This window comes from Caretta caretta, chromosome 21, assembly GCF_965140235.1.
Source record: "Caretta caretta isolate rCarCar2 chromosome 21, rCarCar1.hap1, whole genome shotgun sequence".
Taxonomy (NCBI): domain Eukaryota; kingdom Metazoa; phylum Chordata; order Testudines; family Cheloniidae; genus Caretta; species Caretta caretta.
In genome coordinates, this window is record NC_134226.1 from 14,444,161 (window position 1) to 14,586,614 (window position 142,454).

General features: G+C 51.3%; 2 protein-coding genes across 7 annotated transcripts; one reads left to right on the forward strand and one right to left on the reverse strand.

Moving 5' to 3' along the window:
• Positions 1 to 464: 464 nt before the first annotated feature.
• ADORA1 (adenosine A1 receptor) lies at positions 465 to 76,103 on the forward strand. 3 transcript variants are annotated; one of them, XM_075122116.1, is made up of 4 exons: positions 465 to 601; positions 3,206 to 3,530; positions 10,725 to 11,105; positions 75,113 to 76,103. In XM_075122116.1, the coding sequence occupies exons 3-4, from the start codon at positions 10,765 to 10,767 to the stop codon at positions 75,864 to 75,866; spliced, it is 1,095 nt and encodes a 364-aa protein (XP_074978217.1). In that variant the 5' UTR covers positions 465 to 601; positions 3,206 to 3,530; positions 10,725 to 10,764; the 3' UTR covers positions 75,867 to 76,103. The 3 variants fall into 3 exon arrangements, with proteins under 3 accessions (XP_074978217.1, XP_048682697.1, XP_048682696.1); XM_048826740.2 differs by lacking the exons at positions 465 to 601; positions 3,206 to 3,530 and adding an exon at positions 9,341 to 9,584; XM_048826739.2 differs by lacking the exons at positions 465 to 601; positions 3,206 to 3,530 and adding an exon at positions 9,844 to 10,130.
• Positions 68,633 to 117,085, reverse strand: MYBPH (myosin binding protein H). 4 transcript variants are annotated; one of them, XM_048826738.2, is made up of 11 exons: positions 116,076 to 117,084; positions 114,101 to 114,235; positions 108,529 to 108,696; positions 104,149 to 104,237; positions 101,921 to 102,116; positions 100,935 to 101,074; positions 95,620 to 95,779; positions 94,585 to 94,721; positions 93,426 to 93,612; positions 90,337 to 90,378; positions 89,266 to 89,494 (listed from the first exon to the last, which is right to left on the reverse strand). In XM_048826738.2, the coding sequence occupies exons 1-10, from the start codon at positions 116,239 to 116,241 to the stop codon at positions 90,368 to 90,370; spliced, it is 1,389 nt and encodes a 462-aa protein (XP_048682695.2). In that variant the 5' UTR covers positions 116,242 to 117,084; the 3' UTR covers positions 89,266 to 89,494; positions 90,337 to 90,367. The 4 variants fall into 4 exon arrangements, with proteins under 4 accessions (XP_074978216.1, XP_048682693.2, XP_048682695.2 ...); XM_048826736.2 differs by lacking the exons at positions 89,266 to 89,494; positions 90,337 to 90,378 and adding an exon at positions 68,636 to 69,130 and having other exon boundaries at positions 116,076 to 117,085; XM_048826737.2 differs by lacking the exon at positions 90,337 to 90,378.
• Between the last annotated feature and the right edge of the window lie 25,369 nt (positions 117,086 to 142,454).

Here is a 142,454-nt window from a genome sequence, read left to right on the forward strand (position 1 = left end):
GGGGTGACCAGTTTTATGTTCTGTGTTTCTGCAGCTCTCTCCTGCTGGAAGAGACGGGCATAGTCGGGGGTGGGGGGGGAATGATCTACAAACACCAATGTGCTGTTTTTTTTTTCCCAATGGAAACATTTGGCCTGCTCCTGCAATGCCCTGAACATAACTTCATTATAAATGGTTATTAGGAATTGCCCTTGGATTAGTTCCCAGATTGATAGTATTAATACTAACTCTTTGCAGCGCTGGCTTGGGATTAAAATAGGCTCTGTCCATGGAAAAAGTGTTCATGAATGAAAAGAAAAGAAACTCTGTATCTGGATCCTAATGACAAAGTGCTGATGTTCGCCTGTTTCAGGAGACACGCCCCGCTCATCTGGAGCCTGCCAAGCTCAGGGGCGGGTCAGGAATTTGTTCCTTCAGGCAAATCAGATGTGCCCGGTACAGCTACTGAGCCTGCCAAAGCTGGCAGAGATGTCATTTCTGGAGCTTTGGAATGCTCCCCTCTTTTCCCTTCCATCAAGTGATGTTTCAGACGTCCTAGGGTGCATCGCGAACAGCTTCTCAGGGGGCACCTTGTAACCTCCTGTTTCTCCCCACTTGGCAGGTACGGTGGTTGAGGCTTGGATTTCTATAAACAAACAAAGCATAAATCCTTGCAAGTCCATGCTCGCTGTGGTATGTTTTGGTACTGTCACTTTAAAATTACAGAGACAAGGTGGGTGAGGGAATAGCAACAAGCATGCGGACAAAGGAGATCCAAGTGGATAGAGTGTACTTAGATTTTCAGAAAGCCTTTGACAAGGTGTCTCTCACCAAAGGCTCTTAAGCAAAATAAGCAGTCATGGGATAAGAGGGAAGGTTCTCTCATAGATTGTTAACTGGTTAAAAGACAGGAAACAAAGGGTAGGAATAAATGGTCAGTTTTCAGAATGGAGAGAGGTAAATAGTGGTGTCCCCCAGGGATCTGTACTGGGCCCAGTCCTATTTACCTTTTTTTCCAGATCGTTTATGAATATGTTAAACAGTGAGGTGGCAAAATTTGCAGATGATACAAAACTACTCAAGATAATTAAGTCCCAGGCAGGCTGCGAAGAGCTACAAAAGGATCTCACAAAACTGGGTGACTGGGCAACAAAATGGCAGATGAAATTTCATGTTGATAAATGCAAAGTAATGCACATTGGAAAACCATAATCCCAACTATACATATACAATGATGGGGTCTAAATTAGCTGTTACCACTCAAGGAAGAGATCTTGGAGTCATTGTGGCTAGTTCTCTGAAATCATCCACTCAATGCGCAGTGGCAGCCAAAAAAGTGAACAGAATATTGGGAATCGTCAAGAAAGGGGTAGATAATAAGACAGAAAATATCATATTGCCTCTATATAAATTCATGGTATGCCCACATCTTGAATACTGTGTGCAGATGTGGTCGCCCCATCTCAAAAAAGATATATTAGAATTGGAAAAGGTTCAGGAAAGGACAACAAAAATGATAGGGGTATAGAACGGTTTCTGTATGAGGAGAGAGTACTAAGACTGGGACTCTTCAGCTTGGAAAAGAGGCAACTAAGGGGGGGATATGCTAGAGGTCTATAAAATCATGAGTGGTATAGAGAAAATAAATGAGGAAGTGTTATTTATTCCTTCTCATAATACAAGAACAAGGGGCCACCAGAAGAAATTAATAGGTAGCAGGTTTAAAACAAACACAAGAAAGTATGTTTTCATGCAATGCACTGTTAACCTCTAACCCCTTGCCAGAGGGTGTTGTGAAGGCCAATACTATAATGGGGTTCAAAAGGGAGCTAGATAGATTCATGGAGGATAGATCCATCAATGGCTACTAGCCAGGATGGGCAGGAATGGTGTCCCTAGCCTCTGTTTGCCAGAAGCTGGCATTAGGTGGCAGGGCATGGATCACTTGATTACCTGTTCTATTCATTCCTTCTGGGGCACCTGCCATTGGCCACTGTTGGAAGACAGGATACTGGGCTTGATGGACCTTTGGTCTGACCCAGTATGGCCGTTCTTATGACCAACGTCCACTGTGGAAAGAGTCAAGCTCTTCAGAAGCTCTGGGTGGCTTGAAAGCTTGTCTCTCTCACCAGCAGAAGTTGGTCCAATAACAGATATTCCCTCACCCTCCTTGTGTCTCAAATATCCTGGGATTCTCATGGCTATAACGCTGCAACCGTCTTTAAAATTAGTCATGCATCATCACCAGAGGGCTGTGTAAGGGGGTCTCTCGCAGCCCTCCCCTATTATGAGTTAGTCCTCGGAACCAGGGAGCAACACAGTACTGAACAGACGAGAGACACAAGATTTGTGGCCTTCAGCCCCAGCCTGCCTGCTGCCATGCTTAGGGTCTGTCTACAGTGCCATCAGGGGGTGTGATTGCACCTTTAATCCAGCTAGTCAGTGACCGAGAGCATGATGGCTGTGTGGAAGCCCAGCTGGGACCCTGGGTAACTGCTCGGGTGGCCAGCCCATGCTGATGTCCATGTTGCTGCCGCTTTATTGCTCTTGGTACTTGCAAGATGTACTCCTGGATGCATCAGGCATGTGCCGCATCACAGACCCGATTGCAATGTAGACATACCCTAAGATTTAGACTAAGCTGTGCCCTAGCTGACTGCAGCCAGTTTCTTGGCAGCCCACACATTTGACCTAGTGGCACAGACTGGTCCTCTCTCGACCACTCAGACTCCTCTCCATACTGAACTTGGGTTCTTTCTCTCTGGAAGACTCTTGCACCAAGGAACCACAAATAGCATTCAGTAAGAAGGAGCTTGTCCTCCCAGATCCCTGTCATGCAGAGAGATCACTGTGCTTATAGGAGGCAGTGTGGCCCACTAGATAGAGCACTGGGCTGGAACCCAGGAGACCTGCATCCTAGTCTTGTCGTTCACACTGGCCTGCTGGGTGAGTTTGGGCAAGTCATTTTTCTCTGCGCCTCAGTTTCTCTATCTGTAAAATGGGGAAATGATACTGATTTCCTTTGTAAAGTGCTTTGGGATCTACGGATGAAAAGTGCTAGATAAGAACCAGGTATTATTGGCCCCATTGTATAAATAGGAAAGCCGAGTTCCCAATTCTTGTGATATTTGGTGTTCTTCTTACAGCCTTAGCTCCTGGAGTCATGTGATTATGTGAGAATCTCACTTTTTTTCTTTTCTCTTCTTTTCTTTTTCTTTTATGAAAGCTAAGTTTATAGCCCACATGGCAGAGGAGAAAAGCTTGGAAATGTGACCTGGTGGCTCAGAAAGCTGACAGCAACTGAAAAAAGCCTCAGCAGTGGACCAAAAAGAAAAAAAGGAAGTCCCACAGCCAGCCAATTAGAGCCAGCCTCTTTCCCAGCTCCCAGCGCAGAGGGCGTGGAGTCAGAGCACTGCTGTGCTGTGGTTATACTCGGCTGCCCACCATCCCGTAGGGGCCTCGGACAGCCTACACACAAAATGAAACACCCTGAGGGTTGCTCTAACTTACATCAGGAGCTGGCTGGGACCTGAGGACCAGGAGGCACAAAGGTATCCTCGCTTTATTTTGCCCCGTATCTCTCTGCCCCTCTGCTGAGGGTGTGTCCGGCCCCCCTTCTGTTGCCAGTCAGCGGCGGCTATAAGTCTGTCACACAGCTAACGAGGGAGTTTTTTAGCAGTTTGCGCTCTTAGCGCTGGAGATCCCTAGTTCAGGCCCTGGTGTGTCGGCCAACATGACCGCCATCATGAATGCAACCCGTTGCCAGTGGAGATTCAGGTCCTGAGGGAGGCCTGATTGCCCTGGGTTGGTTACTGCGATGAATGTATGCAGCTTCTGCGGTGTGAGCCGCTTCCCTGGGGGGCTGCTTCCTATCCCCACAGGGCAGCTGACTCTCGGCCCCTGCGCAGAGCTTCCTGGGCAGTTTCTAGACAGCAGAGATATGTGCTACACACCCAGCCCCCATATTTGAGGTGCAGAGTTTGCCATCTTGGAGTTCTGCTGCCCCCCCCCCCCCCCACCGTCTGTTTCATGTCACACGTTCTCAGTATTTTGGGTGGCTCAGAGCTGTTCCGAAGCCCCTCTTCATGTGTCACCCTGGCCCCTCTGTCATGGTCCTGCTTTGAGCAAGAGGTGGAACTGGATGACCTCCTGAGGTCTCTTCCAACCCTGATATTCTATGTGAGAGGGCATGGCTAATTCAGTGTCCATATGACATCCTCACCGGGCATCCCAGGGACCCCCATGTGTTCTTGGAGAGGCTGAGTTCCTCAAAGGTCACACAACCCCCACTCAGTAACCGTGGCATGCACTAGCCTGCCCTAGAGGACCGAAGAATGAAAGCCATGCTGTCAACTTTCATGATTTCATCGTGAGTCCGGTGGGTCTTCGAGGGTTCTCATGAATTTCTGATTTCATCTTCCAGTTTGGTGAAGGTCTGCCCTTATCCAAAATGGCTGCCCTCTCTCATTGCGTTCGAATGCCTGGCAGTGGCTAGGGTGACCAGATGTCCCAATTTTATAGGGACAGTCCCGATTATTTGGGGCTTTGTCTTATATAGGTGCCTATTGCCCCCCCCCACCCCATGTCCCAGTTTTTTCACAGTAGCTGTCTGGTCACCCTAGCAGCGGCAGTTCTGGCTTTGGACTTTCTTGAACCGCTCTTGCGACAGAACAGTCCAAAAAGGGTGAACTGACCTGAAAAAATGCAGTCATTTACCTGAGAAAATCCTGACCTTCAATCATACCCTGTGATTTCAGTGTAGACCTACCCAGGGGGATGCTACATCACTGCTTCCTGGTCCCATCACACACGGCTCCTGGTGTCACGCACAGGACATGGACATGTAGCAGATAGCTGCGAGAGCATGATCTGGGGTTCCACCTGGGGTCAGTTTGTCACCTATAAGGCTTGCACAAGGCCTGAGTTCAGGCAGTTTTATCTTTCTCTGGTGGAGGTTTCTTCATGTTCATTCCTAAACAGAGGTTCTCTAAAAGGACATTCCCACTCTAATGTGCAGGCGACCAGGCTGGTGCATTAGCAGATGGCTTCTCCCCAACCTCGTGGGCTGGATTTTCCAAGAGAGCTCAGCACCTAGCAACTCGCATTATTCTCAGTGGGGCTCTCAACAGGAGCTGGGCGCTTTGGAAATGCAGCAGGTGCACTCTGGCCCTCAGGGCAAGAAGACACCAACATCAGGGCCCAGTTACGCAGCCCTGGAGTCCCACTTTCAACCCCAGACCTTTAATGAGAGGCTTGCGGCCTGTAATCACTGTAAACTTCCTCCCACAGGACAACATGGGGATTTCCTTATTCACTTACTTTCCTCCCTCCATGCCCACAGCATCCCCATTGTCCTCTGCTGCCAGAGCAGAGTTTCCCTCTGCTTTAGCTGGGGCTAGGAATGTGATAGCAAATGGCTTTTCTGCCATGGCCATGTCAAAATCCAGTCGCTTCTTCCTTCAGGACAGCTGTGAGATCAGCCGGTCCTCTGTCCACATGGGTAAAACTCTCGTCCAGGCCCCTTGTCATCTTACATCTTCACTACTGCGCCCTCACCCCCTTCCCAGCCTGTCTAAATCGCTCCTTGCTGCTGCTTTGGGCTTGCTCCTTTGGCCATATCCACCCTCTCTGTGTGTCCCTCGCCCACCCCCTTCCCTGCCACATCAAATGCTAGCTACTCATCTTCGCTTTTGAGGCTCATCATGGCCTATCACCACCATACCTGTTATCTCATACACACTACAGAGATGCCCACGCCTGCCGCCGCTCCTCCAGCGCCCGTTGCTCAAATTGTCCAGCCAGCACTCCATGCTTCCTCCCCTGGCGCCCCGCGGGGGGAGCGCTCCATAAACCTCTGCTAGTCACCTGCCTCTTAACGCTCCCCTCTGCTGGGATGCAGACAAAGAACTCGACGACAGGGTGGCAGCTGGTGCGCGGAGAGTGCAGCTTGTCAGGCCGCGCAGAGTGGCCTCGTTATTACCTTGTGCCTGCCGCCCGTCTGTGTGTTGTAGTCGCTTGTCATGTACCTACGTACATTGTGAGCTCTTCAGAGAAGGGGCCGTCCTTGTTCTGTTTGTACAGCACCTGGCACAATGGTGCCCTGCTCCCTTACACTACCATAATACCAATAATAAATAATACGGCCACACTGGCCTCTCGCATTCCGGAGACGGGCTAGCAGTAGTTTTAATTAAGTCCTATTATTTATCTATCAAAACTATAGGCTCTGACTCCATGGGTGCTCCAGGGCTCAGCATCCCCCCTCCCTGCTTGTGCCTCCCATGAGGCAAGGGGGGAGAAGTGGGGACAGGGCACGCTCGGGGGGGAGGGGGTGGGACTGGGCGGGAAGGGAAGGGGGAGAGCAGAGGCAGGGCAGGGGTGGGGCCTTGGGGGAAGGGGTGGATCGAGGTGGGGCCTGGGGCAGAGCCGGGGGTCAAAGCGCCCCCCGGCACTTTGGAAATTCGGCATCTGTGATCAAAACCCCACATTTCATTGTCAAGAGATGGTCCCACTGCTCTGGGCTTCACCTGTCTGTCTCGTTGTCTGTATTTTCCTTGGGACATGATCCCGATGTTCTGGGGTAGATCCAGCCAGCAATAGTAAATGATCACGCTAAGATGGTGGTACCCAAATGTTCTAACGCTGTTCTGTATGGGCTTGTTGGTCCATTCTAACGTTAGTTATACTTTTCCTTCCTCATCCAAGTGTCTGCTCACAGCTCTATCATCCAGCGGCAAATGGATGAACAGAATCAGGGTGCTTTACTATCCTGAGGCATATTTGAAATTCCTCAGACGCAAACGGGGGATCATTATCTGACGTGATCTGGTCAGATGACCTAGAAATGGCAAACATTATGCAATGCGTCACAGGGCCTGGCCAAAGGAGTGTTCTTCGTATGGCCACCTCGTATTAAGCATTAATCACAACTTACTCTTTTCTGCAAAATGAACGTGCAGTCTTTGCCAGAACCCAGTGAAAGCTTTGGCAGACTGGCTAGAAATCCAGAGATATTTTCTCCTTTGATTTGTGCCCTTAGATGGAACTTGGATCTTTCTGCTACAAGGTTAGTTTTGGACATCTCCTGCTTTTTAAGAACCTCTTCCAAGACTTTCTACTGGAAGTCACCTAGTCCCAGTGGAAAACCTAAATGCCGCAAATGCTAGTTGGCCCCACAACATTAGAAAAATGATCTTTTTTTATCAATACCCTTCACAACATTTGCATAAAAATACACTTTGAACCCGCAGACATAAAATCCCCCTTGTTCTTCCTTTTAGTGAAACTGGAAGCAGTCCCATATTTCCATAGTTGGCCTTTTAGCTTTTCTGTTTGTTTTGGGTTTTTTTAACCGGGAGGCAGGTTTCTTGCTCTTTCGCAGTGTTGGAGCTCCTCTCTGGGAGGAAGGCTGGCCTGGGGTTAGTGCGCTAGCCTGGGCCTTTGGAGAGCTGGTTCAATTCCCTGCTCTGCCACAGCTGCCCTGCATGACCTCGGACAAGTCATGGAAGGTACGTGCACATGGCAGCTGAGAGGTCTGATTCCCAGAATGGGTAGCACGTGGGCTAGCATCTAAAAACCACAGTCTAGTGGCATGGGCTAACTGCCTGCTGAGTACATTCCCAGGGGTCAGGGCGGACTGAACTTGGGTGGCTAGCCCAAGGTCGCACCACAGCCACGTTGCTATACTTAGGTGCTAGCATATGTGTCTACCTGTGCTGGGAATTACATCTCCCAGCAGCTGTCTACCTTGAGTCCCGCTGAGCTTTAGTTCCTCGTCTGTCCAACTGGGCTAACAGCATTGTCTGCCTAACAGGCGTGTGTGAGGATAAATACATTTAAAACTTTGATGCTCTCAGCTATTCTGAGGGCCAGAGAAGTACCAAAAGATTGTTTCTGCCAACCCATCCTTCCTCCTTACAAAGCTTATTGTACTTGCTGTCCACAAAGAGCAAACAGGTCTTCTAAATCAGTGGTTTTCAACCTGGTTTCACCTGCAGACCCCCTAAAAACTTTCACATGGAGATGCAAGTTCCTTTAGAAATCTTAAACATAGTCTGTAGACCCCTAGGGGTGCCTGGACCACCGGTTGAAAACCACTGTTGTAAATCCAAATGACCTTTCATTTAGGTTTATGAGACCAGCTGAACAAGAAAGAATAAAAGCCAACTCCCCCGAGAGAGCACAGTGGGTATCCCTGCTGAATCCTGGGAACATAATGGTGGCTGAGCTGCGTGAGCTCCACTGTTTAAAGGTTCGGGACACAAAAGTGAAAGGCAGTGCAGTTTCATAGCTACACAGGTCACAGTGGGTGTTTACGCCCTGGTATTTTTGAGACTCTTGCTTGAACTACACCTAATTAATCGAAGACAAATCTAGTTGGGTAAACTTTCTGGTCTCTGCTAATTGTGCATGCTGATTTTAGGACTGTAGGGGCTGGAATTGGTCCAGGCAGGGGTTCATAGTTACTCCACAGCCTTGCAAACGCAGACAGTGCATTGCTATTGGGTAATACAAGGGGGGTGTGGGGGGTAGAGAAAGACCAGGAAATTCCACAGGTAGCAGGGTAGCACCACTAACCAGCTTCTTCTGTGGCATATGGCACAGGTGTGGCCTTGAATGTTGTTGGCATCTCTTCAAACCCAGCTCTGCCTCCAAACCTAGGCCCTGACCATACTCCCCTAACACGGAATAGTCTCTGAGTCTGTGCCTAGCCCTGCTGATGTCAGAGGAACTCTTAATGGTGCTCCCAAACATAGAACCATAGAAGATCAGGGTTGGAAGGGACCTCAGGAGGTCATCTAGTCCAACCCCCTGCTCAAAGCAGGACCAATCCCCAACTAAATCATCCCAGCCAGGGCTTAGAGGTGTTTAAGGATGGAGATTCCACCACCTCCCTAGGGAACCCATTCCAGTGTTTCACCACCCTCCTAGTGAAATAGTGTTTCCTAATATCCAACCTAAACCTCCCCCACTGCAACTTGAGACCATTGCTCCTTGTTCTGTCATCTGCCACCACTGAGACCAGCCGAGCTCCATCCTCTTTGGACCCCCCTTCAGGTAGTTGAAGGCTGCTACCAAATCCCCCCTCACTCTTCTCTACTGCAGACTAAACAATCCCAGTTCCTTCAGCCTCTCCTCCTAAGTCATGTGCCCCAGCCCCCTAATCATTTCCCCGTTGCCCTTGGGTGGACTCTCTCCAGCATGAATAAGGGGGTCCCAATCTGGCTCCGGTGAATTAAACACAAGTGTGCAGGTGAGGCCATAAGCGCCTCTCCTGCATCTCCTCTGTTCGCAGGCACTTCCAGCCAAGCTGCTTGGGGGCTTGATTTAGAAAGGGCCCAGGCGGTGCTGGGGGAAGTCATCCCCAGATCGCAGGCGGTGTTTACAGGCCGTCCTCCTGGGAGTTCTGCCCGGGCGGACGGTCCCACTCTCGGGCTGCGCCGGGTCCCTTGGCAAAGGGGAGCTGCAGGCACTTTCCACCGCGGCAAGGACAGAGGGTGATGCCGGCACAGCCCGTGCCTGGCGCTTCATCCGAGCCCGAGGGCAAGACTCCGCGGTTGGACGCGCTAATCTCTCCCCCGGCAAAGCCAACCCCGCAGCGAGGGGTGAGGCCCGGGTGGGGCTGGGGTGCGGCGGTGCTGGAGGGGGGGGGGGGCGAGCCTGCAGCTCGTGCTGGAACCTGGCGGGGGGGCTGAGGCTGGGGCACACCCCTGCCCTGCAGTCCCTGCTTCCTCTTCGCCCCTCCAGGCGCCGGGGCCGCCGCCCCCCCTGCCCGGCCGCCGCTAGCTCTTTAAAATGTTGCCGGGCGAGAGCGCGGCGCGGGTGGCCATGTGATTGCCGGGGCGGCTGCAGGCGGCGAGCGGAGCCCGGCTGGTGAGCGCCGCGGCTGCGCCCCAGCCCGGGCGGCCAAGGGCAAGGAGCCGGCTGCAGGCGCGGGGTGCCGGGATGGACGAGACCCCCGTAGCCCCGGCGGCCGCTCGGACGGGCTGAGTCCGCCGCTGCCCCGTCGGGGGCCGGCCGGCTGCACGGTCCGGAGCCGCGCGTCGCCTGCCGGCGAGGAGCGCACGGGCGTCCGGGGCGCAGCCACTTCGGAGCCGGGCCGGCGCGGCTGGGAGGCGCCCGCTGCTCCGGGGGGGCAGGGACCTGCCTAGGTGAGGGGGGTGGAAGGTGGACAGGTGAGGGAGGGGGTCCACAGGTGGGAGTTGGTGGCCGGCGTGGTGGGCAGTTGCGGGAGGGGTGGACAAGTGAGTGGAGGGGGGGGGTGTACAGGTGGGGGAGGAATGGCCAGAAAGGGGGTGGCCAGGTGACGGGGGGAGTGGGCTGCTGGGGGAGGGGTGGCCAGGTGGGGGAGGGGTGGACAAGTGGGAGGGGGGTGTACAGGTAGGGGAGGGGTGGCCAGGTGACGGGGGGGGGAGTGGGCTGCTGAGGAGGGGTGGATAAGTGGGAGAGGGGTGGCCAGGTGCGGGGGTGGACAGGTGGGGGAGGTGTGCCCAGGTGAGAGAAGGTAGGCTGGATGGGGGGGGTGGACAAGTAGGAGAGGGGGTGGCTGGCTGGAGGGTGGGTGGGTGTACAGGTTGGGGAGGGGTGGTCAGCAAGGAGGTGGCCAGTTGGGGGATGGGCCGGCGAGGGAGGTGGCCAGCAAGGGGGCGGACAGGTGGGGGTTGCTGTCCTCACAGCTGCTCTCCAGTTGGTGGATAGGCATAATGCCAGTGCTGGGGGTAACTGTCTTCCCCATGTGTTTGCAGGTGACCAACGAGCCCTGTCACCAGCGGGGACCAGGGCACTATGGCACAGTCTGTCTCTGCCTTCCAGGCTGCCTACATCACCATCGAAGTGCTGATTGCCTTGGTGTCTGTGCCAGGGAACGTCCTGGTGATCTGGGCTGTCAAGAAGAACCAGGCTCTGCAGGACGCCACCTTCAGCTTCATCGTCTCGCTGGCTGTGGCTGACGTGGCAGTGGGCACCCTGGTCATCCCACTTGCCATCGTTATCAACGTTGGGCCGCGGATGGAGTTCTACACCTGCCTGTCGGTGGCCTGCCCCGTCCTCATCCTCACCGAAAGCTCCATCCTGGCTCTGCTGGCCATCGCGGTGGATCGCTACCTGCGTGTGAAGATCCCCCTAAGGTAGGAAAGCCCCTGGGCACAGGAGAGCCTCTGCTGCCACCTTTCAGAGTCACCTTGGGACACAGCCAGGACGCTGCTGCTAACAGCATGAAGACAGGTCCATCTGTAATCCTGGCTGAGATCAGGCACACCCCAGCTCCCTCTGCAGTAGAAGGGCCACTCTCATGTCTCCAACCCCCTCGTGTCTCCATCCCGCTTAGCAGGCTGGATGGCCAAGGGGGTCTGTCCGTCCATCGTGCGGTACATGCCTGCCACGTTGACAGGCCAGCCCGTAGCGATCGTGACAGCAGTGAATGTGTCCAGCTCCACAAGGGGGGCTGGTAGTGCCCGGCTGCCCTAGAGAAGAGCCCCAGAAGCTGTACCTGACACAGAGCTGCTTGCCCTACTCTGGCTTGCCCACACACTTAACACTTTGCTTCAACACTTCCTCCTGGGAGGTGTTTCTTTAGAATGTGCCTGCGAAATGCGCTCCTTTGCCATGTGCCTTGCGCCATGTGGCTGTGTAACCCCCCCCCACACTCCCAGGCCAGCACAGAACAAGGAAGCGTGCCCTGGAGTTGAGCACCACTAGAGAGAGGATTAATGGCAGTGGCATGCTTCAGACAGCAGGAATGTGAAGACAGCCCTGGTGTGACTCCTGACTCAGAGCGGGGCATGGAAGCCAAGTGTCTGATTATAATGGCTCTGGGGCATTCAAAGCAGGCAGTGGTCTGGTGCCCGTACGATGCGGGGACTCCTGAGGGTCCAGTGCTGGTGCAGCCTTGGGGCAGAGAAAGAGCCAGTGTTCAAATCAGTGCTTGCCACCTGCCCCCCTCTCCGTCCTGGGGCAGAACTGCCTGCCCAGAGGAAGGGCTGCCTAGGGAGATGCTCCAGAAGTTAGGAAATTCTGGAATCCTTATCCTCCTTGCTATTATGTTTGTTGACAAAGCCAAGCCCATAGAATGTGAGTCTAATTGCCATCACATTGTGCCCGGGCAGAATGCGGGGTATAAATCAGGGAATGCCCTTTGTTTGAACTCTGCAGTGCTAATAGGAAATGTTTAACCCCTTCACTTCTCTGCTGCTGCCCTGGTGCTCCTGGGCTGCCAGGCTCAGTGGCCTTTTCACGGCAGAGACCCTGAAACCCATGGTGGGCCCTGGGTATGCCTGGCGGTGGGGCAGGGGCGGGGGGAAGGGAGCTGCAAGGTTGCTGGATGTGGCAGGGCTGGAGCTGCGTGGCTTCTAGATGCGTATGTACTGCAGGGAGCTCTCTGAGGTTCCTGCTTTGGTTGCTTCTGCTCCTACTGGCTGGAGTCCCTGGCTGGCTCCCCTCGGCTGTTTTTTCCCAGGGCTCCATGGCAGAAGGAGAGGGGCGGCACCCTCAGACCATGCTGCACGTAGTGATCGTGGGGGTCCCTGAGGAAGGAATAAAACAAACTAGAGAGCGTCTGTGATGAACTGCTCTGCACAGCTACCCTGGGTTCTCAACCCAGCTTCCAGGGCACATCTCTCAACTCCTAGATTCATCATACTGACCCTCCTGAGGGAGTGTCTCTACATTATAATCTTCCACAAACATCTCTCTGCATCTTCCCTCTTAAAGAGAAACCAGTTAGCTGTTTATTTATATATGTATGTATTTAAAAGCTAACAACCATCTTATAACATGGACGTTAAATACTCAACCCATGTCCAGCACGTTTCCAAACCCAATGTGTCAACTGTCTAGAGAGGAGAGGTTACCAGCCCATCTCTCTGGAGTGACTCTTTACCACTCACTTTCCCTTTCCCTTTCTCCAGTCATGGCCTCTATTTTCATTCAACCTCAAATCGGCATTTCTGTGAACGGTACGAAATAGTCATGGCTACATTACAAACAAAATTAATGTCTCCTTTCAAACCAGAGTATTTACAGGAGAACAGGAAATAGCCATTTCAGGGACAGCAGCTGCCTTTACTGGATGCTGGAGCTTTGCAGACAAAGCCCGTGGCACAATTATTGCATCCCGCTGGGCAACAAGGAGCAACAGCCCTTTTTGCAAGAGGTGCACCTGCAATTTTTGGAGCCAGGAGCCACCTGTAGCACAAGGACAGTCCTGGGGATCCATCGCTCGCTGGGTTGCTGGGGTAGCTGCTTAGTCACACGGAGGATCCGAGGGGAGGCGAGGTTTTTCTCCAGGCAGGTTAGCAAGTCCTCTGAGTCTTTCAGGACGTTTTTATCTCCCTCTCTGGATCTGCCTTTCAAGAGTTGTTCTCTTGTTCCTTGCCAGTTTCTCCTTTGACTGTTGATGATTAAGGATTAGTCAGTTTAGAAAGGCCAGAGTCCACATCAACTGTCAATGTGTTGGAACTTTCTGGGATTACTCCTAGATCCCTTTGATTAAAATGTGTCCCCCTTGTCTGTCTGGACTACATAAACCCTTGGAGGCAGCTGTTCTTTAATGGTACCCCTTTGGCCCCAAATATGAGATGTGTGATTCCTCAGGCACGCTCTGTCACCTGGGTTAAGAGATGGGGAGATCCCGGCCCTTTTGTCAAAATAATTCTGCTTCCAATTCTGATTTTCTTTCATCTTCTGCACAGTTTCATTGTCCTGAGATTTCAGCACGTTATCTGTGATTGGTACATTAGATCTGATCCTCCTCCCCTTTACCAACTGAGCTGGAGAAAAGCCATTCTCCAGGGGCGTACGCTGGTAAACCACTAACGCTTTATACAAATCACCCCCACTGTCAAAAATCTTTTTTCAAAGGGTCCGTTACTGTCTGTATTGGCCTTTCCACAAGCCCATTCGATTGGGGGTAATTTGGGCTTGATGTTTTGTGATGAAAATCCCAGTCTATGGCAAATTGCCTAAATCTGCACTGGCAAATTGTGACCCATTAACACTAAAGATTTCATCTGTCATTCCATGCATGGAGAAGATTCCCTTCATGCCGGCTATCACTGATTTGCTATTAGTACTGTGCAGTGTGCAAATTTCTGGATACAGGGAATAAGAAGCTGTGGCTATTAAAGAATCCTTTGATTGCCAGGTAAATAAGTCTGGGCCAATCTTCTCATAAGGCCTTTGTGGAAGCCGGTGAGGTCTCAGCAGCTCTGCCTGTTGGCATGGCTTGAATTTCAAGCATGAAAAGCAGTTTCCTACCACATTAGTAACGTCGTGGTTGATCCGCGGCCAATACAGCACCTCTCGTGCTCGTTGTTTGCACTTTTCAATTCCTAAATGACCCTCGTGGATCTTCTGTGGCATTTCTTTTCGGAGGCTCATTGGAGTGACAGCCTTACTGCCTGTGAAAATCGCCCCATCTATCACAGCCAGCTCATGCCTGCAGTTCCAATGGTCTCTTACACTTGGGCAGCAGCTGCTCCTTTCTACAGGCCACCTTTAATGATCACTTCTTTAAGGATCCCCAATGATTCATCTTTCTCTGTTTTTCCTCTTATTAGTTGCGGTTTCCTTCTCATTCGGCACTTGTGACAGCAAGTAATGGTCTTGGGGTTCGTTAACCAACAAAGCGGTGAATGAGGAAGGAATAAAACTTTTAATAAAACAAACCAGAGAGCGTCTGTGGTGAACCGCTCTGCTCAGCTCGGCTGGGTTCCCCCCCCCCCCCGCGCCCCCCCCAACACACACACACTCTTGCTGGGCACAGCTCTAAACTCCTAGATTCATCATACTGTCCCTTATAAGGGAGCGTCTCTAAATTATAAACTTCCGCAAACCTATCTCTACCCTGCATGGACCTGCTGTGGCCACAACCCAGCTGAACAGCCAGAGTTTGCTTTGTCGGACTGTCTAGACAGGGTGTCCTGGCAGGGCTACTGTCCTTCCTGCGAGCAATCCCCCACCCCCACCCCCCTTCTCTTGCGGTGAGCATGATGGCCTGATTAGCCCAGACTGGCCTTCTCCTTTAAGAATATTCTATTTATCTCACAGGGGGAAAAAAGTCCGTGCCAGTTTGGCCAGGAGTTAAGAATTTAAACACAGCAGCTGGGGAATGCACAGTTGAAATTCCAGCACCAGGCTTGTCCCTGCAGCCTGCCCATCTCCTATCTACCAACCTAAGGCAGTATGCATGCACCCCTCCCACCTGAGAGCTGTACCCCCCCCTCCACCAAACGGAGCTCTGACTGCTCTTTTGTATCCATGATGATATGACCATTGCTATTCTGTATTATTATTCATTTCTATTGTGGTAGCACTTAGGAACCCCAGTCATGAATCAAGAGTCCGTTGTGCAAGGCACCGCACAAATACGGAACTAAAAGACCATCTCTCCCAGCCCAGGAGTGCTGGAAGGATAGTTGTTCAGAGATCTCTAGGCCTTCTCAAGAGGGTGAATTGAGGGGCCGGAGCCTGCAGGAATCTCACAACTGCATGGGCACAGCTAGTAAGGCAATAAGGGGGTACAGTTAGCCGGGCTCCAGACTGAGAACTGCCTGGTGGTTCCCTTGTTTTACATACTAACCCTTACATTTTTAACAAGTGTGTTGCTTTGGGAATTTCTTTGCTTTTATGTGTATTTGCCACAGTAAACTAGTAGCAAAGCAGGTCGCATCGCTACGCAGCTTGCTAATGTAGCAGTTAAGGCTGCAGGGATACAATATGGTAGTTCAAGGCTGGGACAGACAATGTTTGTGAAGGATTTTTCTGAGCTATAACCAGTATAATTTTATACCTGGTTTATCACTGTGTAACCACCCCCCCACCCCCGGCCCCATGTGTTAAAATTACTCCAAAAATATTCTTACTGGGTCTGGAGCTTGCAGCTTTAAGCACCGCGTCACTGCACCGTTGATCAGGATGACGCTGAGGCCAGGTCGACCCGGCTACGGCGCTCAGGGTGGGGTGTGATAAATCCACACACCTGAGCAACCCAGTGCAGACAGGATGCGGTCGACAGAAGAATTCTGCTGCCCCTCGGGGCGGTGGAAGAACTCTGCTGACGGGAGAGCCCTTCCCGTCGCCGCAGTGAGCGGCTGCGGCTGCCCAGCTTGACAAAGGACTTGATCACCACACCTGGGTGCTCGGCATTGCTGCAGATCAGGCTGCTTGGGAGAAGTACGGTGATAAAGTGCCGGACCGTGTCCCTGCCCTGCGGAGCCTGGCTCAGACAGCATGCCAGGGATGAGCGGGCTATGACTGGCTGATGGGATAGGGCAGAGGAATAGGTGCCTTCTAAAGGGGTGGTGAGTCAGGAAGGGCCGTTTGGAGACATCCAGGGCGTAAGCCCCATGCCTGTGTGCCCCAGCTGGTGTTCTGGGAAACCCCAGGGTGGGCTGCTAGTCCAGGGTCCTGTATCTGGCAGTTCAGGCACCAAGACATGAGGGAGCAGAGAACCAGGCTGTGATAGGATTCTGGAATCTGTCAGCAACCACAACAGGGCTTTACACAGAGAGAGAGCGAGAGAGACACGCTGCCACCCTGTCACACTGCAGAAGGGGCTCAGCTCTGACCTCTGCACCAGCCGCTTCTTGCCTCTTTCACCTCCGTCCCATTGGGTTGGGGAGGACTCGGGACTGACCGCTCAGAGGCAGTGCAAGCAGGCGTGGTCTTCCAGGTGGTCTTCCATGGTCTTCCAGGTGGGGTTTATCAGCCCCCTGGTAAGGCTGTCTGCCAGCATGCGCATGGCACAGGGGGCTGATAAACCAGCCCCCACTGGATCATGCTGTTAGCCACAGTCATGCTGTTGGCTGTGCTGGAAGGATGGCCAAGTGGCATGGGAGCTGGTCTGGGAATGTGGGGACCTGGGTTCAATTCTTTGCTGTGCCACAGCCTTCCTGGGTAACCTTGGGAAAGTCACTTAGTTTCTCTCTCTGCCTCACTTCCCCATCTCTACAGTGGGGATAATAGCACCTAATATTGTTCCATGCATGTACATGGTACAGACTGGGTGGGGCTCAGATACTACAGTAGTAGGGGGCATATAAGCAGAGGTGGATTTACAGTAAAACCCATTCTGCCCTGGCACAGGGCCCCCCAATGACAGGGGGCCCCAATGACGGGGGGCCCCAAAGCCGGGCAGCTGCAGGGGCAGAAGCTTGGTCCTGGGGCTCCTGCTGCAGGCTCCGCACCCACCGGCAGCCAAGCTGCCCCTTCCCCACCTTGTCCCCCAAGTGTGCCGTGTTCCCGCCCCTCCCAGCAGTTCCCCCGCCACCAAATAGCTGTTTGCCGGTGCTCTGGGAGGGAGTGGAAGAAGCGGGGCCGCAGTGCACTTGCGGGAGGAGGTGGAGAAGAGGCAGGGGTGCGGCCTTGGGGAAGGGGGTGGAATCGGGGCAGGGTGGAGCAAAGGCAGGGCCCCTGCACTCCCCCTACTCAGACAGGGTGCTGGGGTGGGGCAGGGGGCTAGGAGCACCCCTGCAACCCCAGCCCACACCCCCATCCCCTGCCCTGACTCCTGCACCCCCCTCACACACCCCCTGCCCACCCTGACTCCTGCAACCCCCCCCACATCCTCACCTGCACCCCTCGCACCAAATGGGAGCTGCCCCAGGTAAGTGCTCCACACCCCAACCTCCTGCCCCAGCCCTGAGCCCCCTCCCACACCTTAACTCCTGGCCAGACCCTGCACTCCAATGTGTTTTTCATTTTTTTTTTTTTTTTTTTTTAACGAAACCCTCTTATCCAAAGCACTTTACAATCATTCGCTAACGGTACAAACAATATTTGGAAAGATCATTAAATGGTCTGCCGAGACCCTCCGATTTGCAAGTGGTCTGTGGACAAATAAGTTAAACTACAAAAACAATCAAGGTACCTCCCTTTATTTTAATTTACTTCCTACTACTTATAGGAGGAGGATGAAGAAAAAAATAATGAAAACAGGGGCTGGGGGAAGATAAAAGCGAATGTTCTTTTTCTTGGCTGGGCCCCACGGAGGGGTCCCATAAATGAAGCTGAGCACAGGGCCCCACTAACTCTAAATCAGCCGCTGAAGATAAGTTAAGCAGAGTAGCCCTGAGGAAGGGAAGTTCCCGACATGGACCACAGTCACTGACCGCCCAAGGCAGGATAGTCGCATGGTGGACACCGGTGACAAGATGGGGCTCTGACAAGTAGCTGCCACCTTGTCTGATGAAGGGCAATAAGGCCAGCCCTTTCGGCTGTTCTGTTTGCTCTTAAATTGTCCCAGAGCCCTGTCTCCGATCAGCAGCTCCCACAGCGAGCACTGACTCTGTGTTTGCTGGCAGGGCAGGTGCGCCAGTAGCAGATGGGGGAATGCTTGTCTGATGCTGCGGGCTCCCTGTGAGTGGAGCAGGAGCAATGCGTCCTTGGCCTGCACCTCAGCTCCATCTTTGTGCAAGCGGCCATGCGGGTCTTCAGCCCAAATCAGCATCTGCCTGAGTTCTGGGGCTTCTGTCTCAGGATCCTGCTTGTTTTTCAGACCCCAGAGTGGTGGGGTCACTTGGCTTCAGGAGGGCTCTTCACAGTCGGTCATTTACTGGCCACGGGGAAGTTCTGCTCCAGTAGGGACCACTGGCCAGATGAGAGGACAATGTGAGTGGGCTGAATTTGGCCCCACGTTTGAACCGTTTGACTTGACCTCCTCAGGCCTCTGTTATCCGCACCTGCAAAATGGGGCTCACGCCCGGCTAGCTCACAGGGTATGTCACAAAGGCTCCTCCGATGGAAGCCCCACGGCAGGTCAGCATATGATTGCTACCCACGATGACCAATATTGTGTGTTCCGCAGTCTAGTGCTCGCCCACCAGGGCAAGCAGGCTTCGCAGTTACCGCTAGGCAGGCTGGTGCCCTAGGAAACGCTTTGTTTTGCATCCTAGCAAGAGACTCCTGATTAAAGCTAAGGCTCCTGCTTCAACTCTGGGTCCCGTCCCCCCCATCCCCACCCCTTTCCCCACAGTGCACTTTCCCAGAAACCTGCATGATCAAATTAAGTCCAGTTGCAGAGCAGCAGACGTGAGGGAACCCAGAGTGCTGAGTGCTTTCCTTGCCTGGCTCCCGTTTCTTTGCTGTGTAAGAAGCCACATGTGAAGTGATCCAAAGCAGCTGAGGCATCTGGTTAACATTTGGAACGTTCTGAGCCTCGTGGCTGCAAGACAAACGGGGGATACTCACGGCACGGACGCGCTCTGGGCTGCTGCCAGAGGTGACCCAAGGAGCTGGGAGGCAGATAGCAGCAGCAGCTTGGCTGCCCGGCTTCTGCCTCTGCTTGGCTGGGTGCATGTCTCACTCTGAAGTTCGCATTCACAGATCCAAGGCCAAATCAGCGCGGAGAAGAACTCTTTGCTCGGGAATGGAATGCACGGTTCAGAACAAGGGACTAACCTTCCCTCGTGCTTTTTAAGCACTCACCCGACCGTGATTTTCAATACAGCTCAGGGCAAGTTTCCCGAGCATAGCCAGGGTCAGATGTTCCAAAGAACTCAGCACCCAGTGTACACCCAGCGTGCTGAGCTCTTGGCAAGCTCGTCCTGCTTGTAGAGGTGTCTGACTGAGAACAGGCCATCTTGGAAAGTGACTGCCAAGCCATGCTAGTGAGTGCCTGGTTTGGGGAGAGCATGGTGACCCTTTGGATGATGTGTTTAGGCTCTAATGCACAGGACACTGAGATGCCAGCAGGCCCAGGTGACGTTTTACTTTGTTTTTTTGTGGCAAATAGGAGATTTAGGCTTTTTAGTGACCTTCCTACATTCATCGAGGTTAAGGCCAGAAGGGACCATTATGATAATCCAGCCGCAGCTCCTGTCTAACACCAGCCCTAGGACTCCCCTGAATGAATGTACCTGGTTTTGTCTAAAGCTACATCACCAATTGTTCTGCATCTACCTTCCTAGTGAAAGAGCGGGTAAACTGCTTAAATACCTGACCCTGTCAGTTAATAAATAAATACATGTCAACAGGCAGAAGAAAAGAAAAAGAAAACGGACTGTAAGTGGCTTTCTTTGATGTCCATGCAGAGAGACGGTTGTAGGCTCTTTCGGGCAGTGGCTATCATCACAATACAATAAAGTAATAAGAATCTGAGCACAGCTGGACTGGGTTGCAGCACCCTGTATATCCCTGTTTCTGAGAACAGCGTATGGGGCATCACCACTGAAAACTGATAGGTACCAAGCCAGGCACCTTCCTCCACTGGGTCACCTCAGAAATAAGGGTGGGGCAGCTGCACTGGGCTCTCTCTCTCTCTCATGTGCGTGTGTACACACACACACACACACACCCTACCTCTGTTCTTGCTGCTCTTTCAGCAGCTTCCCACAACGATCTCGTCTCCGAATCCTTCATTCCTTTTTAAAAAACCTCTGCTTTCAGTCCTGACTCTCAGCGTCCCCGCTTGCAGGCCAGATTGAATTAAATCAAGGCCCTTTAAATCAGTGATTTAAATCATGACTTAAATCACCGAGTGGAAAGCCTCAATTTAAATTGTGTGTGTTAATCAACTTTCCCATTTGTACGTCAGTTACGTTCTAAGGAATGGTGCCTTTTTATTGCTTGACGTAACCATTTAAAATGTGTTGATTTACAGCTAAATAAAGCCTTCACACTAGATTTAGTTCATCTTTTTTGCTTCCGAGGAGGGAATGCGGTAACTATATTCATTTATTTAAGCAATTATATAACTTAATATTTTCATATTCTTATTAATTGTACATTTTTAGTATGGCAGAAAATGGCAAATGATACATTGCTTATTTGCTGCTGTTTTGCAATATTTCTAAAGCGTGATCTCAAAAGCTAGATGTTTTGCCTCTGATTCTTTATATAGAAAAGCAGCCTTTAATGCAGAGTTTTTGCTAGAGGCTCACGGATTCAGCATATTCAAAGGAAGTATTTTTTTTCACACAACGCACAGTGAACCTGTAGATCTCCTTGCCAGAGGATGTTGTGAAGGCCAAGACTATGGCAGGGTTCAAAAAAGAACTTGATAAATTCATGGAGGACAGGTCCATCAATGGCTATTAGCCAGGATGGGCAGGCATGGTGTCCCTAGCCTCTGTTTGCCAGAAGCTGGGAAAGGGTGACAGGGGATGGATCACTTGATGATGACCTGTTCTGTTCATTCCCTCTGAAGCACCTGGCATTGGCCATTATCAGAAGACAGGATACTGGACTAGATAGACCATTGGTCTGACCCAGTAGGGCCATTCTTATGTTCTCATATTTATTTTTTTATTTAAATATTGTAATAGATTATAATTAGTTTAGCCCTGTTGTATTCATTCAAATGGAATATATGGGCTAAAAGTGTTAACATAACCCATCCGCTGTCCAACAATAGACAGTGTTAAATAAGGCTTGGCATATGGCGACCTCCGCCTGCTCAGTACCATGGCAAACACACCATGAAAACTCCATTTAACCTTCTAATAAAGAGACAGAAAAGGAGGAAAAACAGTTAAAGCCTTTGCAATGTAAATGATTACATCAGGCTTTCTTTTTAAGAGCATCCCTTGTTTCCTTTTGGGGGAGAGAGTGTTTTGGAAAACGCTTCTCGTCTGACAGTCTTTTAGCTGGAATCCAAGATGATGGTAATTGTCCTTTTGGGGGAAAAAAGGAGACCTTGAGATAGGCTAGAGCAGCTGTTGCTGATGCTGTGGTTAAAACCCGGTTCTGACACCCTAGAAAAGAGCCTTCTATGCAGATGATCTAATATCAGTTTTATCTAACCCAAACATTTTCCTAAAATTAGTTTCTGAAGAAATGAGGACTTTGGGAAAGTGCCTGGATTTATCATAAATGATGCCAAATCTGACACGCTCGCTGTATATTTGCCAGACTCTGAAAAGTCACTCCTCCAGAAAACATTTGAGTACAAACGGGTAACAAATTCTATAAGGTACCTGCAAATTCAAATCTCAAACAACCTAGAAGAGCTCTAAGATGAAATGTCAAACCACTCCGTCAGCCAGTGAACCAAGCTCTGGCGGGCTGGGGGCAACATGCAATTTCCTGGTTGGGAAGAATAGCCACAGTCAAAATGAATATTCTGCTAAGGATCTCTGTCTTGTTTCCAAATCTTTCTGTGATTATCCCAGATAAAACCCTAGCAGAAATACAGAAGCGCTTGTTTAGAATTTATATGGAATTAAAAAAAGACCAAGAGTGAACGCAGATACTTTGTACAGACCCAGTAAACTGGGTGGACTAACTGCTTCAAATATTCTGTGGTGCTCGCAAGCCAACCCACTCAAAGCAGAAGTGGACTGGGGGCACGGTAACCCAGCCCAACAGTGGGTCCTGTTGAACAAGAAAATTGCTACAGTATAAAACATCACTAGGCTACCATGGATTAATAAAAAAATCACGCCTGCCAGAAATGTACACAAATCCTTTAGCAAAGGCTTCTCTAGGGGTTTGGGATAGAACTAGAGATAAGATCAGTTCTTTCCCCTCACCAGCGACACCCATTGCACATAATCCAGCTCTTAACCCAAATGGCAAACCAGAGAGCTTTAAAGACTGGGACAGCCATGGAATACACACGGTTGTCCAGCTATTCGGTAAAGAAACTTTTCTAACTTACTTAGAGATCACAACTAACTTTAGCTGGCCCGCTGGCACTGGTGTGATCACTGCTGGAGAACTGTGTCCAGTTCTGGTGCCCGTAATTCAAGAAGGATGTTGATAAATTGGAGAGGGGTCAGAGAAGATCCACAAGAATGATTGAAGGATTAGAGTGATAGCCTCAAAGAGCTCAATTTATTCATCTTAACAAAGAAAAGGTTAAAGGGAGTCTTGATCACAGTCTACAAGTGTTTACATGGGGAACAAATTTTATAATGGGCTCTTCAGTCTAGCAGAGGAAGGTCTAACATGATCCAATGGCTGGAAGTTGAAGCTAGACAAATTCAGAGTGGAAATAAGGCCTACATCTTTAACGGTGAGAGCAACCACTGGAACAGTTTATCAAAGTTTGTGGTGGATTCTCCATCACTGATCATTTTTAAATCTAAGATTGGATGTTTTTCTCAAAGCTCTGCTCTAGGAATCATATCGGGGAAGTTTTCTGGCCTGTGCTCAGACTAGATGATCACAATTGTCCCTCCTGATCTTAATATCTATGAACATATGGGCCGAAAGTGTTAGCATAACCAAGTCACTCTCCAACATTAAATAGTGTTAAACAAGGTTTGGGGTTTGGTATACAGAGACCTCTGCCTGCTCGGTACCATGGCAAACACACCATGAAACGGCCTTTTCACCTTTTATTAAAATCACAGAAAAGAAGGAAAAACAGTTAACGTCTTTGCAATGTAAAGTATTAAATAAGGCTTTCATTCGACCAATGTCCCTCGTTCCCTTTAGCTGGAGAGAGATTTTAGAGGGAAGACCCTCCCTTGTTTGACAGTCTCTTAGCTGGTATCCAAGATGATATAATTGGTGTTTGCGGGCAAAGAGAAGAAGTGAGTTGAGCTGGGCTGGAGCTGTTCTTAAAATCCGATTCCATCTCATCTCAGGTGGTGGTTGGGATCAAGCCGGAGCTGGTAGAGGGGCAGTGTCCTCTGAGACCCTCTATCTAGCCTGGTTTGTCAGGACATTTCTCAAGATCAGATTAACAAAGGCCTGGGTCTCGGGAAAGGGTGCGGGCAGCAGCGGTGATGGTGAAGTTTTTGTTCTAGTAGCCTCTGTCTGTTCCTCCCTCCCGTCCTTCTCTCTGTTCTTCAGTAAAATTCCTTTCTTTAAAGACCCACAAAGGGGAACGGTGGGTGAAATAGCCCATTCTCTTGTTATTTTGTCCACAATTAGGCCTACTGTCTGACACATCAATTTTGATTCATTAACTTCCGGATTCACCGCACCTGATATTTGTTCAGCCCTGGAATTATATCTGGAGGCCTTCTCTTGCTGATGTTCTTTTGCACCTGTTGATAACGTTCTTTATTGAAAATAACGTGACCTACTTTCCACGGTAAATTCCTAAGCAGGCAAAAATTACAGACCGCTTGTCACATCTTTTATACGAATGTCAGATTTCATCAGAACAGATTTACTCATTTAAATAACAATCCAAAATCTGATTTAAATAAAAAAAATCCAATTTAATTTCTTTTTTTTTTTTTTTTTTCCAAAAAAATCATTGATTTTTATCCCGCCCGCTTGCTTGCCGGTCCTAGCACTGCTGAGTGCAATGACTCAGCTCCTGCCTCCCACGTCCGCCCAACCTTCTCCTCACAGCAGTGGAATGAGGAGCTCAGCTGGTCTGCACCTGAAAATGGAGCTTCCCTCCCTTGTCTGTGCAAGCTGCACCCAGGAGACGCCAGGTCTGGAAATATCACAGGAAAAGCCTTTTGCAGGCTCCTTGTGCAGGCACCACAAAAGGATTTTAACGAAATGTCTTTGATCTCCGAGCAGGCTCAGCTTGCTGCTGGTTTTAGGGATTTGTGAGGCTTCTTATTTGCTCTGACTTGATACCCACCACCCCTCTCTCTCTCAGAGATTCCTCCCCTATGCACGCTGCCATCTCCACAGCAGGAACCTGCGCGAAACCACCCAATATTGTCTGAAAGTGTGAGGTGTAATTCTGTAAGGGGGAGGTAGGCAGAGCGGCCTGGAAGGTGGAGACCACGGCTGGAAGCCCCAGACTAGGATTCTGGCCCTGCTTTCGGGCAAGTCACTTCCCCTGTCTGAGTCTTCATTGCCTGTCAAATGGGGTGGTTGATGATGCTCAGTGTGTGTCACGTGTGAGAGGAGGGATGGTCCAGTGGTTGGGTGCCAGCCTAGTTTTTGGGAGAGCTGGGCTTAATTCCCTGCTCTGCCACAGGTGGCTTTATAACCTTGGGCAAGTCCTTTAGTTTCTCTGGGCCTCAGTTCCCCATCTGTACAATGGGGATAATAGCACTGTCCTGCCTTCTGGAGGGTGGGGTGTGAGGGTTAAAATGATAATGACTGAACTGCCCAGATCCTGTTATATGATAAAGGGGGCCAGAGAGATACCATGTGATGTGAGTTTGCTGGAGGAATCTTGCAGGAAAGTCATGATGTTCCTAAAGGTGGGAGATGGGGGGCGGGGGGTAATGTGTCTCCTTCCGCTCCCACACTGTGCCTCGCGCGCCCCAGCAGCATGGAAGCAAAGGTCACTTCAGGAGCCCCATCTGTACCAAGCAGAACAGAGCAGGGACTTTCCCCTGCCCCATCTGCAATGCATACGACTGCTGACACGCAGGCCTGGGCTTCCTGTCCTGCAGCCACGCTCTTGACTCATTGTGCTAACTACTGGGAAGACGGAACAAGTTCAAAGGGGCCGGAAATGAATGAAAGGGAGCATCTGGCAGGAACAGAACCCCGCCGAGGGCCACTTCCACCTATAGGGTCCCATATCCAGGATGCTGGTAGAGATATCAACAGAGAGAATCAGCGGGTGGGACTGGCTCCCTTCTCTGGGTCTTTATCAAGTCTTAACTTCCCTGCAAGATCCTTGGGGGGAAATCACACAGTGGAGGCAAGCTGTGAAGGCCTGTATGCAGAGAGCCTGCATCTTTGATCTGAGAAACTGCTTCAGGCCGGATGCTTTTATGGCACAACGCCCCAAAGGCAGAGCTCTGAGGCCAGCCAGCTGCCTTAAAGTTGCCCTCCAGGTGAGCACCCAAAGTTGCTGCTGGCCTCTGCCACCTGTTGCACAGTGAGCCTGGATCTGGAGGGGTCAATGCCCACCAGGGCTGTGACCCATCTGACCCAGCAGACTGCTGGGGGATGGACTTTCATAAACAACACCAGCAATGGCAATCAGCCTGGGAGGGAGGAGCGGATTAGTGTTATCTCACTTGTTGGAAGATGTTAGGGCTCAGTAGAGACCTGGGAAACCGCTGGAGTGCTGGGATGGTATTAGGGAGTAGAGTCACGGGCAGGCATTGTTTCTTCGCTTAATAGAGAAGTGTCATCCCTCCCCCTCCCCTTCAGCCTGTTGGGAATAAATAAGCCTTGCAGCTGCATAAGAAATGTTGTGGTCCGAAAAAATACCCTTTGTGTAAAAAAAAGTGTGATCTCCCCCTCCCGTCTTTCCCAGCTACACAAGCGAGCCCTGGGTCATGGCCCCTTCCTCCCGCCCCTGAGAACCGCTGATTCAGGGAATTTGTAGCGACAAATCACAGGAAAGAAATGTATTTTCAAGGTAAAAATGCCTAACATGCGTAATGCTGTGAACAACAGAAAGGGGTGGGTCTACTAATAGCATGGGTGTTTCTATTACTTAACGGGGGGGTTGCGGGTGTTGTAACGGATTTAGGCATTTACATACTAACTTAAATTTAAAAGGAGCGTGCTGTAATTAATCCAGTGCTTACTGGACAATTGGGTCGAGGGGAACAAGTATTGCAATAAAGAAGCCCGCGCTCAAATCCGCCTCCGGGTCAACCTGCTCCTTTGTCTTCTAACATCACCGTTGGGCTCCCCGACCCATCTGTATCGAGCTGTTATCTCTTGTCTGACACTCGGCGCTTAATTCATGCCTGGCTCGCTCGGGCTACGTCCCAGTACCCTGGCTCGGCAGGTCAGAGCCCCGGCCCCTCTGGGCCTGGCAGGTCAGAGCCCCGGCCCCTCTGGGCTTGCAGCATCGGTTATGAATGTAAAAAAATTGCTTGAGCCCCAGCACCTCTTTCATTACAAATTAAGCCCTGCTGATCCTGTATGTTCCTTGGAGTAAGGATCGTCTTTTGGTTCTGTGTTTGTACAGCCCCTAGCACCGTAGGCCCTGGTCCGTGGCTGGGGCTCCTCGGTGAAACTGCAATGCAAATAGTAAATCGTCATCACCAGCTCTAGATTGGCAAAAAGCTTTCTGGACACTGCTGGCGAGCGAATCCCACCCTTCGCTCAGCAGAGGCCAGTAGAGGTAGTTGAAATGTTTTGGGCGAATAGGAAATTCACCTGGAAATGCAGTTCTGGGGTGACCGAAATTATCTGCAAGCATGGCGGATCGGTTCAGCTCAGTAAAAACGAGGACTTTGAAACAGTTCATTCTGATATTTTTTTAAACAAATCGTTTGGCCTTTTTGGCTTTCAAAAGGTTGTTTCGAAACAAGGTTTGAAAACGCTCTCTTTGACCCGAACAGAAGCTTCTTGATGGTTTGGTTCTGGCACCAAGAAAACGGAAATTGGCGGGATTTTTCAGTATAACCACCGGACCAAAACCTCAGTGAGTCCCTCAACTCCTGTGTCCACAGCAGCCCCATAGGACCAGCGCGTGCCAGCCTTTATTCATGCTGAGTACTATCTTCCCCTGCAAGTGGTCCTATTGGTCTTGCTGGGGCTACTCATGGAGGAAGCTGCTCCCCGGCAGAACCTGGTGAATCCTGAGTGAACAGCAAACAAAGCCGCATAGCCAGCGCTGCAGGGTGAAGAACCATTACCCCTCCAGCTCTGGAAAGCCTGAAGGATTTTACTGTTGTCCTACAGGGCCGTCTGTGTATTGGCACTTACAAACCTTGTGCCCCTTTAAATTCTTTCATACCCACTTTACTTTGCTGCTAGCCCCTGTGAGAGACAAGGCCCTGGCCAAAGGGCTCAGGAAGCTGGTCTGATCGGGTCTTCCCACCTCCCCCTAAGACTTGCAGTCTGCAGGGATATGCTTGGTGGGGTGGCAGGGTCTGTGAACTACCAGGGACTGTTAACCCTGTTTACAGGGAGAATAAAGCTCCTGCTCTGTGATGAGTGCAAACCTGAGATCTAAATGGTCTGGGTGGGCTTCTGCCAGTAAGACCTGCCATGAGCCCTCTTCTGGATGGCTTCATAGAATCATAGAGTATCAGGGTTGGAAGGGACCTGACGAGGTCATCTAGTCCAACCCCCTGCTCAAAGCAGGACCAATCCCCAACTAAATCATCCCAGGCAGGGCTTTGTCAAGCCAGACCTTAGAAACCTCTAAGGAAGGAGATTCTACCACTTCCCTAGGGAACCCATTCCCTGTACTTCACCACCCTCCTAGTGAAAAAGTTTTTCCTAATATCCAACCTAAACCTCCCACACTGCAACTTGAGACCATTGCTCCTTGTTCTTTCAAAAGAGAGGAAAGCCAGAGGCAGGGCTTCGCATCCCTCCTTGCTAACATGCAGAATGTCTTTCTGAAAGTTCTGCTTCATCTTAGCCGTGAGCTCTGGGTTGGATGCAAGAATCCCTGTGGATGGTTCTCTGGCCTGTGCTGTGCAGGAGCTCAGACTGGGTGGTCATGTTGATCCCTTTTTGGTCTGAACATCTCTTGAAATGGACAGAAAATTCAAAATGGCTTTAAGGGAACACTTTTTCACATAGTGCATCGTTACCCAGTGGAACACTCTCCCCCAGGATGTCATGGAGGCTTCGCTTGGTTTAAAAAAGAAATAGACATGTATAGGGGAGGCAGAGTGGCCTAGTAGATAGTGTACTAGAGTGGGACTCAGAAGACCTGAGTTGGATTGCTGGGTCTGCCACTGGCCTGCTGGGTGACTTCAGGCAAGTCACTTATAACTGCCTTGTGCCTCAATTTCCCCCAGCTGTAAAATGGGGATAATGATACGGACGTCCTTTGTAAATCACTTTGAGATCTATGGGGGGGGTGGAATTAAAATACTCTATTATTATAATGAGAACATCTCCAATCACACTAGCTAAGGGGAACATAACATATGGGGCGTGAGCCCTTATAAATCAATCACTATGTAACAGAAATTGGAGGAACTTTCCCTTGAGGGCAGGTGATTCCATAATCACCCACTGGGGGCTTTCTTGCGCCTTCCTTTGCAATGTCTAGCACTGGCCATTGTTGGAGATGAGACACTGGACCAGATGGGACTCCCTGCTCCGATGTGACAGGTCAATCTTATAGCATGAGAAAGGGTAACTGGGAGCTCCTGGCTGACTTTTCCCACACCACTCTTTGCATATATTAGTACTTTTATTATTTGTATTCAAGTAGCACTTAGCAGCCCTAGTCCCGGATCAGGACCCCACTGTGCTTGACGCTGTACAAACACAGAACAAAACCAGCCCCTCCTTCTGAGAGGTTACAATCCAAGTATAAAACAAGAGACAACAGGTGGACACAGACGGACGGGGGAGCCCAAGGAAGAAAATGAGAGAATACTGGTCAGCATGACAGGCCGTGGTCTCAGCACACCAGCAGGCTTGCCCTTGCCAATATTTCATGCAGGCTTCATGACCAAGGGGAGTTTTTGGGCAGGAGTCCAAGCAGGATGAGGAGGTTGTTCTGTATATTGAAGCTGTGTGTGGTGAAGGCTAAGGCTATATTTACTCCTGAGCAGAGGCCGTGCAACATGCAGAGTCAGAGGGAGGCCCCCAGGGGATGCTGCATGTAGGGGAAGCCAAGACGCTACAGTGGGTTTTAACATGGGACAGAGCAGCCCGGGGCCGGTGGTTGAAAAGGCAAAGCGCTGCACATCATTGTTGCTCTGTGAGCGTCTCCCCTGGGTGCTTGTTCTCCTAACAGCCAGAGCACGCGGAAGAAGAAAAGACGCATTTGTAGGGAGTCAGACGGGTTCATTCTCCAGAGCCCTGACACACAAACCATTTCCTTCCGGCCTGAAAGTTTGCATCTCACAAGGAGTTTTAGGCTGTGGTTTGGGGCGGGGAGAGAGGGTGAGTGGCAAGGCTTTTGCCATCTAGCCTGTGGTGTAGTGGCGGGGGCGGGGGGACAGTTCACGATCGCCTCAAGCGAGGCTGAAAATTCGCTCGGAGGTGCGAACTGGACAGCCGCTCCGCGGGGAAGAGAAAGGTGTAAATGCCTGCCCGGCTCAGTGAAGGGAGTATGTGGGAGCTGGTGAGACAGGCGCTACGTGACGGATACAAGGGTGGCTACAGAGGAACAGCTCTATGTATGGTAACGCCAGCACCTTTCAGAGGCGTTAGGCTAAGCCTTCCAAGATAAAACAGCTGAGCTAAACCAGGGGCATAAATCTTCCTGATAAGCCCTGTCACGGGCTACAGGGAGGCTTCTGGCCTCCGAGAGCCAGAAGTAGGGAGAATTCCAGACATCCTTCTGACAAGACACCCATAATAGCTAAGGCGTGGGAATGATTCTAGCCAACCAGTCTGTGGCTTTGGGCCAGCAGACCCTATTTGCCTTCAAGGGCAATAAAATATGTGGAGTTGCTTCTGAGCAGTAGTTCCCATGGAGCTCAGGTGAATGAAGAGCGGCCCTGCGACCCCCAAAATCCGGGATAGGCAGGAGAGAGCTGCAGGAGCTGGGGTGGGGTTGATGAGGCTGGAGCTCCCCTTCCTCCCCACCCCTTTTGAGGTGTTATCTGAGACAACCAGGGGAGGTTCTGTAGCCTGCGACGTGCAGGTCAGACTAGATGATCATGATGGTTCCTTCCAGCCTTCAAGTCTATGAGCCTGTGGCAAACTGAGTAGGGCGTGATCAGAGGGCAACGTTGCCGGGAGATGGAAGCAGCACTGAAAACCTCACGTGTTCAAAAATCATGAGTTAGGATCCCCCCAGAATAATGAGATTTAAACAACGAATAATTCTCTGGTTTTCGTTGCTTCCCTTCTGGGTTTTGAAGCTTTAGGAGTCATGTTTTCCAGCTTTTCTCTGCAACTATGAAGGCCAGAAACTGTTGGGGTGTTGTTTTTTCTTTTTTCACATGATAGCTGAGATTCCCCACAATAACATGACTCCAGAAGGTGGGGCTCTAAGAAAAATACCAAATATTGTCAGAGTCGCGATACATTTGCACAAGTTAACAAGGCTGTATCTAGTTTAGCGTGAGAGAAGGGTCAGTCCAGATATGTGAAGAAAACCGTTTCTTCCATGTTTTCTCCCTCTTTTTTAAATAAATCATTTTTTTTAAAGATGACTACTGTAGTCTGAGGTAATTCTCGCCCCCACAACCATACTCAGAAAACGAGAACCCCTCAGCTCTCCAAACACGTAGAGAAGGTTAAAAACTTTCTGCAGCCTCAACCTTAACTGGGATTTTGGTCAAATGCCCTGTCCTGGGAGGTGTGTCACCCAGGACAATGGTCAGATGCACACAAGATGAGGCCTAAAGACCAAGGAGGAGATGTGTATTGGTGCAGGTGACAGCAGAACAGGCTGGGTGCATGGTTGGTGTGGCCACAATACTGCTGATGCCTGCCCCTTTGGGTTAAGGTGTAACCTCATAGTTGAGGCCAGAAGGGACCATTCTGATCTCCTGTATCACACAAGCCAGAGAAGCTTGCCCAGGGACTCCTGCATCCAGCCCATGGCTTGTGGTTGAGCTACAGCAGAGCACATGGAAAGAGACATCTAATTTAAGACAGCCCTGGGGGCACTTGGCGGGAGAAGTTTCACTGCAAGTCCACTGACGGCAAAGGTGGCTGGTTCTCCCGTAGCTGCTCCGGTACTGCACACTCTGTGAGCACTATGGGACAACCCCAGAACTGTATTTTCACTGAGATGGTAAAGAAGTGCTGAGCCTGGGATTTTGAGCCGAGGCAGGGAAGCCACTGCAGACCCACAGCACAGACTCTATTGGTGTGAACTTGTGTCTTCTCCTCTTGCTACTACGCCATTGTATGGGCACCCAGCCTGGGGAAATCCAGGACAAGAGTGCCTTTTTCTGATTTACCTTAATCCCCTTTGGTCTTAGTCTAGACATGAGAAAGCTGAGGGGCGACATGATAACAGTCTTCGAATATAGAAAGGTTCTTAGAAAGAGGACAGTGATCAGTGGTTCACCATGGCCACCAAGCCTAGACCTGAAGGAATCAGCTTAGTTTTTAGAAAGAGAGATTTGGCTGGATTTTTAGGAAAAACTTTCTAACTCTCAGGGTAGTTCAGGGCTGGATCAGGTGACTTAGGGAGGTTGTGGAATCCCCATCACTGGAGGTTTTAAAGAACTGATTGGACAAACACCTTTCAGGGCTGATCTAGGTTTACTTGGCCCTGGGGGATGGGCTAGATGACCTCTCAAGGGCCCTTCCAGCTCCCCATTTCTTTGATTCTATAAGTGTGTCCACACAGGGACCTATTCCGCAATAGCACTGTAAATCCACAGCCTGCCTTATTCTGGAGTAACTTTCCTGTAAGATAGTCACCATCACATGGTGATTTTCCAACACCCCTCTGCCAGTGATGAGCTTGAAGACCAGTGGCGCTCTCACCCCAATTAGCTGTATGTGCATCGACCAGTCTGAGGCTGTGCAAATGGTGGGCATTGGAATGGGCTGTAGCAGGAAAGAAACTGCCTTCTGCTTTGCTTGACAATCTGAGTGCTGCTTTATTTGTGTCCTGGCCCGCTAGTGCTTTGCACTATGAGTTCTACTGCAGATATTCCAAGTGGTTCACCAAAGCCTGAGATCCGGGCATCAGACCAGCTACGCCATGAACGGGAAGTGTTCTTACAAGCGGGGTAATGCCGTGCTGAGCCCCCGGGTGGATCATCAGCCATATGGATTGAACCTGGGACTTCTGGGTCTTCAAGCATGAGCTTCCACTGCTTGCGGTAAAAAGGCCCGGCTCTGTCAACCAAGAATGTAGCAGGATCATTGATATCTGTAAGTGGCCCAGCCAGCACTAGAGGGGGACAGAGCATCACACTGATGGGGGTGGGTTACACTGACACCCGATATGTATTGCTCCCTGTGATGACAATGCTAAGTGACATCACATCCTGTTGCCAGTGACCAAAAAGCACCATGAACAAGGTCAAAGCCAGCCTGACGGCAGGTGTCAGGACAGTCATTCTTTAGTAGCACTTCCCTTGTGTAACAGCAATTACTCCTGGTCTTTGTAGGGCTGCCCTAGGGGCATGTGCCATTCTAGCTCCTGTTCCGATATACAGCACAAGCTTCTCCTTAGGTAGAAAGAGGCTTATGAATCCGCCTTGAAAAACCATGGATTCAAATAATGGGGGGGAATTCCCCAGGTGGAACTAGTTCTAGGACTCCTGCAGACCCATAAAGTTCTTTGTGAAGTTTGGGAAAGCACAGACACCCAGAGGCCTGGCCATCCTTGCTAGAGAGGTTTGAGACCTGGGTTTGACATGAGGGACGATTCAACCTGGCAGATGCAAGCGATGGTAATGCACCAGAGGAGGAAGCTGTAATGTCCAAAGAGACTGAGGGCAGAGAGGCCGAAGCCAATTAGACGTGAGTTTGCAACGTGATATGGCAGCAAAAGAGACTTGTGGGTTTTTTGCAACACATGTGCAGAAGGATCACGTCATGGAGCGAGGGATTAGGGGGTGCTAGTGTCCCCATGGCCCTGAGGAGGCCAAGCCTACAATCCTACAGTCTGTTCGGAGCACCTCTGCACCAGGAAGAGAAAGATCAAGTGGAAGGAGTTCAGAAAGCAGTGACCAAAATCATTAGTGTCACAATTTCCAGGAGGGCTTGACTCCCAAAGGTAGTGGACAAATTTTCAAAGAGCTGGGCACATAGAATCATAGAAATGTAGGGCAGGAAGGGCCCTCAAGAGATCATCCAGTCCAGCGCCCTGTGCTGAGGCAGGACCAAGTAAACCTAGACCATCCCTGCCAGGTGTTTGTCCAGCCTGGTCTTAAAAACCTCCAGTGCCAGGGGTTCCACAACCTCCCTTGGAAACCTGTTCTACCTCTTAACTATCCTTAGAGTTAGTTTTCCCTAATATCTAACCTAAATCTCCCTGGCTGTAGATTAAGCCCATTACTTCTTATCCTACCTCCAGTGGATGTGTTGGGTGCTGAGTGTGTGGAAATCTGTCTGGGCGATCTTTGGCTCCAAGAGAACAAGTGGGTTGAGTTAGGAAGAGAATTAAAATTAGTAAGTGTGGGTGGCTTGGCTGAGGGGCCCCCTCCCATTTTCACGGCGCAGAGAGCGGGTGAGCTGGGCATGGATGCAAGGGGAATTGGAATAACTGTTGTGACAAAAAGAACAGGAGGACTTGTGGCACCTTAGAGACTAACAAATTTATTTGAGCATAAGCTTTTGTGAGCTACAGCTCACTTCATCGGATGCATGCAGTGGAAAATACAGTGGGGAGATTTTATATACACAGAGAGCATGAAACAATGGGTGTTACCATACACGCTGTAATGAGAGTGATCAGGTAAGGTGAGCTATAACCAGCAGGAGAGTGTGTGTGTGCAGGGGGATCCTGCGCTTATTGGCAGCTTTGCTCGCTCAGAGGTTCACGGCAGCCCTCAGTTTGGCCACTTTTGATAGTGGCTCAAACCTGCTGTTCACTCAGCTAACCTCATCATGCCAGCATGGGGAAAAGGAAGGAGAACAATCCCCGCAGACTCTGCTGGTCCACCTAGTGGGTTGGGGGAAAGGCCAGGGACCTTCCCCTCTGGTGGAACCCACAGTCCAGGTCAACTCCTCCTGTATCCAACAGGGAGTTGGGGAGACGGGGGGAACCCGGGCCCACCCTCTACTCCGGGTTCCAGCCCAGGGCCCTGTGGATCACAGCGGTCTATAGTGCTTCGTGTAACACCTGTGTGATAGCTACAACTCCCTGGGTTACTTCCCCATGGCCTCCTCCCAACACCTTCTGTATCCTCACCACAGGAGCTTCCTCCTGATGCCAGATAGTGTTTGTACTCCTCAGTCCTCCAGCAGCACACCCTTGCATGCCCCTCCCTGACTGAAGTGAGGTCCTTTTTAAACCAGGTGCCCTAATTAGCCTGCCTTAATTGATTCTAGTAGCTTCTTAAGTGTCTCCAGGTGTCCTAATTAGCCTGGCTGCCTTAACTGGTTCCAGCAAGTTCCTGATTGTTCTGGAACTGCCCCTGTTACCTTATCCAGGGAAAAGGGACCTGCTTAACCTGGGGCTAATATATCTGCCTTCTATCACGCTCCTGTACCCTGTTGTGCATTAGTTGTCCCCTGTAATTATTTGGTTTTTCCAGGTCCTGTGGACCCCCCTCTTAGGCTGGGGGGGATCTTTTAGCAGTGGGCGGGCTTTGCCCACCCACTTCCTGGATCCCAATAAGATCACTCTCCTGTAGCCATCTGGCCCGACCCTTTCACACTGTGTATATCTGAAGGGTGGAACCATCAAGAGAAGTTGGTTAGGGTGGCACAAGGGTTCAGCTAAGAATGAGGGGGCGACATTAAGAAAGGGAACTGTATGTCGAATATGAGGGAAGTCTTCCTTGCAGTGAGCTGTAGCTTGCTGGGAACTCCCCATGGGTACAGCTGGAAGCCTAGACACTGAGGGTATTGACATGTAGGCTGGACAGAGCCCCAGATACCGTGCAAATGCAATTGGGAGCAATTCTGCTCAGCCAATTGAATAAACTACTGAATGGTTCTTTCACTGCTTATTTTTAGTATATGGGTAAAATTGTCAAGAGTGCCCAATGGCCAGATTTGTAAAGGTTTGAAATCAGGGGGAGTTAGGCACCTAAAAACTTTTTTAAATCTGGCCTTAAGCACCTAAATCTCATTTCCAAAAGTGACTTGAGCCTTAATTTCCCTGGAAATCAATGGGACTTAAGATCCTATGTTAATTATGTGCTTTTGAAAAATGTTCCTGATACCATTATTAGACTCTCACACCATTCTTACTGGCATGTGAGCAAAGGCGGGGGAGACTGATTTCCCATGCTGTTTGAAAAGAGGAAAGTGATGAAAACTGGAGGAGTTAGATCCCTCCAGAAATCGCATAGAGCTGTATTTCTCCTGCGGTGCAGAGCAAAACCTGCAAAAAAAGAAAGAAAGCAAGCTGCTATGATGAATCCAATTATAAGCCAGGCTGGTATCTAGTTATAGTTCCTGGAGCTTTAGTTGCATGTGTCTGAAAAGGCTGGCTGTACTTCTAAGGAAGATCTCCTTTTTCCAGAGCTGGGGAGCTCTTGTAGAACCTGCTTGCTCTGTCAGTGGGCCTTCCCCCAGAGTAATTTCAGTCTCTTCTCTTGCTGCCCACTGGTGCAGAATTATATTTTTAGCAACCAAGGGTGCCCGGAGGTCACCTTTATTCCCAGGAAATAGGTAGAATCCATTGAAAACTCCATTGTCACCGAGGACAAAGAATAAAAGATCAGGAGATGGATCAAAGTCCAGTATCTGGTTAAGCTGCAGCCAGAAATTTTTGAGTCCCTCCAGGTCACATTTTTAAATGCTCCAACTCCAGAGTTTTCAGGTTTCAGCACGCTAGGTGCTTAATCCAGCCACAAGTGTCACAACTGGAGACAAGCGATTCTCAGACCCTGGCCCTCAGTGTTTCAAAGCCACGGATGGGCCATTCAGGCACCTACCTCCACAACCCTTTCCATCTTCTGGTGCCCGGGATTTTTAGTCTCCAAGGTGGATAGTGATTTGTGAGCCAGGTGCAGTTTGACGTCAGGGAGACCCGGATATTATTTGTATTGCAGTAATGTCCAGGAGCCAGAGTCCTGGACCGGGACACCGCTAGGCGGGATGCTGCTCAAACAGAACAAAAAGACAGCCCCTGTCCCAACGCACTGACAATTGACGTAAGTACAACCCCTGATGTTTGGGTCCATCCTCAAAGGCTCCAGGTACCAATGTAATTTCTGCAAATCCTGGGAACAAACAAGTTGTCTAGATACCTGGATTTTGAGAGCTCAGTGGGAACTGGGATAATCCACTGTCCCGCTAGCCACTGTTGTCAGTTTGCCTGCGTGTGTGTTCTCTCCGTGTGCTGTCTCAGCTCTGAGCAGGTAGCTGGCTCAGCAATCTCGAGGGAACTGCCCAGAAAGACCTGACTTGGTTTGGTGGCAAAGGCACCAGCCCCAGGTTCATCGCCCTCAGCACACAGTGCTAACATCCCATAGACTCTACAGGGCCATGAGTTCGAGTGTGCAGTGCCAAGGACAAGCATAGTTAGCAGCAGGACTTTCTGCTACCCCCTAGGCTGGACAAAGGTGCCCCTCCTAGGATTTCTCCTTTAGACATTGATACATACTGCACTCCTGACATGGGTAGTTACCAACCGCTTGTACCTGCTGGTTCAAACAAAACATCCCCGTTCATCCTGTCCTCCTGTCTTTGTCTTTGCTTGAGGTCGGTACCATTTCCTGGGATTGTGTTTATGCCATATCTCTGTACTGGTGCGTACCTGTACTAGCCTTCTGGAATGTGTTTACATGAATACCCTGTGCCTCATACTTCTTGGGAGGGCCTGTGTTTTAGCAACACCAGCTGTGCTTTTGCAAAATTCATGTACTGGACAGGGAATTTGCAAACAAGTGCCTGCTTTCTGACAGGGCCTGACTTCTGCTCAGAGCATGGCTTTTGCTAACTTTGATTCAGGCCTCAGGCTTGCACCTGGCCCAGTGCTCCAGACTCTCTCTTTCTCTCTATTACAGCCACGTCCTTGTCTCCTAGGGTACGTCAACACTGCAGTGTAAACCAAGGGTTCAAACTCAGGCTCAAGCCTAACCCCTCTTCTGTTTACACACAAATCACGCTAACCCAGGGCTCAGACCAGGGTTCCAAGACCTCACCACGCTGAGGGGTCCAAGCCTGAGTCAAGTCAGACCCAGGGTTCAAGCCCTGTTGCTTTAGAGTGTAGACACAATCCCACTGGACTTGTGCTCCAGGAATCAGACAAAAGTATCCCACAATCCCCCAGGCCCGCTTTCTTCGTCCTCTGAACTGTCATGTTTTCCCACACTGCACCACGAACGAAGGGCGAGAGCAGCCACATTTTGGGAGAGAGCTAGGAAATCTGGGGTACTGGGAAGTTTGACTCAGACCCACATAATGCAGTATAGATACTGGAGCCCCACGTCGGGACCCAGGGTTCAATGATTTTCAACCTGGGGTTACAAATGCGTGTAGACGCTCTGCTAACTCGAGTTCTACACCCCTGGGCTTACACTGCAGTGTAGACAGACCCTCTGAGCTTCCCCATGTTAGGCTCACTGTGAGCACACTGTGCTCAGTGGGTGGCACCAGGGAAAAGAAGCTGATTGTATCCCAATTCAGGAGGCAGGGACGGGACTTGAGGATGAGAGGAGACTCCGAAGCAGAGTTGAGTGAATAATGTAATTTTCAGTACAAGAACTGTTTTGATTCAAACTGAAACCTTGTTGTTGTTATTTTTCATCAAATCAAAGAGATTTTGTTTCAAATTGACCTGAACATTTTGGGTCGGTTAGCAACAAATATTTTTCAGGTTTTCAATTTGTTCAGAATTGATCAAAACATTTTGGTTGGCTCAAAACAATTTTATGGTCAAGATTTTGGTTAAGATTCAGTCATTTTCAGGTGTGTTTCACCCTCCTTTTGTATTTGGTTTTTGAAAACAAAATAGCTGAAACAAAACATTGAAAATAAAAAAAAAATCCAATTTTTTTTCAGCCAAAATGATATGCCAAATTCTATGTGACTTCACAAGTAATTTTGGAGCCCTGAAAAAATGCATTTTTCTGGAGAAAAATCTATTCACCCAAATAATGCATCCAACTCTGCTCCCGAGAGTTCAGAAGAAAACTTATTTAGACAGTGTCAGGGTTCCTTCCCCACTCTGAACTCTAGGGCACAGATGTGGAGACCCGCATGAAAGACCCCCTAAGCTTATTCTTACTAGCTTAGGCTAAAAACTTCCCCAAGGTACAAACTTTGCCTTGGCCTTGAACCCTATGCTGCCACCACCAAGCGTGTTAAATAAAGAACAGGGAAAGAGCCCACTTGGAGATGTCTTCCCCCAAAATATCTCCCCTACACCCCCTTTCCTGGGGAAGGCTTGATAAGAATCCTCACCAATTTGTACAGGTGAACACAGACCCAAACCCTTGGATCTTAAGAGCAATGTAAAATCAATCAGGTTCTTAAAAGAAGAATTTTAATTAAAGAAAAGGTGAAGGAATCACCTCAGTAAAATCAGGATGGAAAATACTTTACAGGGTATTCAGATTCAAAACACAGAGGATCCCCCTCTGGGCAAAACTTTAAAGTTACAGAAAACGGGAATAAACCTCCCTCTTAGCACAGGGGAAATTCACATAAAACAAAAGATAAACTAATCCACCTTGCCTGGCTTATCTCTACTGGTTGCAATTTTGGAGACTTGGATTAGGATGGGTTGGAGAAGATGGATTTCTGTCTGGCCTCTCTCAGTCCCAAGAGAGAACAAACACGTAAACAAAGAGCACAAACAAAAGCCCCCCCCCCCCCCCCCCCCGCAAGATTTGAAAGTATCTTGTTCCCTTATTGGTCCTTTGGGTCAGGTTCCAGCCAGGTTAGCTGAGCTTCTTAACGCTTTCCAGGTAACAGGATGTTGCCTCTGTCCAGGAGGGATTTTATAGCACTGTATACAGAAAGGTGGTTACCCTTCCCTTTATTTATGACAGACAGTGTTTGCTCTGAATCAGCATTCAAAGCCCTTTGACAGGATAGGTGTCTTGGGACCCCAGGTTTGTCTACATGGGTATGGTATTGCCAGTAAATTTCCCTATATAAACAAGCCCTAAGTGTGGCTAGCGCAATCCAGTCAGGCGTTCCCTAGCTCCGTGTTCATTAAGCCAGAGATCAAAGCTAGCTCTGGGCAGCAGGGGGCTTCCCTCGGCAGGGCAGGCGGAGATCTGGATTACACGGCACATTCTGCTCTCGGAGGGCGCACAGCTGCTGCTCCGCAGCCATGGGTCGTTGGTTGACAATCACATACACAATCAGGTCACTTCAATAAGCCACGGATCCACCAAGACAGTCAGAAAGAGATTAACCTGGGCTTTAATCAGCGTGTCTGCTGCAGTATCCCTATTGCAAGTGCCTGGATTTCCCATGGCATCAGCAACCCTCCCTGTGATGGAAGCAGGGCGATGGGAGGGGGGGTCCATAAGCCCCCCTCTTCCCCCAGTAGGGCAGGTAACAGGGCACTTCATCGCAGCAATAAGGAGGGGGAAGGGCCCTGAATCTTGCTCATTCGCCAGAGGGGTATAAAGGGGCTTCCTGGGCATTTGCGGGAGTGTCGATTCCTGGACTTTTAGGACTAAAATTCCAAGAGGAGGCACAGGAGCTGGGCGAGTGAATCGTGCAGCAGGGCACACTGATTGCACATTGGTACGCGACTGTCGTGGCTCTAGAGCCCCGTGCATGAGGTGCTCACAGTGGCCGCAGCCTGTGTGAAGCATCAACAAGGGTTGCAGGATGACAGCGTAACGCAGACGGTGTGCTCAGACGAGAGAGAGCAGATGGGGTTGTGGAAACGAGGCAATTTGCGTCACCAGGCGCAGCTTGCCCCCTTGACCTGAGCCACGTACCCACTGACAGAGCGGCTCAGAGCAGTGACTCACCTTACCCAGACTCCTCTTGCTGACAGTGGCTGATCCCACCAGCTGCAGAGGGCGGCGTCAGAAACTCTGCTGAAGCAATTATGGATAAAGTCCACCTAGGGTCATTCTCCTCCTGAGGCCCGCTAGCGGCGGGGGCAGGGGGGAGGCTTACGCCCTTCTGCACATTCAGGGGCATGTGAGTCATTAACAATCTCTCTTTGCACAGTGCTCTGCTCCCCATTCCCCTCAGGTTGGTCGGTGGGGGAAGATTTGATTGGAAAGATTTTCATTGTTTTTGTGGCAGGTGAAGATGCCATCTGATGTGCTGAGATACCACTGTGTCCACCTGCTCTGCCATTCCAGAAGGGGAGGAGGGGTGTCCAGTACCAGGTGACTTGGACCCGTGTCTTTGCAGGGCTGTGGCAGCCATTGCTTGTCGGCTTGTCTCGAGCATCCACAGGAAGACTAAGCTCTTTTACAGACCATTGTCTCTGCTAATGGCCCATTAGCACTGTCTGGCTTTCTCACTGAGTCAACAGTGTCCCTTGTTGCCAAGAAGGCTAACAGCATTTTGGGCTGTATAAGTAGGGGCATTGCCAGCAGATTGAGGGACGTGATCGTTCCCCTCTATTCGGCATTGGTGAGGCCTCATCTGGAGTACAGTGTCCAGTTTTGGGCCCACACTACAATAAGGATGTGGAAAAATTGGAAAGCGTCCAGCAGAGGGCAACAAAACTGATTAGGGGACTGGAACACATGAGTTATGAGGAGAGGCTGAGGGAACTGGGATTGTTTAGTCTGTGGAAGAGAAGAATGAGGGGGGATTTGATAGCTGCTTTCAACTCCCTGAAAGGGGGTTCCAAAGAGGATGGATCTAGACTGTTCTCCGTGGTAGCAGATGACAGAATAAGGAGCAATGGTCTCAAGTTGCCGTGGGGGAGGTTTAGGTTGGATATTAAGAAACACTGTTTCACTAGGAGGGTGGTGAAACACTGGAATGCGTTACCTAGGGAGGTGGTGGAATCTCCATCCTGAGAGGTTTTTAAGGTCAGGCTTGACACAGCCCTGGCGGGGATGATTTAATTGGGGATCGGTCCTGCTTTGAGCAGGGGGTGGGACTAGATGACCTCCTGAGGTCCCTTCCAACCTTGATATTCTATGATTCTAAGATTGTTGTAGCTGAAGGGCTGGTTAAGGATGACACCCAAAGTAACCCATTTGAAATACAGATATCTGGCCAATATTCCTCACTTCAGATACAGAAGTGATACAGGCATACAAACTGGATAATCGCATTCAGTAAATCAGAACCTGTCCAATGATATCTTACATGAGCCACCTTGCATAAAGTTCATCTCAGTTTTGTCATATCCATATCATAAGCATATTCCCATAAAGAATATGGAGTGTAACATCAGTTGTGTCTGAAATTTCTGCCGGTTTCTAAGGTTGAAAAGTCACCCGCAAACAACCACCCCTAAATCCAGGCGAACAGAGAGAGCCATTCCGAAAGAAAGCTGCTCTCAGCATTGCAGCTGGATGGGAATCTGACCTAAGCAGCCCTGTTATAAGAGAAGCATCTTGCTCTCAGCGAGCCACTCGCATGCACGTATTCAGCTGAAAATGAATGTATGTTGGGAGAGAGCCTGAAATGCCATCATCTCTCCTGGTCCACACTCCCAGCTCTGCGTGCGTACGTCACGAGGAGTGAGTGAGGCGAGAAGAGGCTTTTCCCTGCTCAGATGGACTCTAGGCCCAATTTCTGGGTGGCGTGAGTGCTCCCCACACGTAGGGGGAAGGGGGTGGGGTGATGAGATGGAAACTCCCCCCCACACACTGTGAAGGCCAGGAAGGAGTTAATAGACAGACCAGTTACCCACCAGCTGTGACTCAGGGGCAAATTAGCAGCAGCTGGCATAAAGCAGCTTAGACTGAGATGTGAGGCTGCCAGAGAGGCTGAGCGTGGCCTTGAGGAGACAGAAGTCCAGTGTGGGAGTAATGGAGGCTACAGCCCTGTGAGACGCCACAAACAGGAAGGGTAGGAGCAGCCCAGGGAAGGGGTGAGGGAGTATAAGGCGCAGTCCTTAGCTGCCCAACACAGAGTCCTTGGGCTGGGACCCAGGGGAGAGGGCAGACCTGGGTTCTCCGCATGATGGGAAACACAAGCCTCTCCCCTAAAAGAGGCAGAGACTGGCATGTCTGAGAGGGGGGTCCAATGGCGTGACATAAAGGCCATTAGACTTTGGGTTTTTCTGTTTCCCGGGAAGGGACGGAACTGAAAAGTGACCCGCTGGGACGGGAGAATGCGTCTGACAGCTGGGAGTGGTAGACCAGACGTACCCCTGCAATGCCACATCCTGGCATGTGGGCGCACTCTGGCCATGAGGACAAACCGAAACTCCCATCTGTGTGGGGTTAAGGTCCACTGAATTCAATGGGAGCTGGCTCAGGCCCTTAAAGAGGAGTTGGAGGGGGAGAGTGTTCCTGTTTTTAGTTCGAGCCCCACAGAGGCCTCGAAAAGGGAGTTTGCAAAGACAGGATGTCCCTGAGGTGTGTTTGGAAACAGCTGCCACGCTGAGCCCCGGTCCCGATTTCAAAGCTCGAGATGCCGACCCTGCTCGGTAGTGAGGAGGAGCTGAGAGCTAGAGGTGGAATGGAGATTTTCTCAGGAGCACAGGGTCCAGGGTCACCTGTCTGGCAGAGTTCAGAGATGAGAGGTGGATCGGGCATCACTGAATCATTATGCTCCTGATTATGCTGTTTGCAGCAAGAGTCACGTTCTCTGCTTTGACCTGTGAATCCAAATCAGTCCGTCCCAGGGAACAAGCCCTCGTTGTCAGCCTGGTGCGTGATCCGCGAGGACCGACGGATCATGAAAATTCATTTTTCTGTGCTCATGACAATGCACCGCAAGGTTCGGAGGAAGCTGTAAGACGCCTCAGACAGGAATAGTGTCAGCACCGGAATGGTCGCTCTGGGCCATGGTTTCCAAAGCGCTCAGCAAGTTTGGTGCAGAGCTCACGTGGCAAATCCAGCCCCACACTAAGCGACGGACAGTTGTGAAGCCCTGGTGCTCCTATAAAGAAATGAAGCCACCAAACCCGCAGCCACTGTGTGTGTGACGATTGTTGGGAGGGGAGGTAATGGGCTTTGCAGGGACAAAAGGACAGCGAGGGGGTCACTGTAATTTTGCAGGCGGGAGACACCGGCTCCTAAGAGTTTGTTGAGTAAAACCAGCTGGAAGCTCCTTGGAATTTGGGAAGAGATTGTCCAAGTTCCCACAAGTCTTGTTGTCGGAGTTACTGGGGCGGGGAAAAGGGAAAAGTGATGCAAGAAAACAGGAGGAGTCAGGGACAGCCAAAAGCACAAAGACCAAGCCCCTGTTCAAGGGCCTAGAGCCTGGGGCCAGCTTGCCCTGGTAGTTAATCAGATGCAGAAGGAAACAGGTGTTTCCTACAGAGAGCAGGGCCCTCCTTTGGAAGGGAGAACAGGAAGCAGGAGCAGTCGCATGGCCCCTGGGATAGGCTGCCAGGGGGGTGGCAGGGGGAACCTGCTGGGGAAAAGGGCCTTCAGAGCTACAGCCGTGGGCTTGGCTAAAAGAGCTGGGAACAGGAAGGGCTCGGCAGAGCCCAGGAGTTGGTGCAAAGGGCATGTAGTAGGGGTGCTCAGAAAGTGGGGTGACTTTCACGTTGTTGTCGTGTTTAAGAAGGGCTTGGCGTGCCCAGCGTTGAAGGCCGGCTTGCAAGGATCCTCGCTGGCAGTGGAAGAGTATCTATGATTTTGCAGCTGTTGAACAGTGTCTATCAGGGAGGGAGAGCAGAACCAGCTCAAACCCTTTACAAGGAGCTGGAGACTCCCAGGAAAGCAGTGTTGTGTTTGCGTCTCGCTGACTCATCTCTTACGTAACACTTGCCGTGGTGTTTGCCCCCAATAGAAGCCGCGGGCACCCCACGACTGTGCTTGTGTGACCTCCGTCCTGGGGCACAGACTGTCCAGCTGCAGAGCCCTTAAGTCTGTCCCATTGACTCCTGACAGAGGAGACTCAGGCACAGTGGGACCACTCATACAAGGAACTGCTCCCCGGCGTAAGTAAGAGTGGCCCAGTCAGACCCAGAAAGGGGACAAATCCCAGAGAAACCCAATGTGAGCCGTACTTTGACAATGAGACTGGGTTATAAATAGCTCATCGGGCATACTGTGAGATGATAATACCTTGCCACAGCGCTTCCCATCCATAGATCTCCCAAGTGCTCTACAAAGGCGGTCAGTATCATTATCCCCATTTTACAGATTGGGAAACTGAGGCACAGAGCTGGGACGTAACTTGCCCAAGGGCACCCTGCAGGTCAGTGGCAGAGCTGGGACATTTCTGAAAGCATTAGCCTGCTTTTGTTATGTTATTAATAATACACAATATTTTCTGCACCTAAGGAAATCTAGGCAGAAATGTAATTTAACATACTCTGCACTGAACTGGCATTTCTCATTAATTTTAATGTTGAAATCAGCCTGTTTTAATAGGTATTAAACAGCAGCCCCCAGAACACTAACCTGCAGAGAGATTGGGTCATTCATGCCGGCAGAGTCTGAAGCTTTCTCTGTCGAACCGTTCAGGGTTTTGAAGTCCGATGTAGTTTTAGTTAACATGCTACCCTGAAATCGTTGACTACATGAGTCATCGCCTGAACTCCCAGGCAAGGTCCACTTCCAGAGAGTTCATTCTGCACCAAAGCAGAGAGGAAATTTTTCATTGACTAGTAAATTAACTGGAAAATGCATTTTTCGGCACACAGAAACTATTTGTGAACTGGGGTTGAATCTGGCAAATAGTTTCAGCAAAACAAATACATATAAAGTCGAAATGTTTTGTTTCAGTTTTTCATTTAGAACCATTTCGTTTCTGCCACTTCAAACGTTTTGATTTTTTGCTTCAAAACAGCATTTCATTTCAAATTTTCATTTTATTTTATTTTATTTTTAAAGTGCATACACCCATACATAGAAAGGTGGAAAAACACCCGGAAAAATGGCCCAAAATAAATCAAAAAATGAAAAGGAGAAAAAAAAATGTTTTGGGTTACACAATATGTTTTAGAGTAACAGCCGTGTTAGTCTGTATTCGCAAAAAGAACAGGAGGACTTGTGGCACCTTAGAGACTAACCAATTTATTTGAGCATGAGCTTTCGTGAGCTACAGCTCACTTCATCGGATGCATACTGTGGAAAGTATAGAAGATCTTTTTATACACACAGAGAATATGAAACAATACCTCCTCCCACCCCACTGTCCTGCTGGTATTTTTTGTTTTAAGATAGCGACCTTCATGTCTGTGATTGCGTGACCAGAGAGATTGAAGTGTTCTCCGACTGGTTTATGAATGTTATAATTCTTGACATCTGATTTGTGTCCATTTATTCTTTTACGTAGAGACTTTGTTTGAGTTGAAATGAAATTTTTCTTCCCCCTCCCCCCTCCCCCGAATTTGGTTATAAAAAATAAACCAGCTTTGGTTTTATTTTCAGAGTTTGTGATTCGGCACTGGAACTGAGAAACCAACGATTCTCTCAGCTCTGTTCTGCACGACTGACGTCTGTTAACCCTAAGGGGCAGTAAACTTGTAAGCAGAAGTGATTCAAAGTAATCAGCCTGTATATACACATACAAAGCAGAGGGCTTGGATCCCTGCTCTGTTCTGGTCGACACAGGTTTTTGTGCCTCCCTCATCCCCGCAGCTTCTGAGCGTCTTGCTGAGTTTAGGTGCAAAGCACAACTCACCCATAACTGTGCAGCCCACAAGAGCTCTTTCCCAGTAACTTTATACTTTATTTTCTTACTTTGTTCTATGTGGCGTAATAATTTGGCCTGAGCATCCATGAAAGAAGTTTTCAGGGCTCTTTGTTTGAAGGAAGATTGGGAAAGGAGCTGCTGGCAGCTGTTCACGTTGGGCCGTATCCTGGTCCTGAATCCCATTCGGACTGGGTGTGGGCCTGTAGCACAATGGGGGAAAGCAAAGGCAACAGCAGGCCACTGAGGCCTTTGGGACAATCTGTGCTGTGGGGGCACCCCACGGGACAGCGCAATGTGGGTATAAAGTGCTCCACGTCCACAGTTCCCACTCACGGGGGGCAGCATGGGACACACACTCTGCACATGGCACACCAGCTGAAAGGAAGGTAGCCCAGGGGTTAGGGGGCTAGCCTGGTCTACGGAGACGTGGGTTCAAGTCCCTGCTCTGCCACAGGCTCTCTGTGTGACCTGGGGCAAGTCACTTAGCCTCTCTGGGCCTGGATCCCCAGGGACATTGTGTGGGTAAATACATCACATGGAGGTGCCCAGATCCTGTGGTGATAAGTCCCAAGTATAGTGAGCAGGAGAGAATCAGGCCTGTGGTGTTTTCCAAGAGCCCTCCCTTGCTGGGCCAAATTGACCCTTTGGAATCAGTTGGCAGAATGAAACACTCCTGGGTGTGGAGAAGAAACCAGCCACTGTCTCCTCTGAGCAACCCTTGGAGACTGGGGAAAGGCAGGTGATGCCAGAAACCATAGATCAATCTGTGACTTCAGTTCAAGTGAAGTGTTGTTAACCCGAGTGCCCGGAGAGCTTAAATGAGCCTGGACACATGTATAGAGCCCTTTCCATCAGCACAGTGCCACGCATCCATGAATCAGTCCTGCAGCCAAGGCAGCTGGCCAAGAGAGCAGGATCCCCTGGGGTTTTGCCAGCTCCTCCTCTGACGAATTATAGTTTTAAAAGTCTTAGTGCAGCTCACCTGTAAAATAAGGGTGAGGTGAAACCACCACCTGCCTGAGCATGTGAGGAACGAACCCATTGCAGTCACTTCTCTTTAGACATTAGTAATGGGAATTCGAGAAGCATCTTGTTTCTTTCAAAAGCGGTTTGACACCTTGTACGGGTCCCCTGCAGCATCGGGGCTCACCTAGGCTAATGTCAGACAGGGACGGAATCAGTTAAAAGATGAATGCAGCTGTTTAATTATTAAAGGTGTGAAATATGGTAGAACAAAGGCGGTTTCGTGTGGCTGTTAATTACCAGGAGGAACCGACAATGACCCAGGTCATAGAGAGCTGGGAGGGTTCACAACTAGGGCTGGCCGAAGAGCCAAAGTTTTGTTTTGCGACAAATTTTGAAATTTGTTTTGTCCCTTGTCAGAATGCAGAGAGAGACCCCTCCTGCTTGAATATCCATTAGCCCAGTGGGATGGGGGAGACCCGGGTTCCAGTCCCTATTCCACATAACAGAAGCAGGCAGTGTAGGGACTTGAACCTGTGTTCCCTATCCCAGGGTAGTGTTGTGTCCACTGGGATATACTGGACATCCCGACTTCCTTTTCCCAACAAAATTTCCATCAAAACCAACATGTTCCCGTGAAACAGTTTGGTTTTGATGAAACAGGATTTCCCAACAGGGTAGAAGTTTTGTTGGAAAATTTTAAACTAGCTCTGTTAGCAACTCCTGCAGAAGAGGAAGACTGAGGCAGAAGGAAACTCACTGAGATTAGGATGCTGGTGAGTGATGTTATGCTTATAAGAAGCACATGGGATCATTTTCAGGGGAAAAGGCAATACGCCGCATTTATTGGAGATACAGCAATTAGCATATGCATTCAATCACACACACTGTCCCGCCAGTTGATGTTACAGTTACCAGTCCAGAGTCCAGAGCAATCTATTGCCCAGCTAGGTTGATCACGGGTAGGGAGGAGCCGGGTTCAGTTGGTCATGACATGATGCTCTGGGGAAGTCTTGGCAGGACGAACCCAAAGTTTCATGGCAAGGCACCCTGTTTATATAGTGATCTTCCTCCTTTGGGACCAATGAGTTTTGCACCATCATGTTGTAAACAACTGCCGTTTGACGAGTGCTTGTTTTCTTAAATTGTTTTTCTCATCCTTTATTTTGTTCCTTCATCAGTCTCTCGGGGAGTTACCCCATGCTGGTTTTATTCACAGCTATCTTGTCCCAATTGATAGGTGCCTCCCTCATTTTTAGAGTCGCCAATCTACCCTCCTTTGACATCTCAGTGGGGCGTGTTGCAAAATCCTGGCGTCTTTAAGTCGTCTGTCCTTGGTTCCTCCCTAGAACATCTGGTCCGGTGTTGGCCTTCACACTTATCTTCTAACATACACATTCCTCATGCACACACAAAACAGGATTGATTTACATAGAACATTTAAACAAGAACATTAAATTGCAATGGAGAAGAAAACAATCCTGGCATTCTTTTACTTATTTCAAAATGCTAATTTTAAACCTACAAGAAAGCGGTGATCCTAAAGGTCTATTACTGCCTTGAAATCAGCTTCAGACACAAGATTCTGGCTGATGCATCTTTACCAATGGCACACGAGGCCATTCCTTTCTGCTTTCAGAAAGGGTGGCTGGCAGAATATGGTCAAATCACTCAATACATTTAATACATGCTACATCATTAGTCTTTAACCTTCATTCTAAAGTCTACAAAATATAGAAAACATAAAATCCTAGTACTACAGTGAGCACTAACAAATGCAAAGTGGCTGAAAGTTAGAAATATAACCGGCTGGCTCAACCACAGCACTGCAGGGATGGCCCTGGCATTATGCCCAGAGCAGCAGGAATGGAGTGTGGGTTATGAGAGCAAAAGCAAAAGGCAAAGGATATTGTCACACGCTCAATGGACTGACTCCGACAGGGGCCGCTAGAGGAGAAGTGCCCGCTGTGCCAGTCCAGCCACTAGGGGGTGCCCCAGCAGTGAGCACACTCTGTTGGTGCGGCTTATGGAATGGAACCGAAACTCTGCCCTGAGACGTGGAGACAGCCAGAGTGGCTGTATGAGGAAATATAAGGGACAAAGGGACAGATCTTGCTGTAAGGCAGCGGTTCTCAAACTTCATTGCACGGCCACCCCCTTCTGACAACAAAAATTACTACGGCTCCGGCGGGGGGAGGTGGGGGCGACAGAAGCCTGAGCCCACCTGAGCCCCACCACCCTGGGCAGGGGGGGCCAAAGCCGAAGCCCAAGGACTTCATCCCCGGCCGGGGGGCCTGTAACCTGGGCCCTTCCGCCCCCAGCCAGTTTAACCCCAGCCCTGGTGACCTCACCAGAATGGGGTCGCAACCGACTTTGGGGTTGCGACCCACAGTTTGAGAACTGCTGATCGAAGGTACACGAGTGTGAACCGAGACCGGTGGAGTTACTCCTGCTTCACACCAGTATAACTTAGGATCATAGGAATTGCCATAACAGATCAGAGCAACGTATACCGCCTCCAGCTGTGACCAGGGGAAGGTGCAAGATGAGAACCCCCTAGTGGGCAATTATGGAATAACCTGCCTACAGGGGAAGCGTCTGCCTAATGAAACTTTGCTGTCTGCCTAGAAGCTTGAAGGATTATAGCTTTTCCAGGCTTTATTTTTTTTTAATCTGTCTCTTCAATGCCCAAAGAGCAAATCATGTGTCTGTCACTCGAGGTGACCTTTAGTTCAAATTAAGGAAAACCACAGAGAAAGAAAGAACCAGTATAATGTCTTATGGTTGAGAGAGAGGGAGAGAGAGCACAGGGTGATTCACTCTGTGACAATCTGCATCTGAAATGAGCCACAGAATAGCAAAGGAATTTCTCTGCTTTTAAAGGCGCAGTTCACAGGAAGCAGGATGACAGCCACTCTTGTCTGTTGTGTAGATACGTCAGGTAAAAAGACAAATACTGTAACCTTTGAAATCTGATCAGTAAGAAGGAGGAATCCCAGTGGAGAAACATCAAGGCCACTAGACAGGCAGGGAGTGAAAGGCCTGAGCTTTCACCACAGAGGATGCTTGGGGAACCATCGCCCCCAGGGTGACTCATTAGAGGTAGCAAAGAGCAAGCTGTGTTGGAGTGAGAGAGACGATGGGCCAATCTGAGAGATTAAAGAGCACTAAATCCCCAGGAGTGAATGGCATCTCCAGCAGGAATGACAGCCAGCACAGCTGAGCTGCTACCAACAGTAGCAATTTATCCCTGAAAACAGCTGTTGTCTTTCCCCCGGGGTATCCTGTTGGGGTGACATTTCATCGGATAAATTGGAGGGGAGCAAGGTGGAGAGGATGTGGGTGGGGAGGGGTGCACAGTAGTTGAGGAAGGATGATCGGGAGACCCGCCCTGTACACCCAGGCTGGTTTCTAAGGTACATGGGCTTTTAACTGAATTGAAGTCTTCTTATCACCCGGCCCACTCCCCTCTCTGTGCTCAGAGATGAGCATCACTTGGACTGGAGTTCCAAAGAAGGAAGCTAGCTGGTCGGAAACAAGTGTGCTAATTGTGCAGAGCATCCTCGTTGGGTGCTGGCAGGGAGGGTGACTCCCCCGAGCTGTTCCTGGCCAGCCCCGGGCTCTCACACAAGACACCTGATCACAAGAAAGAACGATTGACAAAGTCCAGAGCAATCACAAAGAGCCACACAGCACTCGGGGTCCCTTCCTAAACAGCTGTGAGCCAAATGCACCACGCTAGCCAGCCAGCCCGTCCACCCCCCTCCTTAGCCTGCTTGGGGGCACGTAGCCGTGTTCAGATACGAGTGCCAGCTTTGAACTGACAGCATCCTGGTTAAAAACAAAATCATCGGCACTGAGCTGAAATGCACTCGTAGGAGGTGAAAATCTCCCTTGCGCAGAGACGGTCCACGCATCACTTATGTGTGTGGCTACAGTTTTGGCACAGGACAGGACACGGGCAATAATAAATCACAGATTTATTGGGGCCCGAGCCTGAGCCCTGCTGCCCAGGGCTGAGTTATTGGAATTCTCAAGAAGTCACAGAGTTCTTGTAAAATCACAGAATCCGTGACAGGTTCGTTGCCTTACTTATGTGCCATTTTAGTGGAGGGGACCATAGTGGTGGGCTTTGAGTGGCTTTGGGTGCTGGCCATCGGCATGGGAGTGGGTTTCTCCTTAGAGGTGTATGAAATTGCAACATGTAGGGTGAAATCCTGACTCCATTGAAATCAATGGGACTTTTGCCTTTGGGGTCAGGATCCTTAGTAGTGATGCGAGATGCAGACATCTTGCTGCATCTGTCCTGCCTCCCACCAGCTCTTCCTCTTCGCTTTTCTCTCCCTTAGTTTTTGTTTCCCAGGGAGGGCAGGGAGTGAGCTGTGGAACAAGAGCCACAATTCCCTCCGCTAACAGAACTGGGGCATGCTGCACCCAGCGCCGGTTTCTTTGTAGCTGGCTGGCACTTTTGATTATTTTAATGAAAATCTTTATGCAAATAGGAGCAGGAGAAGGAGGTGGAAAATTCCCACAGCCCGTGAATCCGTGCTCATTGACATGCCTTGCATTCACCGGTTTGAGAAGCCTCCCTGGCTGCTGCTGCTGTCTATTCTTAGTATAACCAAAGCCATCTTCCCCAACCGCATCTCCTGCTGTCAGGCGAAGTTGACTTCCTAGCTGTAAACTGCAAGGTCCAGACAGACGTGTGCTCAGCTACCAAGGGAAGGAGCCTGGTGTGAGACCCTGACTGGAACAGAAAGATACACAGGGCAAATATGTAGCTTGCCTGCACAGTAATGCCACTGTCAGTCTGGAGCAAATGGTTCACCTGACCCCGCTGCTGTCTAAGGTACTCAGCTGTCATTTTGTCCAAGCACCTCACAGTCTTCAATGGATTGACCCTCACCACACCGGCATGAGGCCAGGCAGTGCTATTATCCCTGACTGACACATGGCAGCTGAGCTTTAGGGAGGCTAAGTGACGTGCCCAGGGTCACACAGGAAGTCTGGCAGAGCAGGGACTTAAACACAGGTCTTCCAAATCTTAGGCTAGTGCTCTTGCCACTGGGCAATCTGGCCTGACTACTGGAGACCTCATCTTATCCGTGATCGAGCAGAAAGAGGAAAGTTCTGAGAAGGGCAGCAAAACTTACTAGTGAATGTGACAGGAGGAGAGATGAAAGAAAGAGAGCGTTTAGTGTGGGTGGAATTCTCTCCATGCAGAGGGCCAGCAAAAGCCCCCCGCAACGCCCTTCACTAATGCGCAGGCCTTGGCTCAGGGGTGAATTTCACCCGTGTGACTCCAAATCTTGTACAAAGAGAGCCTTTCTTTGGCATTACCAGAGCAGATACGGGCTGTTTTGGCAACGGATTGTGATGGTGGGTTGAGTGGGAGCTTTGAAGTCATCCTGGGTAAATGAGTGTAGCAGCTACAGAGGTGGTGAAGGAAAAGTGTCCTGCAGGGCTCCCAGCTGGATGCAGCTTCGGTGAGGATTCTCACTGTTGTTTGCATTCTTCTTTGGCGCCTGCGCTGGGGAGAGAATATTTGCCCGCGTCAACATCTGCTTTTCCTTCAAGGAGAAACTGTGACTATTTTGTGGGCTGAGCGTTTAAACCAGGAAGATGCTAGTGAGTCACGTAAGACGAATTCTTGTGGTTTGATTCATCTTGATCTGTTGGGTGATCTGGAGCAAAACCTTCCCTAGGCAGAATAGTCCATTGTACCTACCCCTATTGACCCAGCCCTTGCCCTGCCCTGGTGTGACTCACCACCCAAAGCACAGGGCAGAGGAGAAGCGCCTTGTGTCTAAGGCTGCCATGGACCAGAGTGAATGGGGCTTCGAGGGCACTCTTGCCATGCCAGCCCTGCTTCACCAGCCTGAGGAATGTCCTTGTCTGGCCCACATATGGGGGGCTATCACAGTTCTAGTGCTCAGAGACTGGGCATGATGGGCCAGTCCCCATATCCTTTCCCCATGCTGGTTACCTGTGCAGACCCAATCTGCCCCGATGACAGCTCTCTCTGAGCGGATGCCTCGCTGCCAGAGAGCAGTGCCATAGTGAGACGGAGGAGAGCTGTCCTGGCTCTGTGGAGACTCACCTGTGTCCCTGGAAGTCCCAGCCCTGCCCTGTGCGCTCTCCAGAGCGGACACTTCAGAACCATTTGGGCACTGGTTTTATTTCCGTGGTGTTCGTTTTCTGCTCCGATACCAGCCTGACCGGTGCTGGAGGATCTGCCCGAGGACTTGCTCGCTGCCTTCGGTTTGGATCAACATTGCCAGTGAATGAGTGGCAGCGTTCAGAGGCAGGTGCCTAGCTGTGCCAGGGGCCGTCGCCTGCTTTCCTCTCTCCTCGGCGTGGTGGCAGCCTTGGGAGTGCTTCCACAGCAGGAGGGGTTGAGAATCGGCAGCCCTATTGTCTCCCACGGCGCCTCTTCTCCGTCACTATCTGGACACCTCCGTGGCCCTCCCTCTCTTCCTGCTGCTTCTCCCCACATGTTCCCTTCCCACTGTCCAGAAGCAGCAGTGGGAGGAGCAGCCCTAGCAGGCTTAGGACTGGTCTACACGGGGAAATGCCCTGGCATTACTCTTGCAGGATAACTAGACAGCTATGGTTATACTTGTATTGCTCCCCCTGGGGTCACTCTTATTCTATAGCTGTATTATTATACCCATGTAGTAATGCTGTGCCATTTCTACCTGTAGACCAGCCCTGCTTCAGGTCTTCTTCTGCTTGCAGCCCTGGCAGCCCTGTGAGCATCACAGGGAAACGTGTGCGACAGCAGCTACATCTCGGAGGAAATCCTTCCCCTGTAGGTCTAGTCCATCCATTGTTCCTTTTGCAGGCCGCAGTGCGTTCATTCAATCGCCCATTGCTCTCACCTTGGGGCCTAAGATTCTGCTCTCCATTATCCAGAGCAATTCCCTTACAGTCAGTGGGTTTACACTGGGATAACTCAGAGCACCTGGTCTCACCCCTGGTGTCTAGTATTTCCTGGGCACAGAACTACATTTCCCTTTATTATACAACTGGTTGCTGAAAGTGAGTGGTTGGATTGGCTGATGAGATATGCCCGTGTCATTATCTACCAGCTAATCATTACGTGAGAGATAAGGAGCTCCTATATATTAAGCTATGTCATATTGGCATGACTATTATGATCTGGCTAGCAAAGCCATGTTATTGTGTAATGTGGGTGGCTGATTAGAATGTCCTCTATCAATGTAGGGATTTGACTTTATAGGGAAATAGCAACAGCAAGGCCACACAACCAGTTTAGATAAGGGCACCCCAGCACACACTTGAAAGATAGTGTATCAAGGAACCTGTATCTTATCTTCAACAAGCTGCATGCTGGGAGCTTGGAGATCAAAAGGGCACCCCAGGGCTAAAACTGTTATCAGGACTAGAAAGGGGTCAGGGTCAGCTGCTGGCTCGGGAGACAGGTGGACACAGAGGAAGACACTGCAGCAGGAGCGTGTGGGTCTGATCAGTAGTACGTTGCGCGAAGAAGGCTGTTTGGTCCCTGCTAGCCACTGGCACTGCTCCGGGAGAAGGGAACGCAACAGCCCAGGTCAGCCCCGGGGAGGTAATTCGTGTTAGGACCAGGGGACTGCCACCCCAGCCAGTCTGAGAGTGGAAGAATCGTGAGTTCACCCGGAGGCACCTCAGAATGAAGGTGCTCTTGGTGAGAGCAGGCGGGGTCGGCGGGGGAGGTCACCCAGGAACTGTGACAGGAATGTTCAGGTTGGAGTTTACCAGACTCCGCACCAGTGTTAAACCTAGAAAATGCAGCCGTACCATTCGCAAACATTCACAATCATGAGTCGCCCTCCCAAAAAATGGTAAAATTGACGTATAAGTCATGAGATTATAAAAATAATAAGGGTTGGGTTCTTGTTCTTCATTTTCTGGGCCCTGAATCATTAGGAGTCACATTTTCCAGCTCTTCTCCACAACCAGGGGGGCTGGGAACTTTCTTTCTTTCTTTCTTAAAGGAAAGCTGAGATTCTTCTCTAATCGCGTGAAGCCAGGAGATGAGGCTTCAAGAAAAGTGCAGTGTATCACGGGACTCGTGATAAATCCGTGAGAGCTGGCAACACTGGGATGTTTCTAGTCCCAGATCCTGGTGTCAGGTGGTGGTAATAGAATGTCAGTTTTCGGTTTAAAAATGATGTTTTTAGCCTTCATGGCTGTGACGAAAAGCTTGCCTTGAGTGAGATCATAGGAGAGCCACCTTCCCCAATTCATCCTTAGTACAGATTTTAAAGAAAACATCCCATCTCCGGATTTAATCTAGGAAGGGTGGCTGATCATCGCTATATTGGTCTGTAGTCTCAAAAGTGTAAGTAAAATGTGCTATTCTTTACCAAAACAGCAGATGTTCAGTTATGAGGATGGAAATGGCTTCTATAAACGTCTCGATATTTTCTTTTGTCTTGTAATGCACAAGGGCTTGGTTAGAAAAATCAGTGTAGCCAATTGCTAGTCTCATGATATTTGGTGTTTTACTTAAAGCTCCAGCTCCTGGGGTCATGTTATTATGTGAGAACCTCAGCTTTCATTTTAAAGAAATCACGTTTCTAACCCTTGTGGTTGCAGAGAATTGCTTGCAAATGTGACTGGGATGGGACCCAAAGTCTCAGAAAACAAACAAACAAAAACCCCAGCTTTTATTTTTCACTGTCTTAAGCTTTTAAGCCAATTGCATTGTTTCATGGCTCAGCTATTAGCTGTGAATGCTCCGGGTTGGCAATATCATGAAATTGTCCCTTGCCAAGATCTCGTGGTCTCGGGGCAGAAGAAGCCAGTGCAGCACCCTGAAACTCCAGGGAACAAATGCTGCAGCGTGGAGTGCTCTGACCCAGGCAGGCATTCACTAATGGGCAGGCTCAGCAGAGAGGCCAAGACTAAAAGGGGCCATTAAGACTGAGCTATCTCTGAGGAGTCCCCCAGATCAGGGTTGATGCCTGCTAGCAGGGCCATAGGTGTGGGTAGCTTCCACTACAGCTGCCCTGTAGATAAATGGATAATGTATAACACCAGGGATATCAATCCAAGACCTTTCACCTGCCTTAAATCCGTGACACAGTGTTGTAAGACTAAAGTTTATGGTCAGATGCAAACATGCAGTGTATGCATCTATGCAAATTAGATCACTAAAATATTTGCATAGAACAATCACATGGCAGTGACACTGTGTCCCTAGCTGTTTCCCCAGAGGTCTCTTTGGAAGCCATGCGGAGACATCTGCCCAAGTCTGGACAGAGCCTGACATGACAGATCAAACCCGTGGGTTTAGGGACCTCCCGCTGATGCCAAGCCAGCAGCTGGCTTTGGTAGAAGGGGCCCCTGCTGCCTCCTAGCATGGTTTTGCTTGAGTGGATGGGTTCAACAAAAGCTCTTGGAGCCAGGGACCGTCATTTTGGTGTGTGTTGTACAGCTCCTATCACCCCAGAGTCCCGGTCCATAACGGCGGCTCTTTGGAGCGGTTGGACTAAAACAAGATAATTAGTACTACTAATAATAATCGTGTTGATTGCCAACAGGCTGTTTGAAAAGCACACGGCACTTTCCTGACACCAGCCGTACGTTTCTGGCCTTCGGGGTTTCCCACCGTCCATGTGGTTAAATAAAAACATTATATCTCGGAGATAATGTCCCCATTCTGTTGGGAACAGCATCTCACAGCACCCGAGTGCTGCGGGTCGGCAACAGGAAGCCCAGCCCTCATGAGGTATCATTGCTTGTATCTTGAGAGTTTATTTTAAACCCATTGGGAACAGAGTGAATGCTACAAATCAAAGAGGGTCAGTCAGTGGGTAAAATATTCACAGAGGATGAGGATCAACTTTGTGTACATTAAATCACTGTTTTTACTGCTTGGCTGAAGGACACTTCATGAAATATGTGAGAATGTGAACACACCACACACTCATCACTGATGAGTTCCATTTCTTTGCCTTCTTTGGACAACATCCATTACATCCTGTGCAATGCCGTGTGGTATGAAGGACGCAGAAGGGGTATGAGGTCGCCATGCATGCCACACATCTTACATAGCGATCCCACCTACTCCTTACTTCCCGCAATCCAGCAGTTATTTCCTAAAGGCCTCGCTAATTTGCAGCACTTCTTCTTTATTCTCTGTTTTCGCTGGTTGGTTCCATTCAGTTGTCATAGGGAGTAGGAAGTTGCCTGTCGTGCTAATGTTACTTTGCTGTTTTATTGGATGAGGGCAGGGGATCTGTAGATTCCTGGAAGTCTGTGGCTTGCTTCCGGAGGGTGGAATGTGGACCTTTCTTCATAAATTCCTCGATTAAAGCCAAAAGAGTCCATCAGATCGTCTAGTTTGACTTCCTATATATAGGGACCTGCCAAATTCATGGTCCATTTTGGTCAATTTCACAGTCATAGTATTTTTAAAAGAGCAAATTTCATGATTTCAGCTATTTAAATCTGAAATTTCATGTTATTGTAATTGTAGGGGTCCTGACCCAAAAAGGACTTGGGGGGCGGGGGTTGCAAGGTTATTGTACGGGGGGTTGTGGGACTGCTTCCCTAATACTTCTGCACAGCTGCTGGTGGTGGGGCTGCCATCGGAGCTGGGCGGCCGGAGCGCGGCGGCTGCTGGCCGGGAGCCCAGCTCTGAAGGCAGAGCCGCCACTGCCAGCAGCTGTGCAGACGTAAGGACGGCCTGGTCTGGTATCGCCACCCTTACTTCTGCGCGGCCGCCTGCAGAGCTGTCAGCAGCCACCGTTCTCCAGCCGCCCAGCTCTGAAGATGGCAGTGCAGAAGTAAGAGTGGTAATACTGCGACTCCCCCGCCTCCTCAAATAACCTTGTGATCCCCCCCCCCCCGCAACTCCCTTTTGGGTCAGGACCCCCAATTTGAGAAACGCTGGCCTCCCCTGTGAAATCTAGATGGTAGAGGGTAAAAGCCCACAAAGGACCAGATTTCACGGTCCGGGATGCGTTTTTCAAGGCTGTGAATTTGATAGGGCCCTACATATATAACACCGGCCATAGAATTCCACCCAGTTACTTCCCTACATTGAGCCTTATATCAACTCTCAATTAACACGCCCCAATCAGGGTATCGCTGTGACAATTTCTAAGGTCCTGAGGAACAGCAATGTACAAAGGGAGGGCTCTTCAGTTTAGCAGACAAAAGGTATAACAAGTTCCAATGGCTGGACAGGTTTAGACAAGAAATAAGATGCAGTTTTTAAACTAAGGATAATTAACCATTGGAACAACTTGCCAAGGGCTGAGGTGGATTTGCCATCGCTGGAAAATTTTAAATCAAGACTGGGTGTTTTTCTAGAAGATCTGCTCTAGTTCCAACAGGAATTAACTCAGGGCAGGTCTCTGGCCTGTGCTATGCAGGAGGTCAGGCTAGATGATCACACTGGTCCCTTCTGGCATTGGAATCTATGAAGGTTCTGGGCTAAGTGTGTCTTCTACGTAATACGCGTTAGAGCTGGCCTGAGCCTACAGTCACAGTGCTTGTGAATGCCTGTTCAGCGTCCAAACAGGTGTGAAGTCTAACTATGCCAGTATTCCTTGTTAGTTCCTATTTGTTGACATCTGAGCTTTTGTTTGCATAGAGTGGTCCCCGATCTGTATTCGCTACTCATTCATTGTCCTAGCGGATCAAACAACTCCAGTTAACCAATCAGGGAGCAGTGTCAACTCTGTATGAGTCCGGTGACTCTGTACACAGGGAGGCCAGGCGTTGTAAAACACCCTCCAGATATCTAGTTGGGCACCTTTCTACCACACAAGTGTCTGCACCCCCAGTCACAGTGTGGAGAGGAAACCAGGCCAAGCCAGGCCATGGCTGTGGCTACTCTGGACTGGCCAGTTAAACCTGGGCCCTGTCACGCTGCAAGTGGAGTGTGCCCAACTGACAACATGACCTGGCCCCAGAATTTTTTCCCAGACAGTTCTGACCCATTTCTCCCCAGTCCCTGCATTGGGGCTGTGTTGGTGGAACTGGAGTCAGAGGGCTCGTGTTCCCTGGAGGGCCTGTTACTGGGGGAGTGGGGACACCAGATGCACAGGGAACCGGGTGAGTTCGACTGGAAGCAGCTCAGCTACACAGACAAAACAGTGCACAGGGTTTCATACAGTCCCACTGGTTCAGTTTCACCTGCGGGCAGCCTTGCTCTTTGCAAATGACACACTCTGTGCTGTGATAACACTGGGAGCCGCGTTCTCATCCCCTTCATCTTCAAGCCTTAGGCAAATTGATGGAGCGAGTGTAGAACAAAGTGAATTCATGCTGATGGTTCCCTGTTTGTTGTCGCTCTCATTTATCTGTCGGGGGAGATCTGTTGGCCTCGAATGATGGGATTCACCTCGATTTGCTTGACCTTGCTCTGCTTGGTCTGGCTTTGAATCAATGCCGTATATCTGTGCGGGCAGCAATGCAAAGACAGCCAAGAGAACTTTCTAAGGTCCGCAGCAAGATCTTCTTTGGCAACAGGCCTGTACCATGGGCCAGAGTCCCTGCGTTGGTCCCTGTCTCTCTCCGAGCCCAGAGCTGGGCAGGTGTGGGTGTGTAAGGAACAAGGAGAAGGCCTGGCAGGTTCCTCTCCATCCAGGCTATGAGGGCAGTGTGTATGTCCTAATTCCTAGGGCTTCCCACTCTGAGCCGTACAGGGGATGGGGAAATAGGCTTTCTGTATTAAGGACCCTAATACATGGTTCAGTGCTGACTTGAAAGCCTCTGCCTAGAGACTGAAGGTCCTAGAGCAGGTCCAGCTGAGCCTCCCTGGGCAGCTGAGCCTGGGACAACCCTGCCCTGAGCCATATGTCATTGACATCCGTGCAAACGGAATATGAAGTGCACCCAAATCAGAACAGAAAGGTTTGCACCAGTGTGGACATGTCTATACTAGGTAGCCTCACACACGTTCCCAGAACACTGGACATTACTTCCGGAAGCAGCGTGGGCCGGCCCTCGCCGGCGTGACCTCTCATGCACAGGGCGTGCGAGATCATGCCCCCAAAAGGGATGCCATTTTGAGGAGTGTACTGCCTCACACCTGCTGGCGTGACTCGCACACACAGTGCGTGTGACAACATGCTGCCGGAGCGGGGCACCATCTTTAAGAGCGCACTGCCCAGCCCCCAGCAGCATGACCTCACACACGATGCTTTCCAGGTCATGCCAGAGGAGAAAGAGTGGCACGCTGTTAAAAATGGTGTCTCCCGTCTAACCCTGGACAAAAGCACTTCTGGTTTTGTCCCAGTACCAGACGGGGGAGAAACTACGTCTCCAGCTCGAAGTGTAAACATACCCTGTAAATGACACACAAGGTGCAAAGCTGGTGAAAAATCAGACCCCTGAAGCCTGAAAGCTGGAGCAGTTTGGGCATGTATCTTAAATATTGTAGGAATGGCTTCTTGTATGGAATATGAGTTCGGAAGTATCCTGTTTTCCTGGATTTTGTGCAAATTTTGGTAGAACACTGGACTATTGGGTATAATGGGACATACAGAGCAATCAACACCAAAAAACTCCTGACCTGGTCCCCCTGTGCTGCCTTTGGTGCAGGACCCAACTCCAGTAGGCTTGCTCTGAGCATGACTGCTGGCTTGGGCCCCACAAGCGAGATAGGTGGGGAACACATAGTTTGAGAATCAGGCCAGGACTACACACAGACATTGTACCAGTGTGTGACTTTTTATCAATATAGTGGCACTGTTACAACCCCTAGTGTTGGCAAGTGTAAATGTGATCGTCCTGTACGGGAATCCTCTACACTGGTGTCAGTTCTTTTATACCCAGATAACTTCATCCGCCCCAGGGAAGCTGTCCAGCTTTTACTGTACAGGTGTAGTTAAAGGGATATAACTTCTATGTGTAGGCAAGATGCTTTTGAAAATGTTATCCATTATACCATCCAATTTACCCTCACTGGGCGCTTTCTGCAAAACTATCATTTTCTTGCTCATCTTATGTTGCCTGCTCTCACTACAGTAGGGACAGATTCACGTACCGATTTATTCTTCAGCTGACTTGGCCCATCTGCCTTCAATTGCTCTATAAATTCTCTCCCTCTCACCCCTGCCTTTTCCTCCTCCCCTGGGCATAGTCATTTTCATACAGGTGTCCTGTCATTCTCCTGCTTTAATTGTCAGGCCTAAGCATTTTGCATTTTGCTTTCTCCGGACCCAGCTTCTCCCTCTCACTTTGGCAAGGCTGGAAGCACAGAACCGTCACATTTCTGCTGATTTTTTATTTTTTGCCATCGTTTGTTGTTTATCCAACATTTAGTGCTTTTCCAACAATGATGCTAGTCAGATCGGACTCCACTCATCGATACACTAAGAAAACACACAATCTGCGAGATGACAAGCGGAAAGGGCACGGTGGACAGGAAAAGTAAGGACTGGTCAATTTCTGCAACCTAGATTGTTTTTTCCCCCCTTGTATTCCTCTTCATCACTGTCGCTAGGACATTTCCACCAAAACTGGCCATCAGTGACTTCTGGGGCTCCTGAGCACTGCTGCCCGCAAAGCTACCAGTAAAGATCAGAGTGTCTTTGTTAATATAACACGCTGTACTCCTGGCCCTGGACACGCACCAAACTTGGATTGGCTTTGCTAGAATCGGTTTTTAAACAATTTATTTAAACCAGAGTAAACCCAGCGTGGACACACAAAATCCTGGTTTCCAGTGGCCTTCAATTAGTTCAGCTTGTGTCTGTAAAGCCAGTGCGGCATCAGTGGGCAGTGCAGAACTAGGAAGCAGGATGGTGTCCAGGTTTACACTGCAGTTAAAGGTGTGATAGCAGCAATGTGCAGTTGGTGGCTTGTGTACAGAGGGCAGGCTGCTATCGATTTGCTGTGCTCGCGATTCATATTTAGTAGCAACCACAGGGCATTCTTCTCCACTGACCGCCCCTGCATGGGTAGATGTACTCGAGCTAGCTTTAATCTGGCTAGTTTGTAGGAGCAGGGAAGCTATGCCAGCCTGGACTAGCCACTTGAGCACATGCCCAGAGATCCTGAAAGACAGCAGCACTGCTCCCTTGTGCGTAGACAGGGCCCGAGAGCTTTTCTCTGTGGGGATCTCAAAGAGCCTTGCACACTCTGTGCAGCAGAGATGGAGTTAAGGTAAGAGAAACCGGGTGAGCCCTTTCCCCCTCGACTGCTCTGGCTTACATCAGGGAGCAAGATAGGCACTGGACAGCCCACAAATCAAGGAGCTGCAAAGGGACTGAAAGCCACCTTTGCTGCAGCCCCCCTGAGCTGCTGGGGTGCTGGCCAGGGTCAGGGCCTGTGATTTCAGGTTGCTTTTGTTAATGTTCAAACGCCTGAATAAAGCGCTGAAAGGATAGCTTTTGTGTTTAAGATTAAACAGCCAGGAGCCCCTCCATCGCCAACAGAGTGGGGATGGTCAGGCTGACCCTCCTGGCGCCGCTACGGCCTTGTCTATGCTAGTAAGTTGCACTGTGTTAACTCTCGTGGTATAGTTAAAGTAGTACCACCGCCCACCCCCACATCCTCTTGTGGGCTCACGTATAAAGAAGCTTTATACTGGTATAGCAGTTCTGCAGGGGAAGGGCACGTGTACTAGGATAAGGCCCTGGTGTAACTGCGTCCACAGTGGACTTGGTCCTGGCATGACAAGTCTGGTCAATAAAATCACACGCTAACTGACAGCGTTCTCCCCGCTGCCCTTTCGAGTGTAAGCCAGGCCTAAGGTACAAAAAAGGCAGGAGAAGAAACATTGTACGTGCGTGTGCAGGGTCCTTTCCTAGCCGCATCACCCACCGCGATGAAACAAACAAGGGCTCAGACCCAAGTGGCATTTGAGTGACTTGCCCACGGTCACGCAAGTCGTCTGAGGCTGACATAGAAGCCTGCTGGGCCAACTCCTGGCCAGGTGCTTTAACCACCAGTCGCCCTTTCCCAGCGCTCTCAGGCATGGCGGAGTTCCAGGCACGACAGTATCTGGAATGGCCCTCTTTGTTCATAGCCCTTCAGACCGGCTATTTGGAGCTGCTGGGAATGGGTCAAATTCAGAGGCAAATGTTTTGCTTTGGAGCAGAGAAGCAGTGGCAGCCAGGGGGCTCCTGCACACGGGTGCATTGGGTGGACCCTGGATAGCACCGAAGGTTCCTGGCAGGTGAAGGCTGACGGGAGACTTTCTGTGGAGAAGAGCAGGTTCCGTGACCGGCTAACCCCATCGCTTTTCTATCACAGGTTGCACCGGGAGGTCAGTGCACATTACTGGCCCAACACAAAGACTCCCGTTACCTTCAACGGGCTTTGGATCAGGCCTTGGAAAAAAAGGCACTGTGGCATTTACACAAAAGAAACGACACCTCTAATTGTATCTGTGGATGTTTCTGCTTTCCCCGTGCCGCTGACCTGACTGCCTGGGAGCTATCCACTTAGTTGTGTTGCTCCCACTGCCAGTCACACCACTGAGCCCTGCTCACCACCCTGGATCTTGTGAATCATAGAATATCAGGTTTGGAAGGGACCTCAGGAGATCATCTAGTCCAACCCCCTGCTCAAAAGCAGGACCCATCCCCAATTAAATCATCCCAGCCAGGGCTTTGTCAAGCCTGACCTTAAAAACTTCTAAGGAAGGAGATTCCACCACCTCCCTAGGCAACGCATTCCAGTGTTTCACCACCCTCCTAGTGAAAAAGTTTTTCCTAATATCCAACCTAAACCTCCCCCACTGCAACTTGAGACCATTACTCCTTGTCCTGTCCTCTTCCACCACTGAGAATAGTCTAGAACCATCCTCTCTGGAACTACCTCTCAGGTAGTTGAAAGCAGCTATCAAATCCCCCCTCATTCTTCTCTTCCGCAGACTAAACAATCCCAGTTCCCTCAGCCTCTCCTCATAAATCATGTGTTCCAGACCCCGAATCATTTTTGTTGCCCTTCGCTGGACTCTCTCAAATTTATCCACATCCTTCTTGTAGTGTGGGGCCCAAAACTGGACACAGTACTCCAGATGAGGCCTCACCAATGTCGAATAGAGGGGGACGATCACGTCCCTCGATCTGCTCGCTATGCCCCTACTTATACATCCCAAAATGCCATTGGCCTTCTTGGCAACAAGGGCACACTGCTGACTCATATCCAGCTTCTCGTCCACTGTCACCCCTAGGTCCTTTTCCGCAGAACTGCTGCCTAGCCATTCGGTCCCTAGTCTGTAGCTGTGCATTGGGTTCTTCCGTCCTAAGTGCAGGACCCTGCACTTATCCTTATTAAACCTCATCAGATTTCTTTTGGCCCAATCCTCCAATTTGTCTAGGTCCCTCTGTATCCTATCCCTGCCCTCCAGCGTATCTACCACTCCTCCCAGTTTAGTATCATCCGCAAATTTGCTGAGAGTGCAATCCACACCATCCTCCAGATCATTTATGAAGATATTGAACAAAACCGGCCCCAGGACCGACCCCTGGGGCACTCCACTTGACACCAGCTGCCAACTAGACATGGAGCCATTGATCACTACCCATTGAGCCCGACAATCTAGCCAACTTTCTACCCACCTTATAGTGCATTCATCCAGCCCATACTTCTTTAACTTGCTGACAAGAATACTGTGGGAGACCGTGTCAAAAACTTTGCTAAAGTCAAGATACAATACATCCACTGCTTTCCCTTCATCCACAGAACCAGTAATCTCATCATAGAAGGCGATTAGATTAGTCAGGCATGACCTTCCCTTGGTGAATCCATGCTGACTGTTCCTGATCACTTTCCTCTCATGTAAGTGCTTCAGTGTGGACGAGTGTGGATGGACATCCCATGCCTACGGCCAGGAGGAGGCCACCCGCCAGAGCAACAGGTGCTGTCTCAATACCATCCCCTGACCTGAAGCCTGGCAGAGATCCAGGATATTGGCAGTTAGCACTGCAGACTGTTTGCTGGATTTTCAACAAGCTTTCTTAGAAGAGGGAGCCTAGACCCGGGTAGTTTGCAAAGTCTAAGGTGAGGTTTCTGCATGCTGTAGCATAGGTGGTAGATTCCACTCATGGGAGATGTTGACGGTTCTTTAGAGGCAGGGTCCCAGCTGTTCTTTGTTCTCCATACCACGCAGACACGCCTGGGGTCAGCATCACAGCTTGTGGCCTGGGTTGGCATCAGTACATCCAGGACTCATTGCGTGAGCGGCATGAATGCTTCGGAGGAGGGTGCTGTGCATCTGGTCTTGCTCTCGGTGGCCCATGCAGTCCCCGATGTAACAGATCTTCTCTACAAAGTGAGAAGACAGCGGGAGGTGCTGGACTCTGTGGCTGAGTTTATGCAGAGTTCTGTGGGTTGTGTTTTTGCAGCCTGTCTGATGGAGAAGTTGGAACTCTTCCCACCCGTCTTGGCAATGGTGTTGGTTCAGAGAAGACTCTCTGTACCGGACTGTCTTGTCCATCAGTCAAGTTTGAGTTCTTTTCTTTCCTATGTTGTCTGCCATAGGTCTGTAAGGGTGACTCCCTGGTTATAGAGCTCCTTCTGTGTCCGATCTGCAGGGGCTGGGAGTCTGTTACAGTCCCACCTGGTGAGGTAGCCTCTGGAGCTCAAGTTGTAGCAGCTCGTGCTTTTAGCTCTGGCAGTCCCCGGCTGCTAGCCGTGATGAGCGTTCTCATGTAGGGGTTTCAGCCGGGATCTGAATGGTTACTGCTCTCAGACATTTGAAATGAACGACCTGGACCCAGAGGAAGTATTGAACTCTCTGGTGGTGTGTGCTGTGTACTCCTCTGCGCCTGACCCAGAGGGTGCGAGTCTGTTACAGCTCTAAGCTAGAGAGCTGGCTCATCAGCTGTGAAGATCCCTGAGTCGATCCCTGGGTCTGGCCAAGATGGCAGCCATCACACGAGCTCTCTAGAGCAGGGGCTGTGGTTTCTGGAGTTACAGAGTTTAAGGCCAGAAGGAACCAGCAGATCATCCAGCATGCCCTCCCGTGCATCACAGGACACCAACCCCACCCAGCACCCACACACTAAACCACACAACTGAAATGAGACCGAAGTCTTACAGCCCACAGGAGACTAGACTATTGTGGGCCACAGGCAGAGGACAGGAGGGTCTGAGGTGCACCAGTGCCCGAAGCCCCCGCAATGGTAGAGAGTAGGGTTGCCAACTTTCTAATCACACAAAACCGAACACCTTTGCCCTGCTCCCTCCCTGCCCCTTCTCCGAGGCCCCGCCTCCACTCACTCCATCCCGCTTCCCTCCGTTGCTTGCTCTCCCCCACCTTCACTCACTTTCACTGGGCTGGGGCAGGGGGTGAGAGAGACCCATATAATCCTGGCAAGATAGGGTTGCCAGGCATCCGGTTTTTGACTAGAAGTCCAGTCGGCGGCGCAGTGGGGCTAAGGCAGGCTCCCTGCCCGGTTCCACACGGCTCCCGGAAGTGGCCGGCATGTCCCTGCGGCCTCTTGGCACAGGGGCAATCAGGGAAGCTCTATGCACTGCCCCTGCCCTGAGTGCTGGCTCCGCAGCTCCCATTGGCCAGGAACCATGGCCAATGGGAGCTGCGGGGACGCCGCCTGCGGGTATGGGCAGTGCGCACTTAACAGAGCCACCTGCCTGTCCCTGCACCGCCGACCGGGAGCCACCTGAGGTAAGTGCCGCCCAGCCAGAGCCTGCACCCCCTCCCACACTCCAAGCCCACCTGAGCTCCCACCCCCACCCAAACTTCCTCCCAGAGCCCGTACCCCAACCTCCTGCCCCAGCCCTGAGCCCCCTCCCAGAGCCCGCACCCCAACCTCCTGCCCCAGCCCTAAGCCCCCTCGCAGAGCCCGTACCCCAACCTCCTGCCCCAGCCCTGAGCCCACTCCCAGAGCCCGCACCCCAACCTCCTGCCCCAGCCCTAAGCCCCCTCACAGAGCCCGTACCCCAACCTCCTGTCCCAGCCCTGAGCCCCCTCCCAGAGCCCGCACCCCAACCTCCTGCCCCAGCCCTGAGCCCCCTCCCAGAGCCCGCACCCCAACCCCCTGCCTCAGCCCTGAGCCCCCTCGCAGAGCCCGCACCCCAACCTCCTGCCCCAGCCCTGAGCCCCCTCACAGAGCCCGCACCCCAACCTCCTGCCCCAGCCCTGAGCCCCCTCACAGAGCCCGCACCCCAACCTCCTGCCCCAGCCCTAAGCCCCCTCCCAGAGCCCGCACCCCAACCCCCTGCCTCAGCCCTGAGCCCCCTCGCAGAGCCACACCCCCTCCTACACCCCAACCACCTGCCTCACCCCTGACCCCCCTCCTGCACCCCAAACCCCTCATCCCCGGCCCCACTCCAGAGCTTGAACCCCCAGCCGGAGCCCTCACCCCATCCCACATCCCAACCCCCTGCTCCAGCCTGGAGCCCCCTCCTGCATGCTGACCCCCTCGTTTCTGGCCCCACCCCAGAGCCTGCATCCCCAGCTGGAGCCCTCACTCCCTCCTGCACCCCAACCCCCTGCCCCAGCCCAGTGAAAGTGAGTGAAGGTGGGGGAGAGCGAGCAACAGAGGGAAGCGGGATGGAGTGAGTGGAGGCGGGGCCTCGGAGAAGGGGCAGGGAGGGAGCAGGGCAAAGGTGTTCGGTTTTGTGTGATTAGAAATTTGGCAACCCTAGCTGTGGAGGAAGGCAAAATACCCCAGGGTCCTGGCCAATCTGACCGGGGGGCGGGGAGGGGTGGGGATTTCTTGCCAACGCCACATACGGCGGTTAGTTAGACCCGGAGCATGTGAGCAAAAAACAGCCAGCCAAGCACCTCAGAGAGCGACCGCTCAGTGCCACCACAGAGCCCTGGCACGCCTGGTCCTACGTCCCATCTCCAGCTGGGGCCATCCCGGATGCTTCAGAGGAAAGAGATTGAAAAAACCGAAACCAGAACACATTGTGGGGGGGGGGCGGGGGGGGACATCGCTTTCTGACCCCGGCAAGTGGCTGGTTGAAACCTTGAAGCATGAGCTTGTAGGAACATGAGACACAGCCCTGGGCACGGGGCTCACTTCCAGCGTATGTGGCCTGCACTCAGTAACCTTTTTGGGGGGCTGCCACCATAGAAATAAAGAACAGTGATAAATTAACAACTTTCCATTATGACTCCCTCTGGTGATAAGTGATTATTTTCAGTCAGTGAGCAAGCAGCTGGGAATAAGTACCCAGCTTCAGCCTCAGTTTATCTTTTTTACAACGTGTCCTTTAAACACTTCCTGGAGAAACAGCTGTTCTTTACAATTCTTCATAGCACTCATTGTCCATGTCTCTGTACAGCGGCCTTCAGGAGTCTGCAAGATCTGAAGCAAAGATAGACAAGGGAAAAAGGAACAGAAACCTAAACTACCAGAGATCAAAGCTTTTTTGTCAGGGGGATTTCCATGAGATCAGCAGCCATTCTGGCTTTTATTTCTGTGTAATCATAACTCAGATAAGCTGCATTTCAGTTGTACTTTCTCTTCCCCATGCACTTTGTCCAGCTTCATGTGATTAGCTGATCCCTGTCTTCATTAGAGAACTTTTCACTGATTTATTTTCCTGGGGATCTTACTGGAATAAGATGTACCATTGTAAGAATTACTTTATTTGAGTCCAGCGCACCTGCTTGGGCTACTTGGAAAATTATAGCTATTTTCTACACACAAAAAATCCAAAGAAACCAAGAACATTTGTTTCGTGTGAAAATTTTCTCCAAAATTTTTAATTTTTTGTCAAAACAAAAGGGAAACATTTCATTTTGATTTGAATCTGAATGAATAATTGGGAGGGGCAGTTTTGAGGGTATTTCCCCCCCATCTCTCCCTCCCCCTCCTTTTTCCACTGGAAAAGGAGGGGGAGGGGCCCAAAATCTGAAAATATTTTGTTTCAAATTAAACCCAAATGAAATTGAAAAATTTCAGATGACCCGGCCGTTTTCTGTAAAAACGTTTGTTTTTGCTGCTCGAAAAACATTTTTTGTAAAAAGAAAAAACCCTTTTGGATGAAAATTACATGTCTTCCGGTGCCATTTGTGGTTTGCCCTGCAGAATGGAATCATTATAGATAATACATGAGTACAAATTTCTCTAATGTGAACAGGGCCACACTCAGCCACCAACTCCGACTTACAATAATAAGAGGCTGCTGCTGGAAATGGAATCAGGCTAAGCTTTAAAGCAGACGTTTTGAAAAAATACTGTAATTGTAACCTGAGTGTTGTACTGTTCAGTGTGAATCTTCGCTGTCATGGTGATAGGTGGAGCTGAAAACCAAGAGAGAAGAAAAATCCATTAGCACAATGATGAGATACTGAAGGGGGATGTAATAAAAGTGTAAATTCATAGAGTTGGAGGCCAGAAGGGACCATTACATCAGCTAGTCTTGCTTCCTGCATAACACAGGCCATTAAATTTCACCCAGTTATCTCTGCATTGAGTCCAATAACGTGTGTCTAGCTAAAGTCTCTCTTCTAGAAAGGCTCCAGTCTGGATCTGAAGACATCAAGAGATGGAGAATCTGCCACTTCCCTGGGGAGTTTGTTCCAAGGGTCAATCATCCTCACAATTAAACATTTGGCCCTGATTTCTAATTTGAATCAGTCTGGTTTTATCTCCCAGCCATCTCTCCTTGTTCTGCCTTTCTCCACTTCTAACCATGAGGCATAACAATAATGAATGTATTTGCTATTAATGTGATTTTTTTGAGCACCTGAACAAGTGCTGGGTACCACATAAACCCACAGTCCTGCCCTGAGGAAGACTAATTTCAGCATGACATAAATGAAGGTAAAAACAGTCCTGGAGATGGATGGAGGACAGAGGAGGATGAGGGTCCATTCACACCCCGATGGTCCCTCACTTCTCATGGGCTCCGTGGCTGGAGTTGAGTGTTGGGTGGGATTTCAGTGAGGTGAGGGAGTGGCGTGGAGATGGAAGAAGCATGAGGAAGAAGACGAAAGGGGTACCCAGGGGGCATTGGCAGAGCAGAGAGGGCTTGAGGGGATGACATAAAAGGGGATGACATCTATGTAGCGGTCAGAGTTTTATGCTGCTGCCCATCACCATAGGATCTGGGCACCTTTCCATGTAAAATAGCCAAGTCCCTAGTGGACTTTCTGGAATCTCTGAAGCTTCTCTGTTTTCAGGGTCAATCCTTGGGGTAGGATGTTTGGTTTTGATTTGGTTAGGTGTTATTAATTCCACTATTTAACTTTGTTTATTTATCCGGATAAGTCAGGGGTTCAGTAGAAGGGGGTACCTGGGTGGGGTGTGTTGTTCTTATGGTGCAAAAAACCTGTACTGCCCCCAATCTCACATATTAGTGTCTCCCAAGTGACCGCACACTAGTGCTGTTCTAAGCCCTTCTCGCAGTGTCGCTGACTCCTCCTGCCTCTTCTTGCATGCTCTTCGGGAGGCATGCTCACCATTATCCGTGCTGTAACGTGTCATTCTCGGGCACAAAGCAATAATGGTAACAAAGGGCAGGGAAGTGTGTACAAACACCTACGCACAGGCATGTGCATGCCTACGCACGTGTGCACACAGACACAGAAACATGTACATTCTGATCCCACCTCTGACATAGACCACGGCTGACAGTTTTGTATTCCCACCCAATAAGCACTGGACATGGCTGTGGAGAGGAGCTGTCTGAGGGTCCCTGAGCCAGGGGTCTGTTCTCCCCCAGTGCAATTTAGGAAGGGGGGGTGCTATATGGCTTGTGAAACCATAGAGTACTGGGAACTGAATTGTGTGCGAGTACAGAGACAGAGGAGCAGGCAGGATGGCGGGTGACATGCAGATGCGTGGCCGTTACAAATGCCCGAGACGGATTGGACGGGTTATGTGGAGAGCTGATGGGGGCTTTAGGGCAGGATGTATGTGGGGTGGGGGGGGGTTGAAGGTAGGATTCTGGGAGGGTTGGATGGGGGTAATGATGGGACAATGGGTACACTCTGTGTGTGTGGTCAGGGGAGATGGTGTGCAAGGACTATAAGAGCCCTGTGTGAGTGTGGGGGGTGCAGGCAGGAGAAGGTGTATGGTCGGGCGTCTCCCTGGGGCATAGGTGGTATATGTGGTGAGGTCTTTGTGTTGGTGGGGGTGGAGAGGCCGTGTGTGATCTATGTGTGTCACCAGGTAGGGAGGGCGCTGAGGGTGTCGCCCATGGGATGTGGGATGTGGAGGGGGTTGGTGTAGCAAGCTGGGCATGATGTGGCTGGGCCGTGTGGGGAAGAGGGGCAGGGCGGGCACTGGGAGGGTGTAGTGGAGTACAGGGGGGACCATGGGGCTGTGGTGGGTGTTATTTGCATTACCATAGCCCATAGGAACGCCCTGTCATGGCCCCATCCCCGTTGTGCCAGGCGCTGTTTAAACACACAACAAAACAAAAGCCCCCGTCACAAGGAGCTTCCAGTCTAAGTAGAAGACAAGACACCAGGTGGATACAAACATACTGGGGAGCACAAGGAATGGGGTTTGGTGGCGTTGGGGTGAGAAGGGGTGGGTGTCTGTGCGTGCAGCCAGGGTGCGTGCTGTGCACACCATTACACGGGGGAGTCTAAGGGGGTGGAGGCCCATCACTTCTGGGCAGCGCTGGCTTGCACACACCCTGGAGCTTGGCAGGGTGATTATCATTTCCAGCAAGCTGAAGTGCCCTGGTGCAGGGTGGGGAAGGCAGGTTTCCTGTGGCCCCCCCAACACCCTCCCTCTTCTGGGACACCATGCCTGCCAGATGGCCACTGGTTAGTGGAAAGAGGGTGTGACACAGCCAGAGCTCCCTTCTGCAGACATGCTCTCTGCTGGGATTCAAATGCACAAGCTGTAAATATCTAGGATCTCAACAGGAGAGGGCAGAGATGCTGTCTGAGCAGCTCGAGCCCAGAAAGGGCTCTTCACCAGGGGCCTCTGGGCACTGGAGACAGATTCCTCAGACCGAGACAGCACCAATCCCTGCTGTAAAATGCAGTACGCGGAGGCGATCGATGCATTGCGCCCTCTGCCCACCCCACCCCCTGGCTCTCCGCACTGGCCCGGCTCCCCAACTACCTCCAGCCCCCCAACGCCCACAGCAGATTCAAGCAGCCCCATTCTCTGAGCTATGAGATACAGCCCCTCCCCACCATTCCCTCCCCGCAAAGTGACGCTGCTCTGAGGGGCCTGCACCAGGGACTGGTACGGAGCCTGCTCTGCTCCCACTCAACTCACCGGGAGCCTGCGCACCCCACGTCCAGCAAATCCACTAACACTCAGAAATGGGAGCTGCAGCCCGTTGGACCGGGGGTTCCCGGTGGCTCGCTCCTAGCTCTGCGGGGGCCGGAGAAAATAGGCTGCCGATGGGCATGGCTTTAGGTAAGTCTTTGTGAGTGGGGTTGAAACCGCTCAGTTATCATTCCCCTTTCCCCTGAGCTTGGCACCACTGGACTCAGGGTGGCGAAGGCACTGGCCTTCACAGGCGGAGGGGTACAAGAAATATTGTACTGCCCAATGGTGGTATTTAAACATCAGTAAAATATGTGGCATATACAGGGCATGTCCCACCCCGCTCCCCCTGAGGGGCTCTCCCTCCCAGCCCCCTCTCTATCCCAGCTTTGCTGCCCCTCCAGTCCACTGCCTTTCCAGGGGCTCCCCATCCTCCAGAGTTCTCTCTAGCCCTGGAGGTTCCTGCCTCCCATCGCTCCGCGTGAGGCATATCCCCCTTTTCCCTGCTCTGTCCAAATTCACAGGACCACCCCGAGTAGAGAGCGATGCCGCCTAAGCTCCCCTGTGCTTGCCACCAGCCAGCCCTTCCTTGCCTCCTCTACTCCCGGTGCCCCTGCCTCGCCGTTCATGCCACATGGCGCCTTTCTCCTGAGTCACCCGCTGCTGCCCAGAGTCTGCTCCCTTTCTGGAGTATAAATCACCGACTCAGAACACGGGCTCTGCTTGCAAAGGGAAGAGCGAGCAATTCTCAGGCCAGCCGTCCTTCCCGTGGGAGCCAGCCTGCCCCTCCGGTTGATGGGAATCATTTCCCAGACGAGAGGTGGTTAGCAGGGGAAATAAAGGGGGACTGACTGCAGCAAACCCTTCTCCGATGGTAGATACACCAGAACACGCTTATGGTTACTGAATAATTTATGCTCAGTGCTCTAATGAGCTTAGCAGCCTTTCCTTCCGCACCTCCCCTCCTTACGCTGCTCTGGGGGGCCATGACACACTCCAGTGGGCTCACTCCACCCTCTGACATCCTGCGTATTAGGACAGCAAAAGCCCAGACAGCTGTCATTCAAGGTGACCTGCAATGGGTTTGAGCCCTTACTTTGCTTACTCATGTATAAAACCCCATGAAGTGATTCATAGATTCATAGATATTTAGGTCAGAAGGGACCATTATGATCATCTAGTCTGATCTCCTGCACAACACAGGCCACAGAATTTCACGCACCACTCCTACAGAAAAACCTCACACCTATATCTGTGCTATTGAAGTCCTCAAATCGTAGTTTAAAGACTTCAAGGAGCAGAGAATCCTCCAGCAAGTGACCCGTGCCCCATGCTACAGAGGAAGGCGAAAAACCTCCAGGGCCTTTTCCAATCTGCCCTGGAGGAAAATTCCTTCCCGACCCCAAATATGGCGATCAGCTAAACCCTGAGCATATGGGGGTGGTACCGTTTCTTTCTGTTTGGTTTTTGCATCAGAGCTACTGAGCTTGTCTCCCCATTTTTTCTTGGGAGACTCGCTGGAGACCTGGCAGGGTTATAATACCACCAGCACCACAGAAGTGAACCCTGAGCAATAGGTGAGGGAGGGAGGTTTAGTCTGACTGCTACGTTCCAATTTGTTGGTGTTCACACCTATCTAATTGAAATGCCCAACAAACAGTTGGTAGAAAGGCGTTCCTGGTTAAAGTTTCAACACCTCCATCCCTTCAGTTAAGCGTTAATAAAACTTTTGCTCCTCACCTCTACACCCTCCCTAGAGATTTTTTGCAAAAGCAAGGAAGGCAAGACCTGCTGTTCTGATGGTAAAACTTTTGTTGGGGGGTGTGAAATAAAACCTTCCAGGCTTTACTGATTGGTCTTGACGATATTTTTCAAAGGGGAACAACCCCAGAATGTTTGCCTGTGGCAGGTGGGTGCGTTGGAAGGTTGAGCAGTACAGAGCACCACCTAAGACTAGACAATGCTCTGTCTCTCCTGCCCCTCAGCCCAGGGCTCAGAGAAGGTAGGCCTGGTCCTCAGGAACTGACACATTAGGAAATGAAAAAGTTCTTGTCCAGAAGCTTCTCTTACTGGCAGCGGTGGAGCAGGGAATCGATTTCTCCTCCAGCCACCAGCTGGTACGGGAGGAACCTTTTTGCTGATTGCTGCCTCTGTGTCAGGACTCTTTTCTGTGGGGCTTCCCAGGCCACTCCACTCCAGCTGAATACAGCCGTACGGAGCTGGAGAGCGCCCTTGGGCAGAGCCCCAGAAAGCCAGAAAGTCATTCTGCTGGGACACCCTGACTTTGCCATGTCAGCGTCCCCCGCTATTTATGCCACACGGCGATGCAAAATAACATCAGGCCGTCGTGCTGTGGTGACAGTCCTGGCCCTTTAAAATCCCTCCTGACCGACAGGAAGGGGATAACTTTGTCACAGGATCTCAAGGCCCGGCCCTGCACCTTGTGTGTCATTTGCACGTGTGCAAAGTAAGTGTGAAATGCTCCCACTGGTGGGAGTGGAGTGTTCTGCTTCCAGCCACTGCTAACTTGGCTGGACTGTGAACAGGTAACCTAGAAGTGAATGGGCCATGGCAATTCTCTGACCCCCACCCTCTTTGGGCTTAAAACTGTCTCTGGCCTCTGAGGTCAACGTAAAACTGCTGTAAGACCAGATTCAGTCCCCATCCCTCTCTCTGCCCCCACAAAGTCTCACCCCCTTAGTGCAGGAGCTTTCTCCTCTCCAGCCTCTGACCAGCCTGCCTGTGCCTCTCTGCCTCTCCATTCATCTCAGCTTCTTGATCCGGGCACCCCTCCTGGTGCACCCCCACCACCCTCCTCAGGCATTCACTCTGTGGGTGATGCTGAGGCCAGATTTTCTAAAGAGCTCAGTATCCCACATGCGCCCATCATGGGCTCTTCTGCAGATTGGGCCACTTGTTTGGGTGACTCCGTGGGAGCTGATCTCTCAAAAATCCCCTTTTGCTGCAGGGCATGGAGCTAAGAAGTGACCCAAGCTGCGATTTCCCCTGTATCTAACGCCACGTGGTGTTTTCTGTCTCCTCCACAGGTACAAGAGTGTAGTGACACCCAAACGAGCAGCTGTGGCCATTGCTTGCTGCTGGATCGTTTCCCTGCTCGTGGGGCTGACCCCCATGTTTGGCTGGAACAACCTGAACAAGATAAGGAGGACTCAGGAGGCGAACGCCAGCCACACGGCGTTCGTCATCAGGTGCCAGTTTGAGAACGTCATCAGCATGGAGTACATGGTCTATTTCAATTTCTTTGTCTGGGTGCTGCCCCCCTTGCTGCTGATGCTCATCATCTACCTGGAGGTCTTCAACCTGATCCGCAAGCAGCTCGACAAGAAGGTCTCGTCCAACTCATCGGATCCTCAGAAATATTACGGGAAGGAGCTGAAGATCGCCAAGTCCTTGGCACTGGTCCTCTTCCTGTTTGCACTGAGCTGGATCCCGCTGCACACGCTCAACTGCATCACCTTGTTTTGCTCGTCCTGCCAGACTCCCAGCATCCTGACATACATCGCTATTTTCCTGACTCATGGCAATTCGGCCATGAACCCCATCGTCTACGCCTTCCGGATCAAAAAATTCAGGACCACGTTCCTGCAAATCTGGCATCAGTACATCTGCTGTGAAACCGACAAGAACGCTAACAACCTGGACAACAACGAGCTGGGCACCTGGCCGCTACAGAGAGCAGGGACCATCCCAGATATGCCGTTCATTGATTTAAAAAGTCCTTTTCATGTCCAAAGAGCAAACTTGGCTTCACCCCTTCCACACGCACACAATTGTAAATGACTGGTAGGGAAGGGGGAAGCAACGACCCAGGAGACCTGAGATGGTCAGACCAAGCCGACGTTTACCTGAGCTAGCATAGGGCATTATTTATTCACAGCCATTGTACTGTTCTGATATTGTAGCCTGCACTGTTCTTATCTTTTATTTTTAGGGTGAAGTGTATCTAGGTATTCAAAGGGGAATTGTCCAGTCAAGGATGTGATTTATCTTTAACTCAAATAAAAAAGAAAGACAGCAGCTCTGCAGCATTATGGATGGGTTCTCGCTCCCGGGGTCTCACTGCGGTGCTCACTCTTAGAACTGGGACAGCCAGAGGCTGCTCAAATCTAAAAGCGGTATGAGACAGGAGAGGGGCACAGAGTGGGACAATGGGGAAGTGGCTTGAGGTTGTAAATGTCCCCATGTCCTCTCTCCTACATCTCCCATAAGGATTCCTGTGATGCAGCCCCTCCCCTCACCAAGGGGGGAGAGTCGTGCATCATGGGAGATGTAGTCTGACCAGGGAGTCCAGCCTGTTATGGAGAATGGGAGCATAAGGCACCCAAACTATTACTCCCATGAGGCACCGTGGCAGCATGTTAAATAGAAACATTTCAAAATCTGACCAAATTATTTTGCTGAAAAGTTAATTTTCTGAGGGAAAAAACCCTTATTTTCCAACCAGATTTAGGTTGACGACATGAGGGCTAAGCTGCCCAAGTCTAGCAGGTCGGGCATCTGGATTTTAGCCAGACAGTCCTATTTTTGAAAGGTTTGTCCCTCTCCAGTACTGGTCATGGCTCTGCCCCCGGCAGAATGACCTCATATGCATGGTGCATGCAAGGTCACAATGGCTCATGTCAGGTCATGGCGGTAGGGTATGCCCAGCATTCTGGGGATGTGTCAGAGGCCACCCTGTCGTGCCCACACCATAGCTTCCACCGGTGGAGTTGGGACACCTGAAACTCCCAGTGCAGATGCTCAGCCGGGGACTATGGGGATGAGCCCTTGGGGACTACAAATAGGTGGTCTCTCTGTCTACACTGAACCCACAACTTGCTTCCAGACAGGCCTCTGATGTGGAGCCTAGCCCAGACCTTAACTGTGCTTCATAACCAGGCTAAGACAGGGCCTGACGGGACACAGGGCTACTTTTAGCTGCAGCTTCTCTCGCTCGTGCCTTGGCCTGCTTGCGGAGCTGGAGGCCTTCCCATGGTAAGCAAGGTTGGCTTCCTCAGGTTCATTAGCCTGAGTTGGTTGCTCTGGAAGCTCTGGAGCCAGATGGCGCCTGTATGTAGATGTCACAATGGTGAAAATACACAGACAGCCTTAACCAGCGCTGCCAGGTCAACGATATAGCAGGCCATGATCTGTGGACTGGCAGATATTCAGGCTACCCTTTAGAGACATTGGCCAGAGCAAAAGCCATCTGCCCCCAGACTCCATTGTGGTAGAAGCTTGTATCATGGGGGCTGCAGCCTCTTTGTTCACATGCTCTGAGTTGTGAGTCACTGATCTGCACTCTGAGCTCCCCTAGAAAGTCTTCCACCTGAGGGAGAGCGCGCGCCCCGGAGCTGCAACCTCCCCAGCCGCAGGAAGGCGGGCGGCATGGCCCCAGCTCCCTGGAGCCCAGCAGCCCCGAGGAAGCGGAGCTCTAGGGGGTGGAGTGTGGGCTGGGCCACACCTGGCTGTTTGGGAAGGCTGGGGGAAGTCACTTCCTCCCGGGTTCTGCATCCCTCTAGGGACGGCCCTGTTACCTTACGCTCTGTACTCACCCAAGTTGGGCCTCCCCATCACACTGCTGTTTTTACCAGTGTAGCGTCCTTATCAGCCTTGCCCCGCCACAGGAAACGATTCACCAGCTTAGCCCGTTCCCGCTGCCTCCCCTCTGCCAGAGCCTTTCACCGGCATGTAGCTACCCACCGCAGCACGGACACAGCTTGCTTGTCACTGGGACGTGCAGCCACATGCACGCTACAGCCGGTGGTGTGTAATGTAGACATGGCCATTGTTGCTTGCGCCCAGCTTACCAGAGGGTCCAGATTGTGCCGTTTGAGTGACATGTCCTTTATCACTTTATCTTGTGCAAATTTTATCACTCATTATATTAAGTTTTCTTCCAGGTCATTGGTAAAGATGTTAAATAGTGTAGGGTCAAGAACCGATCCCTGTGGGACCCCCGCTGGAAACAGACCCGCTCAGTGTCTCAGTTACATTTTGAGAGCTAGCTGTAAGTCAGCTTTTAATCCATTTGATATGTGCCATGTTGATTTTGTATCATTCTAGTTTCTTAATTGAAATTGCATTCAGTACCAAGTCAAATGCCTTACAGAAGTCTAACTATATTACATTAACACTATTACCTTTATCAGCAAACTTGTAATCTTACCAGAAAAAAAGATATGCAATTACTTTGACAGGCTCTGTTTTCCGTAAGCCCGTGGTGATGGGTACTAACTATATTCCCCTCCTTTGGTTCTTTATTAATTGACTCCTGTATCAGCCACCCCATTATCTTCCCCGGGATCAATGTCAGACTGACAGGCCTATAATTACGCAGGTTGTCCCATTTATACTTTTTCAACATTGGCACAGCGCTAGCTTTCTTCTACTCCTCCAGAACTTCCCCAGAGTTCTAAGACAAGTTGAAAAAAAATCAACATTAACACTACAGCAAAGTCTTCAAACAAGTCTTAAAAGTCTTGGCTGCAAGTTATCCAGACCTGCTGCTTTTTAAATGTCTAACTTTAGTAACCGCTGCTAACATCCTCCTGAGTTACTGCTGGGATGGAAAGTATTTCATTATCATTATATGGGATGACTATCGTATGGGGGGAGGGATAGCTCAGTGGTTTGAGCGTTGGCCTGTTAAACCCAGGGTTGTGAGTTCAATCCTTGAGGAGGCCATTTAGGGCTCTGGAACAAAAATTGGGGATTGGTCCTGCTTTGAGCAGGGGGCTGAACTAGATGGCCTCCTGAGGTTTCTTCCACCCCTGATATTCTATTCTACTTGAATCTGTCTTTTTCCCAAATGCTTATTGAACACTTAAACCTTTTCTGCATGATTATTAACAATTCTACCATTTTCATCTAGTAATGGACCAGTACCACGGTTAGGATTCCTTTTGTTCTTGATATACTTCAAAAACTCCTTATTGTCCTTAACTCCATTGGCCATAGATTTCTCCTTGTATCTTTTTGCTTCGCTTATCAGTTTTATACAGTTCCTTCCTTCTAATTTATATTCATTGCTATCAACTTCCCCTTTTTTCCATTTGTTTATATACATACTATATAATATTTTATAGCTGCTTTCACTTCCCCTCTAAGGAAGGTTCGTTTTTCAACCAGTGTAGCCTTCTTTCTCCATTGTGAGATTATGGCTTTTGGGGCATTTAGTAAAATGTTCTTAACCAGCTCTCAATTATCATTCACATTTTTCTGTTTAAATTTTTTCTCCCAGCTGTTTTGGCTATAGTTGTTTTCAGTTTTGTGACATCATCTTGGCTGACACACCAGGGACCTCCAGAGCTAAAAGCATGCTCTGCTCCACCTTGAGTTAAAGGGTCAAGCTTGTCTGACAAACTCACGTCCTCTGTGGATCCAGCACAGAGTGGTACCTCTAAAACACATGAACCAACGGGTTACATAAGATTTCCCTAGGCTTGTATTTGCTCCCCTACCCCATTTGAGCTGTAAGAGAACCCTCCAAGCAGTTACAGGCTTTGCCTGGCCTAATGGAAGCTGCATTCGCCACTGGCATAGATGCCAGGAGTGATCATTTCCACAAGCACAGTATTTGACAGAGACTTCAAATATGGTGCTATTTCCCGGTGCTCTCACTTGCTTTAAAATCTCCAGTGATCTGGAGAACATTCAATGTCCATGAAGCCTCTATAACCAAGCAAACAAATACACAGACCTAAAAAAAGTCTTTGTTAATTAACCTTAACTCTGCCCCCATAATCCTGCACACTGTCTGTCTAATTGGTGGGGGAGGGTTCACTGGCATAAATCACTGCAGCTTTAGAAATATTTGAAATGGCTGACTTTCAATGATAACCTTACACAAACTACAAACATGCTCTCCTTCAGGATAAGTGGGCAAAGTGAGAATTAGAGTTAAACTTGAGGTTGGTTTTACAATCGCTTCATTTTCACGTCTCTTTGTTTGTAAAACACCATGCTGATAATGTTGTTTCAACTCAAGCACTCTTTATTCACTTCTATAACTCTGTCTTCCAAGACTTTAATTTGGCAAAAATGTGGCACGAATGACCTGCCCTGGGTGACGTATTCCCATCAGGCAGCCTCTAGGATGTTTGTAGTTTATTGCTGATGTCATTGTAAATCATGGGGCCTCGTTCCCACGTTGAATCATATTCAGCCAAGCGGCCAGGTTCCTGGAATCGACAAGTTTAGCTGGGACTTGCAAAGGTGCCCAGAGGCCCTGGGGTGAGAGGCTCATAAATTAAAAGCCACTCTGATGATTGTTCTCAGCAGAGGTCTGCAAAAAAATTTCCACTCTGTGACCTGTGGAGAGAACTCTATATTTGAGGAGGCAGGTCAGTGCCCTTACCCATGGCTTCACATTGCAGCGAACTCATTTAGTACCAGTTACCCTTCAGAGTCATAGATTCCAAGGCCATAAAGCACCACTCTGATTGTCGTCTGACCTCCTCCATAACATAGGCCCGAGAACTTCCCCATAATCATACTTAGAGCAGATCTTTGAGAAAAACAGCTAGTCTTGATTTTAAAATAGTCAGTGATGGAGAATCCACCTCAACCCTTAGTAAATTGTTCCAATGGTTAATTACCCTCCCTGTTAACCATTTACACCTTGTTTCTCTTCTGAACTTGTCTGACTTCAACTTCCAGCCATTGGGTCGTGTTAGACCTTTCTCTGCGAGTCTAAAGAGCCCATTATTAAATATTTGTTCTCCATGTAGGTGCTTATAGACGGTGATCAAGATACCCCTTTACCGTCTCCTTTTTAAACTGAATAGATTGAGCTCCTGGAGTCTATCATGCTGAGGCATGATTTCTAATCCTTTAATCATTCTCCTGGCTTGTCTCTGAACCCTCTCCGATTGATCAACATCCATCTTGAATTGTGGACACCAGAACCGGACATAGGATTCCAGCAGCGGTGGCATGTATTTGAGAGTCTCCCATCATTACCATCAACTTCTCCTTTCTTCCATTTGTACATATTATTTTTTATAACTGTCTTCACTTCCCCTCTAAACCAGGTCATCTTTTTTAAGCCAGTACAACCTTCTTCCTTGATTGTGGGATTGGGGCTTTGGGGGCATCTAGTAAAGTGATCTTAAACAATTTCTAATTATCCTTCATATTTTTCTTATTACATTCCCTCCCCCCCAGATGATTTGGTTCATAAATATTTTCAACTTTCTGCAACTGTCCCTTTAAAATCACTAAATATATATAGATATATATTACTGGTTTGGCCTTTATTCTGTTTGCACATAAATATGAGCAAGTCTTGATCACTCGTACCTAAACTACCACTGATTTTTGGTTCTGTGATCAATTCCTCTTTACTTGTCAAGAGAAGGTCTAATATAAACCCCCCGTGGATTGGCTGCAACACTGTGTGAGTTAGAAATTTGTCATCTATAATTTTTAGAAATTCCGAGGCTGTTTGAATACTGATAGCATGTGACCTCCAGCAGATGTCCCTCAAATTGAGGTCCCCCATGAAGTCCCCTTTTTTCCCTACACGTTATAGATAGGTGCTTAAGGAGCCAGTTATCCTGATCCCTACTGTGATTTGATGGTCATATACTGACATCGACCTATATCCCATCTTGTGCTTTAGGACATTGATCCATAAGCGTTCAGGATAATCTTTTTCTGAGCTATCAGTGACTCGGAAACAGATAATGCCATTTTTGGCATCCCGTGCCACTTTTGCCTGCTCAATCCTTCCTAAATAGGTTACAATCATTGATTTTAAGATACCCGTCATAGGAATCATCCCATCAGGTTTCAATCCTAGCAACTAGATCAAATTTATGCTCGTAAAACGTGGTATTGGTCTTTAAAGCAGAATCAGGAAGCAGGGTGGTGCAGTGGATACAGCAGTGAAGTGGGACTCAGGAGTCCTTGATTCTACCCCTGGCTCTGCTGCTGGGTGACCCTGGGCGCATCACTGCCTTCCTCTGTGCCTCAGTTTTCCCATCTGTAAAATGGGGATAATGATACTGCCCTCTTTGGTAAAGTGCTTCGAGAGATACTGATGAAAGGTCCTGTATAAAAGCTAGGGATCATAATGTTCAAAAATCATGAATCAGCCCCTCCCTCCTCAAAAGCACCAGATTGGTTAAAAAAAAAATCATGGTATATTAAACACAGTAACAATCGGGGGTTCTTCTTTTGCCTTTCGGGATCACATTTGCCAGCTTTTCTGCCCCCCACTCCCCCTCCAGGCACAAGGGTTAGAAATGTTTTACAACTGAAATCTGAGCCTCCCATGTAATCCCTGACTCCAGGAATGGGGCTTTAATGTCAGGAGACTTGTGCTAAAATCAGTGTGAAAGCCAGCAACATTACCATGACGGGACACAAAATACGCTGTCACCCAGCTCCTGAACACCTGAGGATGGTGAGGGGGCTTTGGCGGTGGGTGTGATGACGACTAGGGTGACCAGATGTCCCCATTTTATAGGGACAGTCCCGATATTTGGAGCTTTTTTTATATGGGCTCCTATTACCCCCGGCCCGATTTTTCTCACTCGCTCTCTGGTGACCCTACACACACAGCCCCGTACACTCAGCACCATATGCCTCTTTTTTGTGTGAGTGGCAATCCGTGGACACAGCTGTGCCATGGGGAATACTGACCTGCAGCAAAAGTAGTGTATAGACCTTGGTATAATTACTGGGGTGATTTTACACTGTAAAAACATTGTGTTTAGAACTGGGGGGGGGGGGGGGGGGGGCTGGTTTTACTGTTGAATTTCCTGTGCTTGTCTGTGCTGAACAGAAGCCACCCCACTAACAACAAGAGGCCGCAGCTGGAGATGGGGAGCAGCCCGTGGGCAGTGGAGAAGAGAGACCTGGCCCAGGCGAGCTCTAAAAGGGCAGGACGTGAGTTAATCATCTTGCTTTTCCCCAAAAGGAGCTGCATTCCCGAAGGTGCAACACGGGCACCAGGAGTGGGGCTGGATACGCAGGGCCTTGCTAGTGAGTGGTAGAGCCTTTCCCCTGCAGGGCGCCAGTCTGAATCCAGCACCCCCGTTCCCCTCCGCCCCCCAGCTCTCAATTGCACCATCGGGAATTATCTCATCGAAGAGCTAGTTGGTGGCTCCTATACAAAGTGCTTTGCAGCATCAGGACCTAGCTAAAGATCGATGTGGGTGGCACTCGGTCTGCAAGGAGGCCATCCCCTGAGGATTGCCGGCAGGATGAGCAGGTGAGTTTGGTGGCTCCCAGTTCACATCGCAAACCCACCTCCAGGCTTAGTGCTAGATTTAGGTGATGTCTGCACTGCAGCAAACGTAGCTACCTGCAATCTAGCTAGCTGGGGTGCTGAGAGGCCATGGCAGTCCAGGCTAATCAGGTGTCTACAGCCTAGGCTGAAGCAGCTTCCCTGCTATCGGTACCCAAGCGTAGTGAGATTAAAGCTGGCTCGGGGATGTCCACACGGCCTGCCGTCACGCCCCTTGATTGCACTGTGGCATGACCCTGACTGAAGATGGGTCATTTCATGAGTGCTCCTGCAGTGGGGGGCCGAAATCACCTGGCTCGCTCTACCTGGTGAGAGATGGTGACACCGTGCTTGGCGGGTGCACACCGTGGGCGAGGATTCGGGCGACCAGAGGGCAAGTGTGAAAAATTGGGATGGGGGAGGGGTAGGGGGTAATAGGTGCCTATATAAGACAAAGCCCCCAAAATTGGGACTGTCCCTATAAAGTCGGGACATCTGCTCACCCTAGGGAGGGTGAAGGCGGATAAAACACAAACTAACCAGGAGTTCATTTAAAAACAAAACAGCTCGTGATTTTTTCTGCCAGTCCCAGGATATTTGGGGGCCTGATGTTTTGACCTTGCCGGGTTGGTGCCGCTGAACCCGATGGCCATGGCGTGTGGCCGACAAGTGCGGATGGCTACCAAGCCCCTCGCTGTCCTGCCCTGCCCTGCCCACCTTGGGGACATGGGCTGTGGGGCGCATCTCCCAGAACTGTGTGCCGATGGGCTGGGGAGATTCTCCCCGGCCTGGCTCCCCTGTTCAGCATGGGAGGCCGACCACAAAGGGCCAAGGGAGAGGAGCGCGCTCCATGCCCTTTGGCACTGGGTCCCCGAACATGCCGCCCTGGTGGCTGCAGCCCCCGGCTCCCCTGGCATGGCTCGCTGGCAGAGTCATCCCCGCTGTTTAATGCACCTGCCTGCAGAGATGGGGGCAGGGAAATTGGTGCAATGGCGCCCTCTGGTGGAAGTAGCGTGAGGGCGCTGCCCAGTGAAAGCTGCTCGGGCGTGCAGGGTGGGGCTGGTGAGGGTGATGGGTGCTCGGGCTGGAGGCTGCCTCTGCTAGTGCCCAGCTCCCAGGGTGCCTGTGGACATGGGGAATGGGGCAGCGGGGAGGGAGCAGGAGGCAGGGGCAGCAAAGGTGGGGTCCCCTATATCGGGGGTGGGCTGCAGGGACGATGGGATGGACCACAGGGGTGGGGAGGGGTGTCTTGAACTCTGCCTGGCTGGGGTCCCACGGCGAGCCCTTCCCAGGGCAACAGGGCTATAGGAGTGGAATAGGATTCCCCCTTAGCTGTAAGGTGTGACCCTGTCCTGGCGTGTATCCCAGGATGCAGCTGGGTCTGGGGAGGCTACGCTCCAGTGGCAGGCCGGGGCAGAGCAGCAGGGTCAGGGCTAGCTGTCCAGCCCAGCAGCCTGGCACCCGAGTGCACTTGCCCCTGGGGAAGGCCCTTGTTCAGACACGTCCTCCAGCTCTTCAAGCTGAGCCTTTCAGCCGTTCCCGCACACCCAGGATTAGAAAGAGCCTGCAGCCCAATTCCCCAGTGCTCCCGCCGATGCGAGAATTCATCACTGCCACACGGCCCCTTCATGGCAGCTATGCCAGCACCAAGAAGCCCCAAAACAGCTGTCCAGCTGTCCCCGCCCCGGGCGATTCCCCACATGCATGGACTCTCTGCCAGGGTCAGAGCTGATGCCACCTGTCCCTCACATCCCCTGCAGGAGGTGTGCTGGGGACCAGGCGGGGACATGCCTAAATCCCAGCTCCTCTGCAATGCTGCAGCCTGTAGGGACCACGGCAGCAAGCCTGTAAAGCTGACCTAGCCCGTACAGGGGCAATGTGCCTTGAACGGGTATAAAACTGACCGAGATGGGCGCCAGCCCGGGGGGGGGGGGGGTCAGGGGGAGGAGCTGCTTTGTGATTTGTCCCCAGCCTCAGACAGACAGTCTCTACACAGGTGATCTTTGATCTGTTGTCGGCACCATTGCACAAACCTGCTACCAAGACAATCTTTTAGCTGGCAGAAGGAAAACGAATACCCAGCTTGTCTGATGCATGGTGGGGCTTCGGTATGCCAGAACATGTGTAGTGTTCTATAAATGCTGAGCATGACTCCTCTGCTTTGCCACATTATTACCTAATACCCAAGGTTTGCCACAAATTCTGTGTGAACTATCTGAGCCCGTTTGGCCAGCTGACGCTGCTGATTTACACTGAGCAGCCCTGTTCAGGGACCAGGACCCAGGGAACTAGGGGCAATGCGAGCGGATTCCCTCCCTGAGCCTTTAGTTATCCTGAGAAGGCTGAAGGGCCATTGTTTCTGTCTGCTCGCATGCAGTGACTCTCCTGTAAGCAAGATTTCAGAGTAGCAGCCATGTCAGTCTGGAGCCACAAAAAGAACAGGAGGACTTGTGGTACCTTCGAGACCAACAAATTTATTAGAGCATAAGCTTTTGTGAGCTACAGCTCACTTCATTGGAATTCATACTTCGCTGTCTGGGGGATTTGTGTCTGGCACAAGCCATTGTTAACCAGGACTTGACATACAGCCTGCAGGGCTGTGACCACTGTCTTGGCTTGGTTGCTGAGTGACTGACTGGGAACAGAGGCTACTGCATAAAGCGATTAAAGCCCTTTCCCTGCCATCCGGTTACCAGCTGTTTCTTTTTAACCTGATGGATCAGTCTAGGGTTTATGATAATAAACAGCCTCTGACCTGAGTAGTCTCCGCTCTGTAAGTAACGAAGCTTCCTCACTGTTATTGAGTTATTGTTAGTTAAAGGGTTTTATTCCATCTCCCTGTAACGTATTGATGCATTGTCTCATGCCCACATCTTGCGACTGAGAATAGTATGGTAACACCCATTGTTACATGTTCTCTATGTATATAAATCCCCCCACTCTATTTTCCACTGAATGCATCCGATGAAGTGGGCTGTAGCTCATGAAAGCTCATGCTCAAATAAATTTGTTAGTCTCTAAGGTGTCACAAGTCCTCCTTTTCTTTTTGCAGATACAGACCGACACAGCTGCTCCTCTGAAGCCTGAGAGTAGATGGGGCTCGTTAACTCACCAAGGGGCTATGGGCCGCCAGCTGTTGTGTAGAAGGGATATTATTTTTCTTTTATATTGCATGACTCGCCCTTTTCATCACCGGCTTATTGGATGCTCAGCTGGGGATTTTGTGGTGTCCAAGGTACAGTACATTTGGGCCACTGCTGTGCGTTATTCTAGCCGGGTTCAGGGATTAGCCCAATGGTCTACCACGCAGGCTGCAAGAGCTAACAACTGAGGTGCTTGCAAATATACTTTTAATACTAAGGAATGCGCAGTGCTCAGATTTCTAGGAGGCAGGACACGTGGCAGGGAAATTCTCTGGGTTCAGGATGAACTTTGCAATGATTTGGGGTGAGTTCCTGGCCCCAGTGATGCTAAAGGCTGAACCCCAGTTAGCTTCTGCAGGGGCACCCTTTGTGGTTCATTCTGCTGGGAATTTTAAAACTAGAAGGAAGCAATTGCAGTTGGTCTGATGAATGTGTCAAGGAGCTAAGGTCTGCTTCGATTGCTTTGGAAAGTCAGCCTGGATCACGTTCAATAGCTTATGTTGCTGAGATCTTTATGAACTAACCCCCCACCTTGCAGCATATTGTGAACCCTGTGCTATTGGGCTACATGGTGCCCTCAAGATCCCGACGTGGAGGAGACCCCACCATCACCACCGATTGACCCCCCTGCATGGAAAGAGGGCTCAGGTAAAGTCTGTGGCCGCATTCTCCCTTCCAGGTTTCCTGATGTCCAGCCCTACGGTCGCTCCATAGGTGTCGCTGTCTGTGCTGGCTTTCCTTTGCCCTGGGGGGCCTGTCTGCTCTAGGGGCGCCATAAAGCAGCCGCCTAGAAATGCTGCTTATCGTATATGAAACTCTAGACCCCAGGGGACGACAGCTCTTCAAGGGAGCAATGCCTCTGCGATGCATGGGGTACTTGGGTATCCTTCCTCGAGACCCTGGGGGAGCAGCAGCACCTGCTGCCAGGTTCTGGGAGGGAGTGATCATCGTGACCCATCGCGAAGGGGGGGTCAGAGGCAGGAGGCCCTGCAGATCAGTGGAGGTATAGGGGGAAGCTGGCAGAAGGAAGGAGCCTGTGTGAGACCAAGCCCTGAGTTACCCAGCTGATATGTCTCGGCTTCCCACGCTTTGTGCCTTTCACGGGTGGGTTGCAGACGTTGGGTGAGTCTCCGAGTCCCCAGAGATGGGTTAGGGGTGTAGAGAGCAGTGTTCAGAATGCCACACTGAGGGCTGGGCTGGGTGCGAGACCCCAGCCAGCGACAGCAAGGCAATGCACCCCTCCAGGGTAAGAGGCAGCTGCTGGTTTAAATGCCCAGCAAGGCTATGCCGCAGTGCAGGGTAGGACGTGACGACTAACGCTGCAGGCAGTTGGGGTGGGGGGCAGAGCGGGTCGGGGCAGAGGGTGGAGAGGCAGCTGGGCTCTGCAGTGAGACTGCAGGGCTGAGGCAGGGAAAGGGAATTCTCTCTGCAGCAAGGGCGGAGGCAGAAGGGGCGGTTTGGAGGGGAAGGTGGCAATGTCACCAGCCAACAGCCCTGCTGCTGCCAAACAATCCATTTGCAGCAGGCCAAGGCCAGCTTTTCACCAGAGCTCAGTGCAAATTGTGCCGGCTGGGCGCTGAGTTCTTTGGAAAATCGGGCCCCGGAGGTGGGCCCTGAGTGCCTGAAAACGCGGCCTGAAAGGCTCAGGCCCTCGGCTTCCCAGCTCTGCAGAAGGAAAGCAGCAGCGTGGCCCCGCCCCGGCCCCAGCACGCTGCTGGGGTGTTAGCTTAGTTAAGGAAGAGAGACATCAGCTGAGCCAGCCAGGTTGCTTCCTGTGGCACAAGGGGGCCGGATTCCCTACTCTCTTGCAGCCAGGGCTAAGTGGGTGTAAAACGCTGCATTGTACGCTGAGATCTTTAGCAAATCTGCTCCCATGTGCCTATCATAGAAGATCAAGGTTGGAAGAGACCTCAGGAGGTCATCTAGTCCCACTCCCTGGTTAAAGCAGGACCAACCCCTAATTTTTGCCCCAGATCCCTAAATGGCCCCCTCAAGGATTGAACTCACAAACCACTGAGCTATCCCTCCCCCCAGCTATCCCTCCCCGCAGGGGTCAGCAATGTGTCCGTACAAGGACATGAGTGTCTGTGGTGAACATGTCGAGGTCCGCAGTAATGAATGACACAACTCTCCCGCTGTCCGTCACTACGTCCGGGAATTCTGTCAAGCGTCCGTCGCACAACATGGCGGTGCCGACCCCTGGTTCTCCCCACCGCTTTGACTGTCCCCTGTCCACGCCCCATCATCCTCACGGATCCCATTTCACCCTCTGCCCCGTGGCTTTGCTTACGCCGGCGCTCCCCACCCTGGCCGCCTGCTCGTGCCGCTCCTTGCACGGGGACACAGCCGCAGCTTCTCCCAGGGGAGCGTGACAGCCCTTCCGGGGGCCCACAGGCAGTCTGAGCCCTGCCTGGCCCCACGGGCAGGGGTGCCCAGTTCCAGTCGCTAAGGCAGAGCCCCTGCTGCTCAGAAGCGCTGCACCCCCCTCACACAGCTCCTGCCCCCAAACTGCCCCCTTGCAGCTCCAGATGCTCCAGCAGCCATGCATGGGGAAAAGACTCTCATCTCCCCCCTGCACACACACACACGCTGCCAGCTTGTGAGGCTGGTCCAGAATCCAAACCTGATCCTCAGGCTCAGCCCAGTGCTAACCCCTCCCTGACCAGTAGGGACCCCTCCTTCCTGAGTGCAGAGCTCCCTTGGGCTCCTGCCCTCTGAGCACCTAAAGGAGCAAGGCCCCAGAAAGCAGCCCAGCCCCTGCCCCAGAGCCTTGCTCTGGCTCAGCCCCCACCCTGCCTCGCCCGCAGAGACCACGCAGCAGTGCCTTGCACGCTCACTGGGAAGCTTTTTATTGTCACAGCTAAAGGCACGTTGGGGGACTGGAGCACCGGAGCAGAGCTGCCGCCACAGGACGCTGCTTCAGCGCGGGACAGAGCTGAAGACGAACACAGATCTGGGGACAGGGCCAAAGCCGGCAGGCTCCAGGGTCCGCTGCATTTCTGCTGCCCACGCTACCAAGTGGCAACTTCACTCCAAGCTGCAGCTTCCGTCTACGGAGCAAAGAGACCAGGCCTGAGCCAGCGGGACAGTGCCGTGCTGAGACCGGAGCCTCTGGGGCTGGGGGGCAAGGAGAGGCTGTGCAGCCCATCTGTCCAGCTTCAGAGGGGAAAGCCTGGCCCAGAGCTGCTTCCCGACGCCCACACAGCGTCCTCCCATGCTCTGGCCTAGCTCTCTTCCTACAGACGTGTCCTGCCCCTTGCCCCTCCCACTGTATGACCAGGCTCCAGCTCCACTCATCTGTCTCCCCACTGGCCCCGTACCACTCCCCCTGCATGGGCACCAAGGGCCCAGGCTTGGACCCCCATATACAGATGCTCCCAACCCAGAATCTGACCGATGCTTTGCTCTCCCTGTACATGCCCACCCCCTACCCTCCATGCGTCTGGCTACACTCGTTTCCCTGTTTGTGACCACTGATGTCTCCCAAAGACTCTGTGCTCCCCGACACACCAGAGCTCCCCTCACCCACATGCCCACTAATGACACAGGGCTCTCCACACACCTCCACCGTCACCACCCCTCCTCCCAGGCTCATGCCCAGCACGGCCCCAGGATTGGGAACGGCTTCTCTCGCAGGGCTTGGCTTGTCACCAGACTCACGCAGTGACAGCAAGGCCTGGGTCTCTGCTCCCCATCCCCACCACGCTGCGCTGGCCAGAATACGCCCTACCGTGCAAACAGCCCTCTCTCCACCAGCAGGCAGCCCACAGAGGGCAAGCGGGGATGGTACTGATCACACGACCTAAAATGTAGCAACCGTGTTTGGGTCCTTGGGGCCGGATGCCCCTGCCCCGACTGGCCTGATTATAGCCCCATGTAGACGCCAACCTACCTTGTCCTTCCTCAGACCCGCCACATGGCCCTCACTGGGGTACTGTGAAAAACAATCCCATAGCAGAGTCAGGAAACCACCCCTTGGGCCTTTGCCACTCGTGCTGCAGGACAACGCCGTCCCTCATTCCCACCACCGTCTTCTCTGCCCTGCCCCTCAAGCTCTGCCCTCATGGGGGGGGGGGGCCACAAACCCCGCTCTCAGGGAATCCAGTACCCAGACCCACTAGTCTGATGTAGGAATGTTTCCCTGTCCACTCCGCCTTGGCTTCAAGCCACCACCTGTTGTCCTGCCACATTCGGGTCCCTTGCCATCTTCCCAGGTTGGGCACGCTCCTCCCCTTCCTACTCTTCCCCTAAAGGTATTAGCGGCTGCACTCGTGGCCACTCCGCTTTGCTGGACTGCACGCACAGCTCCCATGGCTCCTAGCCATAAACCCAGGTGTCGTCTCCTTGCCTGTTTTTGTGGTGCTCTAGCTTTTCCAGCCTGGGTCAGGGCTCTGGAGGGTGCCATTGTCCCCACCTGAGGGCTTGGCGCCCCTAGGGTCCGTGTGACTCCCCCAGCCTGCAGCGTGCCTATGTCGGCCACTAGCCCTAGCTTCTACAGCCACATCACACTGCAGAAGCGGGTCCGCACCGGCTCAGCCCGCTGGGGTCCTGTCGCTGCGGCTGCATTTACGCCGACAGAATGCGTACCCTTAGCCCAGCCAGGATGCAGCCACAGTGATGCTGAGCCACTATTGTAGATGGGGACTGAGGGGGCGTGAACCGTCCCTCAGCTGTGAGGCCTGCCACAGGGCACCATTCAGGGCTGGGCCTGTTTGGTATCTCCGCTGAGTCCTCTCAGGGGGGAGCCAGTGAACTACTGGGCATTCGCATCCCTACGCCAGCTGGCAACTGATGGGGACGGGCTCTGTTGTCGTCTCATTGACTGTGGGTGCTGGTGCTGGGGGGGGGGGGGGGTGGCACATGTTTTGAGGTCACCCCAGAGCAGGCAGCAGGGCAAGCTCCAGGGGGCGCTGATGGGCCGTGCCAGCTCGTTCCAGGGAGGGGATATGCCCCCCATGGTGGTTCTCCAGCGGAGCCATTTGCAGGCGATAGCAAAGGTGCCTTCTACCATCTTCAACTGGGCCGGGCGCTGTGTCCCTTTTCCCCGCTGACCCCTGCACTGCTGGGTCCTAGGCCCAGCCCCTCCGTGCAGGAGGGTTATGTCGAGCACGTCACTTGGCGCTACCCTGCAGGGCTAGTCAAAAGCTGCAGCTTGTGCAACACGGCTGCCCGAGGTCGGCAGGGCAAGCCAATGTGAACGCCTAACACCTGTGCCCAAGCCCCGCCCAGGCTTCACTCTCGGGTGCGATTCAAGCTGTTAATACTAGAGCCCCTCAGACAGTCTCAGGACGACCTGTCCTCATCGCCTCTCCATTATGAGCAGCTGCAATGTTCTTGCTCACCTCCCGGGAGCACTGGTGAGGTAGCAGGTGCTCAGCCCCGGAACCGCTCCCTCTCGTGGCCCGGCAGAGGCCAAGTTTGGTGACTCCTAGGCTGCAAAGCCAGGCGTGTCTGTCCAGGCTAGCTGCTTAGGGGCCTACTTGTGCAGGGGGCAAGGGGTGTGGCCAGCAGCTGGGCTGCTAGTTTATACGGTGGGGAGAGGGGTGCCTAGAGCGGCGATCTGGCTAACTGGCTAGCAGCTTCCTACTTTCAGCCTTCCCAGTGGAGGTGCCCTTGCATGCCACTGTCATTGCCTGGTCACCAGACGGCGCTCCTGGTTCCCGGTACACTGTGGGCCGCTCAGCAGATGGGCTCTGGCTGGCTGCACCCCACACTGGCCCGAAACCCTAGCGCAGCTGTTACAAAGCCCACTATAGCCGGTGGCTCTTTGCCACCCCTGGAGCCTAATATCCCAGCCGCAGAGCTCGGCTTAAAGAGATCGCAGTAGGGCAATACGGTGACCCTGCGGCGCTCCAGAGGGAGAGAACACAGGTCACCACGGGACAGTTCCTCATTCCAGCCAGGAGCGTCTGGGGGAGCCAGGCACAAATCTGGCTCATCTAGCCGCAGCCATGGGGCTGTAGCATCTGGGCGCCGGGCCTTGTGCACAGAGGCCACGTGAGATGGAAAAGGGACGTTCTACTGGAAACCCTGAGGCCTTCCAGCCTGAGCGCACCCCTCTTACCCGCCCCGGGGAGTGAGCTGGGAAGGCTCGGAGAATGGCAATGAGGTCGTGGCCCAGAGAGCCACGACTGGAGAGCCACGACTAGCTGGCAGCTGCTCAGTGAGGGACCTAGGCCCCGCTTTGGTGGACAGCTTTCCGCATCACAACGGTTCTGGCCACATGTTCATGGGGGGTACTGAGCGCTTGGGAAAACCGGGGCACAGCTGAGGATGCTGAGCCCTTGGGAATGGGGCTCTCGCTGGCTCTCCTATTAGCAGTCTCCACCCAGCAGTCTCCACCCAATGGGCTATGGAGGATGCACGCCTCACCCAACCCATCAAGGTGCTTATATGGCCCTCCTCACTCCCAAGTACTAATGAAGGGCCAGCCTGGGGCCCCTTCCCTGTGGGCATGGGGTGCTCATCCACCCCCTGTGCTGCACCAAGGGTAGTATCTGTCTCTAGGGCTGTAGAAGCTGCTGGGAATGTCCTAACTAGAGCCTGCTGCCTATCACCCTAAATCTGGGGCAGATACAGCCCTTCCCCCATGACACATTCATGACACCCACTGAGGAGTGGGTGTTACAGGTCCCCCGCTGGGCCAGACTGTTAGAGGGGCAGGGAGGGAGGTTTGACTCTTTAGCTCAAACTGGCACCATTCATGCTTTTCGCTCTGGAGGGCCCCGGTTCAATCCCTGCTGTCCCCCAAAATGGCAGCCGTCAGAGCCTCCTACATACAGTGAGGCAGGAGGAGATTCCAATGCAGTGCCGTGGGCTTCAGTAAAACATGCAGGGTTGAGATTTAAAGAAGCCTAATGCCCCAGATCTCAGTAAGACCCAGGCACCGAAGGCTCCTGGACATCTCAGGCTGTGAATTTCAAAGACAAGCAATCCCAGCACTGGGACGAGGAACAGATCCACAAGAGCCGCCAGCCTTACCTTTCACATCAAGCCTACAGTCCACCGAGGCTTCCCCGAGGGGATTGACTGCTTTGCAGGTATAGATGCCTCCGTCAAATGGGCTGGGTTTCCGGATTTCTAGCGAGCAAACCCCCTCGTTGATCACTGCGATGTACTTGGGGTCTTCCCGAATCTCCATCTGGTTTTTCAGCCAGATGATTTTGGGCTGAAAGACAGCGGGTTTCGTTAGCCGTAGAAATGAGCTTGTTTCCTGAACAGCTGCTCGCAGCAGCTGGAGGCACCTCACTAGCCCAAAGCTTCTTCCTGTAGCCAGTGCTCTGCCTCTGGTCGTCTTCACGGCTTTTCTGCACTGGTCCTGGCAGTGAGACCTTTGAAGAGCCCCTTTGCCGTGGTGAATTAGAAGCCACCCAGCTGGTGTGATCTGTCAGTTTCTGGACAGGACTCTCAGGGCATGCAGCAGGGCCTTTGGGGGAACAGCCGTCCAGGGCCCCATGCCCATCGCTGACGGGGCAATGGGGTAGCTCCCCGTGTGTGCGTGTAATGGGGCTTTGGTGCAGCAGAGGAGTGGGTTAACCACTCAGGTGGCACTGTTCCCTCGGCGGTGGTAAAACACCCTGATGCCACGGAGAGGGGCACCTTAGATATTAACACACTTGCTCTCCGCAGCCCCGCGGGGAAACAGGCAAGTATAACTAGCCTCCTTTTAGAGATGGAAAAATTAAGGGTGAGGTGAGGTGACTTGCCTGAGGCTGTAAATAAGCAGCGCCAGCAGGATTAGAACCCAGGTCCCCCAGCTGCTGGCTCTGCATTCCAGCCACTGCCTCTTCCAGGCCATAGGAAAGTCCATGAGAGGAAGGCGGTGCATGTGGCTGGGGAGCCCGGGCAGAATTTCTGCACCCCCACCCCTCACCCCCCAGGGTTGGCGCACTCCCCTGACCTGCCAAAATGGGGCGCTGCATTCCCAGTGCTCTCAGATAACTCCTCCGGCCCCTTCAGACACCGACCCCACTCATGGAGCAGCCTCTGAGCCCGCTCCTTCCTGCCGTCGCCTGGTGCCACCCAAGCACCCAGCACAGTCACGCTGCAGGCTCTGGCAGCCGCTCAGGCACCCACCCCATGACAAGACGTGCAAGGGAGGGCGGAGGAAAGGCGGGGTGAGGAGAGGGCGGAGTCTCACCTTGGGGAAGGCCCGGACGCAGCAGAAGAGCTGGGTGTTGTAGCCTCTGGTGGTGGACCTGTCCGCCAAGGGCTGGGTGAATTTGGGAGCTTCGGAGAAGTCCCGGCCCAAGTATTTCTCGGGCTGGTAAACAATTTCTAGGAAACAAACAGCAGGTCACTGCAGCGGCCGCCTGTGCCCCGGTGCTCGTGCCAGGCGGCGGTGGGGCTCGGGGCACCCTCAGCAGAGAAGCACGGACTCCTCCAGAACACCCTCCTCCCAGGAACAGAATCAAACCCTGCCAAGAGTGGGTCACTGGAATGTGTCCTCGCCCCGTGCTCTGTACCAGCCCAGGAGAACCCCTATCCCCACGCCGCAACACACTGATGTCCCCTGAGATCCCACCGCAGCCACCCAGCTTGTCTCGGAGGGCCAACATCTCATGCTGGGAGAGCAGCTCTGAGGCTGTGCCACCCCATGCTACCTGGCAGGAGATCACAGGAGAGAAAGCAACGGGTTGGGGGGAAATTACCAGGGAGACCACCCCTCCTGGAAAAAAAGCTATTTTAGGAAGGTTTAAGAGAGTATTTATTGGGACTATTTTTCATATCCTTCCGCCTTTGGAGCTAGGGGCTGAATCCCATGTTAGGGATCCCAAAGAGGTCCACAGAGCCTCCCCAAAGTGCTCTAAGCTGGCTGTGTGCCTTTCACACCGTACCGTCCACTACCGCAGGCTCTTGGGTGGGGTCAGGAACAAGGGCTGCGCTCGGACTCCCCCTGTTCTAACGGGAGAGCGCTCCCGTTTCGAGCCGGGCAGGGCCCGAGCCGTTGGAGCTGAACGCTGCAACCTTTCGACGTCTAGAAAACCCTGGGCCTCCTCCTTTCACTCACATCAGCATTGCTGAGCTGCGGCCGGCTGCAGCTTCCCCAGCCAAGCTGTCTGGCCCCCCCGGGATCTGGCTGGAGATCTCCTGCTTCTGCCATTGGCCACCTCTTAGGGAGAGCACCTCCTCCCCGCCCGGCTGCTGCTCTTTGTTGGGCGCCCCCAGCACCCACCTGGTTTCGGGATGTGGGCCAGCTCCGTGGTGACGGCCGCCACGGCGCTGTGCCCACAGGCGTTCTCCGAGAACACCCGGAAGGAGTAGCTGTTGCCGATGATGAGGTCCGAGACGGTGCAGCTGAGCCGGGGGCAGCGCTCCACCACGGTGAACCATTGCTGGAAGCCAAGGGAAGCCGGGCTGTTAGTACGGGGACTGGCGGACGCCACCCAGTCCCCGGGGCTCTTCCCGCTGCAAGCCCCAGTGCTGGGAGAGTGGGGTCAACCCCCCCGCCATGGTTACAGCACAGGTTGGCAGGCAGCCCCTCAGCCCAGACCCTGGGGGGAGCCCGGGGCCCTGGCGCTCCAGCTATGGGCCCGGGCTCCACCCAGGCACCGAGTCGGTCTTTCCGTGCCTGCATCCCTGCTGCAGCCCCTCTGCCTTGAGCAGCCGAACCCAGCTTGGCCGAGGCCTCCACCCTCCCGTGAGGCGCCGGGCAGGAGCTGAGATTCCCTAGATGGACACGCCGCTCGAGCCAGCATGGCAGCCAGCTTCGGCCCCTCCGCCCTCCCCCATCTTTTCTCTCCTCCTCATTAACGGCTCTCTCCCTGCTCCACGGCACTCCCGGCCATCGCCCCGCTCCACCTTCACCCTCTCCTCCAACCCACTCGCACCCACCCCCCACTCAGTGTGAGCCCCCTCCCCTGCCCTCCATTCCACCCTCAGCGAATCCTGCTCGCCCCAGGGCCTGGTGGTGGCCTGGCCCTTCTGCTCTCCTCAGACCTCTGCTGGCCCCTTGACCTCAGTCCCTCCTGACCTGCCCAACACCCTCCATCGGCCCGTCGCTCTCCGCGGGCTCTTCTCTCCCGGATTTTACCATCTCCCCTCTCATAATCCCTCCCTTGAGCCTCCCCGCCTGCCCCTCACAGCCAAGATCCTCAGACACGCAGCCTTGGCAGTCCGGCTTTAACATCTCACCCCAGGCACCCTTCTCCAGCCTCATCTCCCTGGACCTTCCCACCGTCTCTGATCCTGTTGATTGCACCACCCGTCTCAGCTGCCTCTCCCCGGGCATGGCTGGTTCTCCCCCCGCCTCTCTGGCCACTCCCTCCATGTCTCCTGTGGTGTCTCCCCCCACCTCCATCCATGGGTGTCCACTGGGGCTTCTCCTTGGGGACCCTCCTCTTCCCCCTTTGCCTGGGTGACCTTATGTGCTCTGATGGCTTCAGCTGCCATCTCCCAGACCTTCCTCAAAGCCCCCGCAGCCCATCCGCTCAGTCTCATGTCTGTCCCTGACTCCGGCACCGCAGCTGGAGGGCGGCATGGCAAAGACCGAGCTCATCTACTTAAAGGCCAGAAGGGTCCATCCTCTCATCTGACCTCCTGCACATCACAGGCCACAGCCCCTCACCCGCCCACCCCTGCAGTAGTCCCACCACTTCTGGCTGCGTTACGGATGCCCTCAAATCGTGACTAAAGACCTCAAGTTACAAAGAATCCACCACTGACACTAGTTTAAACCTGCAAGTGACCCGTGTCCTGTGCTGCAGAGGAAGGCGAAAACCCCCCACGGTCTCTGCCGATCTGACCCAGGGGGGCGGAATTCCTTGCCGACTCCAAACATGGTGTCATAAATAAAGGGAAGGGTAACCACCTTGCTGTATACAGTGTTATAAAATCCCTCCTGGCCAGAGGCAACATCCTGCTACCTGGAAAGGGTTAAGAAGCTCAGCTAACCTGGCTGGCACCTGACCCAAAGGACCAATAAGGGAACAAGATACTTTCAAATCTTGGGGGGGAAGGCTTTTGTTTGTGCTCTTTGTTTACGTGTTCGTTCTCTCTTGGGACTGAGAGAGGCCAGACAGAAATCCATCTTCTCCAACCCATCCTAATTCAAGTCTCCAAAATTACAACCAGTAGAGATAAGCCAGGCAAGGTGGATTAGTTTATCTTTTGTTTTATGTGAATTTTCCCTGTGTTAAGAGGGAGGTTTATTCCTGTTTTCTGTAACTTTAAGGTTTTGCCCAGAGGGGGGATCCTCTGTGTTTTAAATCTGAATACCCTGTAAAGTATTTTCCATCCTGATCTTACAGAGGTGAATCTTTTACCTTTTCTTTAATTAAAATTCTTCTTTTAAGAACCTGATTGATTTTTCATTGTTCTTAAGATCCAGTGGTTTGGGTCTGTGTTCACCTGTACAAATTGGTGAGGATTCTTCTCAAGCCTTCCCCAGGAAAGGGGGTGTAGGACTTGGGGGGGATATTTTGGGGGAAGACGTCTCCAGGTGGGCTCTTTCCCGGTTCTTTGTTTAACACGCTTGGTGGTGGCAGCGTACAGTTCAAGGCCAAGGCAAAGTTTGTACCTTGGGGAAGTTTTTAACCTAAGCTGGTAAGAATAAGCTTAGGGGGTCTTTCATACGGGTCCCCACATCTGTACCCTAGAGTTCAGAGTGGGGAAGGAACCCTCACACATGGTGAGAAGTTAGACCCTGAACATGTGGGCAAGACCCACCAGCCAGACACCTGGGAAGAAATTCTCTGTAGTAACTCAGAGCCTTTCCCATCTGGTGGCCCATCTCCGACCATTGGAGATATTGGCTGCTAGCAGTCGCAGATCAGCTCTGTGCCAGTGTAGCCAGACTCCTCACACCATTCCTGCCAGAAACTTATCAAGTTCAGTCTTGAATCCAGTTAGGGTTTTTTGCCCCCACTGTGCCCCTTGGGAGGCTGCTCCAGAACTTCATTCCTCTGATGGTTAGAAACCTTCGCCTAATTTCAAGCCTAAACTTGTTGATGGCCAGTTTATATCGCCCAGTAGAGAATCCAGGGCCTGTCCCATTACTCAGCCCTTGGGGCCACCCTTACAGCCAAAAATAAGCCATGTAGCCGCACCAGGGAGGGGCTAGCTGCAATGTAGACACCCCCTAAGAACGGAAAGAGATTCCTCATCTGGGCAACTCTGAAGTGGGTGGACTCTGATACCTTCCCCCTCAACTGACATTTTAGCCTATTAATTACCCGTAGGGCAGGTGAGAAACAAAAACCAACACAGCCCACAACTCTGATTTCCTCCAGGAGGAGACATGTGGTTGTCTTCTTTGTGCAAACCTCTGATACTCCGATTTGCCTCCCCTTGGGATACCCTCGAGAACGACTTGGGGCCGTTTTGCTGGGCGAGCTGCAGAAAAAGGCACTGACAGTTCTCGATAGCTCAGATCGTTACTGAGATACCAGCCTAATGACTTGCTCTTTGACGTCCTTCTGGTGGAGAATCTTCCCTCAGCTGCGAAAAGTACGAGCCATTGAATGCCCCGAGCAAGACAGACAAGGCATGGCAGCCGGCCCTCAGCCGGGGTGAGCCTTTAATGCGCAGGGTAAGCAATTTGCTCGTGGGGAGGCTGCAGTTGTTGACACAACAGAGAACAGTTGCCCTTGTGCCTGGCTCAGCGGGTCCTGCCTGCATGACATTCTCCCTTTCGCCTGCACCCAAGCATCATTCAGCAGCGACTGGTCTCTCAACAGGTGCCGGTGGGGGTTGGGCAAGGGGGATCTCACTACTTTAAAGGCTGAAAAGCAAGAGGTGCTGAAACTGGCAGGCCTCCTCTCCTCCCCAGCCCACCCCACCTCTCCGCCTTCCTCTTCCGTATCCCCAGATGCTTCCTCGGGCCAGTCCCTCCCGTGACCGCCTCCAGTAGCAGCAGTGGGGGGGTGGGGGGAGCTGCCATGACCCCTACATCTGCCCACTCCCCCGCCCGACAATTAATTCCACCCTCCAACTCCCAGATCAATCCTGTCCCCCCATCAACTCTGCCCCTGCATCTGTTCTGTCACATCTCTCCTCCTGCAGCTCCTGGGGTTCTTCACCTCCTTCTCCCAGGCCTCGGGAGGGGCTGCAGCGGGGTCCCCTCTCCAGGCAGGATGTTGCATGCAGGGAGGGGAGGGGCAGAGCAGACCCCGTTGCTCACAAGGGGAAGGACGGGGAGGAAGTGGAGCTGCTGGGGTCTCTCTGCTCTCCCCCCGTCCCCCGCTTGACAAGGTGTCACGTCATTGGGGGGGGGGGACAGAACCCTGTCTACCTCCTGCACAGATCTGATTGGCTGCTCTTCCCCAGGAGGTGAGTAAGTGGGGAAAGCAGCTAATCGGGGGTGGTCCCCGAGTGGTACTAACTATGCGCCCCACTGAGACAGTTTATGGCCTGGGTCTGCGCCCCATTGCACCATGAGGCTTGAGCACTGGGTAGCGAGGGGCCTGGCATTGACTCTCCGCTCACATTAGAAGGGCACCTGCCTCTTGCTCAGCCCTGGGCCCAGGGCTACTCACTGCTCTCCAGCCTTCAGGGCTCTGCCTCCCGAGGGCAGCAGCCAGCCACCCCATAGGCAGCAGCAGCTGGAAACGAGGTGCCCCGGCTAGAGGCACGGCACCTCAGAGTGCTTCCCTGGGAAAACTCCACTTGACGGACCATCTCCATGGCAGGTGGTTCTGATCACGTCCGTCCCTCAAGCCCCACACCCCCACCACCAGCTCCTCCTCCATGTCATCACACACAAGCTTCTGCTCCTTTCTTTTCAGGTCCTACACAGCTTAGTGCCTCCCTGCTTATCCACACCACACGGCCCTGACTTCCCCCACTCTGCTGCCCGTACAGCGCCAACCTCCACGCCCAAAGCCACCTATGCATCTTCTTCAGAGCACCCCCTGGGGTGGGCAGCGTCCTCCTGGAGCAACCTCTGCCCTCGCCTCCTTCAAGCCCCTCTTGGAGGCTCACTTCACTGGGTCACCTATGGGCAACTCCCAGCTGAGAACATCGGGTCTGTAGGGACCTTGGACAGACACCTGATTTCTCGCTCGCTTTGTTATTTTTTGGAAATAGCTGATTTCAAACCACCTCACTGTGAACAGAGCTGGCCTGGGTAAAGGCATGGGCCACCCTCCACCCCATTCTTTCCAGCTGCCTGTTACAGCCTCTTGCTTTGTCTTGCCTTCGCCTGCGAGCCCTGGCCGTGCAGCACCCAGCCCAACGGGATCCGGATCCCAACTCGGGCTCTTGTGCAAATAACCGAACACATGCAGAGCTGGGAACCAAACCCTTTCAGAGGCACCCAAGAACGCCCCGTGCAAACCACTCCTGCGCCGCGACGTGAGGACTCTCTCCTACACTGCGCAAACAGACCTCAGGAGGGGGCTCCATCTCCACAGCACTGCCTGCTGGGGGAGGTTAGGAGGCTATCGACACCAACCCCCCTGCTGCCATGTCCGCAGCGTCTGACTCAGGCCGTACACCCTCCCCAGGTCCCGCTGCTCAGAGGGGTATGCCAGGCAGACGCCGCAGACTCACCCCACTCTTCCTGTCCGATTTCTGGACCGTGTACCCTTTGAGGGCTGCGTTCCCGTTGTCCTTCGGCGGGCTCCACTCCAGCGCCACGTTAAACCCCCACACGTCAACCAGCTTCAGGTTCTCTGGAGGGCCCGGCTGCTCTGCAATGACAACCAGAGGCTCATACCAGCCCCTGAGGCCATCCCCTGGCAGGTACGGGGTGGGCACGGCAGCTCACAGCAGTAGCCAGAGAGCTCACACAGCCACCTGCCTGCGGAGACGGCAGCTGCTTTGCTGAGTCCATGGGTTGCGGCTCTGTGGATCTGTATGGGGTGGGAGTAACTTGGGGAACCCTGGCTGGTCCCTCACCCAGAATCTGCCCCATCTCTTACGAATCTGTAGTGCCCATCACCATGGTGTCAGAGCAGGGAGAGACCTGCATGTGTGTCTGTCTGATTTCATGGGTTATTCATGTGTGCAGGAGCCTACAGCAGCATCTAGGAGTCTAGCAAGAATATGCACCCTGTCCCCCAGCCCATAATGACCCTCTCTCCGTCCCTACCTTCTAGCCATTTTGTACCCTCTTATTCATCCCTTTAGGGCATCTTAGCCTTATGCCCAGAAGCAAGCCCCAAACCCTGCAGTGTTTCTCATGCAGACCTTTCCTCCTGACCACACATCCGGCAGCGGGCAGAGCACCCTATTCGGGGAGGTGCTGCAGGAGCTTTCAGCATCTCACACATAAGGACAACACACCCACCCTCTGCTCTGGACTCTCTCCCCCCATTGCTGGGTGCTGGCCAGCAGGGCGTTTTGCAGGCAACGCCATCCCCAGCCACACCAGGGCTTGGCTAGCCCAGCTGGAGCTGCCATGTGGCAGAAGTAAATTCTAGGGGTCCCGTGCTGCAGGGAATCTTGCTTGATGGCTGCAGGCCCATGAGAGCCGGCAGAGGCCGCAAAACTCCATCCAGGCACCGCCCCGCGCCCAGTGCTTGCTCCATTCTTACCGATGACGCGGATGTCAATGGTAGCTTTGTCCTCCAGCCTGTCTATCTTGATGCTCAGCTGGTACTGGCCAGAGTCACTGCGCTCTGCCTTGCGAATGAAGAAAATGGTGTCCCTGTCGCCATTGCGCACGGTCACCCTCTTGGGATCCAGAGGCTGGCCGTCTTTGCTCCAGCTCACCTGGGGCCTCGGCTGTCCCTAGGACAAAGGCGGAGGAGAAAGCTCAGGAGAGCAGTTCAGCTCCATTCCACCGCCCAGCCAGCTCTCTGCCAGTGATCCCTGTGCGGTCTTCGCTGGCGATGCACAGGATAGGGCAGAGACGTGCCTTCTGAGAGCACCTTTGAGACGTCAGTTTTTTAGGGGGCAGGTGGCTTGGCCTAGTGGGTCAATCTGTGGCTTGGCTGCGATGCCATTTCCAACGCCCGTCTTCTGATCTCCCCTGCAGCTGTGGTATCTGGGAGCAGTCGCTGCTAGTCAACCGCCTCAAGAGGACAATGCCAGCTGGGCCCACGCATGCTAAGACTATGGCTAACGTGTCAGCTGTGACACGAAAATACAGCATCCATCCGAAAGCGGATAGCCTGTGGTCCTGATCCTCCAGTGGGAGCCACAGAGGATCATCTCCATGGCCCCCGCCCCGCTCCGGCCACCCACTCTTACAATCTAGTCTAATTAGCTGCAGCAGTGTCAAATTCTCGTTTTGTCTTGCCTTTGCTAGAGAGACCAGAATGTGCAGACAGCGGGGGCGGGGGGGTTGCTGCTCTGGAGCGCTTAGCGTTTGCATTGAGTGTCACCTACTGAAGGGCACTAACAGTTAATTACGGCCGTGCTTTAATTGGCACGATGCCCAGATCACAGCACCAGGCACCTGGCTGGAGAATGCACGGCACTTTGCAGGCACCTACTCGCCCGCACGAGCCAGAGCAGGAGGATCGCAGGGTATGCAGAATAGACCTTTGCAGCTGCTTGGTTAGGTAATCAGACAGGGCGGACCCTGGGGCTGGACAGAACACGCAGCCCCCGTTGGGGCCCCTAGGCTGTTCACATGGCATTGGGGCCAACTTCTACCATTGGGGCCAAAGAGAGTTGGAGGATGTCCTGTCCTAGCCAGTCACTGGTGCACGTGGCGTGCAAGGTGAGCGAGGGAAACACAGCCCCAAGCCACGCTCCTGGGAGCAGGCAGGAACCCCTTCCTCCACTCTGCAGGGGTCCCACCAACCCCTCTCTCTGCGTTGGGGCAGGGCATGGAGGACAGCCCTGGGGATGCAGCAGCCTTCCTACTCCTGCCGGGTGTGAAGACCCTGATGGTATGGCTCTAGCCCCTCCCACCCAGTCAGTGGGGCAGTAAATATATTCCCAGTGCCCCCCATGTGGTTGGGGGGTAAAATCTCACTGGGGCCTGCCCCCAAGACCTGGTGCCAAGGAGCTGGGGGAGGGGTGAATGGCTTTGACTGAGGGGCGAAAGGGCATTTCCCCATGCCCTGTAATTGGCGGAGCTCCTTTCTCCCTCCAGCCTGTCCCATATCTCAGCCCAGCTCTCCGCCATCTCCCGGGTAGCATGGGCCCAGCTGACCTCCCAAGGCCACCATCTGGGCTCTCACCCAGGCCTCCTCATCAACCCTCCAGAGCCAGGCAGCATCCCATTCTCATCTCTTCTTCCTCCGACATGTGGCCTTCCCGTTCTGTCCCGGGGGCCTAAACTCCCCACCAGGTCTCCTCTGCCTAGACCCCCTCGAGCCATGCCAAGTGCAGCTGCTGACACCTCTCTATGGTGCTTTCCTGGCTCTCCTCACCTCACGCCTCTGAGCACCTGCCAACCTTTACCATACTTACCCTCACACAGGCCTGAGAGGCAGGGCACTGCTAGTCCCCGTTGGCCAGCTGGGGAACTGAGGCACAGAGAGACTAAGGGACGTGCCCAAGGTCGCACAGGGACTCTGTGGCAGAGCCAGGCATTGAACCAGCGGCTCTTGAGTCGCAGCCTAACCACTCTTTTCCCTTTGCTCTCCACATGCCCCTTGGACCCCTCCACTAGCTCCCCGTTTCACCCCACCAAGTTCAAGCTTCCTCTCCCCTCCCCACGTCTCCGCTCCTGTCTGTTCTGCTGGTCTCCCTTGAGCCACCTGCTGCAAGGAAGGAGCCCCCCAGCAGCTCCGCACATGGGAGGGGGTTTGCTGGGTAGACAGAGGCCAAGCCCAAGAGCCATTCACTGGAAACATCAATCACCTACCTGGAAAGGGATTAGCAGGTTCACCGCCTCCCCCACGGGCCGGATGTACGTCTGCCGCAGGTGCCGCGGCACTCGGATCTTCGGGTGCTCTAGACAAAGCAGACGTCACACACGCCCGTCGTTTTCATGAGAGCTTCGGGAAATCACAGCCCCGCGCTCTCAGCGGGAGTTCCTACAGCAGGATCTCGGGCCCCCGGAGCACTTCTTGTCCCAGGTATCCCCAGCCGCTCCCCGCCTGGGCAGCACAGGATTGGCTGACTTGGCACTAAAATGCAGCCACCTCTTGGCTGGAGCGTGGCTGCCAGCTCACACCAGTAACACAACACAAGGGGATTACGGAGCAAGTGGGGAATTACTTCTCCAGCAGAACCTGGGCAGGCTGCTGTTGGGGCAGAACATCCCGACTCTAATGAACAGGGGCCGCGGAGCTGTTACGGTGGTCACGGGGTGGTCACGGGGTTGGTATTTTATTGCCTCTTCATGGCTGTGCCTCCTGCAACGTAGTACTAAATAACGCTGTTGCTGGGACTGGAACTCGCTCCAGAGAGAGCGCCCCCTGCTGAGCCACCCGTGCCGCTCCCTGCAGCACAGCGCCCCCTAGCACCACACCGGGTCATTGGGGTCAGTGCTCACCCACTGGAGAGAGCGCCCCCTACAGAGTCATCCAGCAGCCCTCCCTGTAGCACAGCGCCTCCTAGTGGGGACATTGGTTCTCTATGGACTCAGGAGACAGAGCACTTCTAAAAGTCATGCAGCACCATTTCCTGCAGCAGCTGGGGTTCCCTGCTTGACTGGGAGCTGAGAGAAGAGTGCAGGCCGGACGGTGAGGGGTACTAACTGGGACCTCTGGTGCTAACACCATGTGCTGGAAACTTACTTCTGTGTCCCCTGGGGAACGTAACAGAGGGAAGCAGAAAATGTTTGCGCGTGTATACGGACTTTCTGTCTCCTTTACCAGAGTCAAAATAGCAGCAGGGTAACTATCATGGCTGCATTTGCTGGCAGTTCCTTTGGGGGCAAAGGGTTTATGTTAATACATAATAAAAGACACGTATGCCTCTCCCAGGATTAAACGTGCAGGGGCTTACCTCTAGGAGGGATATTGTATGGTGGGGGTGTCTAGAATTAAATCTGAGTTGAATGATGCCTAAACAGCTGTGAGAGTAAAACACAGGCAGTGCAGTGCGGGTAGCGAAGGAATGCCTGACATTCCCAGATGGCCTGCCCAACAGCTGAGCTAGCATCCCCTCCTCGCACGCTTCTATTTGGTCCTGGAATTTCTTCCTGATGCCCACGCTTGCCCTTATCAGTCTCGGTGGAACAAAGAAAGCTCACACCCCCCAAGAAAAAATGTTAATTCATGTGTATCCGTCTCAGAGCCTATACACACACATCATCAGGTGTACCTTACCCTGGCAGAGACCTCATGATAATTGTTTCCCCAAGTGTGAAACACTTCTTCCTGCCCTAGTTACATGTGAAATGTGCATTGTGTTGACTGTCCAACAGATACATCACAATTCCCCATTCCTGCTTTTAACTGTCTGTCTAGGGGTCTGCTGCTATTTAAAATCTCTTCTGAGCACTCCACATGATTTGTTGAAACAAGTGAACTGCATCAATAAATAAGTGAAAATGGAAGATAACAGATGGAGCAGAGTGACGTACGCACAGTAGGGTTTAGCAGAACAAACATGCAACATTAATAAGCCATGCACAGTGTTTGTTCCCAGCACAGCGAGGAAAGCAGTGACAGGTACACATTGAGAATGAAATGCAAAAATTAGATTAATGCCACTTTCTGGTTGAGATTTTAGCTTAACAGAAACCAGGAAACTCAAAACTGTAACTTGGCCCCAGGGCATAAGCATGAAGACATCAAACTGGCCAACGAACCATAGATACAGAAAAATAAAATACCACGCAAGGTGGCCAAGTTACAGTTTGCTCACGAGCAGCGTTCCTTTCTTCATTTCCAATTTTTTCAGTTTGGCGGCTGACCCAAAAAATCCCCCCTCCCCCCCAAATCTTGTTTGATTCAACCTGAAATAAATGTTTTCATCAAATAACTCGAAAAAGTTTCATTTGGAATCAAAATGTTGGTCGACTCAAAATAAAATTATTATTGTTTAGTTTTTCATTCCAATGTTGGCCTTTTCAGGTGTTTCCCACCCTTTATGTGTGTGTGTGTGTTTTTAAACTGGCAAGATTTAAAACTGAAACACTGTTTTGAATGAAAAAATCTAAACAAAACGTTTTAAAACAAAACAGTCGAAATAAAAAATGTCACCTTTTCTGGAAACAATTTCCAGTTGAAACTATTCATCGAATTCAAATTTGGCAAATGTTTCGGACCCTGAAAAATGCATTTTTCAGCAAAAAACAAAGCAAAAGAATTGCTTTATTCACTAACAAAAGTTCACCCTGTACTATTCAGGACCCATCTTTGAATTTCCTGATTCAAACATTTGCCCACGGTAGTGCAGTGTTCTGTATTTAGCATGCGTTTTCAGAAGAGACTGTGTTTTCAGAAAGCAGCTGGGTGATGGTTAGCGGCCTGGGAGATACAGGAGTTCAGACTTGATGTTGATCTCTTCTGACCTTAAACTCTGTGGGCTCGGCTTACTGCGTGGCAAGCCAGGCCTGTGACTCTAGAGCGCATCAGCTTGCTGTGCAATAACTCATCCTTTGCACAGTGCTACAGTGCAGTGAAAGTCCCAGAGTGTGGCTTAGTTCGCATGGAAACTGGTGCGCTATCGAGTCACATGCCTGGCTTCCCAGCCAGCATATCACCATGTAGATGAGCCCTGGCATGTCTACACAGGAACACTCAGGAAAATTAATCTGAACTAACTAAAGGTGTGAATTTACAGTGGATTCGTGAAACCACATTAAACTCCTATGTGGACGCTCATTTGGAAATAAATGGCCTTAATTTGATTTAGTTTAATTCACTCGCAGAGTGAACTAAAACTGGCCTCGTCTCCACTAGGACATCCGCTAAAATTACCAGTTGATCTGCTTCTGGGAGTACAGGTGTTGACAAGGTGCTGGTGGCTGCAGGCATATTAAACACCGGTTTGGGTACAATTGCTCTGAGCAGCGTTAGACAACGCTGCCTGCAACATCCTGGCAGAGGCCAGAGGCCCTGTGTATGCTAATAACGCACTGGAGCTAAGGTGGCCGTAGCAATCAAAATACATCGAATCAAATACATCAAAGAATCCTTATGTGAATACCGACACAGTTTGTGCTCCTGCCTGACGGGATTACAAACTGCATTACCTCCGCCGTCAACTGCGTTGCTGGGGAGGGGGCTCATCGAGGGAACGTCGTCCACCAGCACGACAGTGTAATCCTAGTCCCTCTCCACAGTGATCATAGAAACCCACGGGAGCTGATGGGACGCACAGTCCTGCTGCTAACGGTGTACAGGGCCTCAGCATTCCACACGGGATACTGCAGGGCAGGCGTAGCAATGGCCATTCAAGTTTTACATCCCTTTTTCAGCTGCTGATAGCTTTATCGGAGTTTTCCTCTGGGGTTATCATTTCTCAGAAGCTATTTATTTTCTTTTGGGGGGGCGGGGGGAGTGTTTAAAGAAAATCCACTGAGCTCTTTGAGTTACAGGAACATGAAAACACACAGGTGAACAATTTCTCAGTCCTGTCTGCTCTCGGCTAGCTGACAAACAGTTTTGTGTTCCCATGTCACGAGTGGCATGTTCGTAGCCCGCCGAGAGGAACAGGAGCCTTGCTGAGTGTGGGGACCATGATTCTTTAGCCAGTTCGAGGTGAGTCACGTTCCCATGTTGCACACAGACAGTGCGTAACTCTTCCGAGCAAAATAAACCGGCATCATTCTAGCACACAGACAGTTGCATACATGTGTGTGAATGTGCAACAACACATAAGTGTGCAAAGGACAAGTGAGCCCCAGATGCTATGAGTGTATAAATAGAGGCGTGTAAGTGCACACACTGAAATAATACAGAAAATGTTTATTTCAATGATTAGAACGTTCAAATGAACGCCTTTTGCTGGCGGTCTGACGATACATGGGCATTCCATGAGCTATCTAGTGGTCTGTCAGGAAGTGTCTAGACACAGGTCAGGGACGTCCAAACGGAGTGCCCTGAAATCAATGGAAGTTGCACCCATTTACATCCAGGCTGAATTTGACCCAGTCACTATTATTTGAGAAATAGCAGTTGATCACAATCGAAAGCCATACTGTAATGCAACAGTGGGCAGAGTTAAGGGTTCGTGAGAGTTCAACCTTAGCACAAAGACGCACACAAGTCAGTATGTGCTCAGCTACCATAAAGATGCACCGGTGTTGCCTGTGTATAGGCTGCATGGAGTGAGGACAATACCGTACCGAGTATCTCTCTGATGACGACAGGCTGTTCCAGGACAGCTGGAACACTCATGCCCCCAGCATTCACTGCCTTCACGCGAATCTGAAGTCTGTCTCCGGGTGTCAGGTTGCGGATCGTGTACCGGACAGAAAGAAAGAGTTCTTTGTTAGCAGCTTCCCAGTCTTCAGCTGGAGCAAACAAACAAAAGATCTTCCTTAATAAGACAGCAGGTGACAAGCGGAAAAAACCTAACTGCCAAATAAAGTAAATGACGGAAGTTAAATGGATTCTGACAACGTTCATAGACCCAACGTGGGACCAGTTTTGTGGTAGTCCAATGCACCTGTCTACAAAATCTAATTCTCTCCATACGGGAGTTTCCCAAAACCACTTCAGTTCGCCTGTGCCACCGTTCAAATCCCTAGCTAGCAAGTTGTCAATTTCATTCCCCGCAGAATGCAACCCAAAACACCTCTGTGCAGCCTCCTCCATCCCCAGCAGAGCTGGCTAAAGAGTGAGTAATGCTGGTTTGGTGAGTTTTGATCAGACTTTCAGTGGGACTCCTCCGCTCACTTACTCTTTCCCTCACTTTTCCTGAGCATTCGTGACTGGGTTAATGTTCCCAGAGAGCAGCTTTCTCAGACCTAGTGTAAGCGGGGGAATAGCCCCGCTCTTGTGGGGAACTTTCCTGGCTTCTGCACTACCCCAGTGAAGTGAGCTAGCGAAAGAATCTGAGTCCTCGCTCCCACTTCCTTTACCCAGAGGCCTCCCTGCCCTTGAGGACTCCCCTTCCATTCTCCTGTCTGGCAGAGTCCTCGTAACCCCAACAAGGCTGGGCTCAGGATTCCTGGGGGGCTCGACCCCCAACCCTGCTGTGCTCACCTAGGACAGGGGCTAGGGTGTCCCCACTCCGGGGTACTCTCTCTGCACTGGGCACTTCTCTGACCCACTGACCATTACATACAATTTAAAGCAAATGCAAGTTATTTAATCAACAATTAATTTTAAAAAGAATAAGGAAAAATGGGAAAGGTGAAAGGAAACACATCACCCCGCTCTGTGGCAGCGAACATCACAAACACCGTCTCTGGAACGTCAGGGCAGTTCACAGTCTGTTCCTTGTAAATCCCAGGCCCCTGCTCAGGCCCTGGCTTTGCTGCAGGGATGCTGCGGGTCGGTGGTGGCCACACGCCCTCAGGCTCTAAGTGGTGGGACCCTTCTTCCCAGTGTCACACCCGCCCTGTCGGGGTTACGATCCAAGCCTGGCCTGCAGAGCCCCTTGGCTGAGGCGTCTCCCTGTGCTGGACCTGCTGCCCAGGGTCCCCCTCGCTCTCCCCAGCTGCTCACCGCACCCAGCTCCGGACGGCTCCAGCCCCAGCTCCACCACTCTGTCTCTGCACTGCTGCTGCTGCTCTGCCTCCAGCTCCCTGGGCTGCTTCTCTGGCCCCTCTGGCTCTGGTTGCTGCTGCTCTGCTCCCAGGACAGGTCTGCTCTGCAGGCTGCTTCTGTGACTCTGATCCCAGCGCTGACCTGCTCCCTGGGCTGCTTCTCTGGCCCCTCTGGCTCTGGTTGCTGCAGCTCTGCTCCCAGGGCAAGTCTGCTCTCCCAGGGCTGTGCCTCTGGCTTTGGGGCTGCAGCTCTGCTCCCAGGACAGGGTCTGCTCTCTCTGGGCTGCTTTTCTGGCCCCTCTGGCTCTGGTTGCTGCAGCTCTGCTCCCAGGGCAAGTCTGCTCTCTCTGGGCTGTGCCTCTGGCTTTGGGGCTGCAGCTCTGCTCCCAGGACAGGGTCTGCTCTCTCTGGGCTGCTTTTCTGGCCCCTCTGGATCTGGCCCAGCTCTGCTCCCCAGCTCAGCTTGGGCCCCTGCTTTCTCCTCAGCTCGGCCCCACTCTGTCTGACCCAGGCAATTCCAGCTCACACGGATGATGGGACCTCCCTGGCCTCCTGACTCCCTGATTAACCTGCCGGCCCTGTCATTGAGGCTGACCTAGAGCATTGGCCTCTCCCCATTGTTCCTGGGGACTGTCAGTCTCAGGGTCCTGATTTGCCATAGACCCTTCCCCCTTTTAGTACTGGGAGCTAGCAACCAAAACACCCCCACTGAATGTTAGTAAGGGGCCAACAGTCCCTTTACACTAGGCTCAGAGCCAAATGCCACTGCATTGCAACACCGGCTTTGATTCAGGCAAAGGCAGCAGAAAGTTATAAAGGTCAGGTTATCCAGGCAGGGAACAGAAACAATGCCATGCGGCTAGAGGTGACTTTGCACAGTGTGACTGTGGAACGGTGAATATCAGATACTCTAAGGAGTGCTCATGCAGGCTGAAATTTACTCACACAAAATATCCATCGAACAATCCGGAATAGCAGACACCTTTCAAACAGGAAAAAGGGGCGAAACTCACTGAATAAATTGCTCGTTCTGAACTGTTCACCCAACGCTCAGCCCCAGCCAACCGACACTCACCAGCCCCCTCGGATCCACCAACCAACCAGAGCTCATTAGCCATCCCCACCAGCCAGCTCATTCGTACTTATCAACCTCTCAGAGAGAAAACTGGCGTGCCACCCGGCGTCCCAGTGGGGAAGAGCCTGCAGAAGGGGAATGGCCCACAAGTGGGGAACTTTGCACTTTCAGGAGCTGCACAGAAGCTAGTGCACGGCTGCTTCCCCCTCGGGACTGTACAGCTGCGAGCCTCAGGCTCCATCCTGCTCCGCTTTGTGCATTCCCACTGCGCCTCTGGTGAGTCAGTAGCGTAGCAGGCAACACCACGAGTTGCTGGTGAGTTGACAGCCACATAGCAGGGCTTGTCAGCCACCCTAACAAACCAATCTACATGCCCTGGCCTCCCCAAGCCAACTCACTGGGGCTCCCTGACCAGGGCTTGGCAGCTGCACCAAAACAAGCAAGAGGCAGGACTCCTCTACCATCCGCTAAACACTAACTAGGGCTTGCTAGCCAACTTCAGCCAGAGCTAATCAGCTGCCTTCAACCAGCCACAGCTTGGGAGCACAATGCCTCTAACGTGCTAGACAGCCAAGGCTTGGGAGCCTCCAAAAGTCAATCAAAGTAAGGATTACCAGCCATGCCATCCAACCAGAAACATCCATGCCCTGGAAGAAGTCCTCAAGACCCCCCCAGTCCGTCCCCCCCAGAGCAGCCCCCCAGAGCTAGCTTGCCTCAGCACCCAAACAAGCGAGGGTCACAAGCCCTCCCTTCCACCCCTAACCACCAGCAAGGTCTGTGCATCAGCCAAAACTTTCCAACCAGCCAAAACTCTCATTCCGGCCCCAACCAACCAACAGCCCAGATCCAACTAGCTAGCCAGGGCACAAGAGCTACCCACTGCCAGATGGCCAGGGCTCCCTCACCAACTAACCAGGCCCTATACAATCAAGGATCATAACAGATTGGATAGTAGCCCAGCTCTGTCCAAACAGGTGCTTGGTTTAGCACCAGACTTGGGAGTGCCAGGTTGGGAAGCACTTTTTCCTCCTTCACTACACAGTTCAGTGTTAGGGGCTGGTGGCGATGTAACCTCCAGTAAGGCAGCTTCCCATCTTACCAAGGCTCATGGGCTACCCCAAGCCAGCCAGTGCCTGTAAACCTCTCTGTATCAGCCAGCTACGGCTAACACTCTGCCCCAAACCCACCAACCAGGCTCTGCTGCAACCAGACATCAGAGACCCCCCACTATCCAACTGAACAACCACAGGTTCACATAGCATCCCGCTCACGCAGCCCTGCCAGGCTCAGGAACCGCACCACACATCCAGCTCTCACCAACAAACCCAGCCACAGCTCCCCAGCATCCTGCAAAACTCAAGCCACCAACAAATGCAAATGGGGAATCCCCAACCATCCCCCAACCACCAGTCTGAAAAACACGATGGAGCAAATCCTGCCACCAGCCAGGGATCAGCCCCAAAGAATCAGCCAGCCGACGCCTGCCAGTGGCCCCAATGAGAACTTGCCAAATGCCACCAGTCGATAAGGTCTCCCTCCCTAGCCTGCCCTATTCCATCAACCAGCAAAGCAACCAGTGGGCTAATCAGAGACCATCAACTTGCCAACCAGAGCCTGCCAGCTGCCACCAGCCCGCCAAGTTTCACTAGCCTCGTCCAATCCAGTTTGCCACCATCCAGCTCACCACCAGTCCTCAACCCAGGAACCAACACCTACAGCTTCAGCCAAGTATGACTTGCCAGCTCTCCCCAACCCTCTCTTCCTAATCCTTACATTTCCTTTCAGATCTATGAGGATTAAATATTTCCCCTCTCCCTGCCCATCTCCACCCCCTCACCAATCATCCTGAGTCTGAAGCCAAAATATATTGCACCTGCTGATCAAACATAACGCCAACATGTTCTAAATTCGGTGCCTCAAATTAGGGATCTATGTCTATATATAGGCACCTAAATATATGAACTGCTTTTCAGAGGCACTGAACAGCCACAATACCTGCTGATTTCAATAGACCACTGAAAATCAGGTCATTTATTTAGGAGACAAAATAGAGACACAGACCTATATCCTCAAAAGGATTTAGGCACCTAAATGTCCATTGAAATCAATGGGAATCAGGTGCCTAAATACTTTTGAGGATCTGGGCCACAGGGCCCTGAAGTGAAGTACACAAGTTTGAAAATATGGGACTGACCTTCTTAGTGCCCCTCCGTTTGGCCCTAGCCCCCCACCCGTTCCTGTTCCTCTGCAAACTTTTTCCTCCTCCTGATGTTTTTACGGCTTTCTGGCATCCAGATCTACATTCATATGTAGTGATTCAGATGTTCAGAGACCCCAACATAGGACAAGGAACCACCCTGCTGTTCCCACCGCAGTCTCCTGACTCCAGTATGCAGCTCAGGAAGAGAGACTTGGGTTCACAGATTCACAGATTCCAAGGCCAGAAGGGACTGCTGTGATCATCCAGTCTGACCTCTGGGTATAATACAGGCCAGAGATCTGCCCCAGTATAATTCCTAGAGCCGAACTTTTAGAAAGACATCCTATCGTGATTTTAAAATGGTCAGCCATGCAGAATCCACCACGACCCACAGTAAATTGTCCCAATGGTTAATTACCCTTGCCATTAAAACTAAACACCTAATTTCCAGATTGACTTTGTCTAACTTCAACTTCCAGCCATTGGATCGTGTTAGACCTTCCTCTGCTAGACTGAAGAGCCCAGTATTAAAAATATGTTCCCCGTGTAGCTGCTTATCGACATAATCAAGTCCTTTTATCCCATGGGAGCAACGCTTCCACTACAGGTTGTCACTGGACATTAAACCTGTGGCCTTCAGCACCAAAAGCATGGCCCTCTTCCCGTGGAGTTATTGGCGTCAACCCACTATCTGGCAGCAATAGGAAGCTCCTATCCTCTATAGAGAGCTGGCCAACTTTTACTTATTTGGAACTTTCAAAGCAAAAAGAAATTTTACACAAAAATGTTTTGCTGGTTTTCAACCAGCTCCTCCCCTGTGTGGCCTGTCCATGAGTCAGGGACATGACACACTCAGCCAGTGTGTAACACCATCTTCCCCATTAACACACAGCTCTTCATGCTTATAAAGGAGTAAAGCTCAAGCCTACTTCCATCTCTGCAGCACTCTACCAGGTATCCATCCAGGCCAGTGGAGCCCGCCTGCTCTGGGGCCTTCCATGTCAGGGACACCGAGTTATCATTCACGTCCTCCACTGCCAGGTGCAATGGGCAGCTGGGCGGCTCTGTAACAAACACAGGCATGTTAGAAAGACAAAGAACCCCCACTGACACGACCCCTCTGGCTAGGCCTGTTCGCCATACACAGCCTCTCAATGCATTCCCCAAGGGCCTAACACGCTCCCACCCCAGCCTCCCACCACCACCCCGGGACTCCCACCCCAGCCTCCCCCGCCCACCCCAGCCACCCACCCCAGCCTCCCCTGGCCCCCCATCCACCCATCGACACCCACCTCAGCCTCCCTCACCCACCCCCCACAAGACACCCACCCTAGCCTCCCCTGCCCATCCCCTGAGAAACCCACCCCAGCCTCCCTCACCCACCCCACACAAGACCCTCATCCCTGCCTCCCTCGCCCACCCCCATCCACCCAAATACACCCACCCCAGTTTCCTCTGCCCAACCCATTCCCTCCTAAATGCACCCACCAGCTTCCCCATGACCCAAAACACACTCAGCCCAGCCCCACACACTCACCCCATTCCCCTCTGCCCCCCCAACCCCCAATACACCCATCTCAGCCCCCTTGCCTACACCCATGCACCCAGACACACACATCCCAGCCTCCCCTGCCCATCCCAGCCTCCCAATACACCCCCAGCCTCTCCACCCACCCGATCCCCCAATTCACACCCCCCAGCCTACACTGCCCACCCCCCTACTCCCAGATACCTATCAATGTAAGAGGGGCCATACCAGGTCAGACCAATGGTCCGTCTAGCCCAGTATCCTGTCTCTGACAGACAGGGCCAGGTACTTCAAAGGGAATGAGCAGAACAGGGCAATTAATGAGTGACCCATCCCCTGCTGTCCAGTTGGAGGCTTTGGGACACCCAGAGCATGGAGTGTGTCCCTGACAATCTTGGCTAATAGTCATTGAGGGACCTGTCCTCCATGGACTTATCTAATTCCTTTGGAACCCTGTCATACTTTGGACACCTCAGCCTCCCGCTGCCTATCCCATCCCCTCCCCCTGCCAGCCTAACCTCCTCCCCTCTTTACACCCCCAGCCTCCCCCTGCCCACCCCATCCCCTAAATAAACGCCTTCCCCACCCGCCAGACTAACCCTCTCCCCTCCTTATGCCCCCCAGCCTCCCTCTGCCCACCCCATCCCCTAAATACATCCCCTCCCCCTGCCAGCCTAACCTCCTCCCCTCTTTACACCCCCAGCCTCCCCCTGCCCACCCCATCCCCTAAATACACGCCTCCCCCACCCGCCAGACTAACCCTCTCCCCTCCTTATGCCCCCCAGCCTTCCTCTGCCCACCCCATCCCCCTAAATACACCCCTTCCCCTGCCAGCCTAACCTCGTCCCCTCTTTGCACCCCCAGCCTCCCCCTGCCCACCCCATCCCCTAAATACACACCTCCCCTACCCGCCAGACTAACCCTCTCCCCTCCTTATGCCCCCAGTCTCCCTCTGCCCACCCCATCCCCCTAAATACACCCCTCCCCCACCCGCCAGACTAACCCTCTCCCCTCCTTATGCCCCCCAGCCTCCCTCTGCCCACCCCATCCCCTAAATACACCCCTCCCCCTGCCAGCCTAACCTCCTCCCCTCTTTGCACCCCCAGCCTCCCCCTACCCACCCTATCCCCCTAAATTCACCCCTCTCCCACCCGCCAGACTAACCCTCTCCCCTCCTTATGCCCCCCAGCCTTCCTCTTCCCACTCCATCCCCCTAAATATATCCCTCCCCTCACCAGCCTAACCTCCTCCCCTCTTTGCACCCCAGCCTCCCCCCCTGCCCACCCCGAACCCCGAGGATGGGCTCCCAGGTCCGCCTGGCTCCCCCTGCACAGACGCTCCTCTCTGATCAGATCCCTGCCCCCGCCCCCCTTCACCTGCTTTAGGCTCCCCGCGCTCCGGAGCAGCGGCCGGGGGCTGGGGCTCAGGCGGCAGGGCGCCCCCTGCTGGCGAGGCGGGAGCCGCTACTGCTGCCGGGGTTTCGGCCGGTTCGGCCGCTGGGGTCGCCTGGGCCAGCTCTGGGTCTGGTTCTTTGCTGGGCATGACCGTAGGGTCTGGGGGCTCCGCTCTAGGGGGGAAGAGGGCTCTGCTCCGGATGGGACCGGGTGTCTGCTCCGGATCCGGGGGCACCGCACCGCCTGGGACCGGGTCTCTGCTCCGGATCTGGGGGGTCCGCTCCAGCTGTTACCGGGTCTCTGCTCCGGATCTGGGGGGTCCGCTCCGGCTAGGACCGGGTCTCTGCTCCGGATCTGGGGGGTCCGCTCCGGCTGGGACCGGGTCTCTGCTCCGGATCCGGGGGCACCGCTCCGGCTGGGACCGGGTCTCTGCTCCGGATCTGGGGGGTCCGCTCCAGCTGTTACCGGGTCTCTGCTCCGGATCCGGGGGCACCGCTCCGGCTGGGACCGAGTCTCTGCTCCGGATCTGGGGGGTCCGCTCCGGCTAGGACCGGGTCTCTGCTCCGGATCTGGGGGGTCCGCTCCGGCTAGGACCGGGTCTCTGCTCCGGATCTGGGGGGTCCGCTCCAGCTAGGACCGGGTCTCTGCTCCGGATCTGGGGGGTCCGCTCCGGCTAGGACCGGGTCTCTGCTCCGGATCTGGGGGGTCCGCTCCAGCTGTTACCGGGTCTCTGCTCCGGATCTGGGGGGTCCGCTCCGGCTAGGACCGGGTCTCTGCTCCGGATCTGGGGGGCTCCGCGCGAGGAGACCGGCTCTGTGAGTCGCTGGAGGCTCGGGAATTTTTATAGGCTCCGGCTGCCACCTGTCACCTCCCCGCAGCCCCCCGCCGCGGGTGGGGGCCGCCGCCAGGAATAGCCGCCCGGGAGCTGCGCGTCCCCGACTCTTCCCACCCGGCCACCCCGGCCCGGCCCGGAGCTGCGGGGCTCCTGACTCCGCCCGCCCGGGACCGGCCCAGTGCGCCGCCGCCCCGCAGCGGGCCCCCAGGGCAAGGGACCCGGGGCAGAGCCGGGCGCTCCCCAAACCCCTTGGCCACAGAGTCTCCTAAAGTGAGCAGGCTGTGGGTACCGCTCCCCTGACCCCCATTCCCAGTCACCCCCCCGACCCCCACTCCCTGAGTCACCCCCCACGCCCTGACCCCCCTGACCTCCCCTGACCCCCACTCCCTGAGTCATCCCCCTGATCTACCCTGACCCCCACTCCCTGAGTCATCCCCCTGACCTACCCTGACCTCCACTCCCTGAGTCACTCCCCTGACCTACCCTGTTAAGTATCCTCACACCTTCTTGTCAACTGTCTAAATGGGCCATCTTGAGTATCACTACAAAAGTTTTTTTTCTCCTGCTGATAATAGCTCATCTTAATTAATTAGCCTCTTACAGTTTGTATGGCAACTTCCACCTTCTCTGTATGTGTATATATATCTTCTTACTACGTGTTCCATTCTATGCATCCGATGAAGTGGGCTGGGGCCCACGAAAGCTTATGCTCAAATAAATGGGTTAGTCTCTTAGATGCCACAAGTCCTCCTGTTCTTTTTGTGAATACAGACTAACATGGCTGCTACTCTGAAACCTGAATTCCATGAGTGACTCATCTGCTCCCGCCTGGCACTTCCTGAGTCCCTGGCATCCATATTAGTCATCTTGGGTTGCAAACAAGGTGAGCAGGTGCCCCCTCCTTCCCAACAGGGTCTAGTGGACATGGGAGCAGGGGTTACTCTGTCCAGCTGCCTGTGGGCCAAGAGGGGAGGAGGCTTTGTTCTTTTAACAGAAATAAAGTCCACTCAAGTTATATCAAATTCACCCACAAAGCAAGAATAGCACTGAAGGATTAAGCACTCTTTGTTCTCTCTTTCTCTCTCTCTCTCTCTCCGTTTTTACCACACTCCTCTCTGCATGCCAGTGCCTAACAGAAGTGTCATCACCACTGAATAAAGGCCCCATGTGGTTTCTTTTCCTCCCTACCTTTCCCTGAGGCAGCCAGAAAGTTTTCTCCTCTTTCTCCACATTTGTAGTTGTCTATGTTATGGCCGGGGAAAAGTTTTACGGTGTCTGTTTCCACCCTCCTGGGCCAGCTGCAGAGAAAGCTCTGTCCGCTGCCCTGGTGGGCTTTGCCCTGGGGGCGCACGATTTCATAGTCCCTGAGAAACTTGCCTGCCTAGGGAGATCATGGCTGCAGAGAGGCAGGCTTTGGGCCAGTTATCTGGAGGGTATTAAAGCCTGAATCTAAGCCACTCTGGGGTATAGGGAGACCCCTGCAGTGAGCAGTGCACCAGGGTGATGTTCTCGCAGCAGCCCATCTGGCTGAGGAGATGGGCTGCTGCACACTGGACTAATTAAAGCATTTTTAACGTTGGGGGGGCTCATTCCTAGGTGGAGTGAGTTGCAGTAATCCAAGAGGGAGGGCATGAAAGCGTAGAACACTGCGGCCTAGTCAGCGTCTGCAAGGAGAGCGACAAGCTCTGGGCAGCTGCGCCGTGGAGGAGACATTTTTAGCCACTGTAGTCATCTGAGTATCCAACATCAGCAGCGCAAGGTCCAGAAGGCCCCAGGCTGCACACTGCTCTGACCATCTGAAAGCAGACTCAAGAGAGGGCAAAGTTATAGCGGTGGCCAGATCTTCCGAATGTTTCCCTCTTCAGTCACCAGGTTTAGTTTCAGCCAACCGCCAACCATCCAGGTGCCAATGTCAGCCAGGCACTGGGCCTGCTGAGAGACAGGAGCATTCACAGTGGCAGACGTAAATGATATGTTAAACGACGTGTAATCTGCATGTTGCCGGCACTTGAGACTCGGTCCTTGAGTCCTGCCAAAACCCTCCAGGACGTCGTTCCGATACTTTTATGGGGAGCTAGAAGAGCATCTGCTGGCACTTCCAGTATTTCCAGGATTTGCATTCTCCAGCACAGCGCTCACCTGCCGATGTGTCCGTGATATCTCGTGATCCCGCCGTGGACTCGTGGAGATGTTAAATAGGATGAGGAAAAGAACAGAAACAGGTGAAACTCCACAAGGTATTCACTGTTTTCTAGGAACTGCAGAAAAAAAAGGGTTGGGCCCATCTGGGCACTTTTCTGTTAACTCCTGCTTTAGCTTCACACCAGGAGAGTAATTGATCATGATCATTAGCATCCAAAACCACCGAGAGATCCACTAATACGGATATGGACATTCTGACCACAGTCCAGGGTCATTCGCCCTCTGTCCATTCAGCAGCGTGGCCAGCATTATTGTCACTCCACATCCCAGCCCGGAGGGATCTAGAACACCGGTGTAGTTGTAAATGGCTCTTTGCTGGTTTTTCAATTACTATATTCAAAAGTAAGAAGGATACCAAGCAGTAGCAGGTAATGTCTGTTAAATCAAGAGACGGCTTCTTGGGTACCAGTTGGATACCACATGCACAGACCCGTCTGAAAAGGGGTATTGACAATATCTATTAGTAGTAGTCCTAGCTGTTGTCAAGTCACTTTCACAAGCTAGGAAGGAAGTGGGTCTGAGGCCCAGATAGATCCTCAAGGGTATTTAGGCTCATAATGTCCATTGAGGCTCTCAGATTTCCTTCAGCATTTCTGCTATTTTTTCCTGTGTTAGATGCAGGCGTGGGTTTAGCCTGGGTTCCTTTCCACCCCCAGAAATCATGAAACCAAGGGTGCCAAACTTGAGTGGCGCTGTGACCCCATGCACCAGGTCAGGACGCCGGGTGCAGGGAGCTAAGCCTAGACCCAATGGACAGGAGCTGCTGCTGTGGGGGGAGTGAGGAGTGGGCTAGCTCTCCAGACCACCACCACCATCCAGGGCCTGCCCTCTCACCAGGCTGGGATTAGGGTTGCGGGGCTGGGACAGAAGGTGCTGTTGAGGGTGGTTAGTGCCCCTCCCTTGACTAAAAAGAAAAGGAGTACTTGTGGCACCTTAGAGACTAACCAATTTATTTGAGCATGAGCTTTCGTGAGCTACAGCTCACTTCATCAGATGTTTACCGTGGAAACTGCAGCAGACTTTATATACACACAGAGAATATTCTCTGTGTGTATATAAAGTCTGCTGCAGTTTCCACGGTAAACATCTGATGAAGTGAGCTGTAGCTCACGAAAGCTCATGCTCAAATAAATTGGTTAGTCTCTAAGGTGCCACAAGTACTCCTTTTCTTTTTGCGAATACAGACTAACACGGCTGTTCCTCTGAAACCTCCCTTGACTACAACTCAAAATCACATCCAAGAAGAGTGCACCCATGTTTATTATGGAACACTAGTAATGCACAAGTTAAAAATAAATGTCTTTGCAAAAACTGCAAAAGCACCTAAAACATGTCTAGTTATGCTAAAGAATTGAAAAATCAGAATAAAAAGCAAAAATGTATTTTATCAAAGAGGGGGAATAAAGAGTGAAAAAACAGGTCATTTTTCTCTCATATGCTGTACCAAAGCACAGCTTGTGTTATAAATGACTTGAGCCGTATTATATTGTAAATAAACTAAATTAATCTGTGTATACACTCGGGTTACTAAAAACAAGGGAAATGTAACACCAGACAAACAAACAAACAAACAATATATCCTGTTAACCAACTTAAGCTATTTAAGGGTGCATCCCACAGACCACAAACACCAGGAAATATCAGTACACAGTGGAAAAAACCTGCCCTGTTGAAAATATTTTTTTAAGTTTGTTATAAATAACAGACTGGTCCACTACACTTCTGCTTACTATACATGGACAAACGAGGATGCAATCAACTATAGAAACATTATAAAAACCAATAACCGGGCCAGGTCAAACTGTTATTTAAACTGTATATTATTAAGCAAAGTAAGTTCACGGATATACCTGTGGTTTTAAATCTTTCTCACTAAAATATGGCGAAATTTGGTTACTGCGTAAAAACAAATGTATCATTACTGCATATTTCTTGATTAATTAATATGATAGCGTCTTATCAGAAATGAGCACAAAACTCAAGGGCTGGTCAAAAAACTATTTCACAGTCTGGTATCTTTCAAAATACTGTAGAACACTCCAAAATTCTTGGCTACATTTCAAGATGATCTAACTCTAAATATCTTCTTGAAACAGGGGTGATAAATAGATAGATAGATATAAATCATGAACTATTTTGACCACCAGACAGTGGAAACCATTGTGTGGTATTGACGGCCTGGCCACTAAGAAATGGTACACCATTTACAATATGCAATATGCTAAACTGTAAAAACACAAGTACAAATTAATACATTATTTACAGTAAACAACCTAAAGGCAAGGGGAAATCATGGTAGGGAAATTATATGTACCACTTACTGTGTAACTCCCATAACCAGCTCGTTAGAAAACACTGAAAAAGGAAAATTGCCCAACCTTATTAACAATAAACAGTTAGCTAATTGATAAAAACTCTAGCTAACTGACAGTGTGTTAAAGCATGTAACCAAATTCCCTTTAAGAACCATCTGAGGTCAGTAACACAACATCCTAATTAAGGCACATGTTATTCAAAACAATCTTGCTTAGTATCTGGTTCCATGTACACTTCTCTTACGGAATCACTGCCAATATTGGATCCTGGCACCACAATATTGAATAAATTGGGTACTGTCCATTCAGCAGTATCTACACTGAACTGGAAGGCATTATCTACAAAAACAGCTGAATCTACGTCAACTACTACGTCACCAATGCACACCTGATAAGCACCCCACACAGCTTCTTATGCCAGGGATGTTTTTAACATCACAACTCCAGAAAGGCTCAGCCCAGCATCGGAGACAGAGAAGCTCGACGCTCCTATCTCCTGCCCAGTAAAGCTTACCAAATGGTAAACGTCAGCGGGAAGGGTGACCTATAACATGAATGGACAGTACTGTGTAGTAACTAATGACAAGAAATGTCACTTATAATGTCACTACTCCAGATTTCTGTTTTGCTCCTCATGTACGAGCCTGTGGAAGACACTCATAACGCCTTTCCCAGTTTTTCAAAACAAATCTGTTATCCGAAGTAAGCTCAATACCAAAACGAAGTTAACATTTACCTACCAGTTTTAATGTGCGTATTAATCACTTTAAAACATGACTAGCCAAAAAAGCCACACACATTATTCACATTAGCAATAACATGCACAAGGCAAAACAGGCCTCGAGTAACTTGGTCCATAGTGGGGATCTCGACATGCTGATTTCCTGCACTTGGATGAAGTTGTGTTTAAGGCTTTGCTTGTGTTACAAGGTGGATTCGTTTTAGCTGTGGTAATTATGTATTGCCGCTTACACCGTTTGTTAAAAACTTTAAATTACATATGAAGGGTTCTCACTAGTAATTCATATATTAAATTGGCAAAAGTATCACCTTGACTACAACAAACAAGACAACAAGCAGGGGCCTTGTTGACTATATATGCTGGCTAACATAAATATATATCAATAATACATATTATCTGCACCATATATATACATATTAGTAATGTATACTAATATACATTAAGCACCAACATTAATCACAAATATTATAACAGTGATATAGCATAAACAGGCCTGTATCAAAATCCTGTTCACTTATGCTAAGTATCCAATAACACTTTAGATTTGCTGAAGTAAGCATTTCACTTAAGCAGATAGGAAACTTGTCAAAATCAAGATACATTTGTTCTATGTCTTAGAACAAACTAGAGAAGGATCTTCATGGATCAATACCAAAACAAAGATCCAAAACAAAGAGAAGGAAAGATCAGAACAAGTTAGGGAACTGGGACAAGCTGATGGATTGAATTTTAGTGATGTGTAAAGAAATGTGTAACTTGTAAAATCATATATATAATACCAGCTAAAATGTGTAACTTGGGGAAGCACACCTTCTGCACAAGGTAAGTGTAACATCCCTGCACAGAACTGCTCTTCAGAGACTGGTATCATATAAACCCATTTTCCTGCACCATATTCATAAACATGACTAATGCTGGTTCTTTCTCTTAAGTGTATTTCATAACAAACCAAAGTAGGGTCAAGCAATACAAATCTTCACTGAAAACCGAAACATTTTGAAATACTTCAGCTTTCAGGCATTCAGTTTTTTGATGAAAAATTGTAATTTTCTGTGTCTTGTGGACATTTTCCACGAAAACGGTTTAGGAAGAGATTTTTCAGCCAGGCCTAAGAACAATATATACCTGTCTCCCAGGGAGGTTGTGAGGCTTCATTAATTATTGCTTGGACATTGCTTTGAAAGTCTCAGATGAAAGGTGCCACCTAACTGATAAGGTATCACTCTAATTCCCAGCACCCTCCGGTAGAATCTCTGGAATACATCTTGGAAATGACCTACCAACTCTGGCTTCCCTATCATTCAAGAGGGTGGCAAGAGTGGACTAGAGCAGAACGGGGAAAAATTGTTTCCTGTGGTTCAGTTTTTCCCAAGGTGCTTAGGCCCAGATCCTCAAAGGTATTTAGGTGCCTAACTCCCATTGAAACCAATGAGAGTCAGGTGCCTAAATACCTCTGAAGACCTGGATCTAGTATTGTGACATTTGTGTTACCTCTCAGTCCATATACAGGTTCGCTTATCACCAGAGCACCTGGATGCCAGATACATGATCAAGGAGAGCACCAATCCTTTCTTAATGGGCCAGGGTCCTCGCTTCTCACTCATCGTAGGCCCTTCAAATTTGTCTTCAGAAGCAGTGCATTGAGAGGAGGCTCGCGTGAACGGATGAGTCTTACCGCACCCTATAAGTGGTCAGGCTCATCCAGATTTTTAGCGATAGGAAATGACACAGCCAAGAATCTTCTCCCAGATCTGGCCTGGGCCCCCAGCACTTTCGCTCTGAGGACCATCAGGCACTTAGATCTCTGTTAACCACGGCTGTTGCCTTGGTGCATGGAGTTAGAAGCTATCTCTGAGACAGCTGGGCTGTAGCCTGAGGCTCCTGAGATTAAGACCAGCACCTTGACATGGATCCAGAATTAGACAACCAGTCATGATGACATTATGTAAATGCAGAAAGACTTTGTGTCCTCATGTCATGGAGCAAACTGGTGACACCAAAGGCCCAAAATAAATTCAGGACTCTTTTCTTGTCCTTGTGGGAGAGGCTTGTGAAAGCAGGGTTGTTCTGAGGGATTAGTAGTAGTTAAACATTGACACTGTAAAGTGCACAGAAGACACAGTCCTGCTCTGACGAGTTTAGCTTCAGTCTGCAACACAGAGAAGTCATCCGCAACTTGCACCCGGCGTCTAAATCCGGTGTTCACAATCTCATTAAGGGCAATGGTAGGTGTAACACCTAAGCACGCTTCTGTAGAAATCTGATATTCCCAGATAACTGATGGGAAGGTTCAGAGGATATTTACAGCTTGATATCTTCAGTCTGCACACCTTCAAAGTCACCTCACTCTGATCGCTTATTCCCAACTCTGGCTCGTGTTTTCTTATAATCAGTGATCAAGTCAGAGCTATACCCATGTAAGCAGGGTCTCAATGAATGATCGTCTGACAGCTAGCTGGGAGGGGGAGAGACTTTAGGTGTGTTTATGTAAAGTCTGCTGCAGTTTCCACAGTATACATCTGATGAAGTGAGCTGTAGCTCACGAAAGCTCATGCTCAAATAAATTGGTTAGTCTCTAAGGTGCCACAAGTACTCCTTTTCTTTTTGCGAATACAGACTAACAAGGCTGTTACTCTGAAACCTGTCATATGTAAATACAGTTTGCTCCTGCTCTGCTTAGATATTCAGCAGATAGAGTGGTGTCAAAGTGATCAACATTGGCTGGTGTTGGGTTACAAATCACTTTAGTACTGAATGGGGGTAATGAAATATGGTTACCAATGTTGTAATTATTGTAGGAATACAGGGAAGCAGGCCTGTGCTTAATCTGTCCCAAATGAGGGGGTCACCCTCCGTTGAAAGACCCTTATTAAGTCAGGGGCTTGAATGCCATACTCCTGTGAAAATAAGATGGGTGAGAATAAGAGTCCTGTTTAAAGCTGGTTTCAGAGTAGCAGCCATGTTAGTCTGTATCCGCAAAAAGAACGAGAGGACTTGTGGCACCTCAGAGACTACACATTTATTTGAGCATAAGCTTTCGTGGGCTACAGCTCACTTTGTTGGATGCATGACCTTTCCCCAACTGTTCTTCTGGGACTGGTTTAACATGTTTCCTACTTCTCTTTTTTTCCCCCCGCCCCTTCTTCAAAGAAAGCGCTAAACAGGCTTTATTAGGAGTCTCTTTTTATTTTTTTATTTTAAATGCTCAATCAGCACTAAAACCAGGTGTGGTGGGACTGTGTTTCTGCCATGGTAAGAGCTAAAAATCACTGAGAGCTGAAATCACTCAAGATGGGGCAGGGTTTCTGCCCAGCCTGCAAAGAGCTGAAAATCACAAAGGGGCTACGGCTGGGAACTTTAACACTCTGTCCCGGGAGCGCTTTGAAGTGCAAGCGTGGTCGCTGGGAGAGCTCTCCCCACGCCCCTGGTAATCCACCTCCACTAGGGGATTAGCTCTGAGCGCCCAGCGCTTGGAGCCTTGTCCACACTGGCGCTTGAAAGCGCTCCGACTTGCTGCACTCAGGGGTGGGGGGGGGGATTTTTCACAGCCCTGAGCCAGCAAGCTAGAGCGCTATGAAATGCAAGCGTAGCCGAGCTCTGAGAGACGGACGTCCAGAGGCCACAGCAAAGAGGCATAGCAGCAGAAGGTGGCTGACAATCGGCTGGCGAATGAGTGGCTGGTGAGGTGGCACAGTGAGCGGTTGGCGGGGTGGCCAGGTGGTGCAGAGAGTGGCCGCAAGGCCCAGTGAGTAGCCAGCAGGGCAGCTGGGGGAGCGGCGAGCGAGTGCCTGAGCAGTGGAGCAAGTAAGGTGCCTCCTTACCTTCACCCAGGGTGGGAGGTGAACTCTGCAGATGCACCTCTGAACTCTGGGGCTGCACTGGCCAAGGACAGCAACTGTGAGTGAGGTGCAGAGAAGGGACGGGCACATTAAGGGGACTTTTGGGTTGCAGGGCTCAAGAACCTGAGGGGAAAAGGACACTGCCCAACTTACTTGGGGCTGGGTCTGTTGCTCATGGTTTCTGTTTATGAACCCTGTCTGCAGTGTTTTCCCAAATTAACACTGAGTTACTTCCCGCCTTTTATTAAAAGTTTATTTTCTCCACTCAGCCTCTGTGCTTGTGAGGGGGGAAGTATGGCCTCTCAGAGGTGCCCAGGGGTGGTGTGTAATTTTCCCAGGTTACTGGGTGGGGGCTCAAGCCTGCTCTGTGTTGTATCAATGGAAAAGAACCCTGAGATATTGAACCCGGCCCTGGTTGCTGCTGGCTCCGCCTGGCAGAAGGGTTACACGCTTCTGGAGAGATCGTGGGGAAAGAGAAGGCTCACAGATCCTGGCAGCAAATGTCACTCCAGAGAAACCCCTTAAAGGCAAACAAAGTGCCTGCCATTTCATGTTTCCCTGGGCTCTCAGAAGAGGCATTTCCCAGCTTAGCATCATCAGGATATTCACAGCAGGCTGAGTCAAATCCCTTGGATACACAGCAGGTGGACTTGGACACAGAGAAGCTTCCCATTTTGTGTGTCACACACGGACATTTACCTCACTCGTAAGCAATGATGGCAGGCGTGCCCTCTTGAGAGTGGGCAATGAATCAGGGTTCCGCCTGACGTGTGTCCCTCTCTGTTGTACCCTATTCTTCAGCCCCTCAGTAGTGCAGTGCACCCGGGTCCACTCTCAGCATTCGTTCATCTGAGACAGTCTTTGGTTTTGTTTAGTTCTATAATTTTAATAATATTTTCTTTATTTCTGAACAGTGCATCCAGTCAAAAATAAGGACACATTTCACATGCTCAGCGTGGGATCTCCAAGCTCCTTTGTACACTGGCTCCGACAGATGCTATGAGTCCTTCTGCCAGCAGATGGATACTAAGGGGGGAAAAGTCCTACATTTTCAAAAGTGACTTATCAGTTTGGATTCCCAATTTAAGGGACCTGAAAGGACCCTGATTTTCAGAGGGAGAAAGAGAGGGTGCTCGGTACTTTCTGATCATCGGAATTAGGGGCCTTGAGTGAGGTACCCAAAATCACCAATCACTTTTGCAGAGCTGTTTGAGGTGAGCCCTGGATAAAGCTCCCAATCTGAGGTTTCCAGAGCCCTAAAAACAAAACACATCTTTTCATTTCTGGAATTGGCAACTTCAGGTAGAAATGGCCCCAAGATCCACCCACACAACAGAACAACTCGCACCTGGGCTGGCATGTTAAGAGAATTAGAGAAACCAGTTCAGTGGACTTTTCTTCCCAGCATCCCAGTGTGATGAATGCCAATTTAGCCGACACCAGGGGGACATATTATACACACTGCCCAGCTGGTTACACCGGCACAGACTGTGATGCCTTCAAAAATCAGATCAGCTCCCAAGCTGGAGCAGGTCGGGAACTTTCTGACAAAACAATTTAGCTGGAAAATGCCGATTTGTCAAACCCAAAATGTTTTGTGGAAATATCTTGAGTGCAAACCCTGCCTGGTTTCCAGGGTAGCCTGGCCTTCCAGGGTCCATAGCTCAGGGGCAGCCCATCTGGTGGATTCCCCAAGGATTCCCCAAGGATGCAGGGAATCCCCAGGTTTCCAGGTTCCCTGCTACAGAGCCAGGAAACCCTAAGAATCCTGGCCATTCAGTGTCTGGCAGCGGTGACAACTGACAATATCTCGATTTCATTCCGAAACTGTCAGGCTCTGCATTTTTTGTTTCGAAAACACCAGGGGTCGGTGTTTCCCAAATGAAAACTTGTCAGCATTTCTGGTTCACAGGAAATTTAAAGAATGTTGGTTTCAGTCCAAACTGGAATGAACCCAAATTTCAAAACGTTAAGATTTCCCACAAATTGGAAATTCCAAGTTTCCGCCAGCTCTATCCAAACAGATATAGGGAGGGGACTGTAACATCCTGGGAATATCCACTCTCAAATCCTGGCCTGGCCTTTGCACAAATGAAGAAGAGATGCCCACTGATGAGTCTAGCCGAGGTTTACAGTGGAGGTTGGGGAGTTTTAGTGAGTGGATGCACATGTATCTATGATGATATTTATTGATAAATCAAAGCAAATGTTTATTAATGTCGCATCCTTGCCTTAGGCCACATCGCATACAAAATAAAGACATGCTTTAGAATCAGCTCAGTAAAATGGATACGCAGGTTTTGAAAGACAAAACTTAAGAACACAGGATTAATCCTTCTCCCAAAATCAGTTACACCTTCACAGTCGCCCTCCCTGATGATACACAGTGTGAAAGAGGCACGTGATGAGCTATGAAGAAATAATGAGAAAGACACGTTCGGTAAGGAAATATCTTTTATTGGGCCAACTTCTGTTGGTGGAAGGGACAAGCTTTTGAGCTTCACAGAGCTCTTCTTCAGGCGACATAATGTAATTTTAACTCTGGTTATTTAGTTTTGTATATTTACTGATAAAGGAATTGACTACGTAGTTCCTCCAGCACTGAATTTTAGTGCACTAGGGAGGGTTTTTCAAAAAGTTCCTAAGGGAGTGTAGTATCCTGCTCTCCTTGAAAGTGAGTGAGAATTGAGCTCCTGCCACCCTAACTCCAAAGCCTTCCCGTAAGGTCCTTCCTAGTGAAAGTGACATCTTCATACACTGCCTCTATGTAGAACCTGAGGTACTGTACACTGTAGTGTTTGGGTCCTATGCCAGTTCCTCTCAGTCTCTGGCCTGCCCTCCTGATATAGGCGACGCTTTCAAGCCTGAAATAGCAGCTGGGGACTCGAATAGCTGCTTGCTGGGCCAGTTTCTCTGCTGTACTATATCAGCAGAGAATTTGTCCCCTTGTTCTCAGAGCAGTTCCTGTTTGGCTGCTGAGATGGGTCAGTGTTGGCTGCTCCAGGTGGTTTTCACTGTCAGTGACCGTGTGTGCATGTGCGCATGTTCATTTGACCTCCTGCATAACACTGCCCAGAGGACCTCATCCAGGCATTTCAGCATCCAGCCCATAACTCATGGCTGAGCTAGAGCAGAGCTTTTAGACAACTATCTTGGCCTGGATTTTTAAAGTATTTAGGCCCGTAATTCCAATTTAAATCATGGGAGTTAGGAGTCTAAGTACCTTTGAAAGTCTGGCTGTAGTCTTGATTTAGACTCCAAGCAATGGAGAATCCATCACACCCCTTGGTTGTTCCCTTGGTTAATTACTCACTGTTACAAATTTGCACTTTATTTCTGGTAGGAATTTGTCTCACTTCAGCTTCCAGCCATTGGATCCCATTAACGATATTTCTGTCTACACAGGAACACTGTCAGTGACACATCTGGATGTCTTCAAGACATAGCGAGCTTCCTTGATTTTGTTCCTCCTGGGGACTGAGCCTGGTGGGTAGTCCCAACAGATGATGTTGGTGTGGATGGGTCAGCTGTTAGCGCAGCAGGTGGCCAGCCTCTAGCTCTTTGAACTCTGCCCTTAAAGTGACAAGTACATTTCCGGTGGTGTTACAAGAAGAAGGAGGAGGAGCAGATGAGTCCTTCAGATGAGAACCCTGAAGACAGAGAGAACCTATCATTTCCCCTTAAGGAGCTGAGCTGCTCCCTAGTGCCCAAGGCCAGATCTGAAGAAGCAGACACAGCAAGAAGCAGACACACTGGTCCAGTCCTGGCTGGAAGGATCAATGCAACAGTATCAGCGACCACAGCATCCAAGAGCTGCAGAGCCCGTAGCCATTGCCCTCAAGTCTAAACACTTACTTGGCAATGACCCATCCTCATATCCATGGTGCTTCTTTGCAAGCTGTTCCGAGCAATAAGTCCAAGGGGAAAGGAAGGTACAAGGATACTTACTAGACACTGGAGTTCTCCTTTCACGGGTCATGTGCTTTTGAGTCTCTTGAGCCATTTGAAAAATCCCAGCCTGGATATTATTGCTTCTGCAAAGCAATTTGCAATGGCTGTTGGATCTCAGCACAATCCCCAAGCTGTACAACCGTCGTGGGGCTTGTCCTGTGGACTGCCGACCAACCACGGCTGTGCAGGGGGCCAGACACAAAGCCCCTCTCTGCTGCCCTCCCCTTTTAACTATTAAAACACTCCAAAGAAGCAGAGAGGGCTACAGAAACAAGGAGAAGCCCAGATAGAGTAAATCACCCTCTCTTCTCCACCAGGAAATCTCCACTGCAGAGCCTTGTGGTAGGGGATTTGTAAACAGCAGACTATCCCGGAGAAAGGCTGAGGACGGCTAATTAGAAACCTCTTGAACTGGGGCAAGGATATCTGGAATGCTCAGGGTCAATCAACCAGAGACTGGTTCCTGGTGGATCTCCAGGCACCTCATCCTGTTTTGGAAGGGAAGAGGGGATGGAGAACTCTTCCTCCAGGAGGGGGCGGGATGCTCAGGAACTGGGTGATTTGGGCACTTGATTGGACTGTATACCCTGGGGTGTTACTAATCTGCATCTCCTCTTCAACCCTCATGCTCTCTCTCTCTCTTTTGGAAATCTACTCCGTAACCCACTTCATGGGCAGTGCATAGGATTCACTGGGTGTAATTATCTTACACTGGGAACGGAGGAGTTGCCAGATTGGGAGTATATCTAGCACAGGCTCCTGTCTCTGACAGCAGCCAGCACCAGCTGCTTCAGGGGAAGCTGCAAGAAACCCCCTATTGCAGAACAATGGACTAAGCCCCTGAGGGGAGCTCCTTCCTTTCAGTCAGTGCTTGACTCACGCTGCAAAAGGAATTCACCTCCAAACGGGAGCAAGGGATGTGACCCAGGATGGAGAAGGATAAACCAAAACCTTCACTGAGATACAAGGCCTGATTTTTAGCAACTGCATGAGCAACCTGTTACACACAGGTCTAGAGCTTCTAGGCCGGCCGAGCTGGGCTTGGCGTGGGCCCAAGGGAAGCAAAGGTAGCTTTAAGACTCCTTTGGCCGCAGAAGAATGGTGCCCATGGCTCCAAGGGGTCTCAGCCAGACGTTGCCATGTCCCAGCCATGCCCTCGTTGCCTGGACGCACGGGGCAGGGGTTGTAGGAGCATCTCTAGTGCCTCTGCGCCGCCAGAAGATTCACTTGCCACGGAGGAATCCTTTGCTCCCTCTGTCTCCTGGCTCTACAGAGCTACTCAGAATTTGCCTGTTCAATTAGGGCAGTTCAGCTGGGGATGGACTGAGGATGAGCAGATGGGGATAGTGTCTCCCAAACTATCACTGCTGGGGATGAGCACTGACAGTTTGGGAGATGTGGGTAAAAGCAGAGAGCAACACCGCTCCTGTCTGATGTGAAACCAGACACAGCAGGCCACATTCTGCTCTGGGAGAAAGGCTGATTCACATCACTGGAGGGAAGAAGAACTGGTCCAATCTGAGGGCAGCCTCATTAACCGGGGGGACTTTGGACCAGGCACAGAACTACTGAACCACTGGATTCAGCTTCGAGTGATTAGATCCCAGCTGCTTTGACCAGTGTCGGGGCAAAACGTGGGGAGAACTGCCTTTTCTTTCCTGGTTTTCAGTGCGTCTGGGGAGTTGTCACCAATGGCCTATCAAATGGACTGTCCTTCATGCCGATTAAAGCAAATGGAGAGATTTGGGGGTGGATATTTCTGATGATTGGTTAATGCCTTCTTTGGGAGAACAGGGACAGCAAGTGCGGATTAAACCCTGGCTCAATATACAGATCTGGCGGTGAACAGACTCTGCCCGCATCACCTTGGGCAGAACGTCCCTGTCTAGGGAAGATTGCTGGGAAGTGGAGATCCAGCTACACTTAGAGATCCCAGATTTATTGTGGTCCATCTTCCCCTGAAGCCCTACAGAGAAACAGCAGTGGGAGAGGAAGTAGGGGGCGGCCATTTCCAACTGTCTTTTACCCTTCTGTACGCTGCCACCTCTGTTACACACACACGTACACACAGTGCGCGGGCAGGTGTCTTTTTGCATACAGTTATTTAGAGGGACCCGAACAGTCAAAGTAGCTACGTGATCTTAGGGTGGCAGTCCATGTCCACACACACCTGCCCCAGCCCTGCCCCATTGGCTGAAGGTAGCACCCAGGTCTGTGGGCCTGTACCTCAGACTGACAAGGTGGGTGAGGGAATATCTTTTATTGGACCAGCTTCTGTCAGTGAAAGACACAAGCTTTTCAGCTTACACAGAGCTCTTCTTTGGGTCTGTGTAAGCTGGAAAGCTCGTCTCTCTCACCAGCAGAAGTTGGTCCCCTAAAAGATCTCACCTCACCCACCTCGTCTCTCTGATCTCCTGGGACCAACACAGCGACTGCGACCCTGCATCCAACCATGTAGTTCAGACTGTGAGCTCTGCCTGGCTCTGAGCACACTTCTGGGGGCTCGGTGAACAGGTGTCTCTGTCAGCTGGGGAGGAAGCAGAGGCTGTGTGGATACGGATGACCCATGATCTCTTTCTAGAGATGGATAAGAGCGAGGTGGCCGCACTGACACGGCAGGGTCTGTCATGGCTTTTGATACAACTGACCCTGCTGTGCCACTCCCTGACCTGGGGGCTGGAGGAATGGATCTATAGGAGGTTTGCACCTCCTTGTTTGTGAAATTCCAGCTTCCCCCTCAAGAGTCCTGCAGGCCTCCAGGTTGTACCCCCTCCCAGTCAATGTGGGCGAAGGCTTCCGCAAGGAGCTGAGGATACTCTGCTGTCACCGGACCCAGAGACCCCAGGGACTACGTCTGTCTGAGCCAGGGATCTATAGACTCTTAAACTGGCACTGACTTCACCCCTACAAGCCGGACGTGGAACTTGACAGATGCAGCTATTATCCAGACTACAAAGCTCACTGGGGAGCAGGGTGCCAGAGGCAGGAAGAGATCTGCCGAATTAGGCAGCCTGAGGGACCCTGTTGGTGAGAGAAGCTCAGTGGAAACGGGAGGGAGCTGGGTTACTCCCCAGCCTACGGACGCTGCAGGATCCAGGAGGTGAGAGGGGCCACAGAACGTGAGAAGCCGGGTTCATTCCCCAGCCCAGCCAGCCCGTCAGGATCCCATGGGGCCACAGCTGCTGTGGAATGGGAGGGGCTAGTTCATTTTCTGGGCCAGGTTCTGTGACTCGCAGAGGGTGGTGAAGGCCACATGCTGCGTTAATATTTTCCTGAACGGCTGTTAATGATTTATGAATAAAACTGAAACCCCCCCCACCCCTCCCCACACACACACACGCTATTGCGTGACATGGCTTTCACTCTCCCCTCTTTCCCGAGCGCTGCTGGCTGGAGCTCAGGGCTGCTTCCTCACTCCCTGTTTCTGGGAAGCTGTGTTGTTTTAGAGTAGCAGCCGTGTTAGTCTGTATTCGCAAAAAGAACAGGAGGACTTGTGGCACCTTAGAGACTAACCAATTTATTTGAGCATGAGCTTTCGTGAGCTACAGCTCGCTTCATCGGATGCATACCGTGGAAAATACAGTAGATGTTTTTATACACACAGACCATGAAAAAAATGGGTGTTTATCACTACAAAAGGTTTTCTCTCCCCCCACCCCACTCTCCTGCTGGTAATAGCTTATCTAAAGTGATCACTCTCCTTACAATGTGTATGATAACCTGGATTAGTGCTGGAAATGGCCCACCTTGATTATCATACACATTGTAAGGAGAGTGATCACTTTAGATAAGCTATTACCAGCAGGAGAGTGGGGTGGGGGGAGAGAAAACCTTTTGTAGTGATAACACCCATTTTTTTCATGGTCTGTGTGTATAAAAACATCTGCTGTATTTTCCACGGTATGCATCCGATGAAGCGAGCTGTAGCTCACGAAAGCTCATGCTCAAATAAATGGGTTAGTCTCTAAGGTGCCACAAGTCCTCCTGTTCTTTTTGTGTTGTTTTGAGGCTCAGGTGGAGTGAGTGCAGCCAGATATCTGAGCCTGTCCCAGCTCCAGGGTAAACTTAGCCTGGCCTTTCGCAAAGTACTTGCTGTGGCAAAATGCACAGTAAATCAGTGCTGCGAATGCCAACAAATACTTAGGGATTAGCAAAATCTATGGAATGGCTCAGCAGAAAGCGTGGAGCTGATTCAGCCTCCCAGAGGCAGAGGACTACCCAGCTGCCTCACCAGCTTGATCCCTTCACCTCTGCCCAGGGCACCACGGGGAACAGCCCCGAAGAAGGGCACTTATTGTAACTGCTCTTTATTCCTTCAGGCTTGAAGATAACTGGGGGAGATGGTGGGCCCCAGAACGTCCAACTTAACCCCATAGATACAGGCTAACAGTAGAGCAGAACATGCCAGGCACCAGAGGCACCATGGGCCCATGGTGGAGCAGGAATGCTGCTTTATTCTCCGTTGCTTCCTCCGTATTTTTTCCTTCATATTTCCATGGGAATTCCGTGCCAGTGAAAGGGGAGAAGGGGAGGGCTGGGCAGAAGCACACAATCCCCATCACGCCACTCCCATGATGCCTCCTTTTCCTCTGGCATTCGCCACTTGACACAGATCGGCCCCGGCTTGCCTCACGGTCTCTCTCAAGGATCAAGGGTTGACACAAACGCTCCCCCGTGCCCACCCATTTTCCCACTCGAATTATTGGGTGATATAAGATTTCCGCAATTGTAGAGGAAAAGTAGCACCTGTGACCAAATGCACCCTGGTGTTTACACCCTGTATGCCGTTGTAATCATCTTGGTACAAAATATGCCTCAGGAGGTATCATTTGAAAACTAATAACTCCCTGGTCAATAACATCATGGTAGAATGTGGGTAGCAACATTCTACGTAAAGTGACGAATTCCCACTGAATGATGTTGGAGACACATGTTCAAGCCCCCATAGCCCCTCTTAAGCAGGACTGGTCAAGCAGGGTCTAAACAAAGGAATGTGTGTTTACCTCACTTTACATTTAAATTGTAAACAGGATCCCCAGACAGCGAGAGGTGGGGGAGGAGACAGGAGACAAGAGACAAGGAAAATCTGCATTCCAGAAAATAGATGAAAGAAGAAACAGCATACACCCTATTGCACCACCAGGTCGCCTTCTTTGCTGTGTGAATGAACTTCAACTAGGGTTTGCCCTCAAGAAAATGCATTTCAAAAGATAATTGAACTATAAAAGCAAAGAGCAAAAAGCCCCCAAGTCATCGCTCCCCCTTCATCTCTCTTTCACCTAAAACGACAAAGAAAGAGTCGATCCTGGCCTGAGAGTTTGGCCAGCAAGGTGCTGAAAACACACAGTAAGGGACTTCACCTTGAACCAAGTCTAGTTTGTTACATTTTGAAAGCATTTTATCTTTATTTGTCTTGTAACCATTTCAGACTTTAATGCCTCATTAGTTGTACTCACTGAAAATCTCTTTGTAGTTCAATAAACTTGCTTTATTCTGTAATTCAAACTAATCCAGTGTTATGAACTGTTTGGGGAACTCCATTTAAGGCAGCAGACTGTTGTATGTTGATCCCCTTAGAAGAGCAACAGACCTAATATACCTGGACTGTTGAGGAGAGGGCTGGACAGAGCAGAACACACGATTCTGGGGCGGGGGGGGGGGGAAGCCGAGCATGGGAGTGTGTTGGGATCATCCTACAGGTAGTAACCCAGGCTGGTGGGAGCCAAAGCGTGGCTGGTATTTGCTGACAGCTGCTGGACCAGAGCTGTGGTTACACAGACACTCAGGCTGGGACCCGCATGCTGTCTGTGAGGAGCCCTGGTTGGGCGCTGCAGCAGCGATGCATTGGGAGGCACCCCAGGTTACAGAGCAAGCGGGGGGCACAGCCCCTCACTGGTCTGGCTTGCACCCTGCAATGTCAGAGTGCCCTGAGTCATTGACTAGAATAAGAGGAGAAAATATTGGTACTAAAAAGCTTTGTAATCCAGTAGAGAAAGGTAGACGAAGAACCAAGGGCTGGACGTTCAAGGCAAAGACATTCTCATTTGAAATGAGGCACACAGGTAAACAGTGAGGGTGAGTAACCACTGGAGCAAACTGGAGATTCTCCATCTCTTGATATTTTCCAGTCAAGGCTGGGTGCCTTTCTGGAAGATGCGTCGGTCAAACAAGTTACTGGGCTCCATGCTGGGGTAAGGTGGATGAAATTCTCAGGCCTGGGTTATGCAGGAGGGCAGATTAGAGGATCTAATGGTACCTTCTAACCTTGAACTCTGTGAGCCTCTGATCGGGCATGCAGCTGGAAGAGAGTCCAGCCCCCATTCATGGTCTCTCTGCTCAGACTGCTGGCTCCGTCTGCTAACAGCCTTCGCTCAAGACAGCGCAATGCTAGGTCTGAACCTGTGATGGGGCAGCAAAGAGGCCTTACGGCCCAGCACCAATCAATCATATAATCAGAGAAGATTAGTGTTGGAAGAGACTGCAGGAGGTCATCTAGTCCAACCCCCTGCTCAAAGCACGGCCAACCCCAACTAAATCATCCCAGCCAGGGCTTTATCAAGCCTGACCTTAAGAACCTTGAAGGCTGGAGATTCCACCACCTCCCTAGGGAGCCCATTCCAGTGCTTCACCACCCTCCCAGTGAAATAGTGTTTCCTAATATCCAACCTAGACCCCTCCACTGCAACTTGAGACCATGGCTCCTTGTTCTGTCATCTGCCACCACTGAGACCAGCCGAGCTCCATCCCCTTTGGACCCCCCTTCAGGTACTTGAAGGCCACTATCAAATCCCCCCCGCGCTCAGTGTATTAAAATCTCAGTGAGCGGCAGCATACAGAGTCTACAATACAGCAATCTGGGCTCACACACAGAAGCAGGGGGCAGGCTAAGTTTACTGCAAATGGGACAAAAAAAAAATCTTAGGTTTCAGTGTAACTGAATGAAGTAATAACAATATTTTTTTGGAGTGCGGGGGAGGGATAGCTCAATGGTTTGAGCATTGGCCTGCTAAACCCAGGGTTGGGAGTTCAATCCTTGAGGGGGCCATTTAGGGATCTGGGGCAAAAATTGGGGATTGGTCCTGCTTTGAGCAGGGGGTTGGACTAGATGATCTCCTGAGGTCCCTTCCAACCCTGATATTCTATGATTCTCTTCTGCAGACTAAACAAGCCCAGCTCCCTTCACCTCTCCTTGTAAGTCATGCGTCGCAGCTCCCTGATCATTTTCATTGCCCTCCGCTGGACTCTCTCCAGTTTGTCCACATCCCTTCTGTAGTGGGGGGCCTAAACTGGACACAATACTCCAGATGTGGCCTCACCAGTGCCGAATGGGGGGGGTATAATCACTTCCCTTGATCTGCTAGCAATGCTCCAACTAATGCCGCCCAGTATGCCGTTGGCCTTCTAGGCAACAAGGGCACACTGCTGACTCATATCCAGCTTCTCATCCACTGTCACCCCTAGGTCCTTTTCTGCAGAACTGCTGCCTAGCCAGTCGGTCCCTAGTCTGTAGCGGTGCATGGGATTCTTCCGTCCTAAGTGCAGGACTCTGTACTTGTCCTTGTTGAACCTCATCAGATTTCTTTTGGCTCAATCCTCCAATTTGTCTAAGTTACTCTAGACCCTATCCCCATCCCCCAGCGTATCTTCCTCTCCCCCCAGCTTAGTGTCATCCGCAATCTTGCTGAGGATGCAATCTATCCCATCCTCCAGATCATTAATGAAGATGTTGAACAATGCCTGGGTCTAGCCTAGTGTGGGCAAGGCACGTGTTCAAACGTCATGAGTGAGGCAGCCCAAAATCCTAAGCTCGGCTTAAAACTCATGTGGGCTTTTCTAACTGCTGGGATCTTTTTCTTTCCTTTCTGGGTTCTGAGCCTTTAGGGTCACACCCAGGGGGGCACATTGTCAAGCTGTCCTCCACAACCACGACAACTAGAAATTTACTTTTAAAAAAAATAAAAGCTCAGAATATCACACTGTCTTCTGACTCCAACCAACAAGGCTTTACGCAAAGTAGCAGGAGACCTGGCAGCCCTGCCATCCAGGCTCCATTCCCTGACTCACCAGCTTCCAAATGTGTATTTGCTAGAGCAGGGGGAATGCTTGGTGATGAATGATACAGTCAACACACGGAGCCAGCTTTTCTGTTCGTGACCAAACTCTTTTTTTCTAATGTTACCTGCACAAAATTCTCTGTTACGCTCACACTCTAGGGAAACCCACCCTTACCCTGTTCCTAGGGCTCAGGTGTAACCCTGCAGGTTTGTAGGACCTTTTACTAGTGAAAGAACCTTACACAGCAATATCCATATCCTCTATTTATTAACAATCACCAAAAATAGAATGCACATGCTACCCATATATTGCTCACCACTCACAATAAGACAGATGAACTTTCCTTGATGGCCAGTCAGGATCAGGTCATCCGGGGGACTCCAGTTTCTGCACGGTGTCATTGGGCAGAGTTTTGAGGTCTGGCAGCTCTGATCTTTGGTGTGTCTGGGAGTTGGTTCCCAAAGAACTTCCTTTTGGACCCCAGTTTATATAGTGACATTTGAGTCCTGTTTAAACAATCATTATATTAAAGTTTTACTAACCAATCCTAACAGTGTAACAAAATTCTCTAACCAATCCTACCCCACCACCTTAATTCATTTACACATAGCAAAATGAATTATGTAAGAGACAGGAACACTCAAAGAACCAGACAGAGATCATACAGATAAACCATAGGGAAGTGGGGACCATAATGACAAAACAATAAAGAAATGAGGATGTCACAACCACAACTATTGATAAGTGATTTCTTGACAGACAGGATGCCTTGATCTGTTCCTTTATCTGGTGACAGTGGGGGCCATTAGGACGGGGTCTCCCTCTTAATAGAATCATAGAATCATAGAATATAAGGGTTGGAAGGGACCCCAGAAGGTCATCTAGTCCAACCCCCTGCTCGAAGCAGGACCAATTCCCAGTTAAATCATCCCAGCCAGGGCTTTGTCAAGCCTGACCTTAAAAACCTCTAAGGAAGGAGATTCTACCACCTCCCTAGGTAACGCATTCCAGTGTTTCACCACCCTCTTAGTGAAAAAGTTTTTCCTAATATCCAATCTAAACCTCCCCCACTGCAGCTTGAGACCATTACTCCTCGTTCTGTCATCTGCTACCATTGAGAACAGTCTAGAGCCATCCTCTTTGGAACCCCCTTTCAGGTAGTTGAAAGCAGCTATCAAATCCCCCCTCATTCTTCTCTTCTGCAGGCTAAACAATCCCAGCTCCCTCAGCCTCTCCTCATAACTCATGTGTTCCAGACCCCTAATCATTTTTGTTGCCCTTCGCTGGACTCTCTCCAATTTATCCACATCCTTCTTGTAGTGTGGGGCCCAAAACTGGACACAGTACTCCAGATGAGGCCTCACCAATGTCGAATAGAGGGGAACGATCACGTCCCTCGATCTGCTCGCTATGCCCCTACTTATACATCCCAAAATGCCATTGGCCTTCTTGGCAACAAGGGCACACTGCTGACTCATATCCAGCTTCTCGTCCACTGTCACCCCTAGGTCCTTTTCCGCAGAACTGCTGCCTAGCCATTCGGTCCCTAGTCTGTAGCTGTGCATTGGGTTCTTCCGTCCTAAGTGCAGGACCCTGCACTTATCCTTATTGAACCTCATCAGATTTCTTTTGGCCCAATCCTCCAATTTGTCTAGGTCCTTCTGTATCCTATCCCTCCCCTCCAGCGTATCTACCACTCCTCCCAGTTTAGTATCATCCGCAAATTTGCTGAGAGTGCAATCCACACCATCCTCCAGATCATTTATGAAGATATTGAACAAAACCGGCCCCAGGACCGACCCTTGGGGCACTCCACTTGATACCGGCTGCCAACTAGACATGGAGCCATTGATAACTACCCGTTGAGCCCGACAATCTAGCCAGCTTTCTACCCACCTTATAGTGCATTCATCCAGCCCATACTTCCTTAACTTGCTGACAAGAATACTGTGGGAGACCGTGTCAAAAGCTTTGCTAAAGTCAAGAAACAATACATCCACTGCTTTCCCTTCATCCACAATAATAGCCTGATATTACATTGTTTTAGTGTAATTTAGATGGAATGTGAGGATATGACTTCCTGCTTCTCAGCTAATGGCTCGGCTGCTCTTTTAATCTGGCTGCAGACGAAGGCCTTAGGCCTTGCAATATGGCTGCAGACAAAGGCCTGATCCTTACACTAACTTGTTCAGTCTGATCATTGTTTTACCATTTATTTAGGTGTGTGGACTTAAAACAACAACAAGATGCGTACCAAGGGCTCTACATCCTCTAGCCAGTTGTTAACACTACAATCAATGCAATGAAATCCAAAACACCCTTAAAGTGAAGGCATATAGCTCAGTGATCCACCATTTGACGACAGCTGAAGAGACTCCCTGGTTCAAATCCAGGTGCTTGCTCATTACAGGAGCTCAGACTAGGTGATCACTGATCTTATACTCCGTGAATCTTTCCAGCCAAAACTCAGCTAACCAGCAGGATGACCAGATGTCCCGATTTTATAGGGAAAGTCCCAATATTTGGGGCTTTTTCCTTATATAGGTGGCTATTACACCCCCACACACACACACACACCTCCATCCTGATTTGTCACACTTGCTATTTGACCACCCTACTAACCAGACACCAACGGAGTTGGCTTTTCACCCCTTCACCATTTGGTGAAGCAGACCCTCATTCCTCTCCAACAACTGCACCAAACGTTTTTATATGAACAAATTTTAGCCTATGGGCCACTTGTACTTATTGAGTTCTTAGTTACATGGTGTCACAGAGCATTGCTCCCGCTTACTGACTATAGGTTTCAGAGGAACAGCCGTGTGAGTCTGTATTCGCAAAAAGAAAAGGAGGACTTGTGGCACCTTAGAGACTAACCCATTTATACAATATTTTCCACTTTATGCATCCCACGAAGCGAGCGGTAGCTCACGAAAGCTCGTGCTCAAATAAATTCGTTAGTCTCTAAGGTGCCACAAGTACTCCTTTTCTTTTTACTGATTATAGTTTCACTCACCCAATTAGCAAGGGCAGAGTGTGGCCAATTAAGGGGGGGGGGGTCTTAGCGGGAGCAGTCTGGCGTTAGAAGTTTCTAGGCCGCCAGGATGAAGGGATTTTTAGGACGTGATACACCTTTTCCTCCCCGGGATGCTGTTGCTGTCCTAGTCGTGTTGTTTAACAGATGGGCCTTCTTGATCCTTCTTGATCCTTCTGCTCGATCCCACTGCTCTTTCCACCCCTAGTGGATTTTGTTTAATCACAACATCAGCTGAGAAATTTGGGCCGTGGTCCGTCTCTTTGTCCTGTGTCTGCCCAGCACAGTGGAGTCCTGCCCACGGCTGGGGCTCCTATGCGCTAGGGTAGTGCAAATGAGAACCAATCATTCGTTTTCCCACAAACATTCTGCGAGCGAAACGCCACTTCCAATATTCTGAGTTCTTGGTAAACAGTCCGGCCACACCATTCGCCACCTGAGCCAAACTTATTCAATACCTGCCCGTAAGCCAGGCCGCTCACCCAGTAGCGTCCCTACCGAGCAAGGACTCAGCCAAGTACCAGCAGCTCTCACACTTGACCCAAATGGCAGACTCCCTCAAACCCAGCCACGTTTATCCAGGAGGTGGCTGTTGCTTTCACAGCACCTGCTGGCTCTTAAAGCCATGGGCCTTTCACCCTCTGAGGACACCCTCAGCACCCAAATAGTGGCGTCTCCTCTCAGCTGGCGACTATGTATATCAGCTCTCCATGGCAGCCAGCATCCCATGTTCCAGCATGAGATGGTCCAAGCCCTGGTCTACACTAGGACTTTAGATCGAATTTAGCAGCGTTAAATCGATTTAAACCTGCACCCGTCCACACAATGAAGCCCTTTATTTCGACTTAAAGGGCTCTTAAAATCGATTTCCTTACTCCACCCCTGACAAGTGGATTAGCGCTTAAATCGACCTTGCCGGCTCGAATTTGGGGTACTGTGGACACAATTCGATGGTATTGGCCTCCGGGAGCTATCCCAGAGTGCTCCATTCTGACCGCTCTGGACAGCGCTCTCAACTCAGATGCACTGGCCAGGTAGACAGGAAAAGAACCGCGAACTTTTGAATCTCATTTCCTGTTTGGCCAGCGTGGCAAGCTGCAGGTGACCATGCAGAGCTCATCAGCAGAGGTGACCATGATGGAGTCCCAGAATCGCAAAAGAGCTCCAGCATGGACTGAACGGGAGGTACGGGATCTGATCGCTGTTTGGGGAGAGGAATCCGTGCTATCAGAACTCCGTTCCAGTTTTCGAAATGCCAAAACCTTTCTGAAAATCTCCCAGGGCATGAAGGACAGAGGCCATAACAGGGACCCGAAGCAGTGCCGCGTGAAACTGAAGGAGCTGAGGCAAGCCTACCAGAAAACCAGAGAGGCGAACGGCCGCTCTGG

Coding starts and splice junctions, on each gene's coding strand:
- ADORA1 (XM_075122116.1), top strand. CDS start 10,765: ATGGCACAGTCTGTCTCTGCCTTCCAGGCTGCCTACATCACCATCGAA. Junction 11,106..75,112: donor CGTGTGAAGATCCCCCTAAG/GTAGGAAAGCCC, acceptor TCTCCTCCACAG/GTACAAGAGTGTAGTGACAC.
- MYBPH (XM_048826736.2), bottom strand. CDS start 116,241: ATGCCCAGCAAAGAACCAGACCCAGAGCTGGCCCAGGCGACCCCAGCG. Junction 104,238..108,528: donor CGTCATCAGAGAGATACTCG/GTACGGTATTGT, acceptor TGCTTTGTCTAG/AGCACCCGAAGATCCGAGTG. Junction 95,780..100,934: donor AATCGGACAGGAAGAGTGGG/GTGAGTCTGCGG, acceptor CTTGGCTTCCAG/CAATGGTTCACCGTGGTGGA.